This window comes from Impatiens glandulifera, chromosome 2 (assembly GCF_907164915.1).
Source record: "Impatiens glandulifera chromosome 2, dImpGla2.1, whole genome shotgun sequence".
In the NCBI taxonomy this organism is placed as follows: domain Eukaryota; kingdom Viridiplantae; phylum Streptophyta; class Magnoliopsida; order Ericales; family Balsaminaceae; genus Impatiens; species Impatiens glandulifera.
This window is the reverse complement of record NC_061863.1, coordinates 67,796,277-67,940,154: the sequence shown is the minus strand read 5'-3', so window position 1 is coordinate 67,940,154 and position 143,878 is coordinate 67,796,277. Positions and strand designations below refer to the sequence as shown.

Here is a 143,878-nt window from a genome sequence, read left to right as displayed (position 1 = left end):
AAGATGAAGAATCGGATAAAGAAGAAGAATTAGAGGGTGAAAATGAAGAAGAATTAGAGGAAGAAAATGTGAAGAATTAGGGGATGTAAGTAATGGAAAATTAGCATATGGAAGTGATAGAAAAGCAGTGGAGGAAAGTGAAGAGGAGACTATAAAAGTAGATCGAAACAACTCAGGCAAAGTTGAAGTCATTAAATGCGCAGCTCACAAACAAACATCATCATATGCAATCGTTCAATCACCAATAGTAAAGCCTAGAGCCAAATATGTGAGGATGAGACGTAAATATAATCGCTGGAATTCGAGGATTGCAAATTGTGTTTTGAGGAATGCAAATTGGGATTCTAAAGCAAAGTAAGAGTAGTCAAAGAGGAAGTTCACAACAGAATCAGAATTTTAAAACTGTAAGTCTTGTATGCTTTTGTTGTTTTTTACTATAATCTTTGTTTGTTTGTTGTTTCCAATTAGATACTCTAGGATCGTTGTTTGTCATCCTTTAATCAAAGATAGATATTGTCTAACTTTGATTTTGACCCTCTCCTACTTTTGAGATTTTTAATGAAATAGCGTTAAATTGTTTTCCCAAAAAAAAAAATTGAACTACAACAGTTTCAACTATGATTCAAAATGTGATAGCCAAAGATGTATATATCAGCAAAAATAATAGTCACATTAGTTTTATAATAAAATTGTCTCACATTCATTATATGGAGATTTTGGCCACAACGTCTATGATTTAGGAATCAGACAACAAAAACTTCCACCAACGATGATGACTGTTTAAAGTTCAGTTAGGAAGCACTTGAGGTTAATCGAAAGAAGGAAGAAGATAAAATCTAAAAGAACTTGGGGTAAATCGGAAGATGGAAAAGTTAAAAAAAAAATTGAGAGTTGTGGAGGGTAATGAGAGAGAAAAAATGGGTAAGGAAAAATAAGTTTTGTTTGAATGGAAAAAAAATTAAAAATAATGTGAATTTAAAAAATAAATTAAGTGGATATTAAATGTGGCAAAAATTTTGACGCTGTTTAACATTGTCACGATGTTACAAATATATGTAGTCTTTTGTGAAATTTGACCTGAATCTAATTGGTTATGTCAGAGACCGTCAATGCCTATTGGGAGGCATGAATTGGGACGACCAAAAAAGCGAGACATATAAGTTGGACATTTATCCCTATAATTTTCTTATGGTTTATCTGGTTAAAAAGAAATTGGATAATATTTAATAACCAAAGTAGGTCGTTAATAATTATTCACAATGTCATTATCATGGCGTTGTTGGAGATTAGATCCGAAAAGCTCGTGGATTCGTGTGAGGACTTTATTGCTCTGTTTGAAAATCTTCGAGTCAATTAATTGTTTCTTTGTAACTAATATTTACCCTCAATCTTATGTTTTTGTCGTCGTGTTTAATTTTTTTTTTAATGAAATGGATATTTAAAAGACAGAATATATATATATATATATATATATATATATATATATATATATATATATATATTTATATTAAAAGTTTTTCTAGATGAGCCTTGTTTTGCCGATTCAGATAAATAACATTAAATCAACTTGAGGTATGCCTAATTATATTTTGCCGTACATATTTTTATTTACCAGTGTATACCAGCCCAAAATTATGTGTAGTACATATTTTTAACCGGCGTATACTGATCATTTACCAGCCCAAAATTATTTGTCGTTCATATTATTTAACCAACGTACATTGATCATTTACACTACATTTCGTAAGGTGTACTATCTTATAGACATAGTATAATTATATGTACAGTGAATTAAAAGAAATATTTGGTTGATATATATTTATATATATACCTTATATGATGTATAATATTATACCTACTTATACTAGTTACAAGAATGTAAAAGTAATTATAAAAATTAATATTCTTATTTTATCCTTAATTTTATAAATTATTAAAATTTTAATTTCTTTATTATATTTTAAAATATAATAATAATAATAATAATAATAATAATAAATTATATCTAAATATTAATTTAACATTTAACATTTTTATTTGATTTTTTAATTTATATATTTTTTTTATCTCTATTAAAAGTTTATATTATTTTAAATATAAAATTTTTAATGTGATAATTTTTATACATATTTAAATATAATTATTATTTAAAAATAATAATAATATTAATTAAAATAATAGTCATATATAAAATTAATTTATAAGATAAAATTGTATTTTATTATTAATAAATAATATTTATAATTAATTATATAAATTACTAATGTTATTATTATTAATCAATACAACTTATATCTATATAATTTATTTCTAAAACTAATTTATAATTATAACATTATAATTTCAGATTTTATTTTATTAAAATTATTATTATTAATAATATTTTATTTTAAACAAATAATTAATATTATTTCAATAAACAAATATTTATAATAATACATAAATTTCAAAATTAAATATTAATTAATATATAAATAAATTTTATTTATATAATTATATAAGTTAAATTATAAAGAATTATATATAAAATAATGTAAATCATATAATAATATTATTTATTTTAAAAATATATTTATATATAATTAATAATGCAAACTATTTCTAATAAATATTAAAATAATAATTTAAAAATATATAAGGTTAAAATAGTCTTTTATATTTCTTACTATTTTTTTATACCACAAACCAAAAAAATATATATATAAAATATATATAATTTATACATATTTTTAACTCCTAACCAAACACTAATAACCTATATAATTTATACCTTATATTACCTCCTTATAATTTATACCTTATATTACCTCCTTATAATTTATACCACTTACAACTTATACCTATATAACTAGTATATCATACCAAATACCAAACACTACCTAAGGTACAAAATTATATGTCAATATAATTATTTATCGGCACAAAATTATGTGATAGTTCATATTTATTTTCGACATAATGATCCTTTAGCGACATAAAATTATGTCAGTACATATTTTACAAGCGTACAATGATCATTTATCGACAAAAAATTATGTGAAAGTACATCTTTCTTACCGGCATATATTAACATTTACCGACACAAATTTATATATAAGAAAATTCTTTTATGGTCTATATTGATTATTTACCGTCATAAATTTATATGTCTATAGATCTTTGTCGACTTTGGGACATGTGCGACAAAACTTTTTATTATTACGTGCTTATACAAATTGTTTTATGTAGTTCTTTTTAAGTATATATATATATATATATATATATATATATATATATATATATATATATATATATATATATATATTAATTTTAAATCAACACAGATTAAGATGTTTTAAATAATTCAAAATTTTAAATAATTTAAAAGTATTGTAGAAGATAAAACTATTTCTATTTTATAAAAATAAAAAGACAAATTTTCAATTCAATAATTAATTAGTCATTGATGGGATTGGTGCAAATTAATGGGGCATGCCAACCACCAACCCACTAGAAAAATAGAAAATTTGTCTATTTTGGTTGACTTTTGACTTTTTAAATCCAGTACCAAAGGCTATGGATTGTTTGATCTTTTAATTTATTTATTTTTCAAAAAATAGTTTATTTTGATCACATCAACATATAATGTGACACCAAAATAAAAAAATAGTTTATTTTGATCACACCAACATATAATGTGACACTCTGGGTAAGCCAGCAAGCTCTCGGAAAAGGAGATTTTGTAACATAATGACACAAGTTAAAAACAAAGAATTTTTTTTTTGTTATGAATTCAAATCTCACTAAAAACAATTTTTTTTAATCATTTTTTAAACTAAACTTAAGACAATAAAAATTAATTTTACATTTTTTAACCGAAATCTAGGACAGCCCAAACCTCGGGCCTACTCTAAATGTGATTAGGGTGGGATAAACATACAAGAGAATAATGCCTCACACTGTCAATAATAGTAATAACATCAAATATACTTGAAAGACCAAATTATATTAATTAATTTAAAGAGAAGGCATCAATGAACCATTAATTATACAATTGATATGTAGTTAATTATCAAAGGAATCTATCATAATTTATGTAGGGAAATAATAAGGGATGAAATAATATAATAACAAAAAGTAAGGGAAACGATATATCATTCTTATTATTAAATTTTCAATCCAGAATTATTATTCCTCCTCCTTTCATTTCACATTTATATAATGAGCTAGTTTGATTCGATTTATTCTTAGTTTATTGACGCCAGCAGCTTATGGACAGCTTATTGACAGTAAATTTGAAACTATCTCAATTTATTTAATCGTTAAACTTTGGAATGTTTGATTCAGTTTATATGCTTAATTTATTTATTTTTTATATTTAAAATATTATTTAATAATTAATATTATATATATATATATATTAATTTAATTTTAAATATTAATAAATTATTTAAATTAAAGAATAGTTTATTTTAAAAAAATTATATTAAAATATTAATTTTTATAAAACTTTGTAATATATCATTTTAAATATTAATAAATTATATAAATTAAAAAATAATATATTTTAAAATAAATGATATGAATATATTAATTTTTATAAATATATAATTTTAAATATATTTAATATATATATATATGATATAAAAAATATATACAAATATTTTAAAACTTACCGTTTCCTCTTTTATTTGAAAATCACTCTTTTGTCTTCATCTCCATTTCTATTTCTATTTCAATTTTTTTTTTTAAATATTTAGATAAATTCATTCAATAAAGAAATAAAGAAAAATAATTTATTATTATATATATTTTCACATTTCTAAACTTCCCTCCAATTTTTAATTGTCAATTATACTTTTAGCGTTTCACCTTCCATCTTTATATTCATTTAGGCCAGGTTTGATTCATCTTAATAAATAATTAATTAATATTTAATTATAAAATAAAAATTATAAATTAAAAAAATTAAAGTGTATTTATATTTTATATTTTATTTAATTATTTTATATATTAAGATATATATTATAAATAATAAATAAAAATGTATTTAAATGTATATTTTATTATTAAAATAATTTTATATAAATATATAAAAATATTAATAATAAATAAAATAGATGAAAAGAAATTAATAAAAATATTAAATAGATAAGAGAAAATGAATAAAATAATTAAAAATTAATTAAATAAATAAGAGAGAATGAAAAAAATATATTTAAAAGTGATGAAAGAGAAAAACGCAGAAATTATAAATTTAAACGAATGAGAAGAAAGGTAGGAAGAAAATTGAGTTTAAATTCAAAAATGTGTTTAATTATAATTTTTTAAGTGAACTTATTACGTAAAATTACTGTAACAATTTATTACATAAACGCTCAAACACAGTGTTTAAATGTTCAAACACAGCGTTTAAACTGAATTAATTAATAATAATGTCAAACAAGTTCCATCGGAGGTTGGCAAAGTCATGTCAAGCTTCTTCTAGATAGAAGAGGAGGAAAGGGTCAAAAAGTTTTGGAACACTAAAGTATTGCCAAAGATGTGAAAGCTTTGACCAAAGTTTACTAATCAAATCATTTTTAAACAAAGATTTCAACAAAATTAAGTTAATGAAATATTATTTTATTCCAAACCTTATCAATTCCATGTTCCTTCTATTATTTTTATAAAAATATTTTTATTATTATACATTAATAATTATTTTTTTTGAAAATTAATATCCACTAAAATTTTTTAAATATCTAAATATTTCAAAGTTTATTTTAAATATTTTGTGCATATATACTTCTATATTTTTATTAATTTAATATTATTTTTTTTCTTGAAAAAACGGTTAAAACCATTTTATTAAAATTTCAAGTCATTCTATAATTAAGGATGACAATTAAAAACCCTAAAATATTAATTTAACACTATTTGATTATATATATAAATACTTAATTATCATTTGTTACAAAAATTTATGGAATTTATTCTATTGGTATGATCTTTAGATTTAGATTGAGTCATCCTTAATAAATTATAAAAAGAAAATTAGAATTTATTTTTTTTAAAATTTGTTATGTCATTCTTATTTAATTGTTTTAATTTTATATTGTATTATTTGTATATTAATTTTTTCATATGTAAAATTTATTAAGAATTAACTTTTTATTAATTTTTATTGAGAAGTTTTAAAATTAAGTACGAACTCAATGTTTATCTCAAACTTTAACTTAAAATAGTTTTAATTAGAATTCAACTCCTAATATTTTGTATTTTAATTACAATTATTATCATTTGAGCTAAAATGAACTGTTATCTTAATTTTTCAAACGTTGATTTGCTTCTTTTTCTTTTTTTCAAAAATAAAACCAATCATGTTAATTAGATAACTGAATCAATTTCATTTTATAATTTAATCAAAAAAATTATTAAAAAATAAAATATCAAGCAAACAAGTTTAATTTAATTTGATTTGATTAAATTTTGTATATGAAATGAAAAACAAAATCACTTTTATTTTATATTTTAATAATTTTAAAAAGTATTGTGAGAAAATACTAATTTTTAAATAATCTTAATTTATTAGTAGGAACTGGATTGATTCTTGATTGTTTGTGGTTTTATAAATTTAAAATGAAATAATGAAAATAATTGATTGTATTTAAATGAAAGTAATTATATTTTGATTGAAAATAAAAAAGAATAATTAAAAGGATAATAATAGAACATTGTTTTTATAGAAAAGAAAAAGAAAAAAAAAAAAAAAAAAGAGTCAAAGATAAAATGAGTACATATGTCAGTCAAGTAATTAGTTAGTCAGCTAGGCGCGTAAATATAGCACAGTTACGACTCCAATTTTGAATATCATCATCCTCCTCCTCCTCCAGTAGTAGTCCAAACAAACAGGCGACAGATCATCCACATTTTTATCAGATCTCTCTCTCTCTTTCTCTGAGTCTTTGGGCGGGCGGGCGGCCATATGTAAAGTCTTAATTCGTGTATGGACTTTGGAGATCGATCGATCGATCTCGATTGAGGGAAAGGTTTCGCGACTCTCATCATCGGCGCTGATAGATATTATCAACTGCGATCGATCATCTTCTTCTGCTCAAAATTATTAAATAAGGTTTTTTCCGATTATTCTTACTTTTTCAAGTATCGATATCTAGCTAGCTATATATACTCCTCGTCGATGGAATTCCTTTTCAGAATTATGTTTTTACTTGTTATGGCAGCAGCAGCACCTCCTTTGAGCTTAGATTTCTTTCTTTTATAATATCATCTATACTTAATATATATACTTTTCCCTAATTAATTAATTTGCTTTTAATTCTTCAAATCAAATCAAATAGATACATTTTACTTGTAACGCAACAAGAAAGGCTCCCATTTGCATGATTCGTAGCATTTATATATTATTCATCAATTTTGATTATTAGGAAGGTGCTAATTAAACATCCCAACTCTCATATATATATATTTACTTACAGAAATGAGGACACCGGTAGAGCAATTTGTCATCTTCATCTTCATTTTCACCATACTTGTAGTACTATTGCCCAATACATCGGAAGGTGATGCCAGGGTACAGACAGCGCAGATTATTTGCGGGAATCAACTGGAGAACAACGCCACTATCTTTGTCCCAAATTTTGTGGCAACCATGGAGAACATCAGTAACCAGATTAGGAGAGTTGGTTATGGTGTAGCTGTCACTGGCTCAGGTGGTGTCGACACTAATTATGGCCTTGCCCAGTGTTACGGTGACCTTTCTCTCCTAGATTGCGTCTTATGTTACGCCGAGGCTCGAACTGTTCTTCCCCAGTGTTATCCCCACAATGGTGGCCGCATTTTCCTTGACGGTTGCTTCATGAGATCTGAAAACTACACCTTCTTTCACGAGTATACAGGTATATACCCCCTTTCAATCCAATCATGCATGCATGAGATCTGAAATTGATGAATTTGTATTAATTAATTAATTAATTAATTATAGAAAAGAAAAAAAAAACACAATGTAATTACTGAGCACTAATTAATTCAAGTTGAAATATTCATACATACATACATACATACATACAGGGAAGGAGGATAGAGCTGTGTGTGGGAACAAGACCAGGCAGACCTCTGCGTTTCAACTGTCTGCAACACAGGCTGTGAATCAAGCAGTTGCAGATGCAACAAATGGAAATGGGTATGGAAGAGCCCAGGTGGAAGTATCTGGGACATTAAACCAGTCTGCTTATGTTCTAGCTGATTGCTGGAAATCCCTCAACTCAAACTCTTGCAAGGCTTGTCTAGAAAATGCGACTCATTCTATTCTTGGGTGCCTTCCATGGTCAGAAGGGCGTGCGATGAACACAGGATGCTTTATGCGGTATTCTGATGTAGATTTCCTTAATCCCGTGCCTCTAAATCCAAGGACAAGAAGAGGTATGTATGTATGTATGGCCATTATTTTTAATGTTGGAGTTTTTTTCATTCTTTCTGAGTACTAATATGATGAAACAAACAAACATGCATTCAGGGCGCACAGTAATTATAGTGGTTGCGGCTATCAGTTCTTTGGTGGTTTTGATGACTGTGGCACTTCTTGGAGTTAATATCTGGAAGAGGAGAATAATAGAGAAGAAGAGGAAAGGTATATTACAAAGCTCCTGAATAATCAAAATCCCTTCTTTAATAATAAGTACAATACACAACAGGGAGCTATATAATTTTCATCATTTTTGCTTGTCCAACCCTCCACCAAAATAGGTTCCAACGATGCAGAGAAATTAGTGAAGACACTTCATGACAGTGATTTGAATTTCAAATACTCCACACTAGAGAAAGCCACGGAATCTTTTGCTGAGTCAAATAAGCTTGGACAAGGCGGATTCGGAACAGTTTACAAGGTATAAGAATATATTTGGTTTTGATATGGGGGTTGGTTAAGCTTAAAAAAAAAAGAGAAGAGAGAAACAAAGACGAGGACAAATGTATCAGTATATATATATATATGGGGTTAAGCTTTATTGATCTATTGCAGGGAGTTCTACAAGATGGAAGAGAGATAGCTGTGAAACGTCTCTTCTTCAACAATAGACACAGAGCAGCAGATTTCTACAATGAAGTCAACATAATAAGTAGTGCAGAGCACAAAAACCTGGTGAAGCTGTTAGGTTGCAGCTGTTCTGGCCCTGAAAGTCTTCTTGTTTATGAGTACCTGCCCAACAAGAGTCTTGATGGTTTCATATTTGGTAAGCATACAAATATATTTATACATATATATATATATATATATATCTGTATATGATTTTTAGCGTGAACCTCCCTCCTTGGGTCCCTTGTTGACAGACTCAATGAAGGCTAAAACATTTAACTGGGAGAAGAGATTCCAAATAATAATTGGAACGGCAGAAGGTTTGGTCTACCTTCATGAGAACAGCAAAGCCAGAATCATTCACAGAGATATAAAAGCAAGTAACATACTGTTGGATGTAAGGTTTCGTGCTAAAATTGCAGACTTTGGATTAGCCAGGTCCTTCCAAGAGGATAAAAGTCACATCAGCACTGCCATTGCAGGAACACTGTAAGCTTTCTCAAAAAAATATCTTCTCCTTAATTGTACAAGTAATAATAGTTAATGTTTTCTTGACACACACATACAGAGGATATATGGCTCCGGAGTACCTAGCCCATGGGCAGTTGACAGAGAAGGCTGACGTGTACAGCTTTGGTGTGCTGTTATTAGAGATTGTGACTGGCAAACAAAACAATAAGGGTAACGCTGCAGATTACACAGACAGTCTTGTCACAATGGTAATAGATAGATAGTTGTTGTTCTATGAATTACTTTTGGAGATATTTTGTTATTAGAGAATTTTATGGAATGGAAAAACAGGTATGGAAGCATTTTCAAGGAGGGTGTGTAGAGGAAGTTATTGAGGCAAACTTGATGTTGAAGAAGCAGAAGAATGAAGCAGTGAAGAGTGAGGTGTTGAGAGTAGTGCACGTAGGTCTCCTATGTGCCCAAGAGATTCCAACATTGCGTCCATCAATGTCAAAGGCATTACAAATGCTGGTAAACAAGGATGAAGTACTACCTCCACCTACAACTCCACCTTTTACAGACGAGACAACCATGGAACTTAACAGCTTTTCGGACAGACAAGCTTCCCCACACATGATCAATCCTGGCGATCCCAATTCTTCGTTTGCCACTGTTTCTACTGTTTCCTTCCACCCAAGGTGAGAAGAAGAAGAAGAAGAAGATTTTATTCAAACTGGGGTCCCTTGTACAAAAATATAGATGGAGATGGGAGAAGGTAAGACAAAAAACAAAGTTGGTTGTTGGTTCACAGTTAAGAGAAGAGAAGAGAAGAGAAGAATCATCAGGCAATGATGAGTTACTTACACTACTACTGAGTGAGATCTTCTGGACAAGCCAAACCAAACCAAGCCAGGCAAGGCAGGAGAAGGGTTAATTAGTTTTTTTTGTTAATTATTATAATTATTTTTGATATAAAATGAAATGAATACATTAGTATGTATGTTTACTGACTTTTGAGTGCCCTAAAATACTCATTTTGGGGTGTGTAGTAGTTGTTGAACCCTGAATTGATCAAATATACCACCTGAAAGACTTTTCTTTATAAACCCTATGGATGGATGGATGGATGGATGGATGGATGGATTTAAAAGAGTATTTATTAACATTGACAGTAGGCGATGAAACAAATGAGAAGTCACTCACGGTCTTTGATCAGCAGAATCTGATGAGAAGCGAGGGGAAGTCAGTCACCATTTCAGATCCATAATGCCTTATAAATAGAATACGTACCCTACACACGTGCCTGAGCATATTACCGTGCACCCTCATATAAAGGGGGCGTGGTGTTCCGGTTGGTTGGTCGATCGATCGGAGATGGAGTTTGGACTTTAGAGGTATCATCATCATCACTAACGGGGCATCTCCTTACTTAGGTTGTTGAATATCTTTTTTCCTTCATATTTATTTGTCTATTTGTCTTTATATATATATATATATATTATATTATTGGATGATGAGCTTGTCATTCAAAGCAACCCATTTTCGGTTCCTCTCCCAGTCGACCTCGCCGCCAAGACCTCATCCTTACCGGCGGCCGCCACTGCATAAAACAAGCCCAGGGTGGTGGTGGTGGTGGTGCTTCTTCCGTCACCAAACCAATATTGCAGCAGCAATCCCACAACAACAAGACAAATCTCTCCATGTGATCAATCATTTATACAGTAATCTTCTGGGCATATGCAGGGAACATTCCAAACATGTCCAGTCCCGCAAGCTGTTCGATGAAATTCCTGAAAGACCTATTATTGCCGCTCTAAAGGCTGGTAGAATAGTACACGCAAAGAGTGTCAAGCTAGGATTTCGACTCAATGGACATTTGGGAAACGCTATACTCGATTTGTATGCCAAATGTGGACACGTGTCTTTTGCACTTGAGGCTTTTCACGAGCTTGAGATCAGAGATTTGCAGGCATGGAATTCAGTTCTCGCAATGTTCTCAAGGCTCGGACGCTTGGAGCAGGTCCTTGGCCACTTTGGGTCCATGCGCGGGGTGGTGATGCCGGACCAGTTCACGTTTGCTTTCGTTTCATCCGCTTGTGCTGGACTGAAAGATGTTGAATATGGGAAACAAGTCCATTGCAATGTTCTCAAGCTGGGTCTTGCTTCCAGTTCCTTTTGTGAAGGGTCTCTTATTGATATGTATGCAAAATGCGGCCGTTTGACTGACGCCCGACAGATTCTCGATGCTTCAGAAGCTTTGGACAATGTTTCTTGGACGGCCATGATTTCGGGGTACGTCCGAGTTGGTTTTCTTGAGGAATCGCTCAAGCTGTTCGAATGTATGCAGAAGAAAAGAGGTCTCGTACCAGACCATGTCGTATTTGTTACTGTCATGAATGCCTGCATAACATTGGGGAAACTAGATGATGCATACCAAATGTTTGCCAAAATGAATAACCCAAATGTTGTAGCATGGAATGTCTTGATTTCTGGAAATACTAAACGAGGTCTTGAAAGTGAAGCGGTTAAAATATTTCAAGACATGAGGAAAGCTGATGTTCGGTCGACAAGGTCCACACTGGGTAGCATTTTGAGCTCCATTGCAAGCTTGGAGAATATTGACCTTGGTTTGCAGGTTCACTCTCACGCCATCAAAGAAGGTCTAGCTTTTAACATTTATGTGGGGAGTTCTTTGATTAACATGTACTCCAAATGCAGAAAAATGGAAGACGCCAAAAAAGTATTTGATCTTCTCGATGAGAAGAAGAAGAATGTAGTGCTGTGGAATGCAATACTGGCCGGTTTTGCACAAAATGAATACTCGGTTGAAGTCATTGAGCTATTTCTGGAGATGAGAAACTCGGGGGGATTTCACGCCGCCGACGATTTCACGTTTACAAGCGTCCTCAGCGCATGCGGTAGCTTAGAAAATCTAGAATTGGGACGCCAGTTACATGCTTGCACCGTCAAGAAAAACCTCGCTGCTGCAAACTTATTCGTGGGAAACGCGTTGGTCGATATGTATGGTAAGTGCAGGAATCTGACAGAAGCAAGACGCCAGTTTGAGCTAATTCCAGATCGCGATAATGTTTCTTGGAATGCGATTATCGTGGGGTACGTACAAGAAGAAGAGGCGGCGGAGGCTTTCAAATTGTTCCGGAGAATGAGGTTAGAAGGGATTGCACCGGATGAAGTGAGCTTAACCGGTATAGCTAACGCCTGTGCGAATCTTCAAGCAATCAATACAGGAAAACAGGTGCACTGTTTATCTGTGAAACTCGGTTTAGAAAATGGACTTTACTGCGGGAGCTCTCTAATAGACATGTATTGTAAATGTGGAGCCATGGAAGATGCATATGGAATTCTCAACCGCATGCCCAAATTGAACGTGCCTGCGATAAATGCTTTAATCGGTGGATATAGTAAGTCATTGGACTTAGAAAAGGCGGTGAATCTTCTTTATGTGATGCGGGATGAAGGCTTGAAACCCTCTGAAATCACATATGCATGTCTAGTAGATTCGATTGACGGAGGACCTTCTTCCTTGCATTTTGGAAAACAGATGCATTGTGTTATCCTGAAAGCCGGGTTTTTGTCTGATGCTGATTATATTGGCGTATCCCTTGTTAGCATGTACTTGAATTGCGGAGAGTTTCTGGATGCCAGAAATGCGTTCCTAGGGTTCCCGAATCCAAAGAGTTTAGTCCTATGGACTTGTGTTATATCAGGGCATGCTCAAAACAATTGCTGTGAGGTAGCAATAGAGCTTTATCATAGAATGCGGAACTGGAACGTGATGCCCGACCAGGCAACATTCGCCAGCGTCCTGAAAGCGTGCTCGTCTTTAGCCGTCCTGAGGGGGGGTGAAGAGATACACTCTATTGTTTTCCACACCGGTTTTGACTCCGACACTTTGATTGCTAGTGCGCTGATAGACATGTACGCCAAATGTGGAGAACTGAGAAGCTCCATGCAGGTTTTCGCAGAGATGGAGACTAAGACCAGTGTTGTTCAGTGGAACTCAATGATTGTGGGGTTCGCTAAAAATGGGTACGCAGACGACGCGTTTCGTTTGTTCGGCGAGATGAGGGAAGCAAACGTGGAGCCGGACGAGGTGACCTTCCTGGGGATTCTTACTGCGTGCAGCCACACGGGAAGAGTATCAGAAGGTCGGGAAGTATTTGAGATTATGACTAAACAATATGGAATGAGGCCAAGTTCGGAGCACTGTGCTTGCATGATCGACATTCTTGGAAGATCGGGCAATCTGGATGAAGCGTTAGAGTTGATTGAAAACCTGGAATTTGCACCGGGAGTTATGATGTGGTCCTCATTCCTGGCCGCTTGCAGAATGCACGGGGACGATGCGAGAGGGAAGGTTGCGGCTGAAAAGCTGATTGAATTGGAACCCGGGAGTTCGTCTCCTTATGTGTTGAAATCCCATTTGTATGCAGCATCGGAGAACTGGGAAGGGGTTAATTCGATCAGGAAGAGGATGAGAGAAAAAGGTGCAAGTAAGTTTCCGGGATACAGCAGGGTCAGCTCTAAATTCTAATTAATTAAGAAAATGAATTGAAGTAAAAATCCTGTACAAATAATAATAATAATGATAATAATCTGTTGTATTCTTAGAGATGAAAGAAATGTTTAGTGGTTAAAAGTGCAATGTAGGTGATGGATGATCGATCATCGTCGTCATCATCATCTTGGGCCGGAGAGCTCCATGGGTTCCATGACGAGAGATGATTCTTCAATGAAGTCGGAGTATCTTTGAGTAGCAGCAGCAGCAGCAGTTCCAGTTGGAAGGAGGAGAAGGCATTTTGGTGTCTCCACCACCACCTTTTGATGAGAAGCAGCAGCCGCCTCCGCCGCCCATTTCTCAGCCAACCCATCATCCCCTTCTAACATCCTAAGCACCTCCGACATCTTCGGACGATGAACCGGGTTGAATTCAGTACACAACAGCGCCACCTGGACCATTTCCTCTACTTCTATCCAGTCCAATTTTCCCTTAAAATCTTTATCCACCATTACATGCAACTTTCCTTCTTCACGAACCTTCTTAACCTACAAAACAATATTTTAATTAGGACCTACGTACCTTAAAACAAACAAACAAACAAACAAATGTATTTGATTACATATACCCAATCAAGCATGACCCCTTTCTGGTTTGCAGCCCGGCCAAAGTCCAAAGCCTTCTGCCCGGTGATAAGCTCAAGAAGCAAGATTCCAAAGCCAAAAACGTCGGTCTTTTCTGATGACTGGCCGGTGGAGAGATACTCGGGAGCAATATGGCCAACGGTGCCTCGAACGGCGGTGGTGACGTGAGAATCCCTATGGTCGAGGAGTTTGGCTAACCCAAAATCTCCTACAACCGCCTCAAAATCTTGGTCCAACAAAATATTGGCGGCTTTAACGTCGCGATGAATGATCTTGGGGTCGCACTGCTCGTGCAAGTATACTAATCCCCGTGCAGTACCTAACGCTATCTTCTTTCGTCTAGACCAGTCCAAGACAGCAACACCATCACGAATATGATCTGTTTGTTTGTTTGTTCGTTTGTTTCTAATCATTATTATTATTTATATTTATGTATAAAAAAAAAGAAAAAAAAAAAAGACATACCTCCTCCTCTTAGCCGGGATGCTACACTCCCATTTGGCATGTATGGATAAACGAGAAGCCTTTCGTTTTCAGTGGTGCAGAAGCCGAGAAGCCTGAGGAGATTGCGATGAACTGCCAAACTTATCAATTCGACTTCCGTCTGGAACTGAATCTCCCCGCCAACGGCGTTATAGTCCTTCAACCTCTTTACCGCAACAAGGCTACCGTTGTTCAAGCATCCCTTATAAACCACTCCAAAACCACCTTTCCCTAGAATATTCTTCACGTTGAAATGATCCGTCGCATTTCGTAGTTCCTTGAAACTATATCTTTTCAAATGCCCTAAGCATACTTCTGGATCATATTGATCTGCGAGTTGTTACAAATCAATCAATCAATCAATCTTAACATTCTATCTATCTTATAGCAACCAACAAAACAAAACAAAACAAAACATCACTACGTACGTACGTAAGTACTCACCGTTAACATCGAAGAAAACCTGTTGATTGTGTGTGTATCTCCACAAAACAAGTAACCCAATACAAACTACACCCACAACTGCACAACCCAGCCCCGCCCCCAAAGCTACAGCCACACGATGATTTTTCCTACCCGATTCCGATTCAGCTGTTGGCACGAGAAAGTCAAAACCCTCAATAATCACATACTCAAATTAAAATATTACTCACATGCTGGAAATGACAATGGCTCTGGATAGATAACAGAACAATTGTTGCCTGAATTCTGCCCACAAATTAATGGGTTGCCAATTATACTGAAACAACAACAGTATAATTAATTAGTTACTTAACCAGATAATAATAATAATAATAATAATAATAAGAGATAATAACAGTCTCACTTGAATGTTCTTGCAGAGATTTTAGGCAATGATCCACTCAGATTGTTAAAAGAAAGGTCCCTGCAATTAAAAATAAATAAATAAATAAATAAAAACTGTGTCAACCACTGGCATTGAGTGAGAGATAGAATACATACACGAGAGCAAGACCTTCAACATTGGACAAAGATTCAGGAATAGGTCCAATAAGACTATTGTTATTGAGTCGCCTGATATTTCTCGAGAAAAAAGAAAAACATACATAAAGAAGAAGAAGAAGAAGATCAAATAAACAAAATAAAATAAAAAGTTGTAGTAACTCACAAGTAATTCAAGTTCCTGAGATCACCGACAGAAGTGGGTATCTGACCATTGAAGTTATTGGCAGAAAGATCAAGTGTCTGAAGCTTGTCCAATTTCCCAATCACATCTGGAATCAGACCTGTAATGGCATTGTTTTGCAGCAACCTGCGTGCGTGCGTGTGATGAATGATTCAAAACAAGTATGTGAGGGTAAAGGAAAGGAAAGGAAAGGAAAGGAAAGAATGAATGGGTTTTTGTTTGTTGAGATCATCATCTTACACAGATTGCAAGTTAGTGAGGTTTCCAATTCCAGGGGAGAGAATCCCTGATAAGCTTTGACTTGGGAGGCCACTACTGATATAAAACTTAGGACTTAATTATTAACCAACCAAGCTATTAAATAATTAATTAATGAAAATAGCTTACGTACAGGGCGGAAACATAACCGTCGGGTGAGCATGTAACCATCCTCCAACTACAGGGATCTACCGAGTTGATATCCCAATTCTCCAGAACGTTGTAAGGGTCATTCAGATCATTTTTAATGGCCATTAAAGCTACAACTGTTGTTGAAATATATAAAAATAAGAAAAACTATCTATCTATCTATCTTATCTAGCATAATAATAAACCCATTACTTAAATCCTAATTACCTTCGTAGTTTATTCCAGTAGGAGAAAGGGTTGCAGAACAGACTCCAAAGAATCCTAAAACCAGAAATCCCAATTCCCAGCATAATATTCTTCCTCCCATACTTGAGCTGATCAAAAAAAAAAAAAAAAAAAAAAAATCTTTCTTTTTTTCTTGTTATAAAGCAGCTGTATTGAGCACCATTAATCTTTTCTTCTCCTCCTGGACCTAAATGCCAAAATGGACTGGACGAAAACAGAACTAGGATTGATTATGTGACTGGAAGAAAGTGAACAAGGAATGAAGGGAAGAAAGAAAGAAAGGGATGAAATTGGGATCTAGAGAGTGGCGGATGATGATGATGTCTGAATAATTGGGATCTTGTTGTTAGCAGCAGCTAGTTCGTCGATCCTTTGGGTGAATGGCCTCCAACAATGAAATTAATAAATGATTTGATGATGTTGTTATTGTTGATAGAATGATAGCAAGCAGCCAGGGAGGAGGAGGAGGAGGTTGTATTATTTTTGAAGAATAGGACTGTTCTGGCCTGCCTGCCTCCCTCTCGCTGCTGAGTGATTGGATTGGATTGGACTGACGAGCGAGAGGGACTACTGATCAGATAATAATATAATACAGAGATACATAGAGAGATGAAAGAACAGTAGAGTAGTAGCAAAAAAGCAAACCCAAAGAAATGTTTTTGGCTGGCAGGGTCACGTGCTTGTCTTGTCCTAGTCTTTGTTGGCATTCGCCAGATTATTTCTTTCTCAATTCTTTCTATTTTTTTTTTTCTTTTTTTTTTTCTAATACCAAAATTCTCTTCAACTTTTTCACTTTGCTAAATTGCGCCTCCACTTTTTTAAAACCTCAATTATTTGTCCATGTTATTTTATATGTAAATAAAGAGAATCTTTTAAATAAATATTGCACAGTGCTTAAGAATTTAAAGGATAAGAATCTTGCTTGGCTAAAAGAACTTGGTGCTGGTATATTTTATATTTTTAGATATGGTTTTTATAATACAAGGCATTGTTCCGGTCAGGTTATTTAAATAACCTGTAATGAGAAAAATATAATTATTGGTAATAATTTTAAAAATAATGATGTTTTTTTTGTTAAAGAAATTTAAAAGATATTGATATATATAAATAATAAATAATAAAAAATATTTTAATATTTTAAATATTAATTGATTAATTTGATAAATGAGAGATAATTTGAGGTTATATTTAATTTTATTAAATTATTTGAAAAAATTAAATCCAAACAAAGAAATAATAATAGGAAATTAAACAATACTATTCAATGCTCTCGGAATAATATTTTTGTGACAGGCATAAGAGGGTCAGGCAGTAGGCGGGGAATATATAGAGGGAGAGAGTAGGAGTAGTAGAGGCACTAACATGCGCCATAATTGATGTTGGCAAATCTTTTGTTGTTGTCTCTCATTATATATTCTTTTGTTTGATTTATTAATAATAATAATAATAATAATAGAAATAGAGAGTGATGGGCATGCATCCTCCTCCTCCTACTAACATGAAGGAATCTTTAAATTAAAATGCATATACGCCCACAAACTACAATTACTTATTACAACTGCCACACAATTAATAATAATAAAAATAAAGGTGTGGTGTGATGTCAGTCAAATTATTTACAACAATTTAAAAAGCGTCTTAAAGTGCTAAAACGGGGAACCCCAAACCCCAAGGGTATTTTTGTCGCTTTGGAAAACCCGATTATTCTTTCTCTCTCCTCTCTCTCCTCTCTCTCATCTCTCCTCCCTCCTTCATTTTATTTTATTTCATTTCTTTCACCTTTATTTTTCAATAAAAAAAATTCTATATTACTTAAATTTATATTTATCCATATAATAAAATATGTACTGAGCTAGTTCTGTTTACTTATGACATGTTTACTTTATGATGTAAAAATAATAATAATAATAATAAAATAGATATCTCAACTAAACCGATAAAATAGTTTACTGATAGTTAACCGATTTTTTACAAATTAAACGGTTCAGTTTTCGGTTAAATTATTTTTCTAACGATTTAATTTAATTATTTATATTTTTAGAAAAATAATTTATATGATTATTTATTAACCGTGTAGATTTTTGAAATATATTATATTGTTACCCTAATATAATATAATATAACAAATTTTAAATATATTTATGAAATATTATTATAATATATTATATCATAACATAGATAAAAAAAAGTTTGAAGGATAACATAAAATTACGGTATAAACAAAGATTTTGAAGAAAAAAATCATTTAATAAGTTTAATACTTAATTTAAAAAATTGAAAAATCAGTTTACGGTTAAACCAATTAATCGACCGATACCTACCAGTAGAACCAAAATCGATAAAATTGATAGCAATACTAAACAAAATCGATTTTTAGAATGATTTGTGGCACCCAGCGGAAAATTGTCAAACTCTTATCGAAATCTTTTTGAAATCTCTAGTAAAAAGGAGGCTAAAGTGCCCGACTGTTTTCGTTTCACATATTGTTTGGAAAATTCCTTTGAATAGACGGTTTTCTATCGAAGAGGAGGGTAAACGAAATCTCCTCATAGATGCTCTTACTGACGTTTCGATTAACCTAGAGATTAACGACAAGTTTTTTCTGTCCGGCTCTCTCGATTTTAAAACTAGTTACATTTATCACGCGTTGACATCTAAAAATTCCATCAAAAATCACGTTTTTTTGGTTGGGAAACTATCAGGGGAGGAGTCTTGACATCTAACAAACTAGAAAAAAAAAATCATCTTGCTAACATATGCTATATTTGTTTGAAGAGTGAATAATTCATTGATCACATTCTTCTCCATTGTGACCTTACCAAGAGCAAGTGGGCTCTTGTAAAACCTCCTTCAATTTTGATGAGATACACCATCAAAAGTCGTTGACTTATGGGTTAAATTGATTGAATTATGTTCTAGCAACAAAATCACTGACGATTAGAAACAAATTCCCCTCATCATGTGGTGGATAATCTGAAATGAAAAAAATATATGAGTTTTCAAAGGAAAAAATTATGAATACGAGCCTCTCAAAGGATTTAGGTTACACGCGTTCGCCCTCAATCCATAAAAGAGAGGCGTGTACGGGATGAGAATTTTTCGATCTTATTGACATTTAAAATCCATATGTTGTTTTCTTATTTATTATTTTGTTTTTTTTCCTTCTCTTTTATAACATTTGAATCGCATCTTGCGTTTTTTATAATAAAAGCTGATATTTTTAAAAATATATATATACACACAAAAAATAATTTAGTTTCAAGTTATTAAAAACACACTTTCAAAACTATATATTAATACTCAAATAATGCAAAAAAATTATCACAAATATTCATGATAACTCTAAATCAACATCCACTTACAACTTATAAATCATCACTTATATAGTATAACAGCCCAAGATGGAGAGTGAAATTAGAAAATATAATTGAGATAAGGATTTTTCACAAAGTTTTCATTCATGCTCCATTGGGGAAGTGAGTTCAATATTATTTAGTTGAATTCCCCTAAAATTTTCAGTTATAACTGTTATAATCGCTATTAGAGAATTAACTAAAATTAATTTTGTGAATAACAAAAAAAAGTAAATCAAAACATAATTTTAGAACGGTAAACAAAAACGCACAACAATATCTTAGCCAAAGTGCTCAATTGGACATTGGAGGGTGTCGAGTCTATACCGGAGAGAATCGTAATAGAGAGACTGTCACTTTCTAATTGTGATGTCTATATGACATTTTTCGTACCTAATTTGTGTAAATATGAAGTGTATACGGTGGTCTTCAATTGTTTTCTGGTCTTATCTTCCTTCTCAAAAATCCAGAAATAATATAGTTCTATATTTTACCGCCTTTAATTTGAAAAGCATATTTGCAAGTTCGTTCAAGCACAACCTTAAATTCTATCACCATTCTTCCAATTTTATCTAGTAGATCCTTTGACTTTAGGTTTTTTCTGAATTAAAAAATATATATATTTAATAAAAAAAAGAGTAAATTATTTGAGATTTATTTAAGATCATACAATAAGACTCTTTCTTACAAGTAAGGATCTAAATCTCCACACTAGAACCATTCAAAAAAGTATTTAAATTTTAAAAAAAAAAAATTCAATAAATTGATAATTAAAATGAAATAACATAAATACCATACAAATCTAAAAAATAAACTAAAAAACCCCAAACCTCTCTACTATCTTAGAAGATTATTTTAAAACAAATATTTAACAATTTTTGGCCTAAATAACATTAAATAAGCTCTAGTAAACAAGTCCTAGCTTATTTGTCATAATTTATTAACGCACTTTTAATGATGCCCCAAATTTTGGGATTTTTTTTATCAAGTTATATAGCATAGTATATATATATATATATTATTTTATTTTTGGATTAGTCAATAATTTCGTTTATTAATTAAAATATTAAATTATTTTTACTTTATTTTATAAAATTAAAATTTTTAAACATAAAAAATTATAATAATTAAACTAATTAAAAAAACACACACACACACACACAAAAAAAAAAAAATAAAAAAAAAAAAAACTTTTAAATGTCAGAAAAGACAAATTAACCATAAAACTCTAGTACTCATTTTGAGTGCATTAGTGACGTGATATCCGGCATGGATCACCTAATGGTATAATTTGTCATTATTAAAAGATAATAATCCAACTAATTACAACTTAATGTCAATTGGCAGTTGATGCAAATGATGGCCATATAACGTAATCATTATATATAAACTTTTTTTTTTCAAATCATTAAACAAATATTTTTTACTTAATTTTTTTTATTGGCAATAGAAATTAGATAAAAACAAATTAGACTAAAATAATATACACCATCTCAAAACTTTAATATTTGAGTAATAATACATAACACAATTTTTTCTTTATCTTCCATCATCTGTGACAAATTAGTTGAGTATAAACTGAATCTTATCGAATATATCTGAAAATAAACTGATTATTCTTTAATTAGCCAGGTAAGAAAATGATAATCTTAATGATACAAATCTCTCTCTCTATATTTGATCTATTGCAATTTGCACTTATTTTTATTGCCTATTATGCAATGTATTTATATACATGGCCTTTCTACTTCCTTCTAGTAGTGTTACAATGTTGTTTGTTAATAATGTAAGAATATATGAATGATTGTATTATATTTCATTCGGTCTTGTTGAGCAAATTGGGGTTTTTTCATTCCTTTCTTCTTATATGCGTGCGTGTGTTACTTTATAATTTATGTTGTTTCTCTTTTTGTGCTTTTCGGATTTATTTGAAAAGTGAATAATAAATATTTGTTTAGGTAGTTTAAGGGATGGGATGGGATGATATGGGCCAAATATTGAAAATATTATTTTTGTTAATGGACTGTTGAACAAAGAAAGTTGGCAGCCCGGCTAGCTAGCCCTTGAAGAGAAATCTAAATCTAATTCCCTTTCTTTGTTTCTTGTTCAAAGCTGAAACCTAGCGATAAATAAGAAAAAAGGGGTTGAAAATAATAATAATAATAATAGAATGTTTTGTATTGTGATTTGAGTTGATTTGAATATAATTGATGATGATAATTAATTAATTAATTAATTAAGAATAAGCAAGTGGAATTGGCGAGCATTTCCAATTGGGGGTGGAGCGGAGAGCGTTGTTGATGTCGTCAAAGGTAACTTGTGAGCACGTAAAAACAACTCTTTCCATTGAGGATGATGATGTTCTTCTCTCATCCTTCTCCGATGATGATGAAGATAATGATGATAATGATGATGGAATCTCTTCTCTTCTCCACCGGCATCCTCCTCCCTCCTTTTTTACCAACATCTCACAAACGTATATTTCTGTTGTTGAAGAAGAAGAAGAAGTATTATAATATATGTACACCCAATTCCCCGCACAAGATGCCCCAATTGAAGACATCTCCAACAAACCCTCTTTCTTTCTTGACAACATCTCCTCCAACATTTCCTTGGGCATCTCTCCAATTTCCTCCTTCTCTAGACTCTCTGGATCGACTGACCAAAGTTTTAAAGCTTTGCCGCCGCCGGCGTCCTTTTCACCTTCACCACCACCACCATCGATGAGGCCGATTAGGATCAAACGCCCATTTGAAGAAGACGACGAAGAAGAATAAATTAGTGAGCAGAAGAGTAGTACTGGTACTGTTTGATGATGATCGGTTGGTGGTGGTGGTGGTGGTGGTCGGAGGAATAGATCAAATGGGCCTGTCCAGATATTTGATTCGGGATCGAAGGTGTGCATGATGCCGAATTGTCTCTGGACGACGAACATGAGGCGTCCGTCGGTGGCCACGGAGAGGCAGGTGGAGGCAGAGGAGTCTTTCAAGACGGCAGGCATGAATTCGCAGGAGCCCCATGTCTGAGTGGTAAGGTCGTAAATCTCGACGGCGAGAGGGTCGTCCTCGAAGTCGCATCCGCCGCCGGCGACGATTAGCTTGGTGCCGAGGAGGGCGACGATGGGGTCGGTCCTCCAGACGAAGGGAGAGTCGGCGTGGTGCCAGGTGAGGTGGAAGGGGTCGGAAGAGAAGGAAAGCCTGGAGGGAGAGAGCATGTAGAGGAGGCCGGAGTGGGCTGATCGGAGGGTGGAGACGTGCTTGATTGAAGGGCGCTGGATTTGCATCCAGGCTTGGGGGGAGCGGGAGTCGTAGGCACGGGTGGAGGTGGAGTAAGGGGTTCGGGTTCCTTGCCCGTGCATAAACAGCCATGGCTTCGCCGGATTCAGGTGCCGGAGAGACCACCACACCGCCTCCTTCCATTCCGTTGATACCAGGGACGCCGATGCCAGATGGACCAAGGGGACATTCGAAAGGATGGATTCTAGTACGTCCCCATAAAGTGCTGGTGCTGATGATGCTGATGCTGATGCTGATGCCCCTTCTTCTTCTTCTTCTTCTTTCATTTCAATAATATCACTAGATGACATTCTTTCTTTCGGTTTCAAATTAAGCTAAACAAGTAATTAACAGCAGCTATAATGTAAGAAGAAGAAGAAAGTCTATCTATCTATCATCCATCATGTTTATGCCTATCTATCTATTTATACTTACTAAATCAATCAAAAAGATTCCCCACTACTTAATATATTTTATATAATATCTCTCTCTCTCTCTCTGTCCCAACCAACCAACCCATTGCCCTCTCAATATTTAAAATGAAATGTTTTACGAAAATATTTTAATCTAAAAAATATATATTTATTGAAACTAAAATAATCCAAAATATAACAGCTCTGTAGCAATATGGATAAAAAAAAAGAAGAGGCAATTCCTTCTAACAATTTTTTCCAATTTTATATTTATTTTTCTAAAAAATACACACCAACCCTCTCTAAAATATAAATTAATCCATTAATTACAAGTCACCCTCTTTAAACCCATTAATTAGTTTATTTTATAAATATATAATTTAAATTTTATATATTACATGAATATTAAAATTAAACATATATTTTATTTTTTTAATTTTATAAATATAATATATAGCTAAAACTAAACATCTTAAATTAAATAATTAAAATATATATTATAAACTAAAATAAAATATTATATTATATATTAAAAACATTAAGTATTGGAATAGTAATACAACAAACCTATAATGTGGATTGAAGAGGTTTTGCTCTAGTGAAAATGAAGTCAATATCATTTTCCATATTTATAGAACATTCATCCTAGATTTAAAATATATACGAATTTAACTCATTTTTTATTCAATCATTGTTACACATTTGAATTCGCAAATAATTGGAAAATATATGGTATTATTATTACTAATGAAAACATGAAGAGAAGAAAAAATATGGTAAAAACGGTCAAAGTTTGCGTATTCGAATTAAAATGAATAATTCTCGAAAAGTGAGAGTTTGTGAACGATTTGGACATACAAGACGAAATTCGCGATGTATTTGAACATGGTTAACTATGTATTTTGTTTTTTATATAATGTATTTTGTTTGAATGTTTATGTAATGTATTTTATTTTAGTATATAATATTTTATTTTATAATATTAATTTAAATTATTTAATTTAATATGTTTAGTTTTAATTATATATATATATAATTATTATGTATTCAATGTTTAAAATTCAAACAAAATATATTAAAATAAAAAAATAGAACACTTTTACACATTTTATTCACTTCGGTAAAACAACTTATCTTCTCACATATTTCATCATATTTTTTTTCCGAATGAAGCTCTCATCTCGTGATATTACATTTTCACTTTGGTCAATTAAATATTTGATTCATATTTTTTAACATTTAGTATTGTAACCTCACAGTTTGGTCAATCAAATATTTCATTCATATTTTTTAACATTTAGTATCGTGATCTCACACATTGGTCAATCAAATATTTGATTCATATTTTTTAACCATTTTCAATTGAAACCGACCTATTAACCCTCGACAAACCACATCCCAATCACACTTGGTTAAAGGTTGTACATGTTTTGTTAGGTTGCAAGTCCAAAACATATACATAAGATTTTTAATTTTATTTTTAACTGTTTTAAATTTATGGACGGATTAACCCACAATCCGACCCAAGTATCAATTTACCCTCACATATATATCCAAATTAACCACAACACTCGACTCGGCAATCCGAACCTTTTGAAATTAAGCACCATTATATATATATATATATATATATATATATATATATATATTAGTTAGTTAAAAATTGAAATTATATTGTTAAAATGTCTTGCGTTCATCAAATTTGGTGTTGAATTTAAAATATAAAATTTTATTAGTTTAGTTGGTTAAAAGGTTGTACTTGTTTTGTTAGGTTGCAAGTTTGAAACATACATATAACATTTTTTATTTTATTTTTAACCATTTTAAGTTTATGAGCAGGTCAACTCAAGATCCGACCCAAGTATTCATTTACTCTCACATATATATCCAAATTAACCACAACTCTCGACTCGGAAATTTAGACACTTTGAAATTAAGTATGATTATATATAAATAGATGAGTGGAGTTTGAATAAGAGGAAAATAAATAATGTATTTACAAACTTGAGATTGCCTGTAGGGGAAAAACAATAATTCTTTTATAAAAAAAATGTTTGTTTTGTTCCAACATGGATGCCCATAATAGAGGATCATATCCCATTTATTATGATATTTATCATTATTAGGCATATGAAAAGTCATATTATCCCTTAATTAAAAAATATTTTAATTTTAATATTAATATAATTGGGTATCATGGGTCGGGTATGAGTTTCGCATACTCCTCATCTTCGAACCCGATCGGGTCCCTTATCTCTTATCTCATGCCTGACCCCGACCCCAAACCCGAACCAGACCAACGGGTACTCATGGGTATTGGGTATACGGGTACACATTGTCATCCTTATATATAACACATTAACAAAAGATTCTTAAAGAGTTAAGTTTAAAGGTTAATTTTTTTCTTTATTTTTTTTAAAAATATATATGTATATTAAAAATGATAAAAAAACCATTTAAACATAACGATAAATAATAACGTTAAAAGAAAAAATAATAAATAAAATAAAAAACATTACTAAATAAGTTATCGAGTTCGTAAATCTTCTATAAGAACGGTTAACTCTTCGACTCTACTAGCTTTCTTGAACGAATCTCAAATAGCATTAGCATTATATATAAATGATATGAATCTGGGACTGTGCCCATTCCCCCTCTTCTATAGCTCAATTCATCCGAGAATCTTAGAAGATTCTCTGCTATCTTTATCCCTTTTCTTCCATTTATAAAAAAACTGGCAAGTGTCCGGCATAAAAAAAAAAAAGATTTTTCATACCTTTCCGGCCTTTTCATCCGCAACTCACAGTATCTTTTCTGAGTGGAAAGATATACTAGTGAGACTGCCTTCACTTAATAGCTACGAGCTGACAGCTGTCTGATGAGTCAATACCTTTCTATGGCCATTTGAAATAAATTACGATAATTGAAAATTGGACAATTTCTCTTCAATGTGATAATTTACCAAATCAAGGGTGAAGCGGGTGGTTGTGGATTGTAGACCATGATAAAATATTTAAATAATATATATCAAATATAGTTTTCCGTCTCAACCTTCCTTTTATAAAAAATAATACTTTAGTTTCTTTATTATATTTTAAAATATAATATATTCATCCTTTCTTTTATAATTCTAATTTTAAATAATAATAATTCTAATTTTATTTTATATAAATAACATTTATAATATACAAATATTTATAATAATATAAATTCAATTGAAATATTGAATACTTCAATTTTAGATATTTTTGTTATTTCTGTAATTAAGTATTTAGTATATAGATATTAATTTTCATTTTTATCAATATAGGTCTCTTTTTTTTTTTTTTTCTTTACTTAGATTCTTTTATTTATTTATATATTATTATTTTTTAGATATAATTATTATTTATATTTTACTCTCACATATAATTGTTTATTTGGCAGATTACATCAAATTTGTAGCATTTTTTACAAGATGGTGAGTATTGCCATCATTTCATAATATGTTAATTTCTATAATCGGATATATATGATTGATTCCGACCATGCATGTGCATATGAAAAATGAATAGTTTCCCAAGTCAACAAATGGATAAATCCCAAACAAAATGGATAAGGCTTTGATACGCCCAATGACTAATTAATTAAGATTCAGGCGATGTTTGGTTTGAGAAATTGGCTATTTACTTTATAAACTATAATTAACATTTTACAAGAATTTAAACAAATACATTTTCTTTTGCTCCAACTCCCTAATTGTAGTATCATTTAACTAGCTATGGAATTAAAATTATATGTTAAATTATGAATTGGTAAAATGAACAAAATAATTTGCAAAAGAAAATGAGAAGCATATATAATGGAATCTCAAGTATGATGAGAATAGTAGCTAGGTTGTCAAGAGACTCAAGACCGCACTATTCTCATCCAACTTTTTATTTTTTATTTTTATTTTTTATTATTGCGTTTTTCATTTAGGTTGGATAATCACTAATATTTTAGTTCCCAATCTATAAATACTAAATAATTATTTTAAATAATCTAAATTAAGGCTAAATTAAAATAGTTAATTAAGATAATTATTGTAATAATTAAATTAAAATTAAAATTAAAATTAGGTCAAAATAAATAATTTGAGATAAAAATTATATTCATTTAAATATTTTTTCTATTTAAATATTTTATAAGTTGAAAATAAAGTAAAAATGATTGAAGAAAAATCAAATTCGAAAAAAACTCTAAAGCTGAATATGATTATGATATAATGGAATCGAAAATAGGAGAAACGACTACAGCATACCACACAGCCATCAGATGAGCGCTCAAACCTCATCCAATGAACATCAACAAGTCGTATCGCCCGCTGTAAAGGAAGAAAAGCGCTTTCGAGCAGCACCAAATCAATTAACGCGTGCATCAACGTTGTTAGCCCAAATGCAGACGGAGCACCAAACGTTGACAAAACGTGGACGGAACGTCCAAGCAACCGCACTTTGGCCAGAAACGACGTTGTTTCAAGTCTTACTAGCGCTCAAATGCGGAAGAAGCAAACGACGTCGTTTTTGTCCCTACTTGGTCTTCTTCCTCGCGACAAACTAGATAAACATCGACCGAAATTTTTGATTTTTCAAAAATGGAACTCGGCCGATACTCAACAAAATGCAATAATTCAAAGTCATTTCACCTATGATCATATGTATAATTATGTCCTAAATGGATGAACTCAGTCGAATATAGACAAATGTTATTAATGGCCTTTGTTAGAAATTCGATCTACTTGTTCATCAAACCGACTTTGGTTGGCTATAAATAGCCCTCCTTAGAAAAAAAAAATGAAATTAATGATCATAATCTCAAGTCTCCAATCCAAGTTTCACAAAATTCGTCATTAAAATTTCTCAAGCTTTTGAAAAATTCGGAAATTTTGTGTAGGCTTTAAGGTTTATTTCTAGATCATCCCAAAACTTCATAGAGAGTTCACGAGTGTTCTCTAACTCATAGTACTTTCATCAACAATTCTCGACATCAATCGTAGGTACCAACATTTAAATATTATTTTCTAATTTTAAATTCAAAAAAACGCATACATGTCTAAACTTGAAAAATAATTGATTAAATAAAACGTAATAAAACCAATTTTTTAAAAAATAGTCAAATTTTTTTGAATTAAAGATAGTTTGTTAACCGATACAAATGATATATTGTATGATAATTCTTTCTCGAGTATCACCAAAAATCAAATTCAACTGTATATCTGATTAAACATAAGTTCATATACTTATACAAATATTTTATTAATTTTTAATTAAAAAACAGTTAAAGTTTTTAAAATATTTTTTTAATATATTAATAATTAAATTTGAGTTATTAGTTTGAAAATGTTACTTGTTTAAAAATAAATAAAAAGTAATTTGATTTGTTTGTATTGAATAAAAAAAAGTGTATAAAGATTTTTAATATAAATGATTAGATTATACATTTTTAATGGAATGTATGTTTATTATCTATGGGAAACTTATATGGTTCTTTCCCTCAGCTCATTATTTAATTTATCACCTATTCTTCAAATAATAAATTAGTTTTAATTTCTTTTTGTCTCTATCCAACAACTTCTCCTTATCATTTTCAAACATGGCGTGCTTTCACACTTTCGATCATTTTTATTTTTTTGTCCTTATTTTATTTTGAGTATAGGAGGTCTTAATTTGTATATATATATATATATATCTATCAATTATTTTATAAAAAGAATTATATATATATATATAATAATAATTAGAAGCCAATGTACGCATGTAAAAACACTTTATATATCTTTATAAGCATTAGAATTTTAGGAAGACTACTTTTATTTATATATTAAGGCAACAACATGAAACAAGGTCCATTGGAGATATTTAAGAGAAAATTGACTGGTCTCTTGCAAATGTAGGATGTCTTTTTATTTTGTATTTTTGTTGGTTGGTTTTTGGGTCAATTTTGAGGTCTTGACTCTTGAGCGACCAGTCATAGTTTTGCCAACCTACCTACCTACCTACCTCGATTGGATATTCAAAGACACTGTGCGCGGTGACCCCAGCCACTTAATTTGGACCATATGCATTTCAAATTAAGGATCCAAATATTTAAATACAAAAAAAAAGCGAATTATTAATTAGTTAGAAGACTTTTAGACCGTTCCAATAGTACTCACAAAAATGGGGATCAGATCATCCATGGACAGCAATCAAACCATTAATCAGTGTTTCGTCCAATTTTATTATTTCATTTTAAAGATACAAATGAGATTAATGAATCGAAGATACATATGATGATGATGATGATGAAATGCCATATTAAACATTCTTATTATTACATTTTTTTTTTTCAATTCTTAATCTAGGGATAACTTAAGTGAATATTGATAAAAAAAAAAAATAGTCTTTCTTTATTTCTTCTATGTTATTTGTTGTTCTATGATTAGGTCTGGAATATATATATAATAATAATAATGTGTAGTTTGCCTGGTTGGTCACTTTGGTTTTATATTATATATTTTATTCTTAACTAAAATCAATATTAGTGACTCACCATAACACCTTTCTCTTTAAATGATTATTATTTTGACCGAGTATTTTTGTTTCCACCATGGTTCCTTTTTAACTTTTTTTTTTAATTATAAACAATAAAGAAATATTTTTTTTTTTTACTTTTTATAAAAAAAAATACAATTTGTTCACTTAAAAAAAACACTATTGAATATTTTCTAAACTATAAAATAAAGTCATCATATATATTATGATGCTTTATTAAAAAAAAAAGTGATTTCTTTTCAAATTTAAAAAGTTAAATTAAGACATTTTTATTGATATATAATTGATAAGAGTGACCACTTTGAATTACTCTAATAAATTTTTATAAAATATATAGTTTAATGATGAAATACAATCTCTCTAGCTATTAGCACAGAGTCTCAAATTTGAACCTTCATAGTTATTTAGAAAATAAAATGCCAAATAATTGTAAATTTTAAATATATATAAGTAGTTCAGATAAGCACTGAGTTTTCATTATATACACATAATAACACATAATAAAGTAGCAGTATTTATAAGGCTTTGTACGGTTTATGGGTTTTAAAAAAATCAAGAGAGAGAAAAATTGATTAATGGTAATGATTTTGAGGAAGTAATATTATTTTTAGTAAAAAAACTTAAAAGGTATTGATATATATAAATAAAACATAAAATAATAATTTAAATTATAGAGTATTTTAGTATTTTGGTTAATGAAATAAGTGATGTAATTGTTGAGAAGTGATTGAAAAATTGATTTGATTTGAGTTTTTTAAATAAACCAAAGAGAACGAGGCCTAAATAGATAAAGTTTGAATTTTAAAATATTTATTTCAAGAAGGGTAGTAGTGGTGCAAATAGTGTTTTATTTTTATATATAGAGAGATGCCACCTAACTACCAAACAATGATATTAATATAACAACTCGCGTACGTTGGTAATAGTACAACAAATGAAACTTTTGGTGATCATTAATTATAATTAGAGGACTAAACTGACTTAACTATGCAAATGAAACTTTCCTGGATAGTGCTCAATCATCATCATCATCAGTTTAAACCTTGACCATCAAATATTAAATATTTGATGCCCCATATATATATATATAAATTTCTGGGGAGTTGTTTAATATCGGAAAATACAAACATATATATGTTTGAGAAGAATGTTGAGAAAAACACAGAAAGGTGTCTGTCTGTCTGTCTTACTTACTGACTTACGCAGCAGCAGCAGCCGCAGTAATGCTCTCAATTGTTTGTTTGCAAATGCCAGTCATATATAGTGGCCTCGGGTCCATAGACCTGATTGATGCAAGTTATAATTATAACTTAATTGGCTAAATTTAATTATTATTATTACGTTGGAATTATTTCCAATATTTGGGTACATATATAATTTAATAATTGTATATTAGTTGTTATCATAATAAAGATTAAAGTCCAAATAAAGTGATCTATTAAAGTATAAAGGTTATGGGCTTATTTGGACATCTATAATAAGTATGGGGACATATTTGTGTAGAAGCAGAAATACCATTCATTATTTTGTTGATGGGCCGAATAATAAATGGGTATATTAGGGCTAGGTCCCCAACCCATATAGATAGCCAGCCTATTTGTTTCTCTCATCGAACAATAAGGATTTAGTTCATCTCTCAAGAACTCTCAAGAAGGCTATCGATATAGGGTTGGAAGATTTAAACCCCACCCACATCAAACATTCCGATCCAGGTCCAGAACGAGAAGATCCACATTCAGATTCAGGTCCAGATCCAAGAAGAAGAGAATAACGAAGAACGGCTTAATGAACCGTTCTTCATTAAAGATCCAGGTACGTTTCCGCAATTACAGTTTATCTCGATTTATTGTGATAGAGAATTAAGAATATAGATTTAAGGATTAAAGATCTAGACTAAAGATTCTAACAAGTGGTATCAGAGTCTCTCTATGTCGATCTATTGAGATTTAAGTTTATAAGAATTTTTAAGAATATGATTAGACATTTTATTTGTTCTTGATCTAATTTGGCTAGTTATGTTCTTCATCTAATTTGGCTAGAACGGATAATGATAGAATGAATTAATGAATAGTAACAACAATATTTGATGTATATATTAATCTAAAATTTTGGATTAGATTAAAATAAAGAAAAGACATCAAGTATCTAAATAATTTTAGATATTCAGATTAATATATTTTGTTTAAAGAATTATGATTAAAGAATGATTCATATTCTCTAATTAGATATAATATATGAATATTTAATTAATTAGAAAGATATAATAAAGAAGTTAAAATAAAGAACTGATTATAGAAAGATATCAATTGAAAATGATTTCTTAAAGAATATTTGTTAAAACATGAGGAAGATGAACAGTTTAGAAACGATCTTTATTAAATTATATGTTATAGTAAAGAATTAAAGACTCTAGACATCTAAACGATTTTTCAGAAATCATAAAGAATAAACGGTTTTAAAATCATAAAGAATAAAGAAGATGAAAAAGTTTTATTTCAAGAATTGGATTTAATTATTAATTTGAAAATAATAATTCAAATTAATAACCTGAATTTAAGTAGAAATATATGGTAAAGAAGTTGAATTTTTTTTTTAAAGAATTGGTCAAATTAATATCTATTTATTATTAATTAGATAATTAAAGAGATATTAATAAATATATTATATATATTTCGGTTATATATATATATTTTGAGTACGAATTAATTAAGGAAATTTGAATTTTAGAATAATAATTTATTATTATTCTTTTGGAATAATATTATACTTATTATAATTAATTTAAGGAATTAAAATAATAATAATAATATATATAAGGAATTAAGAAATTCAGTTTTGGGATAATAATTAATTATTATAATTAATTTAAGGAATTAAAATAATAATAATAATATATATAAGGAATTAAGGAATTCAAGTTTTGGAATAATAATTAATTATTATAATTAATTTAAGGAATTAAAATAATAATAATTATATAATTATGTAAAGAATTAAAGAATTCAGTTTTAGAATAATAATTAATTATTATATTTATTATAATTAATTTAAGGAATTAAAATAATGATAATATTATTTTAATTAGTTAAAGATTGAATCCTGAAATAATAATTGTTAATGTATTAATACATTTATATACAATTAAGAATAAAGTAAAATATATTATGGAATTCTAGAATTTTAAAACTTTAATATATACCTATGATATAGGTTATGATTTGAGAATTAAGTAAAGAAAAATAGTTACTTATCATGTTTATAATCTTTTATAAATATTGATTACATTAAGTTTGTAATATATTTAATGAATTAGTATATAAACGGATGTATCATCCATTTAATTTATGAATTAATTAATTAATTAATGTATGGAATATATTCAGAAATTAAGAAAAAATTAATTTATATAAATATATTCAGAAATTAAGAAAAGACACGAATAAAGATATTATTATTTTATTAATAATAATAATTTACAATTAAAGAATAAATAAATATCAATAACTTATTTATCAAGAATTAAGTTATTTATTCAGAATTAAGGAAATCAATTAACCTAATAATTGATAAATTTAGAATTTTGAGTAATCTGTGTAATTGATTATTTAATTATTTATTATATTTGGATGAATAATCAATCATGTTATATTACACATTCAAATATATATACATATTTTGGTCTTTATGTATATATTGTGTTGATTGATATTAAGAAATAATTGAGTGATTAGTAAAATCACAATTATTTGTTTTGTGTAACACATATGGAATTTATGCAATTTTGATACATAAAACAACATTCGGATTTTCGGTGTTAATAACACATTCAAAATTTGGTACAATTTTATGCCCACTTAAATTTGTAATTATGCGGTTGTTAATCGGCCCAAAGGAAGGTTAATAATTGGTCGGATTGCAAATTTAAATAATGTACAAATTATTAATTTATTGAACATATTTGTTTTATAAGATTAAGACGGTTGTGTTTGTAACTATGCGATTATTAATCGGACAAAAGGAAGTTTAATAATTGGTCGAGTTACACACTTAAAGTATGTACATAAGTGTTAGGATCTAGGTCGCCGCTGGTGGACCGGGGGTTGGACCGGTTAGCGGTTCTCACTCGTAGGGTGGTGGTTAATCCGGTTAGAGATTAACACCGGGGTTTCAATACTACACAACTTGTCACAAACCCTTGAACTAGGTTCAAGCGCGGAAGAGGTTTGCTTTCAAGTTGAAGCGGTACACGTGTATGATAGGCTGAGTCGGTTTCGGATGATGGAGATTTGAAGGATGGTGGGTCGGTTTCGGCAATCTGGATACTTGGTGTGGTTAAGGTAAATTCGGTTCTGAGCGATATTGTTAGATTAGTCGGTTTTGTAGTGAAGCCAACATAAAGTAAATAACACAGCAGATTTTATGGATGTTCGGAGATAAAACTCCTACGTCACCCCTTCCTCTCGAAACCGCGAGAAGGATATTCACTAAGGAATACAAATACAATCCGATCGAGACTTATTTCCTGCTCGATAACACTCTTACAATTCACACCGAAATTGTAACACACACTGAGAATTTAGCACTTAGGCTTTCTTAGAATACCACACTGTTATCACTTGTAGTAAATGCTTTCTTTGTAATTCTTAGTAACTGCCTTAATGTCCGCTTTTTGTCCCGCTTGGTAACTGCTCAAAATCCCGCATTTACTCTTCTGCAACTGCCTCCTTTTATAGGTGAAATATGCCAACGGTCATATTTCGAAGCCTTGAATCTGATTGGCTGATCAGAGATGCAGTGATTCAGTGTCTCAGACCTGCGGTCTTCTCCTCAGACCTGACGGTCAATCTCAGACCTGGCATCCTGTTTCAGACCTGCCGGTCTGTAAAGCAAACCTGCTGGGTTTGTCTTTTACTCAATGTAGGCACTGTCTGCTTGGACAGTTGTCTGTACTTTGAAGATTTCCTTTCTGACTTATCCCGAAGTAGAAAGATCCGGTAGTACTGTTTTCTGCAGCCTACAGTCTTTCCTCAGACTTGCATGGATATGGAAGTATTCAGTCTGTTCCTTTGGTATCATTCTCAACAGATACCCAAAGTGTCTTCTTGTGCAGGTCGGCCTCTTGACTTGACCTAGGTTGGCCGCTTGACTTGGCCGAATATCTTTTGATAGTGAAGTGACCGGGCTTATTCCGGTTATGTTTGTCTTGAGGATTGATCGGCTATTTGATGGATCTGGCTTTTAGGCTTTGGCCGATCCTTCCTCTGTGCGGTCACGTACCGAATGCTCTTGATCGGTTTGGTAGTTTGACCGGTTCGGTTTCTTCAGTTGGTTTTCTTTTGTTCATCCGGTCCGGTTCCTTGTTCCTGCGTAGGAAGTTTGTTTAAGTTAGGTTTATTTGAACCGGTATGAATTTATCTAACAATTTCTCCCTTTTTGATTATTTTATTTAAAATTATCAAAATTATGTAAGTTTGCAACCGTAGGCCGGTTGTTTTGTTTGGCCAATTTTTGAAAAAGATTTAGAGAGTTTTTCGAAAAAATTCTGGGGGAGGGGTTTTGGAGGAATCTCTATCTTTTATCTAACAATTTCTCCCTTTTTGATTATTTTATTTAAAATTATCAAAATCATGTAGAAATGCAAAATAAGGCCGGTATTCAAAAATAACTTTATATATTCATAGATAACCGGAAAGTACTAAGCAAAAATACTAAGGTAAGTAAGAAAAAGAAGGATAGTCCCTATTCTGAGTCCGTGAATTCGTAGGCACTCTTCTTTCTCTTTGGTTGCGGTGGCGGTTGCGGTTGCGGTTGCGTGGAGTGTCGTGGTCTTTTAGATCGGTACCGCAGCTGTTCTTCGAGCACATCCTCGACTTGGTCATCTTGCTGCGAAGTACCCGTCTCGACCGGGTCAGAAATTATATTGAGCGTCTCCACAATCCGAACTTTCTTACTAGCCGGCTTCTTTCTCTTCTTCGGTTCTGAGGCAGAGGCGGCCGGTGCTGAAGCGGAGGCGGCCGCTTTCTTCTTTTTCTCGTGTTCCTTCGCAAATCCCGCCAGCCGTCGTTGCTCCGTTTCTAATCGTTCAGCATCCGCTGCGACTTGTCTTGCTATTTGCTCAGCATACCCTGGATACATGCTCTCAGCCCTTCTTATTCTCTCGGCCTCTATTTCATCTTCGGTCAGCTGAGGCGCGGTCAGCTGAGTCGCTTGCGGCGCTTCTTTGTCTCTGCTAACCTCGGCGTCCAGCCTTTCCTAGACTCTCTTAGCAACCAGAGCATCGGCCTCTATAGCCGCGGCATCTGCGGCTTCCTTAGCTTTCAGGATCTCGGCCATCTGTGCAGTAAGTGCCTTTACTTCGGCCACGAGATCTTCGTTCTTCTTTTCCAGTGCCGAGACTCGTTCAATTGTTGGGTCGACCCGTTCGAAATCCTTCTTTAATTCCGAAGTGAGACCCTCCAAAGCTACAATATGCTGAGCACAGTTTTCTCGCTCACCGGCCTCTTCCCATAGTCCGGTGCTGAGTTGCTCCAGGCGTGTTTGAGTGTGATCCACAACTAGCTTCGTCGCATTGGCGAACTTAATGGCCGAGTCAAATATTTTATCGGCGCTATCCTTGAATGGTTGAAGCTTAGAGACGTTGTGTTCAACTATCCGGTCATCAATCATCTCTGATATTGATGCCTCAAATTTCTGAAGCCGGTCTTCCATTTGCCCTGACGTGGACACTTCAAATTTCTTGAGTTGTTCATCAATCCGCCCCGAAACGGATGCTTCAAACTCTTGGAGCCGGTCTTCAATCCATTCCTTAGGGGGAACTGAAATGGTGGCTGCCGGTGGTGGAGTAGGATGGGACTGCTTGGTTGGATCAGGATCGGCTCTCTCATCGGAGTCTGTTATGTCAACAACCTCAGTAGGTGTTTCTAATGTGACCGCCTCCTCCAAGTTCGTAACCGGAACTTCCGAGATCGGTACCTCGACATTTTCTAAACTTTGTACCTCAACAGTCTTTGAAGTCGGTACCTCATCATTTTCTGGCAGCGGTGTCTCAATGTCCCTTGGTGTCACAGTGTCCTCTGTTGTCCAGTCTGTTTGAAAATCTTCGATGACCGGAGCGATATACACCGGAACTTGTTTCTGATTGCATACAGCTTCTAACCGCTCTATCTCTTGGCGTATTTCCAATTTGCCCTTTTCAAGCTTTTCTAATACTAGCGGTGCTACTGTAGACACCGATCCCCCTTCGGCATATTCTTCCTTAATCTTTCTGATACGCCTTCTTATCTGTCGAAGATGACTTCTCGGTATCAGTAGGCAGGTTCGGCATTGTATTTCCTGAATGGTATTGGATTTGGTGAGACGTAGGATATTGTCCTCCACTTCCTCCAATCTGGCGATGCAGTGTTCTTGCGAGTGGTCCGATAGGATGTCTTTATACTTTGTATTAAACCGGTACTCATGCCACTCCAGATATAGGTCAATGACATCTTCGTCTCTTCTGATAATGCCCTGAAAGATATTCTGGGCTAGTCTTTCGGTCGTAGCACTCAGCTACTTCTTGAGATTGTCACTCGGTCCATTCTGTGCCAATCTGTAAATCAGCGGTTTTCAAAGAATACCTACAATATGATGACCCACATCTACAACCACACCCCATAAAATTTTATTAATTTATTAAATCAATTAATTGAAGCAACATCCTACCAAAGTAGGCTCTCTTGTGAATGTTAATATGTTTTATAAATTAAGAAGGTAGTGTGTATGTATTTCATGCGGTTATTTAATCGGGCCAAAGGAAGATAAATAATTGGTCAGAATAACATTATGCACATGTGGTAATAAATATGTAACAATTATTCGGTGGGCCATGTGAATAATTGGAATATCCAAAGATAACCAATTATTTGACAGAACTTATTGTTAATATTTGATTACTACAAAAGAGTACCGTTTGCAAGTTAATATTTAATGTCCAAAGACTAAATATTAATGTTGCGTTTGGTATCTTATGATGAGACGTACCATTATTTTGAATTTATGTGATTATTAAAATTTTGTGAGTATGGTTGTTCATTTGTTTTGTTATCTAATCAAGTTAACACTTCTGCTTATACGGATTATTTTTTTGTCAACATCTTAAGTTCATTTTATATGATATAATTTTTAAGACATATTTAGAATTTGTTGTATTTTTAAGAATTATATTTAAAATGGTTAAAATTGCTAAGGGTATTATTAGAATAAAGATTTCATAAATAATATATGTTTTATTTTGTTTCAAAAGTAATGCATTAAAGTCAGAGTTACAATAATGTATTCTCATGCATCTAATTTGGATTTTCTTATTTACACTTAAGTTAATTGATGTGAATTGTAGTTGTCTAAAGGGAGACATAGTCTCTATATGAACTCACATCAATTGTGTGTAAGAAAAATAAAAGATTGAAACAAAAATAACATAAATAGTGTTCACTTAACAAATACCTTAATACATAATAAAGAAATGAAGTTGTAAGAATTGCAGATATTGCACCTAAAAGAAAATTACTAAAGAAAGTGGTGCATAAAAGATTACATATTATAGTTTGTTTTGTTTGTTCTAAGAGTAATTTAACTTCAGTACTCATACACATTTAATGGTAACTTCAGTATTACTAAAGTAAATGTGTTGATGTACGGTTGAGTTAATTGTCAAAAGTCAATTGATGGTGAAAGAAACATCGGCGTGGGCATTGACAATTCATATTAAAGATGAAGAAATAAAGAATTACTTTAGATATTTTTTTTTTATTTGGAAACAAACATTTATGGAATATCTTCATGTAATTGATTCATTTGGAAGGAAGAGTTAAGAATTACAAATTATATATGGAATAAAGATTCAACTAAAACAACTAATAAATTCTTTTGGGGTTGTCCAGTTAAGGTCAGACCTTATAGGTCTAAAGAAAATAAACTAGACTAAAGAATTTCTAGATGTTAATTATTGGATATTTTGAAAGATCTAGAGATAAATTTAGTCTCATAAGTACTTCAAGATTAGCCTTGAAAATAAATATATATACATAATACTCCTTAAACAAGAGTTTAATGTATGCTCTAGATTATATGAATCAAGAAATTAAGAATATTTATGATGTTGGACAAATACTTGAAGGATCCTGGTTTGGATCATTAAGAAAGCAACCAAACAACTAATGTGATATTTTAAGAACAAAACATTGCATACTCATATAGTGAAATCGAATCGGATAGAGATCATTTGGTATATTGATTCGAATTTTGTTGGATACTAAAACAGTCGAAAATTCGTGCCACATCATTTTAGTTTAAAGAATTAATTTTTGGAAGAGTGTTAAGTAGACACTCGAATTATTTCAAGTTGATGGCAGAATTTATTAGGTGTTTTGTGGTATCCAATTAAAGAATCTGACTGCAAAATTTTGTCACGATGTTGCAAATTATGAATGATATAGAAAGACCACTAAAGTTATTACGTGACAATAATTTGCAGTTCTTTTACTTTAATAGTAATATGAGTTTGACTAAGTCGAACTATTTGGAAAATAAAGAATTCATAATGTTTATTTATCTATTGAGCATATTTGGACAAACTCTAAAATTACGGATCCGTTCTCTAAATATTTGCTATCCGAGGTCTTTCATGAACATATTGTTCATATGGATATTACATATTTAGATGATATACAGTTTTAGTGAGAGTTTGTATTGTGATGCTTGTATAGATACAATTTGAAATTTATGTGCACATTAAAGAATTAGTTTCTAAAGAAATTAAAGATTTAGTTTTTAAGGAAAATCAAGATTTTAAAGTTATTCAGATTGATCTCTATAAGGAATAAAGGAGGACCAGTTGGTATTAGACATGTTAAAGATCACACTACATGTTAATCCACACTACACACCCATGTTTAATCTATGTCATTTGATTGTATTGACATATGTGACTATTGAGGGTTTAGTTACGAATTAATGTAACAAAAACCGCTTTAATCCTATGTTGTTATAATTGATGGACGAGATTGATATAGATGTATTTGTAATGATAACAATAATTTGAGCTCTTAAGGTTATAATATACAATTGAAGGAAATATTATATGACCCAAGTGGGAGATTGTTGGAATTATTTCCAATATTTGGGTACATATATAATTTAATAATTGTATATTAGTTGTTATCATAATAAAGATTAAAGCCCAAATAAAGTGATCTATTAAAGTATAAAGGTTATGGGCTTATTTGGACATCTATAATAAATATGGGGACATATTTGTGTAGAAGCATAAATACCATTCATTATTTCGTTGATGGGCCGAATAATAAATGGGTATATTAGGGCTAGGTCCCCAACCCATATAGATAGCCAGCCTATTTGTTTCTCTCATCGAACAATAAGGATTTAGTTCATCTCTCAAGAACTCTCAAGAAGGCTATCGATATAGGGTTGGAAGACTTAAACCCCACCCACATCAAACATTCCGATCCAGGTCCAGATCCAGAACGAGAAGATCCACATTCAGATTCAGGTCCAGATCCAAGAACAAGAAGAAGAGAATAACGAAGAACGACTTAATGAACCGTTCTTCATTAAAGATCCAGGTACGTTTCCGCAATTACAATTTATCTCGATTTATTGACATAGAGAATTAAGAATATAGATTTAAGGATTAAAGATCTAGACTAAAGATTCTAACAAATAATTCATCGCCAAGTGTTCTCATCATGGCAAGTCCTCTCTTATAATTTGGTCCTCCTCTTCTCACATATATTTGCATTCTTACAGCTTTAAGCTTAGCTTCCTGAATTAAAACAAACATTTTATATATATATGATTAATTGATTGATATGATATATATCATATATGGAGGAGCTTGCTAGCTAGCTTCAATTAGGTACCACCACCACCTTACCTTACCTTCTCCTTCAATGCTCTAATAATGATTCCGCTAAAAGTGGCAGCCAGCCAGCCACCTCAGTTCAGTGAAGTTAGCAATTCCACCTCCAACCAATAGTGCTCTCTTTTGCCCATCCGGATTAGCTGCATGTAGCACACTGTATGTATAAATAAATATAAAAGTAATTTATTATATACTGCATCGCATACTGCAAGACTTCCTCCTCTTCATTGGGTTGGGTGCACCATGCACTGTACTCTGCATATATAGTTACCAAGTTCACAAGCATATATACCCCCAATTAATAATTAAGATCAACAATAATTCAAATCTATCGATCATTCCAACCCAACAAACATTTCTAAGCTTCAAATCATTCATACATACTGTATCACTGTATCAGCATAGATGGCTCCACCTCCAGCTACCATTGTCCATATTCTTCTTCCCTTGGAATCTTTTAATTAATACTATTACCCAAATACCTTGAAGTCATCATCAAATTAACACACACAACAAAAGAGTTTTACCTCCAATGGAATGGAAGATCGAGTTGCAACAAGTGGTGCGCAAACCTCTGATGTAAATAAAGGAAACTCCTGTAGGGACAAATATATATTGTCTTAACCTGTAACAAGAATAATAATAATAATAATAATAATAATAATAATAAAAAGGTTTCAACTCTCATAATTAATTGATTTATAATATATACCTTAATTATATATTATCCCAGTTTTCCTCAATTTCATTAATGCCTCCACATTCTGAAAAGCTAACAATAGTACTGCAGCCAAGTCGCTCAGAAACAATGTTGAGGTACAACTCTTGGTTGTTCGTGTGGAACTCCGAATGGTTCAACAATAAAAGTTGTAATGGGGGGACCTTGCATTAATTGATTGAAGTGATCGACTCAAATATATATTATTATAACCAATTAATTAAATTTGTGTTATTAATGATAAGTACTAGCTAGGTAGAGGATGATTACTTACCTATATACCTCTTTGCCAAGACGTCGACGTTGTTTGACAAATGTAACAACTTGTGCGCAAAATCTAAATTTAAAGCCACTAACTAGACCACTCTTGCCACGCTTACCTACCGAACAACATATCAGGTTTCACAACCAGTTAATTTCTCCGTTAAGAGCCAAGGATCGATCCTTTAATTTGCACCAACTCATCATCATCATCATGTGTGCATGCAGGTTTCATTGATCTAATTAATTTATTTATAACTCAAGCGAGATCATCACTAGACTTTTTTTTTTTTTTTTTTTTTTTATCTTCTTGAAATTAAAGACGTACAAATTAAGCATCATTTAATTATTCTGACTCAACCTTCTCATATATATATCCAGTTTAACAAGAAGCTAGCTAGCAGAAATGATTGGAGTTTGATCAGTTGATTGAGCCATACATATATATATATATATATATATATACATATATATATATATACACATATATATATATATATATATATATATATATATATACACATATATATATATATATATAGGATGATCAAGTTCAACCACATTAATTACTTCTTTTGGCATTCAATTCAAGGTGCTGCAGTTAGTTAGTTAATAAGGAAGGAGCTATATATGTATTTATTTATTAAGTTGAAAATATCCTAGAATAGATCGAAAAGCAGTAAGTTACCTGAGCGGATTTAATTCCAAGATCCTGAGCAGTAAGTCTTTTATAATATTGCTCCTTCAGCAGCCTCTTCGAATCCTATTCAAGGATCTTCTTGCGCGCCATATCGACCGACCCACCGACCGACCGGTATATTCAGTTTTACCAACCAAGCAACCAAGCAAGCGTGATATGATCGATCGATAGAGAGAAATACCCTAAATACATTATATATATATAGAGAGAGAGGAGAATCATAGCGATTTTTTATTTATTTATTAAAATGAAATAAAATATATATATATATATTGATAATATTTGACTGATCCAATTAATGACAAATTTATTAATAAAACTTGTCATTTGATTGTGGTTAGAGTATCTTACGTACAAAACACATTGTCTACCTAGCTACCAACACTCACCAGCCCACCGTTTTCGATTTTAAATGTTATTTTTTATTTTTATATAAATAAATCTTATTTTGCTTGAACTCTTTTTTTTATATATTTTTTTGAATAATTAATTTGAAATGACAATAAAAAATAATTAAAGAATACAAATATATAATAAAGATAGTTGGTACTGAGAGTGGTGGAATGTGAAAACTGATTTCTTAAAGTAATATTTTTTTGGTGTTTATTTTTCTAAATTAACCTTTTTTTTTTTTTTTTTTTTTTTTTTTTTTTTTTTCATTTTTAAACTGAACTAGTTTATTATTTTATTTTTTATTTTTTTATATTTGTAATTCATTATATATAAATTAAATTATTTATATTTTGATATATATTTTAAATTATTATTTATATAAACTAAATTATTTATATTTTGATATATATTTTAAATTATTATTTTTATAAAATTTGATTATTTATATTTTGATATATAATTTAAATTTAATTATTTTTATAAATTTGATTATTTATAATTTAATATATATATTTATATTTCAATTATTATTTATATAGTATAATAAATATTAAATAATTTTAATAAATAATTAATAAATATTATTAAATTTAAAATGTTTTATCCATAACAATATAATAATTAAATATTCATAAAAACATTTTTAAATTTATTAATTATTTATTAAATATAATAACAAAATTACCATATTTTTATGGTTAAAATATGGTAATCTTATTACTATATTTATTAAAAATGTTATTATATTTAATAAATAATTGATAATTAAAAACGTTTTTAAAAATATTTAATTATTATATTATTATGATTAAAATATTTTAAATTTAATAATATTTATCAATTATTTATTAGAATTATAAAGAAATATTTATTACATTATATAAATAATAATTGAAATATAAATATATATATATTAAAATATAAATAATCAAATTTATAAAAAATAATTAAATTTAAATTATATATCAAAATATAGATAATTTAATTTATATAAATAATAATTTAAATTATATATTAAAATATAAATAATTTAGTTTATATATAATTAATTTTAAATTTAAAAATGAGTTTATTAATAAATAGATTAGATTGGGAATGAATAAAAATGGTTATTTTAAAAAACCATCCGTAAAGCTCGTGGTACACTCGGAAGCTGGCATATTAATTCCTTCATTTAATTAAAATTGTGAAGTTCGTGGCCTTCATTTTCTCTTCCGAAAAAACTATTTATGCGTTTAATTAAATTTATAAATAGGTTTTAAAGTTTATTAATATTTTGATTTGAATATTTAAATTTTATATTATTTATTTTAAATATTTAATTTGGTCATTTAACTTCTTAATTTAATTACAACTTTATATTTATTTTTTATATATTTATTTTTGTTTTTATCCGATATATTTTATTAATATATTTTACATCATAAATTTATAATAATAAACAATAATATTTAAATAATCTTTGTTTTATCACACTGTATTATTTTATACAATGTTTATTTTGTGTATTACCGTATTGTATTTGTATTTAAATATAATTATAAAAATATAAAAAATATAAAATATAAAATACAATAATACATACAATGTACTTCATGAACTAAAATAATACATAAATATAAAAAAATAAAAACACTACAAAATATGAAATAAATCATCAATATTTAATAATTCGATAAATCAGTATTGCTTTCTCCAATAATATTGAAATATTTATTAAATGTATTAGTTTGAAAGCTCTTTTAATTTCTTCAAAATGTGGGTCTGTTCAATTTCAAGTTTCAACATATGCAAGAACATCCTATGAGATCTTTTATATAGCTCACATCTTAATTAGAAGAATTTATATCTTGATATAAAAAAGTTTGAAATAAAAAGGATCACATCGTACTTCGATATAAAAAGTTTGAAATAAAAAAGATAACATCGTACTTCAAAATGGATTGATTGATCATTTGTAAGAAGAATACAGCAATTTCAAAATTTGTAAAATTATCTCATTTTTATTTGTACGGATAATTTTTTATTTCAATGTCAGTATATTTTTTAATTTGTATATTGTAATTTTTGAATTTTTATAATTAATTTACAATTAAATTTAAAATAATTAGGTGATATTAAAATATTATTGTGTAATTTATAAAAATTTTATAATGAGATGATATTAAAAAGTTGTAAAAGTTGATGTATGAAAAAAAATTATTTTGGGTTTAAGAATAATTACTATTTGATTTGACATTTAAAAAAAAAAAAATAAATAAATATTTTGATTGAAGTTGTTCTTTAGTTAGATAATAAAAAAACATTTTGAAACAAATGTTTAAATGTCCAATTGATTTTGAGCTTAGTCCAAATCTATAACATAATTTTTTTTAAGAACAAGTGTGGATAATTTGATAGACATATATTTTTGAATCTTATTTTATATACAATTATGCAATTTCAGGTTCTTGGTATTTTTAATATTTTATGAATATTTGAGTCTTATTTATCATTCACAAATTGTGTATTCAATGTTTAATAAAAAGACTTAAAATCATAGTTGGGCTTGGGCGGATCCACCTTTTAATGTTCTTGGGCCGGTCCAAAGAGCATAGAACCGGCTCGATATCAAAACCTTGAAAGAAAGAAAGAAAGAAAGAAAGAAAGCAGTGACTGACTTGTCTGTCAAGAGAGTCTTCTTCTTCTTCTCTCTCTCTCTCACAGATCTCTTCTCTCCAAAATCAGAGTTTTCACACTTATTACAGGCAGGCAGGCAGGCAGGCAGGCGGCAGGCGCATCGCATCGCCAGCTGACTGTGGAAACCTAATTTCTCTTCTCCCTCCTCCTCCCGTGAGTTAATTCTACATCTATATCTCCTCTAATTTGTGTTTCCATCGATTTTGATTTAGATTGCACATTTTTTTTTTGGCTTTTATAAATATATATCTTAATTACATTAATTGTTGATGCAATTCCCTGCTCGTACGAATCTAGTTTTGATCGCCGCCGCGGCATACAATATTAATAATAATAATAACGGAGATGGAGGATGCCTTAGAACAATGGAAGACCTTCATTGAGCAGTGGAATGTTCAATTGCAGCAATGGCTTCGTCAAGCACAACTTTTTATTCGAACCCTACCGCCACTTCAACTCTACGCTGCTATTGCAGTGGTCTTACTCACCACATTTCTCCTCTTGTTAGGTAATAATAATAATAATAATAATAATGTCACCAATTTTCACCAAAATTCACCAACCCCCTAGATAGATATATAGATGCTTTTTTTTTTCATGTCTATTTTGCAGCACGCTTCTTCAAGCGTACCAAATCGAATACCATCGTTCTCTCTGGTCTCAGTGGAAGTGGAAAAACTGTTATTTTCTACCAAGTAAGCATACATTTTTTTTTTTGGGGGGGGTTCATTACAAAATTCTTCCTTATCATGATATGTTGTTCATTGCCCAACTAACTGAAATATATTAGTCCCACTTGGAGACACTTCAATGTGTGTGTCTCATTTTTGTATCTAAAACTTTCATTACATAATTATACAGTTAACTGTTTCTGAAATTGTAGGAATGTGGACATCGCTGTTCCACTCTATCCCTTGTTTATTCCTCTTCTTGGATGTCATCTCATCAGCTTTTTATCATACTTTGTGTGCTTATCATTGTTTTACTTGGTTTATGAATGAATGTAAATCTCACTATTTACAGCTAAGAGACGGCTCTTCCCATAAGGGTACCGTGACGTCTATGGAACCGAACGAAGGAACTTTCGTGCTTCATTCTGAAACGCAGAAGGTGGGAAAAAATGATCATGAATTTCATTTTACGCGTATGTTTGAAAGAATTGCTTCTCATCTTAATAATCATTGCATGTTAATAATGCCCAGAAGGGGAAGGTTAAGCCTGTTCACGTTGTGGATGTTCCTGGGCATCCCCGACTTCGTACAAAACTTGACGGAGTCTTGGCTAGAGCAGCTTGCGCAGTCTTTGTGGTTGATGCAGTTGAATTCTTACCCAACTTGCGTGCAACTTCAGAGTAAGTAAATAAGTTTCTAACACATATCTTTGTAGTTTGAGAAATGGGCTTGATGTTTTATATGCACAATTTAGGTATCTCTATGACATCTTGACGATGGCAAGTGTTGTAAAGAAGAAAGTTCCGATGCTGATCTTGTGTAACAAAGTGGATAAAGTGACTGCACACACAAAAGAGTTCATCCGAAAACAACTGGAGAAAGAAATGTAGGAAAACAGTCTCATTTTTCGTCATCCTATATATATATATATATATACATACATATGTGTATGTAGTTAACTGATAAATTAATTCCACAGTGACAAGCTCCGTGCTTCGAGAACTGCTCTATCATCAGCAGATATTACTAATGAGTACGTGCTGGGGGTAGATGGTGAATCTTTTGCATTCTCACAGTGCCTCAATAGAGTGGCTGTTGCAGAAGCTTCCGGTTTGACTGGAGAAATATCTCAGTTGGAGCAATTTATCAGGGAACATGTGAGTGCCTGAATCGAATGAATCTTGAATGTTTTGCTCTCTCTGACGGATATGGTTTGTTTTAAAAATGTATTATTACTTACTACTTCAGAAGAGGCAAATGAGCCAAAAAGAAGAAGAAGAAGAAGAGGGGTTAGAACTAAGAAAGCCTCTTTGTTTGAAGTTTATTTTGAAATTTGAAAAAAATGGTTTTAGGTTTGGGTAATTTCCTGATATTCTTCTTATTATTTGTTTGTTTGTTTGTTAGTCTTTTAGCTTTTTTTTTTCTAAGGCATGTTATATAGTCGGGGTGTTATTTTCTTGTGGTAATATTATAATTTGAAGCAGAGTTTCTTTCTTTATGGTTGGTGACAGAAGTGACAACAAGGGTAGAAGATGCGATTTGTCTTCTTGCACTCTCTAATTTATTATTGTTTTTTAAATGATATGTTTTTTAAGTATTTATTATATCCTAGTCTTCTCGAGAGATCTTCTGCGAGCCCCAGACAAATTCTGCGCCTAGTTAAGTGTGCTTGCGGCTATCTGTTTAACCCTATAGGAATAGTAGGTAGTGTAGCATATTGCATGATTAACATATTATAGTATGTTGTAGTAATTGAGCACCAATCTAAGTAAGTATGTATTTATATTATATTAGTTTCTTATATATGATTTCAAATGCATATATATAATAATAATAAGAAGAAGAAGACTCCTTTCTCCCTCAAACAAAACAAAAGGTCAGAATTAAATCTTGAACCATCCCTAGCTAGTCATCACACCCGACCGACCTTCATTCTCTACCCAGATCCCCTCCGGATCCAAATCTCAGCCTTAATTGGGACATGAGTAGTCCATATAAACATTTTTATAAGTAGGTGATTACTGTCTATTACATAATATATACATTATCATTACACAATTAATATTAAACTAATTAACTTCACATGCATTTATTTGCTACTAATTGTCTAATTAATTATTTATATTATCTAATAATGACATCTTATATAAAACTTTTTTACCATGATCATTAAAAAAATAAAAACAAATTTCAATGCTTGTGTGCAATTAGTCGAGTACCAATAATAATAATATATATATATATATATATATATATATATATATATATATATATATATATATATATATATATATATATATATATATATATATATATATATAATTAAGTGGTTTAAGGGAGGAAGCCTCCCATCCCAAAAGCATCTTGACACTGCTGTTATCAATTTTTTTGGGTAAGTTACTGTCTTAGTTAAAATTAAAGCTAGCTAGTCAGATAGTGTTTTTAATTGATATAAGATTTTTAAAAATTATTAGTTAGATTATAGAGTGAAGAGAATTTTTTGTTTTTTGAATTCATTCATTGTAATTTTATATAAACAAAAAAAGAAAAAGAAAAAAATAGTCATAATCATATCCAGATAAATAAAATACGTGCCATTCCACTTTTTTTTTTTTTTTTTTTATATATATATATACAAATTGTTCTTGCATTATTGCATTAGTAGTTTCCAAAAGGTTGTATTTATTATTTTTGGAATAGAAAGGTGTCCTAACTTATTTGAAGTTGAGCATCTCAATGTGGCTAAATTAACCTAAAGAGATATATTCTATAAGAATGATAAGCATGCATTCCTTTTACATTGTAACTAACCAATATTGAGAATTGATATGTAGTGTACTCCTTTAATTAACATTTTGTGAAAGGAAATTGTAAAATGGGTAAAGCTCTCCCAGTTTAGACATATGTACACAACTGTGTGTTGATTTGTGAAATTATAAAATTGACTTGTAATTTCAAATTTGATTCCTCAATTCCTCCTCCAAATAATTGATTTATTCTAAATTATTAAAAAATTAAGAGGGAGAAAGAGAGTAGAAAGAATTGAAATGAAATGAAGTAGAATTAGGAAAAGAATTGATCATATTTGTACAAAATGAGACAAAAACATCCAAAATTCTCTTATGTTGGTTGACATGGGCCTGCTTGCCTGTCTGCTATAATAATAATAATAATATTTGATTAGTAAAAAGTTGTAATTAGTTATTGGGGGTGGTTGATTTTTGATTTGGTGAAAGATTCCTCCTTGCCCCTTGGCTGTTTCAGTTAGTTGTTGTGTTTTACTTTTGTTATTATTGTTTTTAATACAAATTCAGAAGTAAACAAATGACATAAATTAGAACAACATTAATTCAATAAATATAATTAAATGAGAAGTTTGTAGTAGGTAGTTGTTTTTGTTTGAAGTCTTCTACTTGGCATGGTTTTAATTAAATTATTTTGAAAATAGAAAACAAAAAGATCATAGCATGGTTTTAATTAGGGTTTAGTTAACAAGGGGGAGAAGGCTAAAAAGCAGATCCGTGAGGTTGGGGGGTCTGGGTGATGATGGATTGCTATTGTCATTGCTGGCCACAAATAAAATAAAATAAATGAAAAATCACCTTCCTTTTCATTTCTGATATATTATGTGGTGGTGGTGATAGTAGCATAATAACAACAAACAAGTGGCGACAAAATAATAAAAACCCATTCCTATTTCCTAGCATAGATGATTTCTCAAATGTCAGTTAGAGAAAAATCTCTCATGACAATCCAATTCAATAAAGAATTGTCATCAAATAATTAAGGCCTATCAATAAATAATATATTAAAATAGAATAGAATTTCCTGGCCATTATTAATGGGAAAGTAGACAGTTTTATTAAAATCCTGTGAATTTAATTAATTAATTAGTTGTTTCTCGTGACCTTCAAACTTGCAACTTTTCTAATTCAGCAATCAATAATATAATAATTAATTCATGTGCAACCACCATCTTCTTTTTTTCTACCAAAATCTGGAATTCCAACTTTTTATTTTATTTTATATATTAACAAAAAAAAGAAATAAATAAGTAAATAAATAAAAGGGTTCACGAGAGGAGAGAGAGAGAGTGGAGGAGGGGACTGCTGCTACTAATACAAGTTCACGAGAGCTTCTTCATTATAAAAATGACGGCTTGGAATGTCACTCTCAATCTCCTGTATGTTATATAAATAATATTTGCTTCACTGTCTGTTGTCAATGTGTTCTTATGTCCATCACAGAATGAAATCCACCAAATAAATAAATAAAATAAATAAATCAAACTGAAAATACAGAAGAGCAGGTATTCCATTCTATTCCATTTCATTCTATATTCATGTTATTATAAAGTCATAGTAAGTAGTAATAAATAAATAGCCTGAAATTTCTAGTAAAATATAATAAGCTTGTTTGGTTTCACAAGACTTGCATTGCTGCACAAAAATCATTCATTCATTCATTCATTCATTGAAATGGTGTCTCATCACAGCCTTAATTAAATATTCCTCCCAACACATGAACACTCAATAATCAATCAAGACTCACTCCCTTATTATTCAAAGTACAATTTAAAGGCTTCCCCCCCTTCCTCCACCCTTCAATATATCTAATCTAATCTATGGGCAAGCACGGATTTCTCCTCTTTTCTTTATAACTGAAATTTCTATAATAATAATAATAATAATAATAATAATAATATGAGTAGCTCAGAGATGTATGTATGGACACAATAAAAACAATATGATGTCCAAACAAAGTTTAGACTAGACCACGCATACCATCTTATCTATCTATCTATCTATCTATTATCTATCTATTATCTATCTATACTGGCTGGCTCTCTCTAATAACATATATGGTTTTTCATGCCAACCACATATATAGTCCAGACAAAATACCCTGAAAAAACCTGGCTAGTCAACTTAATTGATCCCCATCTCTCCCTTACTCACTCACTCACTCACTCACTCTCCTCCTATCAGTCGGTCTGGTCTCTGTATGTACAAACAAAATACAACAAATACATTATTTTTTTTAACCCCCAAATCCAAGATTTTTATATGAATTCACTCATCTCCAATTATAAACCCATAAAACAAACATCTCTAGGGCAGGCAGGCCAGAGTTGGTTGAGGAAAAAAAATGTAAGTAGTAAACTATAATAATAATAATAATAATAAGTAAAGTAAGGTATGAGAGAGAGAGAGATTGAAATTGGTTAAGAAGACAAAGTATATAAGTAAACTATAGCCCGTGAACGTTGCATGTGATCACAAAGAAAGAAAGAAAGAAAGAAAGAAAGAAAGAATGGCCTGTTTTATTAATCAGTACACCCTTTGACACTTATAGACCTACTCACGTGTGTCCTTTTCCATTTTACCAAGAGTGCAACACTACTACTCACTATACACATATTATTTATTATGTCACTCACTTTCAAATCTTTTTATTATCCCACCACCCCATTTATAATAATACTAATAATCATCTATCTATCTCAGAAAATACATTCATTCATTCATACATAAATAAAACTCTACAAATACGATCAAATAAGATTTTCAACACAAAACTCTCTCCTAGTCTTAATCATATTAATATATCATCATGCTTTGCATCAAACAACCAAAGATCATCAACCAGCACCAATAATTATTAGTCTACCTAATCTCTAGCTAGGCAAAAGATAACACTTTTTTACCAATCAAATTTGATCAACTATATATATATATATATATATGTATCATAAATGCAGAAAAAAAAAAAAAGGTTCTTGAAACCAAACACAACCACTAACTGTGACATACGGGCACTAATGAGAATGCTTGATAATGTCCCTATTCCAAATTTTAACACCTTTATAGAATGTCTAACTGTAACAAGCTGGACTGGACTATTTCTTTTTCTTTCTTTCTTTCTTTCTTTCTTTCTTTCTTTCTTTCTTTCTTTCTTTCTTTCTTTCTTTCTTTCTTTCTTTCTTTCTTTCTTTCTTTCTTTCTTTCTTTCTTTTCATAAACAAATAAATAAAACCACCAGTTGAAGGCTCAAAGAGATGAAGCTCATAAAAACTCATGGCATGTTAAACTCATGGATGACATTTAAACATGATCAACTGGATGATTCAAAAGCAGCAGCTAAAGGCTTCCATGTGAAGAAATGGGGACCAGCTACATTAATTTTAAACTGTTACCCTATGAAGTTATTCAAATATATATATATATATATAAAAAAAAAAAGAGAGAATGAAACATAAATGAATAGCATATTAACAAATTATATTTTATATGGCTCTTGTATAACCTCTGTAAGCTTTTTAGTTGCTATTTAAACCAAACCATCATGAATTCTCTAGCTTATGCATCATCAAAACTTGTCTCTCTCTCTATATATCTATCTATCCTCCCCTGACTTCCCATCCTCAACATTACACTGAGAATGGAGACATTCAGTTCAAGAAGGTTCACATTTATGATTATCATATCCTGCCTTGTTTGGTCATCATCTAATATGGGCAGTTGCAATGCAAGAACGGGGAAACAATGGGGACAAAAAAACAGAGATGATACAGCCACGTTATACAAGAAGAAAGGAAAGAGCCATGGAAGCACTCACCAGAAAAGCCATGGCAGCCATAAGCCAAACACAAAACCTCCTTCTATAACAAACCCACCATCTTCATCTGTACCCAGTCCAAAGCCCAACATTCACCCTTCCCCGCCAGTTGAAGTTCCAGACAAGGTCCCTTCAACTGTCTTCAATGTGCTAGATTTTGGTGCCAAAGGAGATGGGACTAACGATGACACTGAGGTAAGTCTTTCGTTTTCTTTTACAAGCCATATCATTGTGAATGCAAGTCATATAACTGCTTACTGATTTAAAACTCCCAAAGCAAGAAGATGCAGTCGCACATCCATGTCTGTAAAACACTGATAATTGAGAACTCTATGCTATAATAGTTTTATAAGGAACCCATAATTAAACACAAATTCCAATTTTTACTTCATTGGCTGCTTTAAATGCATGTCATAGTCTACTTCAATATGTTTTTGCCAGGTTGTATAGAATTGGTATAGGTGGACTAATCCTACTTTTTGGCATCTACGTATGAAATCCACTTGTATTCAACCAACAAATTTTTTACCCACTTGTATTCAACCAACAAAATTTATACCCACTTGTATTCAACCAACAAAATTGGATATGAAAGTATCGATAATGCATGGTTGGAGAATTCTTCTAGGCCATCCATATCAACTTTTATTGCAACAGATTCAACCAAATAAAGTACCCAAGCATATGCATACGGTTATACCACAACTAAAGAATGACAAGTAATATATGTAACTTTAATGTGAATCTAATGCCTCGTTAATGAATAAATCTGAGCATTGAATTTTGTCAAGTTTATTGAATTGTATGTCTAGTAAACACACCAGAATAATTTTTTTTTTTAAAAGTGAAAAAAGACATTAAATTAAATGCGGAGGACCACAAGTGGACATGCAAATGTGAAAAAGGGGCCCACCAAAATGATTCTTGTTACGGCCCAGATTTTCAGTAATTCATAGAAACTAACAGCATATCATGAATTAGTAACCTTAAGGAGTTGTCCTGCTTTAGTTTCTTATTTTATGTTCAATATTTCAATTGTAATTTTTGACAAAAATATGACTTTTACTTTTGAAAACAAGCTAATTCACAATGATTAAAAAATGAGGGTATTGTCAGAAAATAGGTGAAATGCTATCAAGTTGCTAAGAAATCTTATACCGTGGCTCAAAACAGGCATTTCAGGCAGCATGGGCAGCTGCTTGTAAGGTTGAGGGATCAACAATTGTTGTTCCATCAGAGTACGAGTTTCTTGTTGGACCAATCTCATTCGCTGGTCCCTACTGCCAACAAGATATAATCTTTCAGGTAAAACCGTAAAAGTCATCATAATCTCAGCTAAAATTTCCAATGACAACAAAACTATACCCATTTCACATCTCAGTGTGATCAAACAAAGGTAATATAGCTAGGCACTTACAGAGCTCAATTGTCTTTGTGTCCTGGCAGCTTGATGGCACAATTATGGCTCCAACAGACTCTGAAGCATGGGGCTCTGGTCTATTGCAATGGCTCGAGTTCACCAAGCTAGTAGGAATCACAATCCAAGGACAAGGCACCATCGATGGAAGAGGTTCGGTCTGGTGGGAAGGCTTTCCCTACAATGATCCTGTAGATGATGAAGCTGAACTAGTTATCCCATTGAACATAACCCTAGAAGGAAATTTCACATTGCCGGTAAATATTTGCCCTCCAATTTCAGATTATTGATATTCCCCAGCATCATAATATTTCCTACAACTAACTTATGTGTTTGACAGATGAACAGTTCATACGAAGAAAAAATGCCTAGAATTAAGCCAACTGTAAGGAACATTTCATATATAGATCTAAAATTTTATTTTGGAAAGTGAAACATTTTTTCGTTAAAATTGCATTTCTACTCTACAGGCACTCAGATTCTATGGGAGTTTCAACGTGACAGTCATGGGCATAACCATTCAAAACAGTCCACAATGTCACCTTAAGTTTGACAATTGTATGGGAGTTTCCGTACACGATTTGACCATTTCATCACCAGGCGATAGTCCCAACACAGATGGAATTCACTTACAGAATTCACGAGACGTGTTAATCAGAAGCTCCAACCTAGCATGCGGTAATTTGCTCAAATGAATCAATATTATTAACTAACAAAAAAGAAAAGAAAATATAAACTGTGGTTTACTTTCTACAGGGGATGATTGTATTTCCATCCAAACGGGGTGCACAAATGTGTACATACACAATGTGAACTGTGGACCAGGACACGGAATTAGTATCGGAAGCCTAGGAAGGGATGCGACAAAAGCCTGTGTCTCAAACATTACAGTGAGAGATGTTATCATGAAAAACACAATGAATGGTGCGAGAATAAAAACATGGCAGGTAAAAATAAAAACATGTTCAAAAGATGAGCTATTACGAATTATGAACCTATTGATTGATTGATTGATATGCATTGATTGATACACAGGGAGGATCGGGATCTGTGAGTGGAGTACTTTTCTCGAATATTCAAGTATCGGAAGTTGAATTCCCTATCATAATTGACCAATACTACTGTGATAAAAGCCAATGCAAGAACCAAACGTCTGCAGTGGCTCTATCGGGGATCACATTCGAAAGGATAAAAGGGACCTACACTGTAAAACCAGTTCACCTTGCTTGCAGCGACCACATGCCGTGTGTTGACGTGACGTTAACTGATATAGAGCTAAAACCTCAGCAAGAAAACTATCACATGTACGATCCCTTCTGTTGGCAGTCTTTTGGAATGCTCTTCACTCCAACAGTTCCTCCAATAGGGTGTCTACAGCTAGGAAAGCCGTCGAGCAATCAGATTCAGGGAGATCACGATTCGTGTTGAAATTGAGATTGAGATATAAAAAATAGATATCCTCGGTGGTGTACTTCTTGTTAGAGCGAGCGGTCGGAGTGTGTTTCCTGACCCCATAACACCATTAATGTATGCAGCATAGAGAAGTAAAAAGTAAATATAATCGACAGTACCAGAGTTTCAATTAAACATGTATGTATGTATGTATGCAAGTAGTAAAGCATTAATTAAGAACTATCTATCTATCTATCTATCAAGCCAGACTTGATGAAGGAGTTGAGTTCTTCCTCCTCCTCCTCCTCCTCCCGTAAAACCTTACAAAATCTTTGATAAAAGCAAGCCATAGCCCATAATTTTTACAGGTGAATGAAAGGTCGAAATGTTCTGTTGTAATCAATTTCAGTAGCTCAAGTTATGAATGATGATTTTCTGAAGAGGGCGCAAACCCTTAAAATAATGGGAGAAGCAAATGAAGCGATACAAACAAAATAATGGAAAATAGTTTAACCTAACCTAAGTAGGTAAAGCATGAGAAGCTCTCGCAAAAAGGCGGACTCGCGATGAGGATTCAGCAACTTCCCTGCGATAACAACGCTCGATGAGCTTGTCTTCTTCTTCGATGATGATGATGATCATCGGACTTCAGAATATGTTGTATTTTGATCGATTACAATGGTAAATTTGATAATATGACCCTAAAAAGAATGGTATTTTGATTTTTAACCTCTATAATAAATGTTTTGTTTTTTAACTTTTTTTTTTAAAATTTCTAAAAATACCCTCAATAACCTTTTTACTTTTTACATTTTTTTTTTCTTTTTTCTTTTTTTTTTCTTTTTCTTTTTTTTCTTCTTCTTCCTTTTCTTTTCTTCCTTCTTTTCCCTCTCATTTCCCCCATTTTCTCATTTCCTCTTTCACCACTTCCGACGATTCTCTTCCCCCCTTCCCGGGCAGCTATCTTCCTTCCCTTTTCTCCCTCTCTCTTCCCGGCGACAGTTGCTTCAGCCCCAGCCCCAGCCGCCGTTGCTTCCTCGAGCCCAAAGAGAACCCAGTAAAATTCTTTCGCTCTTCTTTTTCATATGCATATGTTCAATATGCATATGCATTCATATGCATTATCATTTCAAAACACATCTAGGTAATATGTATTCTCTATTTTTAGGGTGAATGTTTGTATCCGATCATTTAGTGATTTTTTGTGCTTGAATCATGTTTGTGTGAAATGTTGTTTATGGGTGTTCTTTGAATAGTTTTAGTTCTTTGAATAGTTAGGGTTGAAATGCTTAATCGAATTCTTTGAAAAGTCGAATCATTGTTTTGCTTCAATTCTCTGTTGTAAAGGGCAGGACAGGCGTGGGGCGTGGGGCTTGGGCTTGGGCGTGGGGCGTGGGTCTTGGGCGTGGGGCGTTGGTCTTGGGCGTGGGGCGTGGGGCGTTGGTCTTGGGCGTGGGGCGTTGGTCTTGGGCGTGGGCGTGGGGCGTGGGGCCACGTTATATGTATAACTAATTAATAAGTTTATTAATAAGTGTCAGACTGAAGATCTAAAGGTCAGGTGTTCAATCCACCTTCACTGCAAAAGTTTTTTTTTTCTATTGGAAATTTTTTAAACAGAGTGATGATATATATAAACATTGAAATGATTTTGATATGTATGAATTATTCTTTCAAAATGGTTGTGTGTACAACATTGAAATGATTTTGATATGTATGAATTATTCTTTCAAAATGGTTGTGTGTACAACATTGAAATGATTTTGATATGTATGAATATTTTTTCAAAATGGTTGTGTGTACAATTTTTCTTGGGCCAATACTCTAGAATTGTTTACGCTCATACTTATTTCGCTAATATTGTGGCTCATGGTGGTTGGGATGATTGGGACCACATCAATAACAAGAACAAGTATACATCTTTAATATACAAATCTTAAACATTCATGTACTTTTGATGCATATTATATTAATTGTTGAATTTTCTATATAGGACTGCCTTTTTCGGGGTGTACAAGTGTTATGGGCCTGGGGCGAATAATTAATTCAATTTCATTATTTATTGTGTAGTAATTTATATGTTTCATTGATTCTTTCATAGATGTTGAATTAGTATAAATAGAAATGAATGGTGTTTGTGTGACTTATAAAAATTACATTATAATCTTCTCAAAGTCATTCAAATAGAAAATTATTAAACAAGCCATTTGAATAATTAGTTTCTAAGTTTCAAACCTATTTCTTTTGTCTATGTTTTGGTTAATGATGAATTTTGTTTATGTTACGCACTTGTTGTTTTCTTTTGGGCAAAAAACAATTTATTTGTTGCTTTGTGCTCTCAATAATTTTAAGTAAACAATCTTTATATATACAAAAAAATACAAGATTTATAAGATATAAACGAAAGAATTGAGATTCCTTTTCAAGAATAAGAATGTATGTATAATATACATGATTTGCACAATCCCATTAGTGAATTCAATTTGTAAATTGTTGAGAGAAAGAGACAACTGAGAAAATAAGTACCTGACTTACTTATAATCCCACCCTTCCATTACACACTTCCATAACACACTGGAGGCTTTTCTCAAGTGCAGCAAATAGTACAACATATATATTACACAACAACTAGTAATTTGTTCAAATTTCTACTTCATAAAGCTCCATTTTGTGCTGCAAGTACAACAACAAAGCTCCATAACTGACCCTCAATTGCACACTGTAATATCTCTTTCTTTTTGCCAAAAACCAGAAGACTTTGTACATTTGCTGATGTTACATAGATATGTATAATAAAAGTTGTTATAGTCGATTAATGCAAGCACAAAAACAAGAATATAGATTTAGCAAGGTTCATCCTAGATTAAGATTACCTTTTTAGCTCATATTAGAAACTTAAGTTCACATTGGAGATAATGAGAATGTTGGGTATTTTTCCTATTTCAATTTTGTAAGTTCTGCTTCGCTGTTTCATTAATTATAAAGTAAAAGGCAAAGAAAAAAAAACTTCTACAATGAAGGTGGATCGAACACCTGACCTTTAGATCTTCCGTCTGACATTCTCCCAACTAAGCTATCCTCACTTATTAATAAACTTATTAATTAGTTTTATATATTGCGTAACCCCACGCCCAAGACCCACGCCCCACGCCCAAGCCCCATGCTCAAGCCTAACTATTGAAGCATGAGAACTGAAACAATCAACAGGAGAACGAACATTTAAAAAACACATACAGTCCTGCCCTTTACAACAGAGAATTGAAGCAAAACAATGATTCGACTTTTCAAAGAATTCGATTAAGCATTTCAACCCTAACTATTCAAAGAACTAAAACTATTCAAAGAACACCCATAAACACAATTTCACACAAACATGATTCAAGCACAAAAAATCACTAAATGATCGGATACAAACATCCACCCTAAAAATAGAGAATGCATATTATCTAGATGTGTTTTGAAATGATAATGCATATGAATGCATATGCATATTGAACATATGCATATGAAAAAGAAGAGCGAAAGAATCTTATTGGGTTCTCTTTGGGCTCGAGGAAGCAACGGCGGCTGGGGCTGGGGCTGAAGCAACTGTCGCCGGGAATAGAGATGGAGAAAATGGGGAAGATGGCCGCCGGGGAAGGGGGGAAGAGAATCGTCGGAAGTCGGGTGAAAGAGGAAAGGAGAAAACGGGGGGAAAGGAAGAGGGAAAAGAAGGAAGAAAAAAAAAGATAAAAGAAAAAAAATGTAAAAAGTAAAAAGGTTATTGAGGGTATTTTTGGAAAAAAATTTAAAAAAAGGTTAAAAAACAAACCATTTATTATAGAGGTTAAAAATCAAAATACCCTTCTTTTTAGGGTCATATTATCAAATTTCCCATTACAATAGATCAATAAATAAATAAATAAATAAATAAATAAAAAAAAAGAATATGGAGGATGAAATTACTGAATTAGAATCAATGAATGAATAAATAAATAAGGTTGAAATTCGGATTAATGACAAGAAAGAAAGTTGCATAATCCCATAAGTTGGGAAATTTGATGAAATGGCCCTACAAGAAGTCTAAATTCAAAAAAGGACACCCCTGGATAAATTTTGCGAAAGGAGCTTTTCGTCCCGCGAAATGTCCGTATTGTCCCTCGCGCACTCAATTTACCGCTTATTTGCGCGAAATATCACTCTCGCACTTTCATTTAAATCGTGTTTTTGAACTCACACGATTTAGATGAAAGTGCGAGAGTGATATTTCGAGTTAATGGAAATGTGCGAAATGTCACTCGCGCGTTTCGAGATAATGATATTTCGCGTCTTTCATCGTATATATATATTATATTTTCCTCCTCATTTAAAAAAAACTATTTCCTTTCACGACTCTCGACTCTCGACTCTCTCACTTTCCATTCACGAATCTCCAACTTCCAACTTCGTATTGACAACTCTCATCATCATCCAACTTCGTTCAACATGATTGATCAACTCAGGAAAGGGTCTCATGGAAAACCAATAATTCCTGAGTTGATCGATGATGTTGAAATATATATAACTGCAAATTCAATGTTTATGTCATTTCTAGACCTATATAACTAAAAATGTAACAAATTACTTTAAGATAACTTTAGCAAAATTTGTAAATCTATATAACTCTGACCATATTTGAAAATCTATAAATAACTTTGACGGATTTGAAAATCTATATAACTTTAGCTAAATTTGTAAATGAGTTTAAGATTCTCCACTATAACTCAGTTTTGTTACTAACATTAACTTGTAATTACCAAAACAAACACTTAACTTGATTAAAATATGTAACACTCTGTAGTATTAGTAGGTCTATTATAATATTTGGGTTTTATTTTTGTGACTAAGAGTAGTTTCAGTAGTTCTTCGACTAAAGTTTTTGTTAATGGATACAGATCCAGAAACATAACTTGTTTAAAATGTGTAATATCAGTGAGTCTATTCTAATATTTAGGTTTTGTTTCTAATTGTGTAACTAAGGCCTTGTTTGATCTTTGGGTTATTGAGGTTTTATCGGGTTTTATCCCAAATAACTTTGTTTTGATGAAATTAGGAAAAAATCAGTTTTTTAATTTTTATTACCAATAATACCCCTACCTCTCTTCTCCTCTCTCTCACAATACATTTTACAAATATATTAATTTAATTTACATTCAAATAAAATTTAAAATATAATATAATAAAATAAATATTAAAAATTATAGATATATTAATATTAACTTTTATTAATACATCAATTAAAATTTAAATGAATACTAATTTTATAATTATAATTTAAATATTATATAAGATAATATAGTATATTATAATTTTATTTATATTGTGTATTTATTTTATTTAATATAATAATATAAAATTTTAAATAAAATAAATCTTATGATATAATAACCAAAAATCAAGAAAATCTATTATAATATTTATTTAGAAGGATAATTTAAAGTTAGTTTATATCAAAAATAATAATAATAATTTTTTTTTTATAAATATTTAATTTAAATGAGATATATTTATAAATTAATTAATATTTTTATTTAAATATATTTAATTTAATTTTCTAGTATAATTATTCATTAAAATAAATTTAAATTTTAAATGGTATATTAGATAATATAGTTGGTTAGAATTTTATTTATATTTTGAATTTATTTTTATTTAATATAATTAATATAATTTTTTTAAATGAAATAATTTATTAATTTAAATTATATAAAAATAAATTTTATAATGTAATAAAATAAATATAAGATATATATATATATATTAATATTATTTTTTTATAATATAAAATAAAATATTTAATTATAGGTAATTTTGGTATTTTAATTTATAAAATGATTGATTTGATTTAGGATGTGATGGTTGAGTTTTGGGATAAAATCTGAGTTTATCCCAATAACCCAAAGATCAAACGAGGCCTAATGTTTTGTAAATTGATATAGATCTAGAAACCAAAAATAAAAATAATTTTTTTTTAAACATTATATTAAGTTCCCGAACATGGTGATAATGTTCGAGATAACCCTAATTATAAGATTATTATGTTCAGGAACTTAAATTTGTTAGTGTTGGAGTTGGATGTAGTTGAAAGAAATTAATTCTCCTGAAAATTAAAGTAAAATGATTTTAGAATTTGAGTTGTTCGAAAACATTGTTATTCGCCATTGAATGTTTATCATCTTCGAACTTGCTGAAGAAGATACTCGGAAGAAAAAAAATTGCCGATGTTCAAAGTCGAGAAAGAAGAAAGTTGAAGCCGCGGAGGAATGAAGAAGAAAGTCAAAGTTGCAGAATAAGAAAGCTGGAGAGGGAAGCGCATAAATCGAAAATGGAAAGACCGAGAAAAGCGCATAAATTGCTCTGATTAAGAATTGAACTCAAAACCTCCCGCTTACTAAAGGATGCTTTAACCAACTCATCTACAAAAGCTTATTTATTAACTTTTCAGGCTACTTTTTCTCATAATAATTAAGGAAATTCTTTATAATAAATGGGAACTTCAATTTAAAATGTAGCATATTAAAAGGGAATTGCACTAGTTGACGTTTTATGGAATAGAGGAAAGGAAAGGAATTGCCTTTCTACTTTAAAGCTTAGCCAAAAAGTTGGCCACAACTTATAATCAATCTCTCTCATTATATAAACTAGCATGTATCCCGTGCATTTACACAAGTAATAATATAAAAAACCGTGAAAAAAATATTACGGTAAAATTTTTATGGGCGGGTCAACTCAAAATCCGACCCAAATATCTATTTACTCTCACATATATCCAAATTAACCACAGCTCTCGACCCGACAATCCGGACACTTTAAAAATTACGCATCATTATATATATATAGATTAGTTAGTTAAAAAGTTGAAATTATATTGTTAAAATGTCACGCGTTTATCAAATTTTGGGTTAAATATAAAATATAAAGTGTTATTAGCCTAGTTGGTTAAAAGGTTGTATTTGTTTTGTTATGTTGCAAATTCGAACCATACCTATAACATTTTTTATTTTATTTCTAACCGTTTTAATTTTATGGGCGGGTCAACCCACAATCCGACCCAAGTATCTATTTACTCTCACATATATCTAAATTAACCAAAGCTCTCGACCCGGCAATCGGGAAACTTTAAAAATTAAGCATCATTATATATATATATGATCACTAAATTTAATTTTCAAACAATTAGAAGTTTGAGTTATAGCTAAGTTTTAAGTTAAAAAAATGTTATTAAGTTTGTTAATATATATATATATATATATATATATATATATATATATATATATATATATATATATATATATATATATATATAAAAGGTATATTTCTACCATATTATTTTATTTAAATTAATGTTTGAATGTAAAATTTTAAATAAATTTAAATATATATATATGTATATTTTATTCAAACTCAGATTCAGTGTACATTTTAAATAATTAGGTTTGAAAGAAGAACAAGTTACAGAATCCTCTACTTTGTTCATTTGATTTGATTTAATTGTAAATTGTGTTATATATACTGAAAGATGTTTATAGACATTTTTAATAACTTGTTGATTAAGTGTTATTTTTGAACTTTTATGCTTCTTAGACTACATAAATTATTAAATTTTATTCAGCTTGAACTAGCCTACTATTAGAGTTGTACGTGTTTGTATTTTAATTTATTGCTAGATTTAAACAATGTTAATTAATGTGTAAATAAATAAATATAGTTATATTTTTTTTTTCCTTAATAAAAGTAAAAATAACATTGACAATCCTATCAATATCCCAAAAATGAAAAATACATGTATGTGCCACATAAATAAGAATTGACCAGATCACCAGAATCAATCTTAATTACAAGTCAACAAACACAAAATTTCAATTTGATAAGGCAAATAATAATTGAGCACGATCAATCTTAACCACAAGAACTGATTATAAGAAAAGAAAAAAACATTTTAAATATTTCTTTATCAAATTAAACATAACTAATGGAAATTATTTGAAAACTAATATTTTTATAATGACAATTACTCTTCTTCTTCTTCTTGGCAGTATTCTTCATCCAGAAAATCTGCTGGCTCCAGGGAGCAGTTTTCTTCAAACAGATAAGATGCAGCTTCTCGTGATCCTCTCTTGGGATTTGTTGTATCGTTCCTCTCTATGACGGATACAATCATCGCCTTAATGCGGTTTTCAACATCTTCAGCTTTTTCTACTTGATCAATCTTCAAACCAAGAACAGAAAGGCATTCTTCTTGGAATTTCGTGTCACAAGAAGACACTACTAATCCAGCCACTGTTCTCGCCAGATCAGGGGCATAAGTACTGCAAATCTGAAGATTTAATTAAATTAATTAATTAATTAATAAAGATCAACTGAACTGATGGAAGATTTAATTTTATCCAAGGTAATTACCTTCTTTGCACGCGTACTGAGAAGAACCCCAGAATTTTTCTGCTTCAGATCAGTTAACGCAAGCTTAACAGCTTTCCCTGTGATAGATTTACCAGCTCGTGCCTTTTTCATGTCAGACGGCATCATGATCTTGAGTAGCTAGGTTAAGGAACAGACGTACGTACGTACGTACGTGGGTGATAAAATATAGAAATATATAGGATATAGCTAGCATAGAGAAAGCTCTTCAACAATTTCAGAACAAGGATATTCTCCTTCATGGTAATAGTGCAGCACAATACCAATATGGACATTTGGTGCCAAATTATCCCATTCCATCAATCCATAACCGTCTTTCTCAGTGATGCCTTTAAGTTTCAGTCCATAAGCCGCCCAGTTTATGATACTTAATGCATTCAGAGACCCTTGAGTGATTTCTGAAGGTGAAAAGTCCTCAAAGTATAATACCTGCAGGCAAACAGAACAAGAAATTGCTTAACCACAGAGTACTGTTGTCTCACATTTTGAAAGAATAATAAGACACAGACAGGCCTTGCTGCTTGATGAAGGGTTATTAATCCAAATAACCCTTTAGTCATTTAACTTATTGAGCAAGATAAAACAAATAACTTATATATTCTTCACTCTAATTACAATTGAATGTTCGGAAAGCAAAATAAGGATATTAATATTGACATTCTTTAAGAGATGGAACGGAACCTCTGTTCTTGTGTCATATCCTGTGCAGCAGCACTGTGAAGTTGTTGCCTCCAATATTTCACTGATTATGACAACTGCTTCTAAGACCATTCCAGTATTCTTTTTGTGTTCTGGAGTACAAACAGTCCCACTGCCAACTTTTAGAGGACATCTACAATAACAGTATATAGGATAGGTATCAAGAAAATCTTTCAAGTGCTAAATGTCACTAGTAGTAATGACTGATCTAATATAGCAGAAGAAGTAATTAAGCCAGTTAAAAACTTTGTTATCCAACAAAAGCTTCAAGTATCTATCTATTTGCTCATATTTCTATCATAGTCAATGGGGCATTCACATTTACTATGGTTTGAATGAAACTTTTTTTTTTTTTTTTTTTTTTTTTAAATTAGTCACTTGCACTCACCCACTCGATGAACATGAGACACATTTATCATCTAAGATATTCCCATGCTTCAAGACATAATCTTCAAAGCCAGATATCAAACGTTCAATGTTTGATTCAGATGAAGCAGCACATTCATTAGCTTTTAGTATCTGCTCACAATGTGATCTGGAAGGCCCTCCGTTATCAACGACTAGTTCAATTGCAATGTTCTGGAGAGGCACCATTCAACAACCAATTAAAGAGGCTACTTACAGGAAGAATAACATAACCTCAATAAATAGCTAGCTAGCTGGGACAGGAAATGGTCAAAGAGAGTAATTAGTTGATGGATATATAACTATATATAGCAAAGCTTTACTTACCTGAATCTTCAAAACGAGAATCTGCAAAAATGAATCACACAGGAAATTAGAGAATCTGCAAAAATATTGTAAGCACCAATTGTCAGGAAAGATGTTTTCAACCTTGTTAATGAAGCACTTGAGCTCCTTTAGAGCAATTCCAGATGTGAAGAAAGTTACTTCAGTTCCACTACAAGAACAACCATGCATGCATGTCGAGACTTAATTATCATCCCATCAAAACAAAACAAAACAAAACATACAATTAATTAATTGGAGATTAATTTGAAGAGTTGGATGAAATAATAATAAGTGTAGTAAACTTAATTAATACAATTAGTAGCTAGGAAACTTGACAAGAGTAGTCCAAAAACGTTTGAAGAGGTCATGCATGCCTGAAGTTTGTGCCATTCTTGGAGTTTGAAGGTAGCTTTGTTAGCCTTGTAGAAGAAGTTTCATTAAGATTCAGAGAATAGTGGTATATCTCATTGTCATTGATACCTGCAATTAATTAATTAATTAATGTAGGTAAATGGCTCCAAAAAAATGTTGGAAATGATCGATATACAAACAAATGGTGGTGTTTGTTGCAAATTAAACATTGGAATTTTGTGGAACTTACGGGTAGTTGTGAGAGACATCATTCCATCTGCAATGCAATTGATCATGATATGTAAATAGCTAGTTAGCTAGGTCATGGTTATTAATTATAAATGAGTGATTTGTAATTAATTACGTACCCCAGTTTTCAGTAGAAGCAGGATATGTTAATGTTGTGTATTTCAAGCAATTGAACTCTTCAAGAGAGCTGCCAATGCCGGTATCCGAAACTGCAATTACGTACATAATTAATATTGAATGAATGCTAGCTAGCTAGCTAACTGGTGTGAGAAGAAAAGTTACTACTGTATTTGGCATTCAAGTACATTAATGCAACCGCAGTATTAATTAATTAATTAATGAATTAATTAATTAAAGAGCTAGGCAGGCACCTGAGATTCGAAGGGAAGGATGACGATCATACTTGAGGACTACTACTACTACTGCAAGTCTGCAATAATGTTGGGTCATGCGACATCGTTGAGTAGCACAAGAGATTAACTGCAATGCAACAGATCCATATATATAAATTATGAAATCGAAGGAAGAAGTAGACGATCGATCGATATATGATGAATCGATCGATCGATCGATATATGATGAATCGATCGATCGATCGATCGATATATGATGAATCAATCGATCGATCGATCGACATTTAATTAAGTAAGAATATGTAACAACAACAGTGTTCTGCGCGCGCGCATGTCTAAACTGATCACGTACGTATTCACAGAGCTTCTGAACCGATGATACTTCCATTTTTGCGCGCCTCTTCTCAACGTAATCTTAATTAATAGTTAGCACACACACACACACACACTAATCTCTCTCACTTCAAATCTAAGCTAGCTATCGATTCCCTCCTACCCTACCGGGAATTGGTTCATGTCAATCAATCGATCAAATATATAAATACGTCCTCATACTCTTTTTTATTTTTAAATTTCACTTATTCTATTTTATTTTTTTCTTTATATTCAGGGTTTATTATTTATTACAACTGAGTAATTAAGTATTATCGTTTAAACATGAATTATCCTGATGATTACACGACCCACTTGAGATGGTAGAATGAATTAGCCTAGCTAGCTAGCTAGCTATTAAATAAAATGATTTAACTAGCTAGCTAATTTTAATCAATTAACAACCTCATTAATTATTAGTCATTCATTTCATTCCAAGACGTTCTAATTATCACATAGAAGAATTACGTACTTTTAATTATAATGGGATGATAGTGATATAATCAAACTCAATTTTGATTTGCAAAATATGTTTTGGTAGGAGGTGATAGTCTTCTCCTAGACTCACTCTCTTAATTTGTAGAAGAGGAGAGACGTTGAATTAATTAATGTTTTTCAGAAATTAATATATTGATCACATGCATGCATGGAGAAACATGAACAAAAGTAATCCAGATCGAATGAGTTGTTTATAACATTGAAAACTAATATATATGAATACTAATTAATATCTATATCTATCTATCTATGTATAGTGAATAGTATAAATAATGAAATTGTTATAATTAAGAAGCTAGCTAGCTAGCTAGGGGGATGAATGAGCTGGATGATTGACAATATTATTAATTAATTAGAAGCTAGCTTAGCTAGCTAGCAAAAGTATTAATTTGTGATCATCATCATCATCATCATCTTGTCATTCCTGAGTAAGTGAGTGGTGGCGCTACTTGAGCCATTGACAAACCCCGACTTTGATTCTCGACATTCTGCTCCCAACCTAATTAATTAATTAATGTACGAATGAATGAATGAATTAATTAGAAATTAAGAAGAGTGAAAGAAAGAAAGAAAGAATACCTACCTGCGGATACTAGGAAGCCACGAGTTTGGAGCTCTCGGTACTCTTGGCTAAGAGAGCAAGGCATACAAAAGAAGTGGGCAACCCAATCCCAAAGAGGGGCTTCCCTGAGATAATACTTTCGCCTCAATCTCTGGCGAAAGAAGCAAGTGTAAGGAAATGGAGCAGAGTACCAAGCTAGAACCGACAAAGCTTCTCCTTCCATACCACAACAAGCTTGCCCTCCGTATAGATAAGCGCTGTAAATCGTAGGATATAACAGGCATGACAATATAGAGAATATTGTACAGTGTGACGTACAATCTGCACAACCCAACACATTTATCTACCCATGCATGCATGCATGCATCTTACATATAATAATAATAATAATTAATTAATTAACTTACTTGTATTTCCTTCATCAATGATCTCTGCTATTTTTCCAAACACAACACAAGGAAAGAAACAGCTCAAGCAGCCTGCAGTATATATATATATGTAAATTGATCATGAGAATAAATATATATATATATATATATGTGAAATGAATTAAATAGTTTATTAATAAATATATAATAATTGCGCGCATGCATGCATGCATGCATACAGCTATTGGTATCATCGCAGCAATCACATAATCCGGTAGACCAGCTTTGGCGGATCTCGGGATACAAGGGAGGGGGTGGAGGGTTGAAATCTGGGTTGGCCCATCCATATGCCTGTTGCTGCTGCTGCTGCTGTTGTTGTTGTTGTTGTTGTTGCGCCTGTGGCTGGTGGTAGGGTTGCAGCTGCAGCTGCTGCTCCTTCTGCGGTGGCGACGGTTCGAGAAGAGAGGGGCCGGGTATGGGAGGATATGGATAATTAGGGCTACTGGCCGCCGTCGTTAGATGATGAGGGGGAGGCGGAGGAGATGGAGATGGAGATGGTTGAGGGGGTGGGGGAGGGTAAACCAAATTGTCTTGTCGCTGCTGAGGAGATAGATAATGCGGGACCGACGTCGACGACCCGGCCGCTTGATGATGATGATGATGCATCATGATTATTATTATTATTAATTAGCAAATTAAACGGGGAATTTCTTCTTCTACATAACTTATAAAAAATAATTATATGATCAATGAAATGAATCCTGTATCTTAATTAATTACTGCCCTAGCTAGCTATCTATCTATCTAGGAATGGATGAATGAATCAATCAATCCCCACGAGCTCTCTCGGTCGGTTTAGGGGAAGAAGAAAATCCAGCTTTAAATTCCGATGAACAAACTAATTTAATAATTAATTACATGTCCAGTCGTCGTCTAGGAAGGAGGAGGAGAAGGGGAGAAAGAGAGAGAGAGAATTCTTTTTTGTTTCCTAGAACAAAACCCGATCACAAAATTCTTGGAGACTAGTAATGCATATTTGGCAGCCTGAAATGGCGCCTATAGTCGTTACGGGTTAGTTAATTAACGCCTTCTTTTGTTTCGGCTTCCGTCCGTGGGCAGCATCAATTTTTCTTTACAATTAAAAATATTTATAAATAAAATTTGTATAAGTTAAAGAAATTCGATTAGTTTATAAAAAAAAGAGTATAATTGTAACTGTTGACACAATTGGAGAAAATTTTAATTGTGGATTTCAGTTTATTGGTATGTTAGAAAATTTTAATTGTGGATTTTAATTGTAACACTGTTGACACTTGTTCTTTTTCATCTCTGCTGCATGCGTACATTAATTTAATTTTGGGTGAGTAATTAACAAAATGACGTTGATGTTGACAGCTGAAAGCCCGTTGTCATTTTCAAACCATGCATATATATATATATATACTCTTCACGTAGCACGTACGTAGAAATTAATTAAGCACATTTGTACGTACGTACGTGCCTGCCAATTTCAATAAAACTCATCACCTAGCTAGCTAGCTAGCTAGCTAGCTAGCTCGTGCTCGTGGATGGAGACATGGATCATTCCTTGATGATCACCAATATCTCTAGCTAGCTAGCTAGCTCCTCGATCTGTAAGTAAAAGGGTAACCATGCATGCACGTCCGGCCCCCAAACGACATCACAAGTACGTACGTACGTACGTACGTACGTACTTCCCTGCAGCCATGCCTTGTGAATTGTGATGACCTTCCTCAATATCCCATTCGGCCCAATAACTACCATTCATTCCTCCTTGGCATTGAAAATGCGTCTGGTTGATTCAATCCACAACTGATCATTTCCATTTATAAGTACTAGTGGAACCATCAACAATAATTAATTATATATGGCAGCTAGCTCATCATACAACGAGGAGGAAGTACTCCTCATCAATATCGATCTGCTTCATTGCCTCATTGGGGATCATATATATATATATAGTATAGACTATTTCAAGTTTATAACCCCTATTCTTCTTCTTCTAGAAGTTGTCCCGGAGAGTGTCGATAGATAGATAGATACAACAGAGTGAAGCAGCTAGCAGCGATGATAACTTTTCCTTAAACGATATTAATTAATTAATGGTATTAAGAAGATATATAATTAATTAAGAAGCTAAAGAGAGAGGAACGAACACTAATTAATAATTAATTACTTGAACACCATTAATGCTACGAATCAGATATATAGTAGTCCCTGCGGCTGCGGGGAGAAGACAACCTCCTCCATTGTCTTTAGACATTTTCTTGAGATTTTTTACTCCAACCAACCAAGCAAGTACAAACTAAATATATATATATATATAATCGCAAATATATTATTAACCTACACAAATTTATCTGACAATTAATTAGCTAGTGTACCATATTTATCATGATGTTAATTTGTTTTAACTGCATCACCAAACCATAATATTATTAGAATAATGATTGGGAGCACTACTTTGGTGGAAAACGACTCGTACAGCGAAAGTGACATCGTTGTTATACGAAAGTGATTTCGTTGTTATACAAAAGACCTCGTTGTTATACAAAAGACCTCGTTGTTATACAAAAGGGACGAGGTCTCTTTTATATAACAGTGATGTCACTTTCGTATAACAACAAGGTCACTTTCGTTGTACGAGTCGTTCTCCCAAAGTAGTGCTCTCTATCCTTTCTCAAATTATTATTTATATTTAATCTTTTAACTTAATGATTTTATTTTAAAATGATAAATAATAATAAAGAGAGAAGAATCAAGGAAAGATCTATGATTTGATGTTTGTTAATTTGTTTCTTTTTATATATATGATTTTATGAATTTTTGTTTTAATCCATCACTCTATTATATATTTAATATCAAAATTATCCATTAACTCTAAAATAATAAGACAGAAAAAATTTAAATATAAAATATTTTGATAATTTAATCCAAAAACTAAATTTATAAAAATATTTATCAAACTAATTTTTTTTTTTTAGAAAAAAATCCTGTAAAAATTCAAAATCATCTCCTCAAACAATTCCTATTATCATCGTCTGGATTATTTGGATGTGAACTTGGCTTTGCCCAAAAATACCTTGTTTGATCGAAATTAGAAAAAATTCCGTTTTTAAAATTTTATTACTATTCCTGCAATTCTACATAGGGATGGCAATGGTACTATACTTGTCGAGTAGTGAATTATTCACCCTGAATAGAAAGATATCTCTGAGGATTATTATATTACCCGATTAAAAATATAAATTTCTATTTATTATTTTCTAAACATATGAAATATTAAAAACACAAATAAAAATATTACTTATAAGTAAAAAAAATATAATAATTTTGTAAATATTAAAAAGGTTAAAATAAGAGATACTTGAACAAATTTGTGAAGGGTGGAGAGTGATTAGAGAGATAAAGTATTTTATTGATAAAAAATTTGAGATTAAGAGTCGATGAGTGTGTAGTTGTATATGTATGAATAAAATAAATAATATTTATTATAAATTTCTAATAATTGTGATGATGTTGATTTTGAAATGTTATTTTAAACTTTAATATTAAAATTTTGATATTGGGTATGGAGATGCCTTTGAAAACATGGGGCCAATGCAAATTTAAATTTTGGAGCTCTTAAAATGGTAAAAAAAATTAAAAGTTTAATTATATAAAATGAGATTTAAATAGTTAATATAATATAATAAGAAAATAATAGATTAAAAAAAATAAAAAAAAAAGATATATATATATTGTATAATATATATTTAATAGTAAAGGAGAAATAAGAGAAAAAAATTTAATAATTTAATATTATTAAATATTAAAAAATAGGAATCCTATAAAAGTGGAAGGTAACTATGCAGCATAGGTTGCTTTATTTAAGCCTGATATACCCAGGACAGGTCCTAGTTTGAGTTTTGTACATTTTTTATCTCAAATTTGATCGGCAGATCAGATCAGGTAATTCTTTTCATTCTCTATTCCCGATACCAAACCCGATTTAAAATACTCAAACTCGACTATCGAGTATATCTAGGGTTGTCGAATATATAGGTATCTATTGTCATCCATAATTGCACATATTAATGTATTTTTTTTAATAACTTTATTTATATTAAAATACAATAAAATAAATATTTAGAAAACTATACATAAATTAGTATTAATTTTTGTTAATATAAAATAAAATAACAAGTAAAAGATAATTTTGATATTATAATTGATTAGAAGGTTGAGTTATTAAAAGAATCTAAAAAAAGAACATGTATGTATATATAGTTTAGTGCTTGTTTTATAGGAGAGGGGTTTTGAGTTTTATTTGTTTTTTTTTTAAATAACCATGTTTAATACAACTAAAAGAAAAATCAGTTTTAAAACTATTATGTCCAAAATATCCCTAATAACTAGGGGAAAATATAATTTAAACGTATGTATTTATATAATTACCTCACTTATGTACTAATAAAAAGTTATTTAAATTTACTTAAAAAATCATAGAAATTAAAAAAATATATATTTTATTTAATAATGTGTCATTTCTTTCGTTTTGATAATTTATCCGATTTACATGGATTATATTTATCCCATGTGTGGCTTGATAAAGAATCTCTATTACTCACTAAAGACTTTTTTTATATTTAGTTATTGCAATAAAATCATATTTTTATTCTAAAACTCAATAATTACTACACCTATTTAATTAATTATTTTTATCTATTTAAATATTAAAATTATCCTTTACTTAAATATTTTATTTTAGAAAAAAAACTCACTTAGACGTATGTACTTGTACAAATAGTTACTTAGACGTATGTACTAATAAAAGATTATTTAACGTATTTATTATCAAAAATTGTCTCATTTAGCCTCTTTTAATAAACAATGATTAATTTTTATTTTTTAATTTATAATTGGGATTTTTTGAAATATTGTTTAAGAGAGAAAGAAAGAGACTTTAGATAATATTTATTTTATTTTTGTTTGATTATATTATTTGAAATTTACTTATTTTTTAGAATTTTTATATTATTATTTTAGTGTTTTTATAATTTATAAGTATTTTTTTATCTTTTAAATTTATTTATTTTCTTTATATTTAAATAATATTTTATAATAAATAATATTTTATTAAAAAATAATTAATATTAAAGTAATATATTTCAATCTTTTAAAAATATTATTATTATTATTAATATTTATCTAATGGCTACTTTGACAAAAAAAAAAAAAAAAATTATAAATTTTATTTCATTAATCCTTAATAATTATGAGGAGTTTGGCCTTCAATAAAAAAATATATAAAATTTTATTCAATAAAGTTAATTATTTTTATGCTAAACCATTGTTATTTTATCAATTTATATTTAATAATAAATGTATTGTTATAATCATATCTCAAATGTTGATAGCGGTCATCACTTATTTGGTTGAACTATTAATTATTATTATTTTTTGTTTTTAGAAGAAACGCTAGGTAGGTGTTCCACTTTTTCATTGAAGTGACACTAATACTTTTAATTGTCACATATTGAATTTAAAATATTTAATTGTATAGAAACTAAGTTAAATTTCTATATTATATATAGTACTACTATTCAAACGCGGCATCTTGCTTTTTGTATCTGTTTATCTTACTCTTTATTTTGATAATGTTTTTCACCTTTAATTTATATATATGTTTCAACGTGAAGACCGGCCGAAAGACCGGCCGGAAGACCGTATTTATATTAATTTAGTGGAAATTACTTTAATTAATTAATTAATTAGCTCAAATTAATTCCAACTTCAAGAGTTACTTATAACTAATTAAGAGTTGAGACCTGCAGGACCTAGCTAATTAAAAGTTGCATTATTAAAATTCATGTGTATGGCTAATTAATTATTAACTTCATTCTAGCTTAAGATAGCGCTTCATTGATACATAGAAGATATGTGGGTTTGTGTCAAATTCTACTACAGTTAGTCTTTTGAATGCTTTAATTAGTTTGTTAATTATATAATTAACAAAATTAGTATGTATTCCGAGCATTTGCACGAATAATAATATAAAAACCCGTGAAAAAAATATTACGGCAAAATTTTATGTGCAGGTCAACCTACAATCCGACCCAAATATCCATTTACTCTCACATATATCTAAATTAACCACCGCTCTCGACCCGACAATCCGAACACTTTAAAAATTAAGCATCATTATATATATATATATATTACTTTTTACAGCATATAATTCACATGACGACCGGTTCGTTAGCTCCAAAGGTTAATAATATTATTGGAATTCTATACAATTGTTATTTTTTTTTAAAAAAGATTTAATTACTGCTTTTTTAAAATAATATACCCATAACTTCTTCTTAATTTGGCATGACGTTGATTAAGAACAATTAATTCTCATAATTTCTGACAAATGACAACTAAGAAGTATATTGAGAGATATCAACTCCTTAAGAACGTTACAAAAGGGACAAATAAGGACAATCAATGGTAGGTAATGAGGGGGCAGAGCCACCCATGGGCTAGCCTCATCTTTAACTTATTTTATTTATATATAAAATTTTGTAAATCATATAATAATATTATTTATTTTAAAATTATATTTATATAATAATTATACATTATTTTTTATTTATTTCAATATAATTAATAATACAAATTATTTATAAAGGTAAAATATAAAAATTAAAATAATAATAATAGTGTTTTATATTTCTTAATTTTAAACTATTTCAAAAAATTTTAAGAAAAATATAAATTAATATTAATACACAAGTTAAAATAAAGAATTTGATATCCCTACTCAAGAACTTAACAAATCTCCTAGAATTGATGTTGATGTAAGTTCTCTTAAACTTGATCCAACATTACGTATTCTGATATGGAAATATCATTTTAATCAAAGGGTTGAAATTAGACGAGCTTATATCAAGATGAGGTCATATCAACCTATTAAGGATGAGTACCCGCCGACCAAATTTGGAAATCAAAATCGACGGTTCCAAAGTCATTGGTTTAAGAAATTTACTTGGTTAAAATACTCTCCTTTGAAAGATGCTGCTTTTTGTTTCCCATGTTTCTTGTTTTAACATAAGCAACCCCAAAAACCTACATTTACAATAGATGGATTCAAATATTGAAAACGAGTTAATGATGAGGATAAATGTTCTTTTGTTATGCATATAGGATATAATATTTCACCACATAATAGGGCAGTTGAATATCTTGATAATCTAATGAATATCCTTGTCATATTGACAAAGTACTAAATGCACAGTCTTCAGATGAAAAACAAAATAACAGATTACGGTTTACAACAATTATTGAAAGCACTCGATGGCTCACTTTGCAAACGTGTGCATTGAGAGGGCATGACGAGTTTCCATCTTCTAATAATCGTGAAAATTTTATTGAAAAAAAAGCGGAACATAGAAAGTTAAATCTGAGATACAAGTTGGAGTCAGCCCCAGGTAATTTTTCATCCTGGCTCCGTCCCAGTACGTAATCACTTCTTCTTCTTAAACAAGTCACATGTAAAGAAGCCCCCTTGAACTACATTCTATTAATAATATAAATATGTACTAATCCTTATCACATTATATAGACTTAACACAAACAGGTGTTTTTTTTTAGTTTTTTTTTTTTCATTCCATAACTTCACCTGGTCAGGCCGGCCCAATAATATTAATGGTATATTACCTATTATGTCTTAGAATTGCATGCATTAATTACTTTCATAAATAAATTAAATTGATAACAATTAATGTCTCAATTGGTTGAATTTGTAAACACACCTCTTATAAGTTAAGTGAAAAAAAATGCAAAGTTTTAGTGCAGTGGAATGAATGATCTACTCTACATGCAATCAATCATTTTGATGAGAATAATGTATGTATGTATGTATGTGTGTCACGGTCACATTGGTCGGTAGGATCCACCACCAATCCAATAATGGGACTCCCTTCCACTCTAGTGGGATTGGGGACATATATAATCACCTGTATCTACAGTTTTTAATATATATATATATATATATATATATATATTTACAAAGAATAAAAGAATATTTATCGGTTAATATATATATTATATATATATTCCCTCCGTAGCTTAGCTGAGTTCACAAGCAGAGGGAGGGAGGGATGGCTCTGTCAAAAAGCAAAGAATAAAAAAGACAGATCGGTTGGACAAACCAAACAAAATAATAAAGTATAGTACGTACTACTGCATTCTCCTCATTACTTTGTTTCATCATAAGATCATTTCTTGGGAAACTACATCGATCATGTTATTATTATTATTATTATTATTATTATTATTATTTTTATTTTGTCCCCAATTCCACTCATATATGGTCCCATTTGCAAATATTTTTTTTATATATATATATCTAGATAAATGAATGTAGAAACAAACCAAATTTCAAATGCTTTCCTTTCCCTTTTTTTTAATATATATATATATATATATATATATATATGATTAATTAAATCTCAATATTAGAAGCTTGTTTGAATGGAAATAATATTAAATGGTACTGTCTCTCATAAAAACTTTGTAATGAATATATATATTTATATATATGATGTTAACAAGTGTTTGGTCTTGGATTATTTAAAATTGCTAATAATGTAGTGATGAGTGAGACATTTGCATGCATTAAATTGTTAATTTGTCTGTAATGAGATCAGGATTGAAGACATCATGCATGATGAGTTGTTGCTATTATTATTATTTCACGACCGACAGAGGAAGGAATTAGCTAGGAAGGGAGATGGCGATCTTTCAAGATTAATTAATTATTAGCTTGCTTTACTTTTACTTTTACTTTTACTTTTACTTTTACTTTTACTTTCTCTCCAAACGAAGCCGATCATCATCATCATCGAATTCCTTTCTTTTCTTCCTTCATTCCTTCAATCCTTCCTTCCTTCCAGCAGTAAAAGGACAACCAAGAATATTTCTCTTTTTCCTTGTCTCTCCCTCCCTCCATCTTTATTAAAGAAATCAGCTCCTCTTTTCATGCTCATTCAATTCATTCATTTCTCTTCTTTTTAACCATCAACAAATTAATTCTTTAGTTAGGGTTATTTAAATCAAATACATAATTATTTATTTTTCTTAAACAATCTTACCTAGCTAGGTAATTCAAAATTAATTAATTATTTGCATACTAATTAATTAAGTGACTTTTGTTCAATCTAATTATATATGCAATTAGCTAGCTAGCTAGCTGGTGGCCGGGTCATGAGATTTTCATACTTCACTCACTTGTACATTATAATAATTTTTCATTTTAAACAAAATATATAATATTTATTGTATAAAAGATATAATAAATTATATTTATTTAAAATAAAGTATAATATACTTTTATTTTCTTTTAACATTTTTAATATACATGAATCATTTAAGAAAATAAAAATTTATAATTTTAAATGATGCAATATATTAATAAAAAATAATTGAATTGAGTTAATATATATATTTGAAATTAAGGACATGCACTTCAAACAAACAGGGCCTTATAATATTCTCTCTCCTCTAAATCTCCTTGCTGGCTTGGCTTGGCTTGGCTTGGCTTGCTGCTATTAATTAATCTTGTTGCTCCTCCCACTTCTTACTTACTATTGTTACTTATAATATCCTTTCCTTTCCTTAGTCTCCACTCAAAGAACATATTCCAGTGTTTCCCTAATATTATTATTATTATTAACAAGTTATCTTTCACTAATAATTCAATTCCTAATTCCACGAAATCCCTTGACATGTCTTATGATCAGCAGCAGCAGCTGCTACCACCACCACCACCGACTCTGTTATACCCATATGGAGAACCCGCCGCCCAAACAATTACTAGACCTTATTCGAATCCCCGTACAACAACAACAACCGGGTCCTTTGGATCGGTCTTCATTGTCCTGTCGGTCATCATTGTCATCTCCCTCCTCGCCTGCTTTCTCGGACGCTTCTGCAGCCGACACCCCAAGCCGGCTTCCAACAACCCCAAAAAGGGGAAGAAGAATGACCAAAAGAGTCTCAAACAGAGCCACTCTGTTCACCCGAAAGACGGGGATATCGAATTCGGACTCGGTAAAGGGGGGCCGCCGGGTCGTCTAGGTCCGGTACCCAAGATGCCCATGAGTAAGGCTGAGAGTAAGAATGGACCACGACCCGCTGGACGTGGGCATGGGGATTTTGAATTTGACTTTGGTAAAAAACCCAAGTTTCAGGGACAACATATTAATGGGGATCCAAGAGCAGCTCCGGGGGCCAACGCCGGGGTCCCAGGAGCCGGAGAGACGAGATTTGTTCAGCACTATGGAGGAGGCGGGCCTTGAATGAATGAATAAATGAAAGTAGTTGATGATGATTAGTGTGATGGGGGTTAATCTTAACCGTAGATTTGGATTAAATTGGTGTGAAGGAAAAACACTTTATTATTAATTAATTAATATATAAATTGTTGGATTTCCTCTCCAATATCATCTTCTTCTTTTTTTTTTCTTTGTTTTGTTTTGAGGAGTAATTAATTATGTATTATTTGATGGAGTTGGGGGCTTTAAATTTGTGACAGCAGCTAGCCAGCCCAATATTGTTTGCTAGCTAGCTATTTCTCTCCAAATTTGTGATTTCGAATTTCTTTGGTTTTGGAGTTTGGACTATATATTTATATATTTGTTTTCTGCTACGTACTTCAATAAACATGTATGCAATATTGTTAATTATTGTAATCTTAATTAATCTCACCTGGTTATAAGTTAGAATATTCATATATATATATATATATATATATATATATATATATATATATATATATATATACCTACCTATAACTTTGTGAGAGGGAATTTAAATATATTATTGGGAAGAATGTCAATTTTACACACCAAGTTGTAGGAAGGTGTCAAAATTACTTATTAAGTATCAAAATTCTATTTATATGTATGAATTTGTCAAAAAGTGTCAAATATATTTAAAATAACAGAAATGTTAAACGGTGTTAAAATTTTTGCCACATGTAATATCCACATATTTTTTATTTTTTTAAATTGACATTACTTTAATTATTTTTCCATTATTTTTCCATTTAAACAAAACTTATTTTTACTTTCTCTCTCATCCCTCCACAACTCTCCATTTTTTTCTAACTTTTCTCTCTTTAATTAACTCAAGTTCTTTTGAATTTTTACCTTCTTCTAACCTCCAAGTGCTCCCTAACTGAACTTTAAATAGTCATCATTGTTGGTGGAAGTTTTTGTTGGCCGATTCCTAAATCATAGACGTTGTGGCCAAAATCCTTATTAGTCGAACCCTAAATCATTATCGCCATTAGCGGACAATGCCGTATTAAGGTAAAATCTCCCTTAACCGACTTGTTTTAATTTTAGTTTTCATAATACTCACCCTGTTAAATTTTATCAGCTCCCAGACGTAACCCCCAAATTCAAGTCTTTCTCAGTTAAACCTTACACTATCATCATCATTGGTTGAAACATTCATTGATCGAACCCTAAATTGTCAATGTTGTGGTGAAGTTTTTGTTGGCCGAATCCTAAATTGTTAGTGGCGAAGTCTTAATAACTCCTTACTTTTTAGAACAATTTTTATAATTAATCAATTAAATATTATTATTAATAATAAAATTACTCATAGATGGAGAAATAAAGAGAGAAATATTTAAAGAAAATGGTAAGTTGTGAGGGTAAAAAAAGAGAAAATAAATAAGAAAAGATTTTAATGTTTTGTTTGAATAAAAAATAATTAAAATAATGTCAATTTAAAAAAATAAAAAATATGTGGATATTACATATGACAAAAATTTTAACACCGTTTAACATTTCTGGTATTTTAAATATATTTGACACTTTTTGACAAGTTCATACATATAAATGAAATTTTGATACTTAATAAGTAAATTTGACACCTTCTTACAACTTGGTGTGTAAAATTGGCATTCTTTCCCATATATTATTAGAATTCTATATATATATATATATTGATTTCTAATATATCAATCAAATCCATCATCGATCATCCATTAATATTGAAACAGCGAATCCATCCACTCTTCATTCCCCACTCACTTACTCACTCATGCTAGCTGTTCATGAGTCATCCATCCTTCTCTTCTTCCTTCCACTAGTAAAAAAATAGGTTTCTGTAACGATGCCTAGTAACGGCGGTCGAACGCCATTACTGAAAATTTTTATCAGTAACGGCTATTAAAAACCGTTACTGTTATGAACATATCTGTAACGGCTATTAAACGCCGTTACTAATAAAATGAAACAGTAACGGACATAAGAATGAACCGTTACGGATAATAGCAGTTTAATTCTTTTTTTTCGAATTAGTGGTATCAGTAACGGTTATTGAAGAGCCGTTACAGATACTGATTCACTTTGCAGTTATTGGAACTGGTTATCTGTAACGGCTTAGGAATTAGCCGTTACTGATTATATATCTGTAACGGTTACTGATAAACCGTTACAGATATGAAGCCGTCTTTTCATCATCTTTCACTATCTGTAACGGTTTATCAGTAACCGTTACAGATATGAAGCCGTCTTTTCATCTCCTCTTTCGCTATCTGTAACGGTTATTGAGAAACCGTTACAGATATGAAGCCGTCTTTTCATCTGATTTTCTACTATCTGTAACGGTTTATCAATAACCGTTACAGATACTGCTTCAATTTACAGTTTTGGAATTTGGTATTAGTAACGGTCTTCTACATAAGCCGTTACTAATTATATATCTGTAACGGGTGTTCAATAACCGTTACAGATAGTGTTAAAAAGAAAATAAAACGGCATATATCTATCTATAACGGTGTTATCAATAACCGTTACTGATAGACTAAAGTAACCCGCGAACAACTTCTTCTTTCTTTTCTTTCCTCTTCTTTCTTTTCTTTCTTCCTTCGCGCTTTCTGCTCTTCTTCCCCGATCAGTCGCCGCCATTGTTGAAGTCGCCGCCCGTGTTGAAGTCGCCGCCAGGTAAGTTTTCTTCCCCTTTTCTTCTCTCCCTCGTTCCGCCGCGCGTTCCGCCGTGTTGAAGTCGCCGCGCCGTTCTGCCGTTCATCGTCGATCATCGATCATCGATTCAACAGGTAATTAAGACTTCTTTTCCCTCTAATTAGGATTCTTTGATAGACAATCACACCATTTTCATCATGCATTAGGGTTAAAAATCTAATGGTGCATTTTCATAGCCGTTTGGTTCTATTTGGTTTCTGCTGTTCTATTTTGGTTTGATTTCTGCTATTAGGGTTTGTATAATATGCATGTTGAACAGGAAATATAAGGTTTTGTTATTAGGTGAGATCAAATGGCAGCTCTATTTTGGTTTGATATATTTCTGCTATTAGGTTTTGAACAGAAAACCTCACAGCAAACAAAACTTCAACTGTTGCTATATGATTGAATGCTTGTGTTTGTACATTCTATTTCATCCTAAGTTTAATGATAGAATACAAACAGTGAATATGTGATCAATATAGTTATGGTTTTACCTAGGTTTCAAGTGTGGCATGTAAAAATATGACAAGGGAATTCAAAATAATATAATAAGATGGTCCATCCATATTATTAAGTGTCAACTGAACCCGAAAACAAGTTAAGAAAGAAGTCCCCACTACTAAGTAAATCAATCATATTCTAGGCCAATTTTTTCCACAAAACAATCATCATTTACACAAGTTGAGCAAGAGAAAACATTATTGAGTACACAATTGTTCCTCTTTCAAAGGACCATCATAAAATTCATATGTTAAGTAAGTTTAATAATAATATTGAGATGGATCTAAAATAATATAATGATTTCACAGGAAGAAAGGAAGATCCCTAATTACCAGTTGGATCAGTATCAACATCTCCATTTCCAGCTTCCTGAAACCGTGATCCAGACCTAGATTTTGAACTGTTGAATTCGTTCTTTATTGCCGTTTGAACGGTATAATCAGGTATTCCATCATGTTACTTCTTATATATGTTGAACTGTTGAATCAGATTTTCATTATCATTTTTTGCATTTGAACTGTTGAATCAGGTTGTACGTATCCATTTCAATTCTATCGGGGTTTGAATTTGCCATTGTCTTTGCTGCCGCGGATTGTAGTTTGCACTTCAAAATTCAGGTTAGTTCTTATTTACAATCAATGTTAGATTGTTAGTAAATGTTTTCTTATTTGCAGAAAACAAGTGCTGTGAATGCGCAAAATAGGTCGCATGTTGTGTACAAGAATCATGCGGGCAACATCTCATTTTCACAAGTGGAGAAGCAAATGGTTCGTTTTATCATTGAATAACAAAGTTTATAATGTTATTACGTTTTTATTAATTATTAAATTTGTATAGGAGAAGACTACCGGTACGTCGCCTAATTTTGCGGAATTATTTCTGCACACTCATACGAAGAAACCGACTCTGCAAGATCCAAATCCGGTGGTTCCCCCTATTATTCAAGAAAAAGTGGTAAGTCGTGTTTATTAGTTATATTTCTTTTATTTATTTAATGTATGTATGTAATCGAATGTAATTTGTGTTTGTAGACTGCCTTGCGAACTGCTATAGAAGAAGACCCGAATAGAAATGAATTGCAGTTGGCTGAGTGCGCATTCGGGTCTCAGGGACATGGGCGAGTTGTGGGTTTGGGCTCCGGTGTCACACCTAGATCTTTTAGACCTGATGCTCGTGGTGGTACTAGCACACAACGCACTGACACGCAAAACGCACTTTTACTTGAGGAGATACATAGGATGCGAGAGGAGCGTGAAGCTGAGAAGCTTCAGTCACGAAGAGAGCGCGAAGAAGCCTTACTCGAGCGTCAAATGGAGCGTGAGGAAGCACAAAGGCAGCGTGAAATGGAGCGCGAAGAGTTATTGATGCAGCGTGAAGATGAACGTGAAGAAGCGCGAAGGGAGCGTGAGAGAATGCGGGATGAGATGCTTGAGATGAGATCGACGATGAACTTCTTATTATCCAGGATTCCCCGTGATCAACTTCCACATGCCCCTCCCACTCGAGATGATGCCCCTCCCACTCGAGATGATGCCCCTCCTACTTAGAGATTATCCCCTTCCTCGTGATCGTCGTTTTCCCACTTCAATTCTGGTCAGTTGAAATACGTTAATTAATCGTTTTTGTGAATTTGTGATATGATTGTAGTTTTTGGATGGATTATAGTTTTTGGATGGATTGTAGTATGTGGATGATTATTGTTTTGAATTAATGATTGTATTTTTGGGTTTTTGGTTATTGATGATTGTAGTTTTTGGTTTTGGTTATTGGTTCTTAATGATTGAGGTTTTAAATAGGTAAAAATTTGTAAAAAAAAAAACTATTAGGGTTTAGTAACGGTTAAATAATTACAAAAACCGTTAATAAAAATCTAACTGTAACGGTTTAAGAAATAAAAAACCGTCACAGAAACAAAACGAGCATCGGTAACGGTTTTCGAAAACCGTTACAGATGAAATAAGTCTTTTAGTAACGGTTTTTAGCCGGCTAAATCCGTTACTGTTGTTCCGTTACTATCTGTAACGGTTTTATAAAATCGTTACAGATACTCGTGTTGTTTCTGTGACGGTTTTTACACGGCTAGAACCGTTACTGTTATTCAATGACTATCAGTAACGGCGTTCGAAAACCGTTACTGATACCTGAGAAGTTTCTGTAACGTAATTTTTTGTAACGATTGGTAACGATTTTATTTGCCGTTACAAATAAGTTTCAGTAACGGCGTTCGATGCTTTCAGTAATGGTTTTAGCCCTTACTAATACCCTTTTTCTACTAGTGTTCATATCCACACATCGATCAGCCATACCATATATATATATATATATATATATATATATATATATATATATATATATATATATATATATATATATATATATGCAGATACTGCATGTAATTTTTGCACTCATGATACCCAGACTCTCTCTCTCTCTGTGTGTGTGTTGTATCAAAGCAAATTAAAGAGATGTCGATTCTCTAATCGATCTTTATTGGTGGAATCTGTCCAAGGTTACATATCACTCAGCAGCATGAGTACTAGTGATGTTGTTGTGAGTTTCACTTGCAAATTAAGAGTCAATTAGCTAGCTAGTTTTGAAAGCAATATGATCGATCAGTCTTTATAATTAAGTTTCTTTATGCATGCATGCATGCATGCTTGTTCTTTGTTCTTGAAGTTCAAAGCGTTGTTTCATCTATTGAATGATGGAACTGCATGCAACAAGTACTGCTGCCTCTATTCTTGAATGGTGGGACTAGCTAGCTAGCACTAGCACTCATCAGCGCAAATCAAATATTTCGAGCCTGAGATTATATATGGTTGTCATAGATATTGATTGATTGGCTGGCACAATGATCGATGATATCTATCTATCCACTCTCATAATTGCATTCCTTCAAATACATGCACTCATATCCCACCAGGTTAATTCACAGATCCCCATACTCCCAAAACTCTCTCAACTGAATAAATCACTTGCCACAATCCCAAATTAATTAACCAACATATATATGTATATATATATATATACTGGAAAACCACAAATATTATTCATGTTTAATTAATTAATTAATTAGTTGGTAAGAGATATATGTCAATGTTAAAAAGTAACTCAACTTTCATAGTTTCCCATATATATGGATGGATGGATTTATGGAAGAATATAAAAGTCCCCAACAAAACTGTCTTTTATTTTCTTTTTTCACATGATAGCTAGGATCAAACCTAAAGGATTTGCAACTACGTACTAGCAAATGTTCTTTGAAACAATTCATCGCATTCTCCTTTTTTTTTTTTATGTTCTCTAGGCTCTAGCTAGCTAGCTAGACATATATATATATATGTGGGATATGATATGATATGTGATCGAGAACGTTGATTGAGTTGTGTCAAAATTAGAAATAGAAATTGGTTGTGCGAAAACAAAAACAAAAACAAAAATAATACTTAAAAAGGATTGGAAAATGATGATACTTAATTGATAGCTAGCCGGCCCTTTGGTGGATCATTTTGGGTTACAATTTGAAAGCAGTAGCACAGTTAAGAAGTAAGTAACAATAAATATGATTACAGTGGTGAAATCTTATGCAGATCGATCAGATATATATATATATATATATATATATATATATATAGCAGAGAAGTGATATGTGGATATTTTCCTTTGCCGCCCTTAATTAATTAAGCATATATATATTTTACCTGCAGGAATGCGCCAATAATCCCACGGCCACGGGTCTCTAGATTATTGTTTGTATGCATGCAAGCTCAAGAAGAAAATCAAGTTTTACTTTTTTTTTTTTTTTTTTTATTAATATAAATAAAATATATTAGATTGTATAAGTAAATGAGCTAAAAATGTCATGTCCAAAATTTGGGTATTAATTCAAACTACTCATTCTAAATTTTATTTTATTTATACAAAAAAAAAACTCAAATATTATCAAATTAATGCAACTTTGATTAATCTACTAGGACAAGTCTACCCTTAACTAACTTCAATTTATTTTCTATAAACAAATATTCTAATTAACAAACACATCAAATAATTATAATTACATTTTGAATCCGCTTAAACTATTTATTTAATAATTATTATAAAAGTTATATAATTAAATAAAAAATAAAATAAAGGCACACAACATACATGACCAACACCTAGAAGGCTATAATTGATGAGCCCTTGAGCCCACACTCAAATTAAATTGGCCCAAAATTAATATTTATTTTTAAGGATCATCATTAAAAAGTAAGTATTATTAATTTTAAAAAAGAGGCTGTTAATATTTCATTTTTTAACTACAGTAAAGTACTGGTAATAATCATTATTTTTATTTTTTTTACTTTCATCATATTATTCAAACTCATAGAAATTATATTTTAAAATAACAAATCTAATTTTTTTTTTATTGTTTGCATAATTAAATTTATTATATTCTTGTGTATTATAATATTTTGTCTAGATTTTAGGATTCTTCATTACATTTGATAAGGATAATATTATCTGACAATTAAAAAAAAAACTACAAAAATCTTAATTATAGTTAATAAACACTGGTGAAAAAAGGGTCAAAACCGAGAGTTAAAACTCTCGGTTTTGACCCTATAACTTTCGGTGAAGACACCTTACCGAAGGTTTTAGTAACCCTCGCCATCCCTCGCTATTGACACTCTCGGGACTTCCATAAAGAGAAAAACCGAGAGTTATATGAAACCTTTCGTATTTTTCTCTTTTTGAAAAAACCGAGGGTTTTACAAGAACTTTCGGTTTTTCTCTTTTTGGAAAAACCGAGGGTTTTATACAGACCTTTCGGTTTTTCTCTGTGTGGAAAAACCGAGGGTTTTGCAAAGAACTTTCGGTTTTCCTCTTCGGTTAAAACCGAAAGTTTTGTAAATAACTCTCGGTTTTCCTCTTCTTGTAAAACCGAGAGTTCTTTGCAAAACCCTCGGTTTTCTCCTTTTCAAGAAAACCGAAAGTTATATGAAAACTCTCGGTTTTACCCGAATAGGAAAACCGAAAGTTTTGTGAATAACTCTCGGTTTTCCTCTTAAGGATAAAAACCGAGGGTTTGTCATATAACTCTCGGTTTTCTCATTGGCTTAAAACCGAGAGGTTTCTAATATCTCTCGTTTTTTTCAAAAAGAGAAAAACCGAGAGATTTCAATATTACTTTCGGTTTTTTCCCCTAAATTTTTAAAAATGTGCGGATTATTTTGCTCGCAACCAAAACATAACCAAAACCTGTTCAGCCAAACCAATATATTAATGATAAAAGAAATGCAGCATACATTAAACGATCACATTAATTGATCGTGAACATTACAAAATTCGAAACCAAACAAATATTCCGAACAATCTGTTATAAGTTCAACTACTATAATGAAAACATGTTCATAATCGAAACAACCTTAGCTTGTGGGGGGAGGAGGTGGTTGTTGCCTCATATATAATTCGATTCTCTCCATTCTCGCGTTCATCTCTGACTTCTCCCTCTCCATTTTTTCGGTAATCTCTGACTTCTCCCTCTCCATTTTTTCGGTAATCTCTAACTTCTCCCTCTCCATTCTTTCCACAATTTCTTGCTTTTCCAATTGCATTTCATCCATTTTCCGCCTTCTTTCTTCATCTCTCTTCTCCAGTTCCTCCAGCTTGAGCTTCATTATTTGATTATCTTCTAACAATCGCTCATTGTTTCGCTGTGAACTGTTTCCACTACGACGATCCTCACGAAAGTGTGTGGGTCGGACGCCTGATCCCATTCCGAAGACGACCCCGTGTTTTTGTTGTCCGAACACCCTCTCCGTCAATTCAAAATCAGATATTCCCGGTTCGTTACTAACAACCTCCTCCATCTCAGCCTGCACAATTAAAATAAAATCTCATTTCTATAATAAAAAAACTAGGCATATTCAATTCACTTACAATTTTCTCTTGCACGTGTTCGTCCGGGACGGGTGTTGGGTTTTCTTGTGTCGGTTTTGGTGTACGGGTCCTCTTGAATACTTCAATTACAGACGGTTGCCGTCCCATTTCAATCGCCTGTTGAAATAAATGATTTATATAATTAATAACAATCTTTATATTAAGTTATTACAAATAATGTACTTACCAACTCGTCTTCAATTTGTGCAAACGGTCTACTTCCCATTCGATGTGGGAATTTCAGATTCTTCCGATTCTTCATATTTGTAGTACTGTGTCTCTGTATTTGAAATAACAAATGAAGTTAGATTAATTAATATCAACTCTTATTTGAATTATGAAACCGTACCTTAAACGTTTCTGTGAAGAAATGGTTGCGACACACAAACTCCCAATCATCTCGATCGTAGTCCGGTGGAGGATTAGCCAGTACCGCCGCCTCGTCTCCTTTGTGGACGCGGATATAATTCTTGTTCAAATCCGACCGCCATCTATCCCATATCTGATTGGCGTGTCCCAACCCCCTCGTTCGAAAAGAGTCAATGTCACCATTAGTCGCTTCGAACGGATCCTGAAAAAAATAACATCCAAATGTGAAAAATAATTATTTCATGACGTAATGTATAATCAAGTAATAATTATTAACCTTGATAGCAGTCCACAGTGAATCCAATTGGTCTGCACTTAAAGCCTTCCACTTGAGAAGACGGTGTGAGACGGCTGCGGGGCTCCGGATAATCGACCCCACATGTCTAGACCACAGTGTCCTTCCCACGTCTGTACCGCCTGGCCTCCCATCCTTCTCTCTAAACGTTAGAGGGATCCTCGTCCCCGCTAGCCTCTTAGACAGCGCAATATTCTTGTTCTTCCCCCGTCTCTTGCGGGCAGAAGATTCTTCGAAATTATCAAAATCTTAATTAAATATGTCAATCAATTGAAACACTAACTAATTTGTAAACGAAATACCTGTCGATGATGGGTCTGGAGTGGTCCCGTGCTCCTCCTCGTCATCCTGCTCCTCGATAGGCTCCTCAAGACCCTCGTCTTCAGCCTCATCGGTAGGCACGTTATCAGCGAATGTGCTCTCTATATACTCTGCGAAGTCATCAATATCGTCATCCGTCTCGTATGTTTGGGGAGGCGCAGTAGCTATCGGGACCACAGGAATCGGTGGTTGGTCTCTCGAAGACGATCCTCGTTGCTTTAACGACTCGGATTGGGCAAGTAGGTTTTGGTAACTCTTATCCAATTTCTTGGGTGTCTTCCTCATACTCTTCCAAGTTGTTTTAGGACCTTCAGACATTCTTAATTCACACCATTAATAAAAATGAGTGAATACTTGAAATAAAGTAGTAATAAAAATGAATTTAAAGTTAAAAACATAATTAAATCTACCTAATTAATTAATCTCAACTATATGTTTGTAAACCGGGGTTTTATTTTTGTCACAATCTTCCAACCGGGTCGGGCTGACATATCAGGGGCGTAGAATACTTGTTTTGCTTGACTCGCCAATATATACGGGTCTTGACTTTGCGTTTTCAAAATTCGGTTTACATTTACACTTACGAAGCCATATTTATCCACTTTCACTCCTAGTTCCCCCGAGTGTGTATCAAACCACTTACATTTGAATAAAACAACTCGTTTGTGAGAATAATATTGTAATTCGATTATATCCGTCAAAACTCCGTAGTATGACATAGTTTCAGAACCGTTGTACCCCTCAACAACCACCCCACTATTTTGAGTTGTCAAACCTTCGTCGTGTTTTTCTGTACAGAATTTGAATCCGTTTACTTTACACCAAACATACATAGACGAATACATACTTGGACCTTCTCCTAAGATCTTGAGGTCTCTTGATATGTCGTTCATTTCTGTTAAATGGGCGACCTATATATGTATCCGAAATGAAGTTGTTAATATGAATAAAAAGAGTTAGGATATATGGTTTGTAATTTACTCACTCGATGTTTGAAATATGCGGCAAACGTTTCTCCACTTGACTCGTTGTTATAATCTCTGCAAATAGATCGAATGCTAATTAGTAACACTCTTTAATGCTAATTAGTAACAGCAACTTTGAAACTTACATGTAAAAAGGTTCTGCTTCGGGACAATTTTTCAAAATGTAAGAATGGGCTGTCACTCGATCTATATAATCCAAGTTGTATACTTTTCCGTTGGATAGGTCTTCCAATGATGCAAATATTGAAATCCCCGAGATTTCAGGTTGTGCATTTTCTTGATCTTGTTCCTCCATATACCTGGCACATAAGCTAATACTTTCGTTAACAAGATAGCTCTCGCTTATAGAGGCTTCGGGGTGGTTATTATTCCGCAAATATCTTTTCATTGTACCCATGTAATGTTCAAAGGGATACATCCATCGATACTGAACAGGTCCTCCAAGCAAAGCCTCAAATGACAAGTGAACCGGGAGATGCATCATGATGTCGAAGATGGACGGCGGAAAAATCATTTCAAATTTGCAAAGTGTCAATGTAATATCCATGTACAATTGTTCCAGGTCCTCTTGAATCAACTCTTTGAAGCACAACAACCGAAAGAAACGAGACAGATTTACTAACGCATCATACACATACTCTGGAAACAATCCACGAGTTGCTAAAGGAATTAGATATTCCAACAAGATGTGACAATCGTGACTCTTTAATCCCGAAAGTTTTTTCTCTTCCAAATTTACACAACCCCCGATATTTGAGCAAAACCCATCAGGCAACTTGAGATCTTTCAAGAAGTTACAAAGACGTATTTTATTTTCGGATGTCAAAGTGAAAGGCGCTTCTGGATAATGAACAACTCCTTCATCATTTATAGGATGTAACCATGATTTTATGCCTAAGAGTTCTAAGTCTTTACGAGCTTTAGGACCATCCTTAGTCTTCTCTTTCACATTCATTATTGTTCCCAACACGCTATCACAGATATTTTTCTCAATATGCATCACATCCAAATTATGTCTCAATAATAGCGATTTCCAATAAGGTAGACGGAAGAAAATGCTAAGTTTGTTTCAATTGTCGCCCCGCGTTTCATGATATATCTTGGTTCTCTTGCTCATATCCGCACTAAGAATAATGTCTTCTAGGTCTCGTGCTTGCTCATAACTTTCTTGGCCCGTTAACAATCTAGGGGGATCCCTATAATCAGTTCGACCATCAAACGACTCTTTATCCCTTCTGTATTTGTGCTTCGGTGGAAGGAAACGTCTATGACCCAAGTAACATTGTTTGGAACCATGGACCAATCGAAGGGATACCGTGTCGTTGTTACAACAAGGACAAGAAAATTTACCTTTCGTACTCCAGCCTGATAAATTCGCGTATGCGGGAAAGTCGTTAATGGTCCACAACAACGCCGCTCGCATGTTAAAGTATTGCGAGGTGTGTGCATCAAACGTTTTCACACCTGTTTGCCACAGTTCATGCAACTCATCGATCAATGGCTGGAGAAATATGTCAATTGCATCTCCCGGACTCTTTGGACCCGGAATTAACATAGATAAAATGAAATTGCTAGAATCCATGCAAGTCGTGGGTGACACATTATAAGGGACGAGAATTACCGGCCAAACACTGTATGATTTTTTCCCATTTGCAAATGGTTGAAATCCATCGCTTGATAAACCAAGTCTTACGTTTCGGGATTCTGAAGCAAAATCTGTATAATTTTCATCAAACGTCTTCCAAGTTAAGGAATCAGCGGGGTGTCTCAACGTATCACTGTCAACTCTTCCTTCTTTATGCCATCTCATCATTGGAGCCGTTTTTGAGGACATGTATAGTCTTTGCAGTCTTGGTATTAAAGGGAAATATCTCAACACCTTTTTTGGAATGAATTTCCCGTTTTGCTTCTCCCGAACTGTCCCACTTGTTTGGTCGACTTTCCATCTTGAAAGACCGCAAACTCTGCAAGAATCTTCATTTATGTCGTCCTTCCAAAATAGCATACAGTTGTTCTTACACGCGTCTATCTTGTCATATTTTAGCCCGATATCAGTAATGAATTTTTTACTTTCGTAGTACGAGTTTGGCAATTGAGCGTCAATCGGTAATATGTAGTCTTTAAGCAGACGCAGCAACATATCGAACGAAGAATTCGTCCATTGACATACATTTTTTATGTGAAGTAGTTTCAGTAGTGCCGATGATTTCGTTATTCGAGCACCTTCATACAATGGCCGTTTGCAATCATCAAGCAATTTATAAAATCTTTGCGCATCTTCGACTGGTTGATCGTTGCTCGGGACGTCATTAACGTTGGGGAACATATCGTTTATAAATTCGTGCATATAACGTTCTTCGTTGACCTCTTCATTAACTGTATTATTCATCTCCTGTGTCTGATCGTTGAATTCCGGCACGGCATCCTCCGACTGATCATCGTCGTCATCATCATCGTAGTCATCGGCATCTTCATCGACATCTTCATTAACCACTTGAGTAGTACGTCTCTTTTCTCCATGAAAATACCAATACTCATAATGAATATTTATTCCATAAACGATGAGGTGAGTCTTGACTTCGTCTATTTCCATAAACGGCGTGTTCAAGCATTTCACGCAGGGACATTTCACGGTTTGTCGGGATGTATTCCTAACAGCATACTCGAGGAATTTGTCAACACCTTCCTCGTAATCTGGATGATCTCGACGTAAGGTCATCCAGCTTTTATTGGGTACTTCCATATTTCTAATAAAATGGAAAACAACCCGCATTATTAATTACTTAAATTTGTCTAAATTAATTAGGCTTACATAATGTTAACATAATTTCTAACTAATCTATCATTATCCAACCAAAAATGAATTTAATCTAATATTATAACCAAAATTCCACATAAACAAATAATAATAAAACCTAAACCCTAAATCTAACTTAAATATAACATACATATATTCTAACATTATTTCAGTCATACACATTTCAAAACAATAAATTATAATTCAAAATTATTTCATTCATACACATTTCAAACCTAATCTAACATAATGACACGTAAATCAAACATAATACCTAATCTAACATACTTCAAATCAAACATAAATCTCGACTTAAGTCTAACATGAAAATCCAACAAAAATCTAACATGAAACTAACCTAACCATATAATAAACCAACAAGACTAACCTTGCACAAACAGAGCGACGAAGAAGAACAGCGGATGTAGATCGACGGGCGGGCAGCGGGCGACTGAAATTTCTAATCCAAACCTAATAACAATAACCAACATTAATATAACCAAATATTCAAACCAATAGATCTAACCAAATCAAACTCCAATCAAACTTCAATCTAACCAAAAGCAAATTTTGACCTCAAATTCTAACCTAAACTTCAATCATATCTAACTTAAATCAAACATCAATTCAACAACAATCAAACCAACAAACATTCAACCAAACATATATATCAAATCAATCCACGAAAATAATCAATCCAAAACCTAGAAAATCATACAACCAAACTCAATATAACCTAAAACCAAATCCAACAACCAATTACAAAAAACAAATCCAATAACATAATCCAATACATACATCAAATTAAAAAACCTAAACTAACCCAAACCAACCATATTTTCAACATAATCAAACAAATAACCAAATATCAAACAAAAGACCTAAAATAAAACTATAAAATCATGAATCAAACTAAAATCTAACTAATATCACCTAAACTAACCAAAATCAACCAAATTTTCAACTCAATCAAACAAATATAACCTAAAATCAAACAAATAACCTAAAATCAAACTTTAATCTAACCAAAATCAAATTTTTAACTTAAAATTCTAACCTAAACTTCAATCATAAATATCTAACCTAAATCAAACTTCAATTTAACAACAATCAAACCAACAAACTATCAATCCAATCAAACCAAAACAAAATCAAACTAAAACCCTAAATTGAACAATAAATCTAACCAAACATCAAAATTTTACCCTAAAATTCTAAACTAAACTTCAATCCTATATTTCAATCCTATATATCTAACCTAAATCACATATATAGAACTGTTATTATGAAATAACTAACCTTTGAAGGAGATCTGAAGGCGAGGAGAGCAGCGTCGTTGACGCGGGCGATGGCGGCGACGGCTTGGAGAAAAGAAGGGGCGCGGTCACCTGTTGATTTCGACTGAAAGGGCGGCGGCGTCGTCTTCGGGCGGAGTCCTCTTGGCGTCGTCTTCGGGCGTCGTCGTCTTCGGGCGGCGTCGTCTTGAAGAATGAAGGCGGCGCGGGCGGCTGAAGGAGCGGGGAGAAGAAGCAGGGAAGAGAAAATTAGGGAAAGAAGAATCGGGGGAAAAGAAAGAGTTTTAATTTTTTAATAAAGTGATTACCGAGAGTTTTAATAAAACTTTCGGTTCTCAAAATGATTAAACCCGAAAGTTTTCTGAAAACTTTCGGTTTTAATCATTTTGAGAACCGAAAGTTTTATTAAAACTCTCGGTTTTGATCATTTTGAGAACCGAAAGTTTTTATTAAAACTCTCGGTTTTGATAATTTGGAGAACCGAAAATATTAAATTTAATTACATGAAACCGAGAGGTTTTGGTAAATCTGTCGGTTTTTATGGTTAATTCCGAAAGTTAATTATATAACTTTCGGAATTAACAATCCACAAATTGTTTAATTCTTTGGTTTTTCACCCTCTTATGACCTTTAACAACATTAATTAACACATTTGATATCCTTAAAATATTGCACAATCCATATGATCAAACATTACACACATTCATAAGATAATCAAACATAAACATTCATAAACACTTCTCTACATAATCAAACACATTTATAAACATTTTAACATAAAACACAATATTAATTTTTAAAATATAACCCACATTTGATTATACTAGTTAGGAGTCTATATTGGAAAGAAAAAATACTTTAATTTAACAATTTGTCAAGTGCTAATTCCGAAAGTTATATACTTAACTTTCGGAAATAACCATCAAAACCGAAGGTTTTATTTAAAACACTCGGTCTTGAGAAATGTCAAAACCGAAAGTTTCTTTGAGAACTTTCGGTTTTGATGGTTATTTCCGAAAGTTAAGTATATAACTTTCGGATTTAGCACTTGATAAATTGTTAAATTCTTTGATTTTTCACCTTCCAATGACCTTTAACAAAATTAATTAAACACATTTGATGTCTTTAAAATATTGCACAATCCATATGATCAAACATTACATACATTCATAAGATAATGAAACATGAACATTCATATAGACTTTTCTATAAGAATCAAACACAATCATAAATATTTGAACATGAAACACAATATTAATTTTTAAAATACAACACAAAACTGATTATATTAGTTAGAAGTTAAGATTAGTGGGTTAAAAATAAAATAATTTAACAAACTAGGTAGTGTGAAAACCGAAAGTTATAAAATGAACTTTCGGTTTTGATGTTTATTTGCGAAGGTATTAAATATACCTCTCGGTTTCGACCTTGAACAGATTTTTTTGGGGAATTGTTAAAACCGAAGGTTTATTTGAAAACCTTCGGTTTTTACCCTTCCCCATACTTAGAAAAAAATCTGATTTTTTTAATATAGGGTCAAAACCGAAGGTTTATTTGAAAACCTTCGGTTTTTACCCTTCCCCATACTTAGAAAAAAATCTGATTTTTTTAATGTAGGGTCAAAACCGAAGGTTTATTTGAAAACCTTCGGTTTTTACCCTTCCCCATACTTAGAAAATTATCCGATTTTTTTAATGTAGGGGTCAAAACCGAAGGTTTATTTGAAAACCTTCGGTTTTTACCCTCATACTTAGAAAAAAAATCTGATTTTTTTAATGTAGGGTCAAAACCGAAGGTTTATTTGAAAACCTTCGGTTTTTACCCTTCCCCATACTTAGAAAATTATCCGATTTTTTTAATGTAGGGGTCAAAACCGAAGGTTTATTTGAAAACCTTCGGTTTTTACCCTTCCTCATACTTAGAAAAAAAATCTGATTTTTTTAATGTAGGGTCAAAACCGAAGGTTTATTTGAAAACCTTCGGTTTTTACCCTTCCCCATACTTAGAAAAAAATCTGATTTTTTTAATGTAGGGTCAAAACCGAAGGTTTATTTGAAAACCTTCGGTTTTTACCCTTCCCCGTACTTAGAAAAAAATCTGATTTTTTTAATGTAGGGTCAAAACCGAAGGTTTATTTGAAAACCTTCGGTTTTACCCTTCCCCATACTTAGAAAAAAATCTGATTTTTTTAATGTAGGGTCAAAACCGAAGGTTTATTTGAAAACCTTCGGTTTTTACCCCTGTTTATTTGATGCAATTTTTTACCCGATGCAATTTTTTTTAAAAAAAATATGAAAAGTAAACCAAACATAATTATTTAATAAAACAAATTATACCAAACCAAATAAACATAATAACAATAATTCATAAATATTAAAACATAACTGTTATAAACCCATAATAAATCCATAATAAATCAACAAATTAATTATTAGATGGGGTGGAAGGAGGGGGTGGTTCATTTAGTCGACTCCTCAACAAGACAAGTTCCTGTTCGAGATTCTCTAATCTCTGAGACATTTCGGCCCGGTCCGCTTTGATTTCACTGAGCAAACGACCTCTTTCGGCATCCCTTAGTCGGATTTGTTCCATTTCCAGCGTCATCTTTCTGACCTCTTCCTCACGTGCCGCAATTTCTGATTGTCTTATAAGATTCTGGTAACACGGATGCAGTTTCTCCGGTGTACGCCGAAGTCTCTTCCATGTCGAATCATCACCCATATCCTAAATGCATTTCAGATATATGTATATATATATATTCATCAAACAAAAAATCGTAAACTAACATAAATCTAGATCTACAATATATATATACAAACTTAAGAAAAATCTAAATCTTACGATAAACAAAACAAAAAAACCAAATCAAACAAATTACCTGAAGAGAGGAGAAGAACGCGCGGCTTGGAGGAGGCAGGCGGCGGCGGAGGCGGAAGAGAGAGAAAGGAGAGAAGCGGAATGAAAAAGAGAAGGGTTAGGGTTTGTATTTATAGAGGTTGAGGCCGAAGGTTTTATAAAACTTTCGGTTTTGATATTCGTCAAAACCGAGGGTTTATTAAAGACCCGTCGGAAACAACCATTTAAAAATTTTATTTTTTTTTTAAATGAGCAAAACCGAAGGTTCTTTGTACAACTTTCGGAAATGAAATTTTCAAAAAAGGCAAAACCGAAGGGTCTTTGAATAACCTTCGCAATTAAAAATCCAAGGGATTTCAAAACCGAAGGTTTTTCCTAAAACCTTCGCAACTAATCCACACCCAACACTTAGAATTTTTTTGGGTTTTTTGGGAAGGTAAAAACCGAAAGTTCTTTGTACAACTTTCGGTAATAATTCATAAACCCGAAGGTTTTACAACCCCCTCGGAATCTATTTTTAATCCCGAAGGATTTGTTCCTCTCGGGAGTATTTAGGAGAGGTTTACAAAACCTTCGGTAAAAACCGTCGGTAAAGAGCCTTTTTTTACCAGTGAAATAATATTGAAAATGGAGGAGAACAAAAAAATGTAATGTGTGGTTTGTTACTATTATATAGTTTAATTTTGATTGAATTAGATGAAGAATTGACTGATTGAGTCGTCCCTCCCAAGAGAGATGACCACTACCACCAGTACCGGCCACCACAGGGTGTTATTTGGGGACTAGAAAAACAAACAAACAAATAAACAAAATATATAGCAAGGCCAGGTTGCCCACGTTATATTCAAGCAGCTGGTTGACTTATATATATATCCACCCCCACCACCAAACACAATAAATTAACAACGAGTCATGTACTACCCGCGTTACAATATCAATTAATTATTATTATTATTATTATTATTATTGTCTAGCTAGCTAACTAGTTTATTAATTTGCATCAAGACTACTCATTATATATATTACTCCACAATTAAAAATATATAACTTAAAATTTGCTATCATGTATATTGTGATATTAGAGATGAGCATGCAGTTGTATAGCAGAAGCTCAACCACGTACAATTAATAATGATCGGTGGTCCGTCCAGCTATAGATAGGTCCTTAATGGTTAAATTTCATGAAGTTAGCCTAGCTAGCTAGCTAATTGATGTCCTAACTATTTAATTTGGATTCATGCATGATATATTACAATAAAACAAATATGTCTAATTAGCCAACACAACATGATGACCAAAGGTCATTCATTCTTCAAAATTATTTATATTTATATAATAATTAGGTACATATATATTATATATACTAATCCTATCTATCTAGCTAGCTAGCTAGAATTAAGGAACAAAACTAAATTCTAGCTAGAAGAAAACCATATATATAACTGAAAATTAACCCTAATTTTAAGCTATATATATATATATATATATATATAAGTTCCGTTGAGTTGTTAAGTTGAAACAATCAAAACTTTTATAAAAATGGTAAGGTAATTGAAAGTCAAAACTTCCCAAAAGACAGCAATTAATCGCGCAGCAGCTCATTGGTGACCATTTATATATATTTAATAAATATAAGGCCAATTAGCTAGCTAGCTAGCTAGCCCCTAGCTCTTCCTAATAAATTATATTATATATTCACCAAGTCATGAGTTTGTATTTGAGTTTGTTATGTCCCTCCGCCTCTATTGAAAGTCAAGTATCCATTTTAATAACCATCTTTATTCAACTATATAAATTACCAATTTCTATATATTGTCACCGGGAAAAGAGAAAGAGAAAGAGAAAGAGAGAGATATACAGATTCAGCAGATTCCATTGCCCAAAAATCATATATACAAGGTTAAGGTTAGTAATTATTCTCAATCCCTATATATATAAGATCGATCAAACTTAATTAGTTTGATTCGACCGGTTTCATATTAACTAACTAATTTGATAAACGACGTAGTCGGATCATTGATCATCATATATATACTCATCGATCTAGCTAGCTAGCTATCTAGCTAGCTAGCTACTGTATATAAATTTTGATCGATCATTAATTAATTAACTAACTAATTAGGATCAGATGGATGGTCTTTATAAATTATAATTAATTAATTAATTACATGGGAATTTTCAGGGAGAAATTAAGATGTCTTCGTCGTCATACGCGGAAGCAATAGATGAACTAAATAAACTTTTGAGGTGAGTCCTCGTCGTCCTCGTCGTCGTCGATGATCAGATATTAAATATTTAATTAATTTAAAACTTCTCTTCTCGTCGGTGGTCCTCGTTTCCGGCGTCAGTCAGTCAGTCATTCTTTTATATATTTAATAACCTTGGATTAATATTATATATGATGGTCAATCCTAACGTACGCAGCTGTCATCTTATATATATATCTTAATGGATCGAAGTTTCCCTAACACCAGCACCAGCACCAGCACTAGTACTACTGTATTATTATATATTATTACCAACAATATTATTGATTTATGGCATATATATATATAAAAACTGATTCCACGTTAATTAATTAATTTACAGGGATAAGAGTAATTTGGAGAATGTAGCAGCCGAAAAGGTGGGGCAGTTGACGGGTGAGCTAGAGACTTTTGCTGCCGAAAAGATCAGGCAGTTGACCACTGATTTATCATTATTAGACTCCACCAAACCAATATTTGATCCCGTCCAAAGAATCCAAACCGGCTTCTCCCATTTCAAGAAATGGAATTTTCAGTACGTATATATATCATTCTTAATTTCAATTTGCAACAAACATACATACATACATTAATTATATGGGGGCTACTGGCTAGGCTAGGCTAGGCTAGGCTAACTCATCGTTTAATTTCCTAAATGCCAGGAAGAGACCTGCTTTGTATGGTGAACTGGCCAAAACTCAGAGCCCAAAGGTTAGTAATTAATTAATTAATTAATTAATTAAGCCAACCAACCAACCAACCAACCAACCAACCAACGTGGTATACATAATTGTTAATCTTAATTAGATGCAGGCCAGGGTCAACTTAATTTGTCATTCTCTAATTATATATACAGTATGTATAGTTGGTTTGAATACTGTTAGATATATGGGGTCAAATTAATCAAATTAAGGTTGCCATGCATAATTCTTTAACTAATTACTTTATGATAATTTGTAATTAATTAATTAATTAATTAATTAATTAATTAAATTGATGGCAGTTTTTAGTGTTCGCATGCTCAGACTCTAGAGTGTGTCCTTCTCACATCCTCAATTTCCAACCCGGTGAAGCGTTTTTAGTCAGGAACATTGCTAATATGGTGCCTCCATACGATCAGGTTAATTAATTAATTAATTAATTAATTAATAAATAAATTACTAGTACTGATAGATAAGAGGTGGGTGCATGCATGCAGAAAAAACACTCTGGGGTAGGGGCTGCCATTGAATACGCAGTGGTGCATCTCCATGTGGAGAACATTTTGGTCATTGGACATAGTCATTGTGGAGGAATTAAAGGCCTCATGAACATCCCAGATGATGGCTCCACAAACAGCCATTTCATTGAGAACTGGGTACAAATTTGTTCATCTGCCAAAACCAAGATTCAACAACAATCTTCTGCCAACTCAGATTTCACAGAACAATGCTCAAAGTGTGAAAGGGTATAAACTAACTAACTAACTCATTTTCTGCTCTTCACTTCACTTCACTCTTAAATGAATCAAACTTATCATTAATTAAATCATGTTAATTACTATATATATTCCTGAAATGTTTAAATCAAAGGGGATTTTGATTACTAGCTAATTAATTATATGCAGGAGGCTGTAAATGTATCTCTTGAGAACTTATTAACATATGGATTTGTGAAAGATGCCGTGGTGAAGAAAACGCTTCATTTGAGAGGTGGACATTATGATTTCGTCGAGGGATCTTTTCAGCTGTGGGATTTTGATTCTGCTGCTGCTTTATTACCATCATCATCATCATCTTCCTCTGTTTGATTGAATGAATGAATTAATGAATTTATTCACACGTCCACCAAGCAATAAAAGAGTACTTGTGCTTGAAGAAGATCCATCATCGATCAATTTATAACATCCTTACTTCTTTTTCTTCAACTTCATTTGGACTGCAATTTGCAAATGTGTGTATGTTATGTACTTGAAAATTATATTTGTGTGCATATTTTCTTTTTCACCTCAAATAATTAAACATGCATGGGATGGGATACATCTATTCCCTTTCTTTCTCATGATATATCATATATATATATATATATATTCCTTAATTTGTGTTATAACTTTTTATTTTATTTTTAATTTAAAGTTTGTATAAATATGATTACAATATTATCACTCAAACTGACTTCATACATTACACAACATACAAATTAGCTAGTGATTCAAATAATTAAGTGATCAGAATAATTAAGTGACTACACATGGTAGAAAAGAAAATTTGAATTTAATTACTCAAAGATACAACTAGCTAGCAATACATCACTAAAATATTAACAATTAAACTTTTGTCTAGTTTTAATAATATAAAAGAGTTGTCCAAGTATATATATATATATATAATTGCTGGAATTTAGAATATTGTTTCTATTCATCTTTGTTTTCATCCACCCACTTAGCAACATTGTTTATTGCTCGACAATCCGCTTAACAAACAAACGAAAATATTTCATAACTTGGATTGAATTTATAATTAAAATGACAAATTATTATTATTATTATTTTTTATAAAATCTCTAATTTCAAAATAATATATCATTGCTTGCTTTGGGTATTGACTTTATTAATCTCAAGAAGTTTGTTTATATATCATATATCATATATATGAAGGAAGCTTTATAAGAAAATGTTAACCAATCAAGTCTCTACTACTTCCTCTTATTAAGAGTGTTTTTAATAAAGTTTCTAATAAAATAAAATATTAGAAAGCTATTATCCGATTTTCTTTGTTGATAGAAAAAAATAATGAATTTCCGAAATTTTCTAGATGATAAATAAATAAAATTAGGAAGGTTAATAATAAATTAATAGAAAAATTCAGTAATTTCCTCCTCCTCCCATCCTCGAAAACAACTCTATACATAAGCAAGCAAGCAAGCAAGCAAAGCAGCCCCTCCCGTCCGAGTCGTCAAACAAAGATCAAAGATACTGCTGCTGCTGCTGCTGCTGCTTCCGCTCCTATCAAAGATCTCATCTTCTCTTCCTCCAGAATTTGACGCCGATCTTCACCGTCTTCAGATCTCGGTAATCTTTCTAACATCATGCATTTGCTTAAATCTATTTTGTTACCTGAAAATTGTATTACCTTTATGCGAATCCGATCAAGATTATCTATCGATCGATCGATGGAGTTTTAGTTTAATTGGAATCTAATACTTAGATTGGATAACAATTAAGTCTTGTGATTTACTTACTAGTTGAATTTCGTAAACATAGCATAAGAATCCTTGTTCAGATGCATAAATTAGAGATATAAAGGATTCCCTCTTAGGGTTTGGGGTTGATAAAGAAGAGGGATAGTTCCATTTTACTACCACATAACAAAATTATATTGAAAATCTGTTGATTTTTGGGGAAAACAGACGCATCCGATTAATTAAGAAACGCGTTCAACTTCTTTTTCCTTTTAGTTTTCTTATACTTACAAGTAACGCTGAGGTGCTAAATCTATGAAATTTTGGTTCCATTGATTGAAGGATTCTGTGATGGCTGATCAGAAGAAGAAGCAACCACTCTTTGTCAAAGTTGATCAGCTTCTTCCCCAAGCTGAAGGGTTTAGCATCACAGTTAAGGTTGTTAACTCCAAGGTAATAGTGCCAAGGGGCCGTGGTGATGGAAATGCTCCTCGCCAATCACGTATGGCAGAGTGCTTAGTGGGGGATGAAACTGGAATGATTATCTTCACAGCCAGGAATGATCAAGGTTTGTTCCTTCATCACTTTTTAACTCAATTTGTTAGTTGTCTCCTACTTCTCTTGATGGTAATATTATTTTATAAGGCTAATCATTGTATTTTGACTACTCTTATTGCCTAAACGACAAATAATTGCATGCCTTAATGCCACAAAGACAGGGGTAGAGCCATTAAAAGCCAACCGAGGGGAATTGATTTATCGATTCATCATTTCATTCACAATGTTAAACATCTCCCAACCCGTTACATTTCCTCGCTTAAGAAAAGATGATAAACAAGTATAAAAAAAAAGGCCTTTGATGCTATTAGGAAAAACATTTCCTTTGAATTTGTTAGTCGATCCATCCAATCTATTGTTTCCCTCGCTAACCTTTGCATAACACAACTTGCCTTAAACACTCATTCGAGAAAGATCCAAAACAGTCCTTAGTGTTGAAGTTCTCATGAAAACATATCATGCTTTCTTGTCAAACACGTTTGGAACTAATTAAGCAACACAATTAACTTACGAATCTCTTTCATTTTCCACCTTGTGAATCTCCTCTTATAAACTGGTTTCCAAGGTAGTCTAGTCTCTGCCCCCCATTGAAGTAGTCTTTTAACTTCTACAGTTGAAGAAATTGAGAATAAGTTACTACATGCATACCAGCAGTTCATTGCATTTTCCCAGATTTTGTTGTTAATCTCCGCAATCGTAGTGATAATTAATTCTATGCAGACAAGGTTTAAATGAAGAGTTTTGCATCATCAATAAACTACTTAAGTAATTTGTATGTTAAAACTGACATTTTCACAACCGTCTTTCCCTGATGTCATGCTTCTTGATTCAATAACCTAATTGGAAACAAGACGTAAATCTGTTTATGCGTGGAAAAGAGATTAGTCAAATTACATTGTAACTGCAGAAACTTAATTCTATCATTATCTTTGTGTTCCTAACATGAAGTAAATAGCCAGTTTTGCTGAATGGTTCATGTATGCATATGCATATGCATATGCATGTACAAGCAAGAATAAAAGATCCCCTCTCAGGCTATGTTTGCTTACATTGAATTGAACATATTTTGTTTCAAAGAATTTTTAGAACTACCCATTTAGAAACACTTTTCGTTTCTGTTTATGGATCCGCCTTTCTAGATACTGAAACGTTTGAAAACTAAATTTAGTCAGAGATAGATTCAAAAAATTATTTGTGTTTATGTATCTGGAAACGGATCCAAATCATAAAAAGAAACAATAAGTGAGTTATATTTCTAATTTAAATTGATTTGAACTTGCAGGAATGTTGAATTAAAAAATATCAACTATTAAAATTACTTGATATGTAACTGATACTTGTTTAGCTGAGAGAGGTGAAAGGAATTATAATTCCTATCTAGCTACTTTGGAATTTAATAAGAATGATTGTCTTTTATATATGTACAATTTTAGAAGTGATCGTGCTAATGGTAGCATTGCTGAGGATTATAACTTATCATTGATAAGATGTGTTTCAGTTTTTGATAGTTTATAGGTAGGTAGGTATATTTTATTTTCCTCTCATGTTGTTGGCTTGTCTTTCTTTCAGTGGATTTGATGAAAGCGGGTGAAACAGTGATCCTGCGCAATGCAAAGGTTGACATGTTCAAGTCGTCGATGAGGCTCGCAGTTGACAGGTCTGGACGTGTTGAAGCCACTGATGCTGCTGATTTCACTGTGAAGGAAGATAGCAATTTGTCACTCATCGAGTTTGAACGTATTGATATGATGCTGTAGTAACTAGTACTGGTGGTGATGGGTTGTTGGTGGAGGTTTCTTGCCTTTCCCATCCTCTGTTGAGTTAATTTAGAACACATCTAAAGAAGCAGTAAGTAGAAAGAACTTTTGGCTTCTTTTTTTTTTTTTTTTAATTTGATGCACTGCGTTTTGCTTTGTTACCAGAACTTCTTCTTTTTCTTCTTCTTCTTGTCTCACTGGTGACATCTCTGGATACTAATATACTGTGTTTGTTCTTTTGTTATAGTTACTTTTGACATTTCTTATCTTTGATCATGGTCAACCTTTTTCATGAGCAAATGCACTTAAGTTATGAACATATATAGTCTTCTTCTTCTTCTTCTTAACTTCCCTATTTATGACGACACTTGTTTTGTGTCCAATTAATTAATACTCAAAATTTATGAGAAAATTAAACTAAACCAGGTTAATGATGTCCATTTTTCTTTGGTTCTTAGCTATGTATGTATGTATGTATGCTTATGTGGTAAATATATTCCCATTTATTTGGTTTCTTAGCTATTGGTGAGCGGCTCAATCCGCCTCATACAAACGGACCCAAGAAATATTTTATAGTATAAACCATAAACCGATTTATTAAGCCCCAATACACAATTTAGCCATTTATCCTAACTAATGGGATCCTTTAACTTCAAAATATATTAATGTTCACATAAAATAACTTGATAATTTATGTTATAGTTAATATTCATTTATTTATTTATCTTATTGGGAATAAAACAAAATAAATAAATAAAAAGAGTGTTTTGTTTAATTTTTAGTTATTTATTATTATTATTATTATTTTAAAGTCTGTGGCCGGTGCTTAGCCTATGCATATTCTTGAATATTGTTTGTCTATGGTGATCATTTTTTTTTATATTTTCCCCTATATAGTATTAGTAATGATAGATTTTATTTGTTATCCTTCTAAAAAAGAATAAAAAATTGTTTCAGTGAGAGACTTATTTGAATTTATTATTTTGTTGATGATTTAATTTATTGGTTTAAAATTAGTTGACAATATAGAAAAAAAAAAGGACAAACTGAGGCCTTATACATATGACATCTGATCCCCAAATAACATTTAGTTAAATAACAAAAGTTATCCAAAATCATATTTGAAAACAAATATTTTGTATTATCCTCTGGAAAATTTTTAAATCTGGCAATCGTGGTTTGTTGTGGGTATATATATATATTCTCCCAAGTCACTGATATGGCATCCAATTCCCACTAATGGGGATCTCTTCTCTTGGTGCTTGTTTGATTCTTGTTGTTTTTTATTTAGTTTTATCAGGATTTTTCTCTAAAAAAATGTGTTTGATAATTAAAATAAAAAACAGGCCTTTAATTTATTTCTCTCTACATTATAGTTTTTGTATAATTTTGATATTTTAATAAATAAAAATGTACGTGATTAAATTGATGGGGGTAAAAACTCTTAAAAAAACCCTAAAGATCCAACATGGCCTTGTAGAATTTAAGAATCACATTTTCTTTTAAAACTTTATTGTATACAAAAAAAAAAAAAACTGAAGTGAATGTTTGGTATTGTAATATGTCTTCCTCCTCCCTGAGCTGCCAATATATATATATATATATTTAATTATGCCAATATTTTAGCATGTTTCTTCTTTCTTTGTATCTAAATTTCCTGAAACAATATTTAACTAATAAATATTGTTTCCATACAGGCACGTTTTGACCTTTCCTCTTTATTTAACTAATTCTCGAATTTTCTTGTATAAAGTTATTCTTGTATAAAGTTATAAAGAATATTTATTTTTATTTTTTTTTTAAAAAAAAAGAAAAAGAAAATGTAAGGGAAATAATTTGCAGTCAGTCGAACGCGCCAAGAGAGTGTAATATCGATACGATACTGCTCCTCCTCTTCCTTTTTGGCTTGGCTGGCGGCATCACATCAATCGTCATCAGTGAGTCCGTCAGTCCGTCCGTCCGTCCTGCACCAAATCCTTCCTTTTGCTCAATTTGCTCATCGTCGTTCGTCCATTTGTCGTTCATCATCAAATCAAATCAAATCAAAGCGCTCTTTCTCTCTCATATCGGATTTAAAAAAAAGTTGGATTTTCTGGATTCCTTGAACAACACCTGAATGGGAACTTGGTACAACCGCGAACCTCCTCCGAGCATCAGCTACATTTCTTCGTCGTCGTCAATGGAAGAGGAGGAGCGTCTATTCTCAAAGTCTGTTCACGATAATGTCCACGGAAACATCTACCTCGATCCGGTACTCTCATAACTATCTATCTATCTATCTATCTATGCTCTTTCTATTCACGGACACCCTATCTTCTTCTTCTTTCTTCTTTCTCCTTTTACCATCCATTCATTCATTCATTCATATTCATTCATTCACTGTCTATTTTTGCATCTCTTACCACCACTTCTCAACTATTTTATTATGCACAACTGTTTCTTCACAGCTCCCTTCTATTTCTTCACTCTCCATGTTTTTCACCATTTTCTTGCTTGCTTGCTTGCTTGCTTCCATCTCCACACGTCTCTTCGCATTCTCCATTCCCACGTTGAGATTCCTAAGCTCTCCGTTTTGACAATAGCCTAAACTTAGAAGAAGAACAGAGACAACGCAGCTTTAATAATGGATTTGAATGCTTTTCTTAAGCTCAATACGCCGCCTCTACCTTGCTTTCTTCTACTTCTCATAACTTAGTTACGTTTTTTAGCTTAGATTCTCCATCACCACCATTCTTACTTGTTAGATAAATATAATAATATGCTGCTAACCTAAACTCGGTATAATAATATAAATTAGTCACACACAAGGTTGACCAAGCCTCCTTGTTAATAATAATAGTTTCATGCATGTCAATTTGTTGTTGGGAAAACAACATTATTATTTAAATAAATACTTTGGTTACTGTTTTTCATTTGCAGCTTTCCTTGAAGTTTGTTGACACTGAGCAGTTTCAGAGGTCACTATGCACTCTTCAACTTATTTCGCTTTTCTTTCTGCTAAACAAACCCCTGCTGCAATTCACCTCATCATCTTCTCTTTGCTTCCTCATATTTCAGGCTTCGTGATCTCAAGCAACTCGGTAAGTAAGGCTTCTTCAACATACATTTATTTATTGCAGGTTTTCACACCTAAACATTCCAATATCTATCGGTAATTATGAATTTTACATTTTCATCAAAGGGCTTCCCATGTCATTTACCAACAAACTTTTTCTTCTAAGTCAGGGGGGTGAGTATAGTAGGATTATTTTTAACTCTGATTGTTTCCTCTGATGAAAATTCATGCATCTTCACAAAGAAAACAAGGATTATCAGGTGTTTATAATATATAGCAACTGTAAATGTCATCATATTTCATGCTGTTTTATTACCTCAAGATTCTTCTTCGTCTGATCTCCATATCACATAGTTTAGTCAAAGTCTAAATGTAATTCAGGTGTTGCATTCATGGTATATCCTGGAGCAGTGCACTCGCGGTTTGAACACTCACTTGGGGTATATTGGCTAGCTGGTGAAGCCATTCAAAGATTAGCAAAATACCAAGTAGGACTATCATCTGTTCGTTAATGAATTGGGATTATAATGTATCTGATCCAACTACTCAAGAAAATATCCTCTTGATTTTCTTTCAGGGGGCAGAGCTAGGAATTGATCGTTTTGATATACAGACTGTAAAACTTGCTGGTAATCAAATGTAATAGTCACAAAAGTATATTATTATCTACTGTCTCTAGTCTCATTTTTTTTTTCTTGTTTAAACAGGTTTGTTACATGATGTGGGTCATGGCCCATACAGTCATATGTTTGAGAAAGAGTTTCTTCCCAGGGTTCTTAATGGATCCAAATGGTGATCTTTACTAGCTTTTTAATATCGTGAATACTGTATATTTCAAGTGAAACACATATTTCTGGAAGCTAGTAGTTTCTGTGAAGTATGTTCTTCACTTGACATGTGTTTTTATTTTCTATATAGACATGCATCTATGTACACCAGGCTTCCTTGTAGGAATGACTTTATATGACCTGCTGAGTCCTAATCTTTGATATTTTCTTTTTCGCTTATGCGGTAGCATTTAGTCTTAGATGTTTACTATTATTCATCTTGATTACTTTTTAAGGTCTCATGAAGAGATGTCCTTGAAGATGATTGACCATATTGTTGATATGCACCACATTGAGATTGATCCCGAATCCCTGAAGAAAGCAAAGGTCAGTATCTTGTGCTGGATTAACTAAGTATACGGAGTTCAATTTTATTGATTTAAAAATAAATATGGCTTCATTTCATTTAAACATGATACTGGTTTTAGTTCAGCTGGGTTTCCACATTCCTGCAGTTGCCTTCTAGGATATGTTTGGAATTAAAATTAGAATTAGAACCCCGATTCCAATTTTATAAGAATTACATTGAATTAAAGTTTAATTCTTACTTTGGAGAAGTCATTTATTTTTTCGAAAAAGAGATTTATTTGCTTTTCTTAAATATTTTCTTCACTTTTAAGTGTCTATATACCTATTTTCAGCTAATTAACAAATATTTGGGAGAATGATATTAGCTTGAATTGTTCGGGAGTATACTTAAATTGAAATTTAGAGGTTATTAGAGTGAAATTGCACCTAAACAAATTACACACGTTTAAATCCATTTGAATTATAATTTTAATTTCAGTTCATATTCTTAAGTCCTTATCCAAACAACAGAATTTGAGTTGTCCAATTCCAATTCTAATTAACCAAACGAAGTTGTTTTTTCATTGTTATATGGCTACTTATTTTTTTGGCATCTGACCGTCATAAATTTTTGACATTCTCTTTCAATGAGTGGCATATTATTTGATTTTCCTTTTACTTTTTTTAATATCAGGAAATGATTGTTGCTAGCTGTGGAAATGGACTTCCAGTGGTAAGCTACAACACCCCTAGTATATTATGTCTCTTGTTTATATAACGCAATCCTTGCTTGAATCAGCCCCAAGTTTGGTATTTTATTGCTATCTTTGACGATTCTTGCAGAGATCCAAAGAGAAGTGTTTCTTATATGACATTGTAGCAAATGGAAGAAATGGAATAGATGTAGACAAGTATGTCATTTGACCCTTTTTAACTTACGAGGCTTCTAACTCCCTTTTCACATTTTACTTCAGTGCATCATTTAATAAGTAGTGTTGACTCTTTTTGAAATAAATATTGGCTAGAGATGACCAATAATATTCTTGGAAAATGGACAAACCATAATTATCTTTATAGGTTCAGTCATCTGAAAGTAAGTGAGTTGAGCTAAACATAGATCAAAATGTTGACAGATTTGATTACATAGTTCGTGACTCTCGGGCATGCGGTCTTGGTTGCAATTTCCAGTTTGAAAGGTATGCTAGTACTATTTTTGTCAATGAGCATTGCTGAATGAGCAAACTTAAGTTTTGAACTTGTATGCTTCTTTATGTCTTTCCTGGTTTCCATTCATAGTGTCAATCAAATTTAAAGAACACATTGAGCCTATTTTAAAATGGGTATTTTGTCACAATCTCCACAATCTCATTGGATAATCACCAAAATTAATTGAAAATATTTTTTTTCTTATTGTATTCAAATTTCTTTTTTTTTATCTTGTGATCAAATTATTTTTGGATCATGATCCAACTTAGTCTATATTTTATTGTTTCATTTGGTATATAAATTATTTTCTTGATCATGATCCAAATTAAAGTGTAATTTGTATCATTTGGTATATAATTCTTTTTTTCTTTATCATGATCAGATTATGCTTTAAATTTTTGTGATTTTTGGCAAGCGCAACAAATGGAGATTTTTGAGATGATTATAAAAGGAAAAAATTATCGTAACAAAACAACTCGATACTTTGTTATCCTTTGTAGGTTGTTAGAGACAATGAAAGTGGTTGATGATGAGATATGTTATCGTGCCAAAGAGTGTAAGTTTGGAGTACAAGTGGCTTCCATCTGCTTATTTCAGATCATTAGTAACTGACTTTCTTTATTCTCAAACTCTCGTCAGATTTAACCATTCACAAACTGTTCGCCTCTCGAGCTGATCTACACCGGACAGTTTATACACACGCAAAAGTCAAGGTACTAAAACCCCAATACCCATTTATTCGAGATGCTTGTGCAATCTAATGGTGTTGTATTTTCCCAGGCAATAGAACTCATGATAGTGGATGCCCTAGAAAAAGCAAATGACTACCTTCAAATTGAGTCTTTTATTACTGATCCAGCTGAATATTGGAAGGTTTTGTGGGCGTTACATATACATTAGCATTTCAGGTCCTCTTTATCATTATCGAACATTGGCTCATAACGTTCATTCCACTAACTCTAATCTTGCAGTTGGATGACACAATAATAAAAACAATTGAAGTTTCTCCTAACCAAGAGCTTAAGGAAGCAAGAGATATAATCCTTCGTATTCGTAGAAGGGATCTATACCAGGTACTTGGAAAAAATAGACCCACAAGAGCCTATTTTGAAACTGCTATTTTGTTATGATCTTACTCACAATCATGATCCCATTAAAAAATCACCAAAGTGAAACTGAAAGTGTTTTTTTTTCGCTAGGTATAAAGATTGTTCTCTAGATCTTGATGCAACTTTTTTCATTTTGTATAAATTCATGATTTAGATTATTTTATATATCACGATCCATAATATTCTCTAGAGAATATTGTGATTTTTGAAAAACATTACAAAATGTAGATTTTTCTCAATCATGATACCAAATAATTTTGTTTCTTGCAGTTCTGCAATGAGTTTTCTGTTCCAAAAGAAAGGCTGGAATATTTCAAAGACATCACTTGTAAAGATATCATTTGCTCCCAGGTGCTTTGAAACATACCATCCTAAACAATGTCAGATCTTTTATGTTTGTACAATTTCTAACATCAGTTTTGAAGCAGAAAAGTGGCAGTGTTACTCTGAAAGAAGAAGACATTGCTGTCACTAATGTCAAAATTGACTTGACCCGGGAAAGAAATAATCCTATTGAAAGGTACTACTGATTAATAGAACAATTTAACAATATGCAGTCTAGTTGTCTTTTTTTTTCTTTTTTTTATCTGACAATGAGTTTTCTGGTGTGCATGTGTATTATTCTTTCTGTAGAATCAAATTCTTCAAGGTATGTTACCATGTCCTTTGTGCCTACGATTTTATTTATTTATTTGATTCTTAAGGTCAAAGGAGAGCTTACTATCAGTTAGTTCCAAGGCTTGTTTGATAACCTATATCTTACAGTCAATTAGTTCTTCCATCAAATCATTCTTTAAAATACGAATTACCTCTATTTTATTCCTTATAATGTTTTAAAATATTAATGATATTTAAGTATTTGACCAAAACAAACTACTTTTTCATTGAACAATAGGTTTCAGAAAAGACTCAATCATGATAGAATCAAAGGTTTATCTTTCTCATATTTTCTAAAGGTTTTGGATGTATGTATCTGGCTGGGAGTTTTTTATGAGCTCGAGAGCAGCCTACCTGTTGCTTGCTCTCTTCAGAGATGAAGATAGCTTTATTGTGTTTTCAAATTTTGTTTTCTTGCTAAGAAGTTATCAATTTTACATATAGATAAAATAAATCATGTTCTATAAAAAAACAATATAAATTTAAAGATAAGCCCGGATCAAACAACCTCCAAATCCCCATACTTTAGGTAGTATGCCTCCTTTATTATTATTATTATTATTAATTGCTGAAGCTGAAATCACATTCTTTGTTGGAGCAGGATTATGACAGCACCGAGAAATTCAGTATCCAGGATGACCGTATCAGTCACCTGTTGCCAGGATCTTATCAAGACATGATTGTCAGAGTTTACTCCAAGAAGCCAGAATTGGTCTGTTTTCTCAACATTATTTTTCTGTTAATTATAAATTTCCCCATAAATAGGCAGAAAATATAGAAAAATGAAATATAATAGTTGGCTTGTTATTATAAAACGAGAGTGCAGGTTGTAGCTGTCTCTGAGGCCTTTGAGAATTTCCAGTTGAAGACATATGGGGTGAAAACCCAAGTACATGAAACACCGGAAAAGAAGAGGCGTCGTCGATCCAATTACTGACTGTTATGGCGATGCTTGATGATGATAGCCCTTGGGGGGGGCCTATATATATATATATACTGACATGTGCAAACTAAATATATACATGATAAGATTGATGGATAGATACTTTTTTGGTAAATCCCTCTATCCTTCTCCCCATTGACCAAACTACACAGATGGGTATGTTTTTGGAATTCAAGTAGTAGCTGCTCTGCCAATTTTGAATTCTGGGCAGTTTTGTTGGGAAATTATTAGTATTACATTCTCATTCTCATCCTCTTTTAAAAGAATATGTTCAAAAGGTGTATTGTATGTATGTGTATGTGTATGATGATGGAAGACAAATCTGCACATCATGTATTGTCAACTGGCAACAAAACTTTGAACAATAATAATATGTGGTGGGGTTCTCCTGATTTTGTGGGTCATGTCCTAGTAGCAACTTTTGAGTTGCTTGGTCCCAACTTGGTATCTAATCCTCCCCCTCCTATAAATATATGGACTAAGCGTAGTTGCAATTTTGTTTTCATTTTTAGCTGACTTTTTGAATTTGTTAAATTCTATGAGAGATAATTTTAGATCGACTCAATGTAATTATATCTGCTACATAAAGCAGCGCTAGATTGCTAGCTAGTAGATAATTGTAATTAAAATATACCAAGGCTTACAAAATAACTATATTGAATATAAAATTAAAATATAAGCCTTCAAGTTTATTTATTTATAAGTAATTTCATGAACTGAGAAATAGATTATAAAAAATAAAAATTAAAAAATGAAGAGATAGCCAACCGGAGGTGTCAATAAAAAAACTAACATTTCTTTCAAAGCAAGTTCAAACAAAAAAAATAAAATAATAATTAACTTTACCTATATTGCCATTGTCAAACAATTCACAATTGCGATGGATGGCATATTTGACAACTAACAGTATTTAACAATGTGGTGAGGTCTCCCCCATAATCTTCACACCCCCAGCCTTTTATCAAAATATTAATAATCGATCATTCAAGTTACTACAAGTTTTATAGAAAATTAGGCATTTGATTAGCTAGTAGCTAGCTATACCTAAAAGAAAAAAGGAAACAAAAAAAATTAAAAAATCTGGTTCAGCTATCTATTTCCTACTGTATGATCATTGCCATCATCCTCTATAACAGTTAATAATGGTGATGTGGAAGTGGAAGTAGAAGTAGAAGGCTCCTTATTATCCAAACTATCTACGATGTTGTTGTTGTTGCTGCTGTCGTCCTGTAACTGGAATTGTTCCAAAAGTAGTTTCTTTATTTTCGTCCTCAATCCAGAAGCTTCTTCTGGTCTGAACCATTTTTTACCAAACTACCAACAAAAATGGTGGAGTATATTATGTTATATCCATAAATAAAAAAGGTCTGATGATTCATTAAGAATAAATAGAGAGTGTAGTAGCAGCAGCAATACCATAGCCAAATCTTTCTTTCTCAATCTTTGCGGGGCATCATCAATTAATCGCTCCATGAAGTAAAGAACAAAAAGACCACAATCATAGTCATTCCTTTGTTGTGGTACCTAGTAGGTTTTCAGATTCAAACTATATAAATATTAACCACAAAAATAAAAAGAAATTAAGAAAACGGTGTGGCCAATTCTCAAGGCACTTACTGCAATGGGTTTTTCCTCAATTCTTCGAGGAAGATATTTCCATATTCGGTCTAGGATAGGAAGATCTAGAGGAGCTTCTCCTTGATTCAGACATTTCCATTCTTCTCTTAGGAAACTGCAGAAATTTGGCCAAAAGTTACTTTTGAAATCTATAGGGAGATTAGTTCAGGCTAGCTACTATATTACACACATTTTCAAAAACTTTCCTGTTAGAGTCTAGCACAACATCCCACCCTGATGACCCCTCGCCTTGAATTTGAAACCACAATTTCTTAAAGACATACTAAAAATATATTTTTGTTCTTTTGTTTTCTTGGAGTAGTGACTTCAATCGAGGTGCAAAATATTAAGTATATCTATTTATCTTCGTAACAAATGTTTGGTTTTTTACTTTACTTCATTAAAATGGTGGGTTCACTGGATTGGCTTTGATGTAAGAAGTTTTTTGGTTGAAATAAAAAGCCTTGGTTGCCATAATTCTCACCCGTATTCAAAGAATCATAGCTTGGATTAGGTTTCCTAGCTTACCAATTTCATACAAGGTGGAAATCTGGAAGGCCATTGCAATAAATGACTACTTGAATCGAGATTTTGAGCAAAAAAGTTCCACTGACCCGTAAAAAGTGGGCCTAATCCTTGGGGATGTGGTAATACATCTAAGAAGTTATTCCGCTTCAGTGGGTAGCGAACTTGAGAGCTCAACCTCTTAAGTTCAAGATTCTTAAATATTGCTGGATCATACACAATTGATTTTAAAAAGGAGAAAGAGGCAATGCTGAAAAACACTTCTTACAATTTAATATTGCTGCAAATGGAGCTGCTAAAATGCAACCCTAGAGAATCCAAATGAAGTATGATTGGTCCAGATTCGTCTTCCTTGTCAAGGATGCATATAATGACCAAGCTCCAATGTAGGCTAGACAAGAAAAGCACCAAAGATAAGGAGGCATTCATGGCAGTTATGAACAAATGATTTCATGTTAGTGTTATGACGCAAGATGGACCACAAATGGGAGCAGCGGGCATTAACATTTTTTTTTAGAGTGACAGTTTATTGTAGGAGTATCACTAGTTCAAGTGTAACAGGTCGAACAAGGTTTGTTTGGTTGTTTTGTTCAACCTGAGGTTGCTCGAACAATATCATTTTGGCAGAATAATGTTCTGATATCATGAAGTTTCTGCCAAAGAAGGAATATATAGGTTTTGTGTATCAGCAAGCCAAGAGAGGAGAATTGGATGCGGGCAACTTGTCTAACTTTTCTGTATTATTTTGAAAGACTAAAAATATACATTGGTAGGCTACCTTATGTACACATATTCTCTCATAAAAAAAAGGTACTAAATAAATCAAATCACATCTCATAATTAATACCAAATTTGCAATCAAATATCCTGTAAACGAAACCTTCCTATTAAGGGGATTCGTTTCCATATTTTTATAATAGGTTTTGACTTGCAGTTATTTAATATTCATTTATTATTGTAACGCTTTTGGTAAAGAAGATTGGGATTAGGATTGGGGCGTGGCACTTACTCTTCATGTATTGGAATAAGTATGTAAGATTTCATAAATATGTTGACACCTTTCCACCATCTTCTTAACTTGACAAATGCTTTTTCCTGGTCAGCCTATCCTTAGATCAATATGAAAAAGACAAATAATGAACCACTTGTTAATATGGAATAAGGGGAAGAATTCAACAAAATGGATTCTGAAAGACACAAGGACATGTGACCTCTTTTACCTTTTTTTTTTATTAAATGTTAAACTTTGTATTAATAAAGTTGTTGGAAAGGCTACTTCTGATCATGCAAACATGGTTCGTAAAAGTATTAAACGTGTGACCTCTTTTAACTATTTTATTATCTAGTATTTTACCTTAAACAAGGACGTTCAAATTGCTATCTCAAGCAGATATAGGTAAAGATTTCAGTTGCAGCTACTAGATATAGTACGTGGAAGAGTCCCATAAGAGAATACCTGATTTAATACTGCCGCTTTGAGCTTCTTGTAGAAGTAGGTGTTGAAAAAATGAAAATCATACTTTGGCCCAGCTGTTGGAGAAATTAGTGTTTGTAGGTATCTATACAAAACACAGATTCATTCTATTAATACCATTATATTTATCTCAGCAGAAATATATCCAGATAATAGTGTCAATTTTCATTTGAATATCAAAGTCCAATTCTATTACCGAATATAGAAATTCATAATAGACGAAGATAAAAAAGCTGCCGGTGCTAGGCATGCCATATCTGAGTAACGAATTTCTACAGATTCTGGATCATCTCTGTCAAGAAGATGGTAGTAGAATGAGCATAATAGGCTTAGCAAAGATGATTTGTTGGATGAAAGGCAAGCTGTTTCTACAATATGCTATACCTGGTCGGATAATAAATATTTCTCTCTTTCAAGCTGTAAAACAATAAAAATTCTTGATTTGTACAAGTGCTGACCATAAAACAACATTTAGCCAAAGTAAAAACAAAATAAAAAAATTTACATACCTGACATCCATTTTATCATCATCTTTTGCCGACTGCTCTAGTTGAGGTTCCTCTTCATCCACTAAGACAACTGTTTGTCCCTGTTATAAAAGACTAGCAAATTTTGGTTTCCAAATGACAATAAGCAATATATATGGAAGTAAGCTTGTGAAAAAAAGAAAAAATTTATAGCTCTATATAGAAGGATTTGGTTGGTAGGTTTAGTAGGAGTTGCTTATTTAATTCAACCATTTCTCTCGTAAACATCGATGTGATAAAATTTCCTACATTAGTTCTTTATTCGTTTTTTCCCTATGAACTTTAGTAAATCCCTGGAAACAGGCACAAGTCACACCATTGTTCCATAGAAAATAATTATGCATCCTAAGAGCATGTCTATCAATCCCAGGTGCAATAGTCAAAAACTGAGAAAATCAATTGAACTCAAAATTATTAAATTTTTGGCATTGAATCTAGAGAATAGCAACTTCAATTTATGACAGAAATTATTAAGATAAGTTGTTGTCCCCTTTACAATTTTTCTTCTTATAGATTACTAGTATCTTTGATCCCAATTAGTTTAATTTGCGAATTACTTCTCACTTTAGAATAAAATTGAACCCCTAGACTACGTCTCTAGTTTTATTTGAGAATCATCGATGCATATTTTTCAAGAAACTAAAGGTCAGATAAAGGCACAATCACAGAATGCCTCAGAACCTTGATGTGTGTATGCATTAAGTCACTAAAAATTTAAATCAATAAGTTATAGCAGAAACAAAAAGAACCAGCAGAAAATAGTCATTTAAATAATTTGGAGGTTAGAGAAAGAGGTATATGGAAGAAAAGACAGCACTCACATTCCTGGGTTTCTTATCTTTCAAGAGCTTAACTTCAGAATTCTTCTTCCTAGCAGTGAAAACAACATAGCAAATCAGCATTGAACTGTTATCAAGTCCACATATTTTACCAGAAAGATGAAGTGCAATAAGGAAAGCTAAGTGCTATCCTAAACTCCAAAATGAAAATAAATTTATAAAAAGTTCAGATATTATTTTTGTCATCCGATAATGTATATATGATATTTCATGTTTATGTGAAAACTCTTCCTTCGGTTCTTCACATTAACTTTATGTTAACATACTGCTTACCATATTCAAGAGCACATGCATAAAAGTGAAGTGACAAAGTAGAGAATGAATGTTATGGTTCTCTTTCATCTTGTTCCTTGGTCATCCTAGTATATTGCTTGTATATATAAGAATTCCAAGAATTTGGTGCTCATGCAGTTATCCATGAGATACAGCTCCACCAAATATAGTATCCACGTATTTCAAGCTAAATAAACAAAGATCATGTGCTAAACTCATATAGATAAGAGACCTACTTCTAGCTACATGTTGACTAATTTATGAAGTATGATTTGTTTAAATCAGGAAAGAGAAGCTTTTGGGACAGATACTACAGCCCCCAGGTGGTGAAGAGCTGGCATTGAGGTGCCAAATCAATGAAATTATGTAAGCTCTGGGGAAGCCATATTCCATTAGGTAGAGCAGATGGAGAGCCCATATCAACATAATGATGATAATGTATTAGCCAGAAATTAATTAGACCATATATCACAATGAATATTATTGTAGTAAAAGATGACATCTTTTAAAAAATTAACCAAACTTAAGCATTATGTATAGGCAATGAAGAAGGTGACATAAGTGAATATAAAGTCTACATAAAAGTGAGTGAAAGTTTCAAGTGTCAAGATGTATAGTTTCATTATCTATGTGATGATTGATTTCCCACATGAGAATTTGCGGCCCTTAATTTGTATCTATCTGTGAGAACAAGGAGTGGTAATGTGAGATCAGCAGTGAGTTCCATTTGTATGAATGGTTGACCTATGCTTGAAGTGAAGAAAGTCCATACAGTTGTTGTTTGTAGATGTTATATGTACCTTTTAAAGACAGAGGTGGATAACTTTTCCGAAGAATCTTGAGGTCGGCGGTTGCCATTGCATCTACTAGCTATATTTGCAGAAAGTGCTGTAGGACACTGAAATGGAGATTTCCTAGTTGATGAAGTACTAGTTTGATCTCCTCCCAGTTGGCATCGAGTCAGAAGATGTGCACCTGTTTGATAAGCATCTATTGTCCTGCATTCCTCCTAAAAAAGAGAATGAAAAAGATTTGAAGTAAAGTAATTGATGCAGTTGTAAGAAGTAGATAAAAGTGGAAGGCAGTTTAGTTTACATGGTCCAATTTGCGGGTGAAATGTGCGGCAAAGGAAGACCTGGGAGGTGGTGGTAGGGTGGATGAAGTATGTTGTTGTTGTCTTGGAACATCTAACTCTAATGATGTACCTAGAGAATTAGAATCTAGAAATTGATTGATTGGCAATACATAGAAAGGAGAAAGAAAAAGATGAAGTAAATGGGGACTGAGGGAGTCTCACTACTACTTGGATGGTGATGGTTTGAAGTTGGAATTTCCAAAGGTTTTTTATTATTGCCTCTAACAACGATATCCTGGTGAGAAAAGAAAATATATATATAAAAAAAAAGGAATTTGTTGTACCCTAGAAAAAAGGGGCGAGCAGAGCAGAGCAGAAGAAACCTTTTGTAGTTTCCGGCGGTCCTTCTCGTCCTGGAGAAGCTTGAGTCTGAGCTTGAGCTTTGCTCCACCGTCGGGGAGTTTTAGGGTTTCGATGGTGGACCTGCACCTTTCGATTGCCTCGTCGAGCTTAGAGTCCTCCATACGCCTAGTTTCGTCGTCCTGAAGTAGCTGGTGATTCCGATCACATGCCATGGGACTGTGTTGTTGTTGTTGTTGTTGTTTTCCGGAAACAATTAGCGTGGGAAGAGGTTCATCATCATCAGCATCTCCGTTGGATAAAATCTTTTCCCAGTCAATTACAACTTGAAGCCCCTTTTTCTTCGCTCGCTCTTCTTCCATATGTATCTATCTATCTCTATCTACTTACTTACTTTTACATATCTCTCTTTCTCTCTCAACTGCGCAGCTCAGCTGCTGCTATTTCTATCTTTCTTTCTTTCTTTGTAGTATGTATAATCAGGAATCGGAGTGCTATTATTATTATTATTAATAATAATAGTTAGTCTTCTGTTCTGTTCTGTTCTGTCTGTCACACCTTAGCTTGCTTCGATTGGACCAAACAAACAATTCTACCTAGATGATGGAGCTGCTGCCTCCTCTTTGCAAAATAATAAGATTTTATTTTATTTTATTTATTTCTATATATATATATATATATATATAGGGAAATTGGATGAAATGACCCCCCAAATGAGGCTATTTGCATCCGTGGTAATGTTTAATAATTTTTGATCTGATGACCACTTATTTTTTTTTTGACGATTTTACCCTTTTCGCGTAACGCGAAGGGAGTTCGCGTTTCGCGAAGTGAAACAGTCTTGATATATATACTCAAATTTTTTCATTTCTCTCATTTTCTTTCTCTCTCCTCCTTTCTTTCCTCCGGATTTTGTCGCCGGCGGCGTAAACTCCGGCGACTTCGACTATTATGAATGAAATCTACAAGATAAGAAACCTAATCCCCGAATCTATGTTTGTATAACAGATTTATGTTCTTATTTGTATTTCTTAATGAAACCCTAACCCTAAATATGTTCTTTTTGGTGATATTTGTTCATATTGAATCATATTTGTTGATATTGGGTTATATTTGTTCATATATGTTCATATTTGTTCATATATTGGTTTATTAGTTCATATTGGTTCATCTTATTGATTGTTCTTTTGGCTGTGATGATATTTGCAGATGATATCGTTTCTGCTAGTTACTTAACGAAGCGTTAAGTACTTAGCGAAGCGTTAAGTACTTAACGAAGCGTTAAGTACTTAACGCTTCGTTAAATACTTAACGCTTCGCTAAGTACTTAACGCTTCGTTAAGTACTTAACGAAGCGTTAAGTACTTAACGCTTCGGCACGCGCGCGTAGGAAGACGAAGAGGCGCGCGTATATGCACGCGCCATACCATATATTTTAAAAAATAAAACATTTGGACATTCATTTGTTTCCCTCTTCTATCCTCTCGATTCCTCTCTCTCTACAACCGTCTCACTGAAGAACACATTGACAAGGCCGATCTTCCCGTCCCCCTCGTGTCCTCCCTCTCTATCATTTATTCCCCATAAATCTCAGGTTAGTTTTATTTTGGTTGTTGCATGTCTTTTTTTGGTTATGGGTTTTCATATTTGCATGTTTAGTTTTAGGGTTTTGGCTGTTTCAGTTTATTTGGTTAGGTTTAGCGTTTAATGTTTGTTTCTGGTTATTGATTATTGCATTATATTTGCATGTTTGTTTCTGGTTGTTGGTTATTGTTTCTGGTTTAGGGATTCGCGAAGTACTTAACGCTTCGCTAAGTACTTAACGCTTCGTTAAGTACTTAACGCTTCGCTAAGTACTTAACGCTTCGTTAAGTACTTAACGCTTCGTTAAGTACTTAACGCTTCGTTAAGTACTTAACGTTTGATGTGGTCTATGTATATGATCTTACATTTTTGTTGTTGTTCCTTTTGTAGATGGCAGAAACCACCGTTCCTGATTTCCCTGGACGGATTTCTTGGAAAAGCGCCCTCTGCCTTAAGAAGATTGTAACGAAGTTTGAGGAAATGGATCTTGTGGAGAAGGTGTACAATACCCAATTCCGATATATAGTCTCTGCCCCAGTGTTGCAGTTCTCAGGAACTATTGTACATCACATGTTGCTTAGGAGGGTAACCTCAACCTCCAAGGAGATTACTTTCAATATCAATGGGCAAGAACTTGTGTTTGGTATGAAAGAGTACGCCTTGGTGACGGGCCTAAACTTCGGAAGGTTTCCTGAGGTGAACGAAGAAGAATGCCGAGGTTGTCCACCTCTGTTGGTAAAATATTTTAAAGGGAAGTCGAGTGTAGTAATGCAAGACTTGGAGACTGCTTTTTTGAGATGTAGAGATAAGGAAGATGCCTGGAAGATGGGGCTGGTATGCTTGATTTGCCTGTACCTATTTTCATTTGACCCAAGGAGGGTGGTATTTGCCAAAATCCTCCACATGGTCGAAGACGAGGAAAGTTTCCTCCGATTTCCTTGGGGGAAAGTGACCTTTAGAGCCACCCTCAAGGGTTTGAACAAGAACATGAGACATCTCAGTCACACATATTGTTTGTTAGAGTTCTAACAAAGTCCACATGGCTTAAAGATCCTGTAAGTCTTGCATTTCATATTAATTCTTTAACTTATGAATAAGGTTTTTGATATATGCTGCCTTTTGTAGGAAATCGACGCAGTGTGCCACTTGTTGCGCAAAAGGATTGAGCAATATCCCAAGACATATAAACATTGTAAAGTATCAATAGGGGATTGCTTATTAGCAGATATGATGAGGCGAGAGTACCCGAACTATAAACAAGATCCTGAAAATTTTCCAATAGCAGACGTCTTTTCTCAGTACTTCTGGGGAGCGCCTCATAGACATATGCCAGAATGGCCACACGTAGACGATATTTACGTGCCTTTGAACATTGGCAACAAGCATTGGGTACTGTGCGTCGTTCGTGTACAAGATAATCACATTGACGTTTATGACTGCGACTCGAGTATTTATAGGAATCTCGATCCATACATGAGACCTTTGTGTGAGATGTTTCCACGAATATATGCAATGGGAGCCAGTGATGCTGAGCTAAAACGGTATCCTAATTTCAATTTCCAGAAACTGACATATAAAAGGTTGCCACACCCAGCCAAAAATGCAGTCGCCAAATATGGGGAAGTCCCTAGAGCAGATGAAAGTGGGGATTGTGGTGTATTTATGCTTATGCACATGGAATACTTGACTGCTGGTTTAGGTGTAGAGAAGGTGACTTCCAATGAAATGGAGTTTTTTCGACAAAAGATGGCGGTCCGGTTATTTCATCAAATTACAGAACCTTAGTTTGTATTGTAATGGTTTATTGATTTTTGGATAGAACTTGACTTGTGCTTATGTATTCTGAACTTGTATTACTTTTTGGGTAGAACTTCAACTTAAGTTACATTTCATGTTAAAATATTTTAGTTTTAATGTAGTCTGGTTTGTTGGTAGTCTGATATTTTAAAAACCAAAGAATTGAACATATAAATCAATGTACCAAGTAACTAACTTAAACTCACTTAAACCCAGTTTTACTTAATGAAGCGCTTAACGAAGCGTTAAGTACTTAACGAAGCGTTAAGTACTTAACGAAGCGTTAAGTACTTAACGAAGCGTTAAGTACTTAACGAAGCGTTAAGTACTTAACGAAGCGTTAAGTGCTTAACGAAGCGTTAAGTGCTTAACGAAGCGTTAAGTACTTAACGAAGCGTTAAGTGCTCCTACAGTAAGCAGATAAACTAGATACAACATACAGATTACAACTTATCCGATTACAACTTATCCAAAACATAATACAACATATCCAAAACATAATACAACATATCCAAAACATAATACAAATTATCCAAAACATAATACAACTTATCCAAAACACTTATACAACTTATCCCAATCCCAATCAATCTAAAGGCTCATATTGTTGAGATGATGGCTCGTGCTGTTGAGAAGATGAGTCATGATGCTTAGATGATGATGCTTTTGCAGTAGATGGAGCAGGCATGACTGCTTTGCATGTGGCCCTATTATGTCCTAGTCCACCACATGAGGTGCATCGTCTCGGAGCCTTACGTACCTCACCTTGAGATGACCTACGCTTTGTTTGTGGACGCCCTTTCTTAACCTTCACGGGTGGTTTTAGACATACTCGTTCCTTGATCATTTCGGGAATATCCCAATCGTCTTCATCACCAGCAGGGTAACATGTCTCCGCATATGCATTCATCCAAGATTCAGTTGTGTAATATCTGTAAGAATGGAAAATAAAACGATTAAACAATTGGTTAAATAGATTGAACATGTGAGCTGAATAATACCTTGAACAAAAGTCATAACAAACCAAATTGCGGTGACGGACAGCAGCCATTGCATGAGTACAAGGAAGACCAGAAACTTCAAATACCCTACAAGTGCAGTTCATGTCTTTCAAATTGACTTTAAAATGAGACTGATTGTCATGCACATAAAACTCGAATCGGTTAAGCGATGATACTGTATAGAATCTAGCCTTCTCGAATCCCTCACGTAACCACTTTTCATATGTTGGAGATAACACTTCTCGGTGGTTGGACGCTCTTTCTCTTCTCTCATTAAACCAACCTTGTATTGTCACTCTTAAATACTCCGCCATTGAGGAAATGGGGTACTTTCTGGCTTCCCTGCTCTGACTATTAAAACTCTCAGCATAATTGCTTGTTAGTTGATTGTATCGCTTACCGGGGAAAAATGCTCTACTCCATCTTTGAAATCCAATTTCTTCCAAATAGGCAGCAATCCTATTATCTTTAACCCTTATCTTGTCAAAAAAACGATTGAATTCGTGGACGGTGTACGCACGAGAAGCCATATCAAACTCCATATGACAATTATCAGTTTTGAATTTCGCGTTGATATTCATCTTTATGTGATATGTGCACGCACCGTGGTATGCTTCTGGAAAAACAGCACATAAGGCATTGGCGATGCTTGGGTGTCTATCGGATACGAAGACGAGATCATCAACTAATCCAATTGCTTCTCTCAATTTTTGCATAAAATAAGTCCAAGAGTTATTATTCTCTGAATCAACAACTCCGAATGCGACAGGATATAATTGTTCATTAGCATCTAATGCAATAGCCACCAATAGTTGACCTCCCACCTTGTGCTTAAGAAAACTGGCATCAACACACAATACGGGACGACAAAATGCTTTGAAACCCCTAATAGAGAGGCCTAGGGACATGAACATATACTTGAAGTGCCCGAACTCGTCTGTTTGGATGTCTGTTATGGTACCAGGATTATGCTTCTCCAACATGTATAAGTATGAGGGTAATTTTTCATATGAATCCTCAACCGTTCCTCGCACCGCCACTAATGCCATTTCCCTAGCCCTCCAAGCCTTATTATAAGTCAAATTTACCCCATAAGTTGCCTGCATGTCTTCAATTATTTTCTTAGGCAAGTGATTATGGTGATGGTCCATATACTTACTCTTCACGCACTGCCCAATAACCCATGCTGGTGTTTGCATTTTTTTCTCTGGCCTAGATAGAACTGAGCATGAGTGTTGTTGGTCGAATTTCCGGATCTCAAACATCTCAGATAATTTACCTTTCACGGCACGCAATCTCCACTTGCATTTCTCATCCAAACATTTCACATACCAAAGATGTTTTCTTGACTTCTCCACCTTGAATTCAAAATGATTAGCCATCGCATATTTATATAGCATCAGTTGTAGTTCTTTTTTATTTTCAAAGAAGGCACCGACTTCCAATACAGTTTCAGTAGTTAACGCCAACGCAAATGAGGGGTCTGTCGGTGATATGTCTGTCGGTGATATGTCTGTCGGTGATATGTCTGTGGGTGATATGTCTGTCGATGGTGTACCAAATGATGACCTTCTTGCACTACTTGGTGTACCAAATGATGATCTTCTTGCACTAGTAGGTGTACCCGTTGATGCTCTTCTCGCACTATGCGGTGTAGGTAACGATGCATGCAAGTCCTGAGTAAGTGGGATGTGAGGCAAAGAGTTATCTCCGGCTTCATTACTTTCAACAAAGACCTCCGAGGGTAAAGCTTCTGGTACAATTTTCTGAGTAAATTGTGGGAGAATACTTTCTTGAGTTGGGTAGGTAAGTAGTGGTATCTTTTCTTTAGTAAATTGTGACTTCTCTACTACAGACACAAACAATGGTGACACAGTTCTACCCAAAATCAAGCGTGATAAATATATGTTCAGATCCTCATCATCTTCAATAAAAACGGGTTTAGGATTTGTGATATTCGGAATATCATACTTCACTTGCAGCACTAAATCATAGGTAGATTTCTGCACTTGAAGTCTTTCATGGAGTTTATCAATTAATTCAGCATAACGAGTACTTTGGGGTAAATCCAATGTTTTGATTGAAGAGGCATCAAAAAACCATATTCCATTAGCATCAACTTTCCACTCTCCATTATAGAAAACGAAAACTTCGGCTGCAAGATAAATTGGAAACGGGATAATTAATACTGTGAAATGGAAACCCTTCGCGAAACGGGAAGTACTTAGCGAAACGGGAAGTACTTAGCGAAACGGGAAGTACTTAGCGAAACGGGAAGTACTTCGCGAAACGGGAAGTATCATCAGATGAAACCCTAAACAACGCAGTGATTCGAAAATGCATAAATGAACAACAATAAACTTGAAATACATAAACTTACCAATTGTTACAGTGCTTGTGCTCGTCGTGGAGCTCATTGAGTGCCGCCGTTGAACTCCGTCGCCGGCGAGATTAGAGAGAAGGAGGAGAAAAGAGGAAGGGAAGAGAGAGAAGAAGAAGAAAAGAAATGAAAAAAGATGGCCGGATTTTATTATATAGTAAGGGTATTCTGGACTTTTCACAGAGTCTCACTTCGCGAAACGCGAAGTCCCTTCGCGTTACGCGAAAAGGGTAATTTCGTCCAAAAAAAATTAAGTGGTCACCAGATCAATTTCAATTATCTGGTGACCACGGATGCAAATAGCCTTATTTGGGGGGTCATTTCATCCAATTTCCCTATATATATATCGAGAGCGCTAAAATAATTTACAATATTTTTTAAGTATAACAAGAGTCTTTTATTATATTAAGTTTTTCTAACCCTAACTGTATTTATTTGCATCCTCTCCCTTGTCTTGAATTTTCAACAAACTACCCATTATTATCCCAGGAAGGAAGAAGGGAAAACATTGAGGAGGAATCATCCTCAATGGATCCGCCTTTTATCAACTCTATTTCCACAGCAATTCATTCAGCCTTTTTTTTCATTTCTTTCTCAGATTTCAGTCTAAATAGAAGAAGCACACCTAACCCTATCTCTTGACAATGAACAAAGCCGGCAGCCAATTTGTTTGATGATGAAGTCATTGTTTCAAAATCTTTTTTTTTTTACAAATCTACAACTAATCTCAATAGTAGCGACAAGAATTAGAAATGACAATGAATATCTTATCCGTCGGGGTGAAGTAATTATTCGTCCCTGAACTAGATTTCATTTTACTACTCAATCTCGAACTCAACCACGACGAGTATCTCTATTTTTATCCTGTTATCCCATCAAATACTTGTAAAATTATAAAAGATGAAGCCAAAAAAACATAACTTTATTTAATAATAAATAATCTTAAAATTAGTAGTAATATAGAAATATTTTAAAAAAATAATGACATGACTAGTGACAAATGTGAGTTTAAAGTTGGCTAGCAATTAGCATTGTTAAGTAAAAAATTTTGAATTAACAGTGTTTTCTAAATGGGGTCGATGCGATCCGTGCATGACGCGGTCATTCATTATTTTTTATTTTTACATGATGTGATCATTAATTATTTTTAATTATTTTCTAATATTAATATATATATATATATATATATTTAATAAAAAGATTTTTTACCTTCTTAACGTATTTATAACCATCTAAGTTAAATAAAAAACCAAAATTTAAATACATTTAAATAAAGAACATAAAAAAAAAATGTTAATTTTGAATCTGATAATGAGAGAATTATGAATATATTTTTAAGAGTCATGGTATATTTTCCAACTAATGATATAATATCACGTCATTCCCTCTCACAACTATTTCCTATTCAAAATATTAATATAATTTTTTCTATATCCACCAACCCCTAAATAAAGTAAAGAAAAGGACAAAAAAACCTTAACATTTTCCCCGAAAAAACTCCAACATTTGAAACTCATCAAAACTCAAAAACCCTTGTTACATTTGGAGTAATCAAACAAGAACAACATTAGAAGAACATAAGAAGATACATAAAAATAAAGAAAAGAAAATGGACAACCATTGCCAACATTAGATAAATCACTAGAAACAGTAAAGAATGATGTTATGCAAATTTTACAATCTTTCTTCAACATTAGACATGAGCAAACAAGAGTAACACAGAACATAAAAATCATCCGACCAAGACTTAATCTACTTATATCTCAAATGGTTTATTGGATTTGATAAAGAGAGAAAATACTTTACTTGGAACTCAATGCAAGACCAGACTCAATTTTCTTTATCTCAAATATGAGCATCCTCCACATCTTCAACACAAACATTTCCGCTTCCTCATCCAGAATACCCTGCAGATTTTCTAACATTTCAGTTGCATTGACATGCTTCTGCGTACTCTGAACAATGTAGTCCACAAGAGTCGTCTCTTCCTCTCCCAGAAATTCTGTTATCTTCTTCGAGATCCACGGTTTCATTCTGTCATGCAGCTTGTTCTGCAAAATCAGACAGGGAAATTGAGTATTGCACTAATGCGCTTAAAGCTTAAAGGGTTAAATATTCACTTAATATGTAGATGAGAGTACTCATACACCGTCCAATCATACCTTCCTTCATCAGTCACATCATACCCCTAATGTCTTTTTACTCATATAATCCACTTTTCACTAACCTATACCAAACAAGGTTATTTGGAAAGAATCTACTGGTTATCCAAATAACCCAAAATCGAACAAGACCCAAGTTTTTTTTCAAACCTGATCGCATTTGGATCCACATCCAAAATTAGGTACTTGACAAAAAAACAAGTTTTTTTTAAATATTGACGATCCAAAACATGTTTTCAAATTAGCCAATATATAAATATGCTCACCTTATCATACACAGCCCAGTTAATTTCGTATGAAAACAACTCATCCTTGGTCTTCGGGATCATATCAATCAATTGTTTTGCATTTTTGAGCTTCCTAGTATCCGGTTTATGCTCTTTGACGGATCCATGTTCTCTATCACCACTATCGTCCTTTCTCTTCTCATCCCTATTATCATATCGACCCCCTCGGTCACGATGGTTAGTCCTGTCATGGTTGTGCCTACTTCTCTCCTCAAATTTCTCGGGTTTAGGAGAAATGAAGACGTGCTTTCCAACTTCAGCAGCCAAATTTGGAGAAAGTGCAGTGGTAGTTTGGACGGCCTGTTGTTCCTCCTTTGAATAATCAATTGGAACCAAAGGTCTCATCTTTTTGTCTTTCCTTGATTCTTCATCTTCCTCTTCATTAAAAACAGACAGAACAGTTGTTCGCTTTCCTGAACCTACAAGACCGAATCCCAATTTCTTAGCCGGGGCAGCGGCTGATCCTGCAATGTCATCATGATTTCCATATTGTGCACTGCCACCACCTGCCAAAAATGCTTTTAAAAATAAATTAATAATACATGGCCAGATCTGCGATAAAAGATAAGGCCCATATGGAAATACTTCCTAACAAAAAATCAAATAAATTGACCGTTTCTGATATGGATCTATATCCAAAAAGTATGCCCAAGATTAAATTCTGAAAAATCTTACCATTAAGGTTCAACATCTGATTATTGGTGTCGTCAATAACTTTCACTTCGATATCCATTTTTTCCACAGACAAGACAGATTTATCAGATCCATTAGCCAATGGAGAGGGAAGAAATACTAAAGCCTCATTCTGTTGTTCCTTCTGTTGTTGCAGTTCTTCCTCAGCCTTTATCTTGGCTCTAGCCAACTCTTCCTCTTCGCGAAGGGCATCAGCCAGGTCATCTTCCTTCTCCCTTTGTCTTCGTCTTCTGTCGTCTGCAATATACTTGTGTCTTCTCTTTCTGGAATCACCATCATCGTTCTCACGTTCCTGGTCTTCAATTAATCGCTTCCGTTTTTTCTCCTTCTCTTTCTCCTTGTCCTTATCCTCCTGCCGGTAATAATCTTTATCTTTGAGTTTCCGTTCCCAATCCGCAACCCGAGCATTATATTTACGGTCTTCATCTCTTGTCTTGGACTCTCTTTCTTTATCTCTCCAAGCTCGTTCTTGTTCCCTAGTCCTTTCTTTTTTATGAAGTTCCTCCTCTCTTTCCCGCATAAAATCTCGCTCCCTATCCCTGTCCCTGCTCCTCCTATCATGCCTTCTAATCCCATCAGGTGAGCTTGGTTCTGGCTGATCATGCTCACTATTTTGTTTGATGTCACCTCCTGTTGTCTCTTCCATTGTATCTGCATAGGATAACTTTGTAATGAAAAATTGCATTTCAAGCCATAAACATAGAGTTACCCATCCATCACCTGTCACTTTTTTCATCAAATCACTAAAATCATCCACTAAAACACCCTTACTTGAATTTTACAAATTTTAAATATGTAGGATATACTGGCCATTTTACCCAAATAATCCAACTCCACTTTCTACATCATAATATATTATTTTGAAAAAAAAAAGTTAAAAACTTAGGCCTAGTTTATCAAACAAGCTCATAGTTTATCAAATTTGGTATATTTTAATCAACAAAATTCCAGAACCCAATACTAATCGTAACACTCACCATGTTTCACCATCTCAGCATCAGACTCCCCATCCTTGAGTCTAGCTGTTGGCTCTGAATTCGAGTTGCCAGTATAATGAGGAGCTGAAGGTGGTGGTGGTGGAGGGGGCGGCAGGGGATTGTTCTTCAATCTTTCCTCCATAAGGTTTGTAAGCTTCTCTAAAGCTTCTTGGTCAGCTTCCCTGTCTTCCTCAGTCACAATGCCAAAGGTGGAAGCATTGTTATTTTCATCTTTTCTGGCATCATTTCCATCCTTTTCAGACTCAGCAGAGACATTAGGAGGCTCGTCCTTCTTGTCACCTGTTACCTTTCCTTCATCCGTCTCAGCCCCTTGACTTTCAGTCTCTTTTGTCATTTTAGAGTTATCGGTTTTCTTATCAACAAAACGCTCTAGATATTCTCGTGTTGCTTGGGATACATTTATCTGCCATGAGTGACATATTTAGACATACAAATGACTAAAGAAGAAGCAGGAACAAATGTCAATGGCAAAGAAACCTAAGTATAACATTTTACCAATACTCGTGGCAATAAAATGAATTATGTTTGGGAGGAGAGAAAGAGAAGGGATAAAAGAGAGAGGGAGGTTAACACATGATAATTACTTCTCTATGTGTTCCTTTCCTCCATGTCTCGTGTATTAGTAAATAGACAATAAATTAGGAATGTAATATTTCTTTTGATTAAGAAAAAAGAGAGAAGATAATGATTTGTTTTGATTTATAAAGATGATTTCTTTTCTTTTTTATGAAAATGGTCATGAATGGTTGAACTCAAAAAGACGATTCCTAAATTGGAGTATACAGGAATTAATGGAATAAACTGTGATAGCAGATATCTAATTATTGTAAGCATCACATACTTCATATGTGTGATTTAAGTATAACTCTCAAATGAAGCATTGGTACTTGAAATAAAAGAAACAAGCAAATACCAGCAACTCTTGTCCATCTACATTCAATTTGCTTAGAAGCCTCATCGCACGAAGAACACCTTCAGCAGACTCAAACTCACAAAATCCATAACCCTTCAGGGAACCATTTGAGGGATCTTGAGCACGTTTCCAAGTTTTTACTGGGCCACAAAGCTTCAAACATATGAATATTATAATATTAGATCATCAGTACAACTTTAAAATGACTCGACTGTAGTGAAATACAATGGGCATATGGAATCATATACATAAATGCATCTTTTACTTCAGGTAGAAAATTTGCAAATATGAACATTTGACCTTTTTAATTAAATCCTTTTCTAACAAAAGCAGGAAAATATAAAGGACGATGGAAATAATGGGAATAACCAGGAAGGAATAATTACGAAGACAGTGAACACGAAAAACTTACATTAAGGAGAGACAGGATGAAATCGTTATCAACAGTTGAAGCAAGGTGACCAACATAAGCAGTGGGCTGTGGCTTCTCTACTGGTGGAACATTTAGAAGGCCAGGAGGTCTAACAACCAGTGGCATAATGGGACCACGCATCAACGGAACTGGTGGTCTTGACAGCGGTAGGATAGGCATGCGAGGGGGAAATGGTGTTCTAATCATTTGTGCATATGGAGGAGGATAACGAAGAATTCCTGCATCAACAAAAGAAAAATTCTATGCAAATTTGTCAGAGCATGCTTACACAAGTAATGCAATATGGCTATCTCTCACACAAATAGATTAGATAAGTAAAAATAACTCAAACTAGTTACCGAATACTATATAGAAGGATGGAAGCATAGAAATTGCAACAAGCGCTAGTTGAACAAGTAACCTGAAGGAAGATTGAGCAAAGAGCAACTTGTACAACAGATATATGGAGCGAACTTACCTTATTCATCCATTTGCTAAACAGTGGGCCTCAAACTACCCCATGCACTGATTATGGAGTTTTTGAAATGGGTTAACATGAGACTGCAAATGTCTCCCTAACGCTGACACAACTGAATATACATCTATTTAATGTTCCACAATCATCACGTGCACAGTTGTTAACAAGTAGAACATGATACAGATAAGCAGAAACTTTGTAAAAAATATTTGTGATACCTTGGATGAAAGGCAGTGATCAATCAGTTGATAATCACATCTGCTGTCGCGATTCAAGTTTCAAAGCTCATTAAGGGGTATATCTTTTAACTACCAGAGGAAAGCCTATCTATTGAACATGGCAGAAGCGTATAAGCAAGATAAGGAGGAAATGTGTATTTTAAAATTTTCAACCTCATAACCCAGTTTGTTTTATATTGAGGAAACAAGAATCTTTCTGCGAGAACAAAGTTGTATACTTCAAAAGGAAAGGAGACTAGGCAGATTGTGAGCATACCAAAAAGAAGTTGAAGATGTATACTCTCTAAGGAACTGGAATATGAAGCCTTCATCATGGGAGACCATTATCAATCAGTATGCTGTAGGAGAAAACATCATGTCATCGATGCCCCTTAACCAACCAAGATATTAGCTCCCAATTATCCTCAACCAAACTTTTCCTCTATGGAGTCACCAATACTAAAGACCAAACCTTAAACACAACCTTCATATTTGAGCAGCTACCTTAAAGTTGCTAATTTTAGTTTTATGGACCTAACAGAATCAACCTTAACCACTCTAATTTAGTTTTCATCTAAAAGGAAAGTAACAAATTTCTCACAATCTAAGCATAAAATAACAACAAAGCAGCAATATAGTCCTCGCCTGAAGAGAGAAAAAGAAAAGAAAAGAAAGGGTATTGAAACAGATATAACAAGAGAAAGAATGAATAACCCACCCGGAGGAGGAATCGCTCCCTGAGCTATAGGCGGTGGAAATGTATGATAGCCATTGGGAATTGCAGCGTAAGGTCTGAGCGCTGGATTGGAATGCTGACCAGGGGGGGCGTAATGTTGCATCATCCCTGGCACTGACATGGAAATCGATCCCATGCTAACGGACGAACCAGGAACTCCTATTGGCATGGGGGTGACCCCAGGAGGTTGAACGCCAGGGTTCGGCACGCCGGCGCCGGGATAATTTAGAATCGGAAGATGCGAAAATTGCGGTGTCGATTGAAGTGGAACGGGCGGGACGGCGTAATGATTGAGCTGTAGCGGCTGCTGCAACGGCGTCATGGGTGGAACGGCGGGGGATGGCTGATTAAGGCTAGGGTTTAAAGGAGCGGAGTAGGAAGATGGAGTTGATGATAGCGGTTGAACCGGTGGATCGGGATTTTCCGGTTCTGAGGAGGAAAGATTAGTTTCTACGTTAGGTTGAGCGGCCGGAGATTCAGCCATCTTCGAAACTCGATCTTCTCTCTAGCTACTACTGCGTCTGCTTCTGATGCCCTAGAGAGAGAGAACACAAGAACATCTTCTTATATAATAATATATTTTATTTATTTTTATCTTCAATAACAAAATCCCGAAATAATTCGATCAATCCTTCCTATCAAACAATTATTTTTTCAATTTCGTTATGTAACATTATTAATTATTATTATAACAACCTTAATTACAAATAAATCACTTTTATATTAAAACGCGTTTATTTACAAATAATCAAATATCAAACAGACTCTTAAGTCTTAATTAGTATACATTGTGACTAATCAACTTACTTTTTTTTAATCAAAACAGTTACACACTATAAAATATATATATATATATATATTAATTGACCCTTAACACGTAACAAAATATTTAAATTAAATGTGTATTATTTATTAATTTAATGCAAATTCATAGTTTAAAACAAGACAATGTGTAAAGAGTATGTGGTTTCCTAACATGTGTTTCGTTTATTAGTTTGGTAAAGAGTGGAAAATTGTAAAAAACAAGTTTGGCAATGAAATAAATTAGTAGTTGTGCTGGATTGACACTCTATATAATTTCTCTTATGGCTACTAAGATAGCAAGTCACCACGTTAGAAAATTTACCGAAAAAAAAAAAGAGATAAACAAATGGAATAAAGACACAAGTCACCATCCATGTTAGAAAACTTACCGAAAATACTAAATAAAGACTCCAAACTAAAGGGCTAATTCGATGCTACATGTATAGACACTGTCTGTATGATTGTATCTCACTCATAAAGTGACACTTATACACAAAATTAAAACATTACCTCTCTCATTTATTAATTTTTTTTTCTCTTTATACATGTGGCATGAAAACATGCAATACCATTACATTTAACATCAAACTAACCAAACTAAAGGGGTCATTTGTTTCAAATACACTTATTATGTCTGTCTGGTAGTTATTGTAAAAGACCATCCATCATCTAATGTGTTGGTTAATCTCTTGATAAATGATGACATTAGATGGTTGATTCGTAACATTGATTGTTTAAGGTTTTGATGTCATGACATGGGGGCGTTGGTCATAGAATTGTTTGTCAAAGTCATACGACTCATACTTCTGAGTGACACGTCGGTCATTATGTCATTTTTTTGTTTTATATATTTTTAGCATTTGTAATTGGAACATCAACAATATATAATATTATTAATATTAATATTAATATTAAAATTAAAATTAATAAAATAATAATAATAATAATATTTTAACTTAATTTAGTTATTTCTCTGTACAATTAATAATTCACCTAGAGATCAAACCTTAATAGGTTGCATCCCCTTTGAGTCACATATTTTAACTTAAATATCTATACAATTAATAAATTAAAAGTTTATTATAAAATACATATTTTATTTCTTATTTAATGTATTTAATTTCAAATTTTATGTAATATATTTTATTTTAATTTATAATATTTATTTGAAACATTTAGTTTAATTAGTGTATTTAATTTTAATTATATATATTATATTTATAAAATTAAGTTAAAAATAAAATATGTGTGTTATTTTAATATTTATATAATTTATTTTATTTTAATATATAATATTTAAATTTTATTTTAATGATTTAATTAAGTATTATTAATTTTAATTTTATAAAATGAAGTAATTAATGAGTGTAGAGAATGTAAAAATTTATTATAACGATGAAGATAATAAGAAAACGAATGAAAAAGTTGGGTAGATACAGAAAAAATAGTATAAAGTAATGATTTATAGAAAATAAATTAAAATATTTAAAATAAAAAAAGGTTAAATTTAAAATTTATTAAACTTTCTTATTCTTATATTTTATGATATAATTTGAAATGTATTAAATACTTATATTTAGAAAATATGAAAAAAATATTTAATTAATGGTACTTATATAGCCATTATCAATATATATTAATTATTAAAAGATTGTATAAACATGTAATATAATTTTTTTTAGCTCATGTAAATTTTACAAAGTCCTATTAATATTGATGTTAAGATTTTTTTTCTTTGTACATATTTTTTTGATTAAATTATCCAAGTCTAAACAAAATAAAAATAAAACAAACCTATCTCCTTCTTTTACCTTTTATTCTCTTGTATGTTCATTACTTTCTCCTCCTCAGTCTTTATTTTTCTTTTTCTAATCACCACTCAACTCTAAAACTTACCTTTTTTTATATATTGGTAAAAAAATTATGAACATAAATTGTAAACACGTACTACATGATTAACCGCCTAGGCACGAAAATTCTCTGAGCCGGACAAATGTTGGGCTCTAGGGTCTTTGCCAAACCATTAACATTGTAACAAACAGGAAAAACAAAATTCATTCTAAAATAATATATATAATAAAAAGAATGTTGCCCATTATTTATTAAATTAAATAAGCTTAAGGCATGGTGACACTTGACATAATCCTTCTAGGGAGTGAAGAAGGAAAAAAAGAGATAGGTTTGTTTCAAGGCAAAGATGTAAATCTCATTCTTACTAGTTTATTTAAAGATAATGATAAGTTGTTAAATGAGATTAAGATTGCATGAAAGAATTTGAGATAATGAAGTATTGGTAAAGGAAAATATGTTTAATATTGATGTATGTTTTATCGGAGGAATAGTGACTAAGAAATGATAGATATGATTAGATTATAGGAAATATGAAGATGAGTAGAATGATCGATGAAATTATGAAAGTTTAAAAAAGTTTGAGAGTAGTAACGAAGTTATATATATATATATATATATATATATATATAATATGATTTATATGAAAGATATATGATGATATGACTTATGAATGTTGAGAATATTTAAAGACATTATAGATATTAAATTGTATGACTATTATATACGAAGAGAAATATGAATGCTTGAAATGTTTGGAAACATGAGAGATATTTAGTAATTGAAGACATTTGAGATATTAAATTGTATGACTATACGTGAATGAATCTTTATTATTATATATATGTGATTGTGTTGAAATGAAATGATTTGAACGTTATGTTAATATTTGAACTTTAAAGGTCTTGCGCAATGCCGCAATTATGCTAACATTTGAACCTCGAGAGATTGACGTCATTTTATTAACATGTGAACTTTTAAGGTGTTGCGCTATTACTAACTTTTGAAGGGCATTGCGTCATCATGCTAACTTATGGATTAATAATGGCGCCTTGTGTTGCTAAGGCAATAAATGAATAAGTATGAATTTTGTATTGTTAAGTTGATTGTTAGGTTGTTAAAGGTAATTACGCTCTTAGAATAATCACGTTAATTTCATAAAATTAACTTTAAGTCTTATTTTATTAACGCTCAAAATACATAAGTTTACTTTTATTTTTAATTAAATTAATATTCTAATTCAACTTCAAACAGAGATTGGGTTAGTTCAAAAAAATTCAAAAGTGCATATTTTATTATCGTATCTTTCGTAAGAGGAAAATAAGATAAATTTTTTTGAGAAATTGGGTCCGTCGACAAATCAGCCCAGATCAAGACTCGCAATTGCGCAATTGCGATATGTTTATGGTATGCAAATGTAAATACATTGTATGAACGTTTTCTTCATAATGATATATGCAACTTAATTTAACTAATAAAATAATTGTTATTTCCTATCTAACGCGTTTCAGATTACTCCAGTTGAATAAATTATTATTATACAGAGATCATGAATAGTCTAGAAGTATAAGGAGACTGAAGCATATATATATATATTGTTGCCTGTTCAAATAAAATTATAATATTTAAAAATTTAAATTATCATAAAAATAAACTTAAAATTTGTATAAAATATAGAAAATAAATAATATATTTGTCATATTATATATTTATTTATCTTTATTAGTGTTTGGACATAAATATGGTCCATATTCCATTTATGAAAAAACTCATTTCAAATTCGAATTGAAAACTAAAAAACCAAAATTTGAAAAACATATAGAATATATAATGAAAAACATAATATAAAGAAAATGTGAAAGTAACAAGACGTAGAAAGTAAAAACAAAAACTTGAACACTGAGATATTGTATATGCGTTTCTTTATTTCTTTTTAGACTCTCACTCTGTTGGAGTTGTTCCCCAACTAAAATAAAGAAAGAAAGAAAGAAAGCACATTGATGATTTAGATGCTGTTTTTGTATATTTTTCTGTTTTTGCTTTTTTGCCTATAAGAAGAAGAAGAAGAAGAGGAGGGGACAAAAAAGAAAAAAGAGCATATAATATAGGATGTCAGTCATGAATTGGTTTTTATTCATTCTGAATAATAAACCTGATCTGGTCTAGGACTAGCTAGCTAGAAACTCCCCGTACGTACGTACGTAGTGATCATGGCTCGAAAAATGACTACGGATCACGAAGAACTTCTGGTGAGGCAGATTTGGTCCACCCATGAACCTGATGGGCGTTGGCTCGATGCAGAGCTTCTGGTTCGTGTGGTGAAGGACATTATGTTGTTCACAGATCAGGAATATTCACAAGTAATATACTACTTGTTCTTTGTTGTTGATTAATTAATTAAAGGGAAAGACAATATTTCTTATTTAATTAATTAATTAATTTCAGGTGTCCAATTACCAACAGGGTGACCAATATTTAGTTAGGTCAAGTGATATTGAGGTGATTGGATCAGAAGAACAGTTGGGAAATGTCATTGCCAAGATCTCTAATGAGGTTGTAGAAAAGAATGTGGGTTCATCTGTATTATTATTATTGTTAACCAATTCTTTTTGAATTGCAGATGCTCCGTGGATGGTGTATGGGAAGGCATCATGATCATGATATCCACATGCATCATGAGGACAGTACCACACTGGTCTTGTTTAATCATCTGTTAAGACACTACAATTGGGATGCAAAAGCATCTCTAGTTCTTGCTGCTTTTGCTTTGAGATTTGCAGATTTCTGTCTTCCCATTTTCTTGTTGTCTCACCATTCCAACATTAATAATCCCTTGGCAGCTCATATTGCAAAACTAAAGAACTTTCCCAATGACTTGATCAGCATACTCAGACCCCGGTTTCGGGCCTTAAGGGAGTTTGTGGATGCCATGGTTTCCATAACTAAATGTATTATCCGCTTTCAAGGCCTGCCATTGCAACACGTCAGCTTGGATCATGATCCCATTTTTCCCACTACCAAGCCTTTGATTCACAATGCTGTTTTTTGGGTCGTTAAAAGTGCCTCCATTTGCTTTTCTTCAATCATGGATTTGAATTGTACCAAAACCGATAAAGAAATAGAGACTATTACGATATGGAAACTATCCTCTTTTTCAAACAAGTTAACCACCTTAAGGGACGAGCTTGCGCAACACGTGGATTCTTGTTATGAGCTAACAGGTAGGTATCCCGGATTTATATACTTAGAACAAGTTTCCCAATCTCTGGTTCTTCAGTTGACCATATTAATTTGTGATGTGATTAATCGACAGATGCAAAGTTATATAACAAGTTTCTGACTTTGTTCAAGGATCCTACCAGCACTGACAACCAAAATGTTCTTAGCATGTTGTTTGCATTAAAAGATCAATTCCCACTTATGTCTTCTTCCTTGTCAAAGGTTTGTCACAATACTTTATGTACACAATTCTATTTCTAGTCTCTGTAATTGTCACTGACTCATGATCAACAAACAGCTTGGTGTTTCTGAACTGAAGAACAAGACAGTCGCTTGTTTTATTTCAAGGCCGGAGCTTTTGTCCATTGATCAACTAATCTTGCTAATACAGCAGTTGTACGATGATCCTTATAGAACAAAGTTACAAGGAAGCTTTGACATCGTATGGTTTCCCATTTCGTCCTCCAGCTGGTCTCAATCCGAAATGGATGCCTTTTATTTTCTTGCAAACTCTTTGCCATGGCTGTCAGTAAGGCAGCCATGGAGGATCAGTCCGGTGGTGATAAAGTTTATGAAAGCAGAATGGAACTTCAACGGAGGAGAACCCATAATGGTGGTTATGGATCCAGGAGGTAGAGTTACAAACGTAAATGGACTAGATATGATGCTAATTTGGGGGATTAGATCCTACCCATTCTCTACTGAGAAAGAAAGAGAGCTTTGGGAAGTTGAGAAATGGAGCCTGCAACTCTTACTGGGCAGGATTGACCCTCTAGTAATGAAGTGGGTATGGTTTCTTCTTCTTCTTCTTATTCTACTACTACTACTTAAAGTTTAAGTTGAATTGAAGTAACTAAAATGAATTATGCACCAGGTTGAAGAAGATAAAAACATATGCATGTATGGAAGCAGGAAGGTTGAATGGATTTGTGAATTCAAAGAGGAGATGGATAAGATAATAAGGACTGGGTTGGATCTTGGGATGATAAGTTTGGGTAGTTATAACAGTCAATTGAAGAAAAAGACAAGAGAAGTAATGTTCTGGATTCGAGCAGAGAGCATGAGAAGGTTTAGGAGAAGGCAGGAGGAGGATAATTGGAAAATGGTGGAGAAGTTGATGGAGAGTGATGAAGAAGGGTGGGTGATTTTTGGAAAGGGAAGTGATTTGGTGATGTTAAAAGGGATGGAGAAAGTAAGGGAGTGTTTGGAGATGTTTCAAAAGACATGGGGAAAGAATGTGGCTAAGTTTGGAGTTGCAGGTGCAATTAGGAGAGCTTTCAACAAACCATCATCTTCAGATCATGAAGCAGTTGTGGTTGTTCCATATTCTAGTCATGATCAGCACCAGCAGGAGGGTGACACTTTATTGTTGTGTGATAGATGTGAGAGTCCCATGGAGAAGTTTGTCTTGTATAAATGTGATGGGAAACTTGAATAAATAATCTCACTTCAATCTAGCTAAAGGCCCAGCATTATTCTAGGTCACAATATTCTCTTTTGAATCATGCTTTTCCGTTTGGTGGTACTTTCAAAAGTCATAATTGTGTCTTTAAGTTTCATCATCTCAAGACTGTTGTTGTTCATATAATGTAATTTATGTCCTCTATGTATTGTTGGTTTTTGAGTTTAGGAGATTTTATCCTCTTAACAATAAACCCATGTGCTCAAAGACTGTTAAAAGAGAAACTCTAAAAGGGAGATCATCTACATCATAAGAAGAACTACATGCTCATCAGGAACACCTCCTAAGTTTGGGACATTTAGGTTACCTAAGCTAAGCCCAAATTATATATATTTATTTTAATACATAAAATGAATCTATCTATTTAAGGTTATATGGTGTGATTTTGTGAATTCAACATAAACAATATGAAACTTTGACAGTTTTTCAGTTTCGTTGGGATCGAAACTTTTCTCAACTCCTTTGTTCATTTGTGCGTCTATTCCATGAGAAGATTGTTGCATTTTTTCTAGCTATATTTGATATACTATAGTTTAAAATGTATTTTTAAGGATGTTATCGGATTTTTTTATCTATATATTCTTAAATAATGTTCCATTCTTATGTAAAGTCAACTTTTGGAAATTTCTTTCAAATATTGATGGTGAACGGACAACTTCAAAAAAGATGAGCAATTGTCTCTATCTATTGTGAATCCAATACATTTTGTCTTTTGTCACGAGCTTCTTGTACCAGTTCATAATCTGCTCCTTAGTTAGTTCGGAGTACATTATAAATTTTGTGTCGCCCTATTCAATTTTCCAATTTTGAGTATTGCACATCCGTCATAAACTTCTTCCACTCTTTCATAAGACTTCTGACCATCATGAATATCTCTTCAACTCAAAGGTGTCTTTTTTGATTTTTACATCTCAAACTCTGTTTGTTGAGGCATATGAATTGAAATTTGAACCAATTCTCGTGCCAAAATAGGGTATTTTATCCATCTCCCAATCTATATTTAATATTTTTCCGACATACTCTCTCATATTAATGATCCTTTTTAACGACCATGACAGTCGTATGGGATAGGGCTTATCCAAACATTAGACTCCCCTTCTTTAATCTCGAACGAACATTTCTCCGCTTGCTTCTTAGTAATGAACCAACAATGCTTGACATTTAAGCTTGAAGCCCCCATCTTAAAAAATGGGATCAAATTACGTTCAACTTTAGCAAGGAGATCCTCCTCCATGAGGTGTGTATCCTTCTCCAACTTTAGCAAGGAGATCCTCCTCCATGAGGTGTGTATCCTTCTCAACATTTTACCCGTGCCAGAGCAGTCCATGGGTTGATATGTTCATCTTAAAGTTTTTGGAATGATAAATCTTTTCTAGGTCTAGAAGAACTCCAAAATGGCAAAGGAACTCATATCATCAAATAGTTCAAATGATTAGTCAATGCAATGAAATAATTTTATTTTATTTCTTATAATGAATAATGCACGGTAAAAGCACAAGGTTTTGAGTTCTATATTATTAATTTAAAAAAAAAGATTAATATGGAAAATTAACTCCATGAAGTCAACAACTCTATCAGTAAGGCAGCTTCAAACTCAAGACTGTCCTAAAGGCTTGTCACAAGAACAACAATGTGGAGGAGATCTACTGCCAATAGATCCATGGTTCTACAATTAGAAAAAAAGAGAAGACTGTAATGTTTTAATGGATAATACCTTAACTGATTTCTACAACTAAAGTCATTTGAAGAAACATAATAAAATATCATGTGTACCTATTCCCATAACTGAGACTCTCATCATCAGTTTCAGGGATTGTGCAATCAACGTGTTGTCTGTCTTTCCTCTTTTTTTCGATTAGTCATTTGGCCTCGAGCCATCAATTTGTAATAAATATCGGCCCTGGCCCTTGCCCTTAGGAAGATACTCCCTTCCATTAGAATTCAGAGATGGAAAAGGGCTTTAGTACATGATGACAGTGCCCAAAGTACATATACGTAGAGAAAGGGAAGAAGCACTGTACAAGTATTGGCTACAGCCGAGAGGGATGACCAATGCCACCAGTTGTTCAAATAGTCGGCTACTATCATATTCTCTAGTAGGATTGTAACTTTGACAATCTGAATAGTCTTACCTACTAGTTTTCCACATGCAGATTTTGAACTACTGCATCCAGCCAAGGACAACATTTTTAGTTGGCCTTCAAGTTGTATTGATTTTTTTTTTTTTGATGTAGAGGCCAACAACCGCAATACAGGATCAGCAACCGGTATGTTACTTGCCAAATCTTGAAGACTGTATTGAGTGTAAATGAGGGGTTCCTTGACGTTTGGCTTATCCATTCCTTTTCCTGTGCAAGTTCCACTATGTCTTGCCATTTCCTCCATGGAAGAAAATGTACGATTGGCAAAACATACAGATACAGTGTGGTCTCATTAAACATGCAAATTCGAGACACGTGCATCTGTTATGTGCATTCCATACTTTTTCCAAGGAAGCGGCAACAAACTTGATTGAAGAGACACATTTAAATCAAACGCATGCAATTCATGTTCCTGATATTTGGACGTCATGGTGCACTGATCAATATGGTTATGGAATAAACGCGTGGACAAAGCCTCGTTACAAATAACCTTTAACAGGGAAATCCTCTGCATCTGGGAGTGCAGCATCTATATCGAACAACATGGCCTTAAGCTGCCTCAGAATTCGAGACATGTTAACTATTAGTTTTCCTCGTGCAGATTTAGAACTACTGCATGCAGTCAATGGCAACATTTTTAGTTGACCTTTCAAGTTGTATTGATTTCTCTTCTCTTCAAACTTTATTTCTTTATAAATAATTGGTGTCCATCCTACCCTGCTCTGGCTCATGATCTTCCTCCTCAGAACTATAATCGAAGTATTCATCATCTTCATCCTTTCTTCCTTGTTTAGGTTTGAATCCCTCGGCCTCAATAATGAGATCAACATTACGTGTAACTTTAACAAGGAGATCCTCCATGATTATTCTCAGAAGTGAGGTATGGATCTTTCTCAACATGTTACTGATGCACGTAACCAGATTGTCTTCTTCGACCTTTTGACCAGTCTCTCCCATAAGCTCGTTCAGA

General features: G+C 32.4%; 14 protein-coding genes and 2 long non-coding RNA genes across 32 annotated transcripts in view; 8 read left to right on the top strand and 8 right to left on the bottom strand.

Moving 5' to 3' along the window:
- Positions 1-6,880: 6,880 nt before the first annotated feature.
- On the top strand, positions 6,881-10,595 carry LOC124924046 (cysteine-rich receptor-like protein kinase 2). Its single transcript, XM_047464091.1, has 9 exons — positions 6,881-7,093; positions 7,458-7,877; positions 8,050-8,400; positions 8,495-8,608; positions 8,725-8,864; positions 8,999-9,209; positions 9,307-9,541; positions 9,621-9,771; positions 9,854-10,595. Exons 2-9 carry the CDS (start codon positions 7,460-7,462, stop codon positions 10,202-10,204), a joined length of 1,971 nt encoding a protein of 656 aa, XP_047320047.1. The 5' UTR covers positions 6,881-7,093; positions 7,458-7,459; the 3' UTR covers positions 10,205-10,595.
- Positions 10,596-10,822: 227 nt separating this feature from the next.
- LOC124924045 (pentatricopeptide repeat-containing protein At3g09040, mitochondrial) lies at positions 10,823-14,081 on the top strand. The gene has a single exon (XM_047464090.1). It carries the CDS (start codon positions 11,013-11,015, stop codon positions 14,055-14,057), a length of 3,045 nt encoding a protein of 1,014 aa, XP_047320046.1. The 5' UTR covers positions 10,823-11,012; the 3' UTR covers positions 14,058-14,081.
- Positions 14,075-17,527, bottom strand: LOC124924047 (protein NSP-INTERACTING KINASE 3-like). 2 transcript variants are annotated; one of them, XM_047464092.1, is made up of 11 exons: positions 16,911-17,527; positions 16,687-16,819; positions 16,536-16,610; positions 16,278-16,421; positions 16,112-16,183; positions 15,975-16,034; positions 15,802-15,887; positions 15,593-15,739; positions 15,131-15,478; positions 14,650-15,044; positions 14,075-14,569 (listed from the first exon to the last, which is right to left on the bottom strand). In XM_047464092.1, exons 1-11 carry the CDS (start codon positions 17,008-17,010, stop codon positions 14,204-14,206), a joined length of 1,926 nt encoding a protein of 641 aa, XP_047320048.1. In that variant the 5' UTR covers positions 17,011-17,527; the 3' UTR covers positions 14,075-14,203. The 2 variants fall into 2 exon arrangements, with proteins under 2 accessions (XP_047320048.1, XP_047320049.1); XM_047464093.1 differs by having other exon boundaries at positions 16,536-16,607; positions 16,911-17,526.
- A 4,948-nt stretch (positions 17,528-22,475) lies between these two features.
- LOC124924048 (F-box/kelch-repeat protein At1g23390-like) lies at positions 22,476-23,945 on the bottom strand. Its single transcript, XM_047464094.1, has one exon. The coding sequence runs from the start codon at positions 23,865-23,867 to the stop codon at positions 22,518-22,520; it is 1,350 nt and encodes a 449-aa protein (XP_047320050.1). The 5' UTR covers positions 23,868-23,945; the 3' UTR covers positions 22,476-22,517.
- Positions 23,946-46,161: 22,216 nt separating this feature from the next.
- On the top strand, positions 46,162-48,359 carry LOC124926499 (signal recognition particle receptor subunit beta-like). Its single transcript, XM_047466734.1, has 7 exons — positions 46,162-46,345; positions 46,490-46,700; positions 46,805-46,887; positions 47,216-47,302; positions 47,395-47,543; positions 47,618-47,749; positions 47,843-48,359. The coding sequence occupies exons 2-7, from the start codon at positions 46,538-46,540 to the stop codon at positions 48,030-48,032; spliced, it is 804 nt and encodes a 267-aa protein (XP_047322690.1). The 5' UTR covers positions 46,162-46,345; positions 46,490-46,537; the 3' UTR covers positions 48,033-48,359.
- Positions 48,360-52,922: 4,563 nt separating this feature from the next.
- LOC124925334 lies at positions 52,923-56,926 on the bottom strand. The gene is made up of 3 exons (XR_007098307.1): positions 56,810-56,926; positions 54,640-56,403; positions 52,923-53,785 (listed from the first exon to the last, which is right to left on the bottom strand). It is a non-coding gene; the product is annotated as an uncharacterized LOC124925334 (long non-coding RNA).
- Positions 56,927-64,316: 7,390 nt separating this feature from the next.
- On the bottom strand, positions 64,317-67,598 carry LOC124925303 (type 2 DNA topoisomerase 6 subunit B-like). The gene is made up of 12 exons (XM_047465271.1): positions 67,460-67,598; positions 67,126-67,234; positions 66,874-66,963; positions 66,756-66,782; positions 66,529-66,634; positions 66,257-66,323; positions 66,155-66,175; positions 65,811-66,001; positions 65,405-65,555; positions 64,956-65,152; positions 64,706-64,835; positions 64,317-64,622 (listed from the first exon to the last, which is right to left on the bottom strand). The coding sequence occupies exons 1-12, from the start codon at positions 67,493-67,495 to the stop codon at positions 64,317-64,319; spliced, it is 1,431 nt and encodes a 476-aa protein (XP_047321227.1). The 5' UTR covers positions 67,496-67,598.
- A 789-nt stretch (positions 67,599-68,387) lies between these two features.
- Positions 68,388-69,576, bottom strand: LOC124925302 (protein PLANT CADMIUM RESISTANCE 4-like). Its single transcript, XM_047465270.1, has 4 exons — positions 69,147-69,576; positions 68,947-69,018; positions 68,561-68,860; positions 68,388-68,476 (listed from the first exon to the last, which is right to left on the bottom strand). Exons 1-4 carry the CDS (start codon positions 69,574-69,576, stop codon positions 68,388-68,390), a joined length of 891 nt encoding a protein of 296 aa, XP_047321226.1.
- Positions 69,577-78,555: 8,979 nt separating this feature from the next.
- Positions 78,556-79,577, top strand: LOC124927597 (translation initiation factor IF-2-like). The gene has a single exon (XM_047468039.1). The coding sequence runs from the start codon at positions 78,684-78,686 to the stop codon at positions 79,254-79,256; it is 573 nt and encodes a 190-aa protein (XP_047323995.1). The 5' UTR covers positions 78,556-78,683; the 3' UTR covers positions 79,257-79,577.
- A 19,885-nt stretch (positions 79,578-99,462) lies between these two features.
- Positions 99,463-101,330, top strand: LOC124926764 (carbonic anhydrase 2-like). Its single transcript, XM_047467053.1, has 6 exons — positions 99,463-99,527; positions 99,870-100,061; positions 100,189-100,237; positions 100,530-100,646; positions 100,725-100,973; positions 101,133-101,330. The coding sequence occupies exons 1-6, from the start codon at positions 99,475-99,477 to the stop codon at positions 101,313-101,315; spliced, it is 843 nt and encodes a 280-aa protein (XP_047323009.1). The 5' UTR covers positions 99,463-99,474; the 3' UTR covers positions 101,316-101,330.
- A 1,057-nt stretch (positions 101,331-102,387) lies between these two features.
- LOC124928111 (uncharacterized protein At4g28440-like) lies at positions 102,388-105,268 on the top strand. The gene is made up of 3 exons (XM_047468640.1): positions 102,388-102,575; positions 103,028-103,253; positions 104,813-105,268. Exons 2-3 carry the CDS (start codon positions 103,037-103,039, stop codon positions 104,998-105,000), a joined length of 405 nt encoding a protein of 134 aa, XP_047324596.1. The 5' UTR covers positions 102,388-102,575; positions 103,028-103,036; the 3' UTR covers positions 105,001-105,268.
- Positions 105,269-106,877: 1,609 nt separating this feature from the next.
- LOC124927912 (deoxynucleoside triphosphate triphosphohydrolase SAMHD1 homolog) lies at positions 106,878-113,348 on the top strand. Its single transcript, XM_047468418.1, has 19 exons — positions 106,878-107,251; positions 107,920-107,957; positions 108,058-108,080; positions 108,437-108,543; positions 108,633-108,684; positions 108,763-108,847; positions 109,119-109,209; positions 109,865-109,903; positions 110,014-110,081; positions 110,304-110,366; positions 110,877-110,932; positions 111,016-111,089; positions 111,157-111,249; positions 111,348-111,449; positions 111,756-111,836; positions 111,914-112,005; positions 112,119-112,134; positions 112,744-112,854; positions 112,969-113,348. Exons 1-19 carry the CDS (start codon positions 107,117-107,119, stop codon positions 113,077-113,079), a joined length of 1,437 nt encoding a protein of 478 aa, XP_047324374.1. The 5' UTR covers positions 106,878-107,116; the 3' UTR covers positions 113,080-113,348.
- A 675-nt stretch (positions 113,349-114,023) lies between these two features.
- LOC124926880 (ubiquitin-like-specific protease 1D) lies at positions 114,024-120,248 on the bottom strand. 7 transcript variants are annotated; one of them, XM_047467190.1, is made up of 14 exons: positions 119,799-120,248; positions 119,638-119,710; positions 119,436-119,560; positions 119,141-119,349; positions 118,050-118,098; positions 117,211-117,290; positions 117,086-117,118; positions 116,898-116,993; positions 116,684-116,786; positions 116,237-116,331; positions 115,496-115,618; positions 114,703-114,817; positions 114,502-114,609; positions 114,024-114,399 (listed from the first exon to the last, which is right to left on the bottom strand). In XM_047467190.1, the coding sequence occupies exons 1-14, from the start codon at positions 120,135-120,137 to the stop codon at positions 114,175-114,177; spliced, it is 1,773 nt and encodes a 590-aa protein (XP_047323146.1). In that variant the 5' UTR covers positions 120,138-120,248; the 3' UTR covers positions 114,024-114,174. The 7 variants fall into 7 exon arrangements, with proteins under 7 accessions (XP_047323146.1, XP_047323148.1, XP_047323149.1 ...); XM_047467192.1 differs by having other exon boundaries at positions 119,436-119,545; XM_047467193.1 differs by having other exon boundaries at positions 119,436-119,545; positions 119,641-119,710.
- A 7,885-nt stretch (positions 120,249-128,133) lies between these two features.
- Positions 128,134-133,982, bottom strand: LOC124925341 (RNA-binding protein 25). 8 transcript variants are annotated; one of them, XM_047465312.1, is made up of 8 exons: positions 133,417-133,559; positions 132,976-133,057; positions 132,003-132,241; positions 131,591-131,743; positions 130,657-131,080; positions 129,662-130,330; positions 128,966-129,492; positions 128,134-128,588 (listed from the first exon to the last, which is right to left on the bottom strand). In XM_047465312.1, exons 2-8 carry the CDS (start codon positions 133,031-133,033, stop codon positions 128,340-128,342), a joined length of 2,319 nt encoding a protein of 772 aa, XP_047321268.1. In that variant the 5' UTR covers positions 133,034-133,057; positions 133,417-133,559; the 3' UTR covers positions 128,134-128,339. The 8 variants fall into 8 exon arrangements, with proteins under 8 accessions (XP_047321268.1, XP_047321267.1, XP_047321272.1 ...); XM_047465311.1 differs by lacking the exon at positions 132,976-133,057 and having other exon boundaries at positions 133,417-133,982; XM_047465316.1 differs by lacking the exon at positions 133,417-133,559 and having other exon boundaries at positions 132,481-133,157.
- A 4,145-nt stretch (positions 133,983-138,127) lies between these two features.
- On the top strand, positions 138,128-140,747 carry LOC124923782 (protein SIEVE ELEMENT OCCLUSION C-like). Its single transcript, XM_047463753.1, has 6 exons — positions 138,128-138,446; positions 138,532-138,639; positions 138,707-139,307; positions 139,400-139,527; positions 139,604-140,092; positions 140,180-140,747. Exons 1-6 carry the CDS (start codon positions 138,297-138,299, stop codon positions 140,741-140,743), a joined length of 2,040 nt encoding a protein of 679 aa, XP_047319709.1. The 5' UTR covers positions 138,128-138,296; the 3' UTR covers positions 140,744-140,747.
- Positions 140,748-142,308: 1,561 nt separating this feature from the next.
- LOC124923839 overlaps positions 142,309-143,878 on the bottom strand; it is a 10,525-nt gene continuing 8,955 nt past the window's right edge. For all 3 annotated transcript variants that reach the window (XR_007098267.1, XR_007098268.1, XR_007098266.1), the window contains one exon: positions 142,309-143,878. This exon is cut by the window's right edge and continues 97 nt beyond it. This is a non-coding gene — a long non-coding RNA (uncharacterized LOC124923839).

Coding starts and splice junctions, on each gene's coding strand:
- LOC124924046 (XM_047464091.1), top strand. CDS start 7,460: ATGAGGACACCGGTAGAGCAATTTGTCATCTTCATCTTCATTTTCACC. Junction 8,401..8,494: donor AAATCCAAGGACAAGAAGAG/GTATGTATGTAT, acceptor ACATGCATTCAG/GGCGCACAGTAATTATAGTG. Junction 8,609..8,724: donor AATAGAGAAGAAGAGGAAAG/GTATATTACAAA, acceptor CCACCAAAATAG/GTTCCAACGATGCAGAGAAA.
- LOC124924045 (XM_047464090.1), top strand. CDS start 11,013: ATGATGAGCTTGTCATTCAAAGCAACCCATTTTCGGTTCCTCTCCCAG.
- LOC124924047 (XM_047464092.1), bottom strand. CDS start 17,010: ATGGGAGGAAGAATATTATGCTGGGAATTGGGATTTCTGGTTTTAGGA. Junction 16,035..16,111: donor GTTGAAGGTCTTGCTCTCGT/GTATGTATTCTA, acceptor TTTTAATTGCAG/GGACCTTTCTTTTAACAATC. Junction 15,479..15,592: donor GGTTTTCTTCGATGTTAACG/GTGAGTACTTAC, acceptor AACAACTCGCAG/ATCAATATGATCCAGAAGTA.
- LOC124924048 (XM_047464094.1), bottom strand. CDS start 23,867: ATGTCATCTAGTGATATTATTGAAATGAAAGAAGAAGAAGAAGAAGAA.
- LOC124926499 (XM_047466734.1), top strand. CDS start 46,538: ATGGAGGATGCCTTAGAACAATGGAAGACCTTCATTGAGCAGTGGAAT. Junction 47,303..47,394: donor TTCATTCTGAAACGCAGAAG/GTGGGAAAAAAT, acceptor AATAATGCCCAG/AAGGGGAAGGTTAAGCCTGT. Junction 47,750..47,842: donor AAACAACTGGAGAAAGAAAT/GTAGGAAAACAG, acceptor TTAATTCCACAG/TGACAAGCTCCGTGCTTCGA.
- LOC124925303 (XM_047465271.1), bottom strand. CDS start 67,495: ATGGAAGTATCATCGGTTCAGAAGCTCTGTGAATAC. Junction 67,235..67,459: donor TTCAGAAGCTCTGTGAATAC/GTACGTGATCAG, acceptor GTTGCATTGCAG/TTAATCTCTTGTGCTACTCA. Junction 64,623..64,705: donor TCAGTACGCGTGCAAAGAAG/GTAATTACCTTG, acceptor TTAAATCTTCAG/ATTTGCAGTACTTATGCCCC.
- LOC124925302 (XM_047465270.1), bottom strand. CDS start 69,576: ATGATGCATCATCATCATCATCAAGCGGCCGGGTCGTCGACGTCGGTC. Junction 69,019..69,146: donor CTGCGATGATACCAATAGCT/GTATGCATGCAT, acceptor TATATACTGCAG/GCTGCTTGAGCTGTTTCTTT. Junction 68,861..68,946: donor CATTGATGAAGGAAATACAA/GTAAGTTAATTA, acceptor TGGGTTGTGCAG/ATTGTACGTCACACTGTACA.
- LOC124927597 (XM_047468039.1), top strand. CDS start 78,684: ATGTCTTATGATCAGCAGCAGCAGCTGCTACCACCACCACCACCGACT.
- LOC124926764 (XM_047467053.1), top strand. CDS start 99,475: ATGTCTTCGTCGTCATACGCGGAAGCAATAGATGAACTAAATAAACTT. Junction 99,528..99,869: donor GAACTAAATAAACTTTTGAG/GTGAGTCCTCGT, acceptor ATTAATTTACAG/GGATAAGAGTAATTTGGAGA. Junction 100,062..100,188: donor TTCAAGAAATGGAATTTTCA/GTACGTATATAT, acceptor CCTAAATGCCAG/GAAGAGACCTGCTTTGTATG.
- LOC124928111 (XM_047468640.1), top strand. CDS start 103,037: ATGGCTGATCAGAAGAAGAAGCAACCACTCTTTGTCAAAGTTGATCAG. Junction 103,254..104,812: donor CACAGCCAGGAATGATCAAG/GTTTGTTCCTTC, acceptor TCTTTCTTTCAG/TGGATTTGATGAAAGCGGGT.
- LOC124927912 (XM_047468418.1), top strand. CDS start 107,117: ATGGGAACTTGGTACAACCGCGAACCTCCTCCGAGCATCAGCTACATT. Junction 111,090..111,156: donor ATACACACGCAAAAGTCAAG/GTACTAAAACCC, acceptor GTATTTTCCCAG/GCAATAGAACTCATGATAGT. Junction 111,250..111,347: donor ATCCAGCTGAATATTGGAAG/GTTTTGTGGGCG, acceptor CTAATCTTGCAG/TTGGATGACACAATAATAAA.
- LOC124926880 (XM_047467190.1), bottom strand. CDS start 120,137: ATGGAAGAAGAGCGAGCGAAGAAAAAGGGGCTTCAAGTTGTAATTGAC. Junction 119,561..119,637: donor CCATCACCATCCAAGTAGTA/GTGAGACTCCCT, acceptor ATCAATTTCTAG/ATTCTAATTCTCTAGGTACA. Junction 114,400..114,501: donor GAAAGAAAGATTTGGCTATG/GTATTGCTGCTG, acceptor TTTTGTTGGTAG/TTTGGTAAAAAATGGTTCAG.
- LOC124925341 (XM_047465311.1), bottom strand. CDS start 133,918: ATGGCTGAATCTCCGGCCGCTCAACCTAACGTAGAAACTAATCTTTCC. Junction 131,744..132,002: donor TCATCCTGTCTCTCCTTAAT/GTAAGTTTTTCG, acceptor ATATGTTTGAAG/CTTTGTGGCCCAGTAAAAAC. Junction 129,493..129,661: donor TCAGATGTTGAACCTTAATG/GTAAGATTTTTC, acceptor CATTTTTGGCAG/GTGGTGGCAGTGCACAATAT.
- LOC124923782 (XM_047463753.1), top strand. CDS start 138,297: ATGGCTCGAAAAATGACTACGGATCACGAAGAACTTCTGGTGAGGCAG. Junction 138,447..138,531: donor CAGATCAGGAATATTCACAA/GTAATATACTAC, acceptor AATTAATTTCAG/GTGTCCAATTACCAACAGGG. Junction 139,528..139,603: donor TGTCTTCTTCCTTGTCAAAG/GTTTGTCACAAT, acceptor ATCAACAAACAG/CTTGGTGTTTCTGAACTGAA.